Source organism: Acomys russatus, chromosome 4, assembly GCF_903995435.1.
Source record: "Acomys russatus chromosome 4, mAcoRus1.1, whole genome shotgun sequence".
Taxonomy (NCBI): Eukaryota; Metazoa; Chordata; class Mammalia; order Rodentia; family Muridae; genus Acomys; species Acomys russatus.
The window spans coordinates 7,476,590-7,618,981 of NC_067140.1; the positions used below are offsets into that span (position 1 = coordinate 7,476,590).

Sequence of the window (142,392 nt, forward strand, 5' to 3'; positions counted from 1 at the left end):
CAGATCGATGTGAATTTGAGGCCAGACAGGTCTACAAAGAGTCCAGGATAGTTAAGGCTACATAGAGAAACTCTGTCTCAAAAGACCAAAAACCATGGGAGGCAGAGGTAGGTAGGTGGATCTCTGTAAGTTTGAGGCCAGCCTGGTCTACAGAGAAACCCTGTCATGAAAAAAAAAAAAAAAAAAAAAAAAAAATCAAGTTGGGCGCTGGTGGTGCACACACTTGGAAGGCTGATGGCTATTTTGGAGTGGGACAGTGCACTAAACTCAACAGCAGGAACCCTGGACTTCATCCAGCACTGTCTGGAGGCAGAGTATGTGAAAGAGAAAGAACGGCCACCTGGAATGGCCAGCCGTTTCTAACTGGAAAGAGGCTGCAGGAGAACAAAGGTCACACCAGGGAGACCAGAATCAAAAGCGGGAAAGGTCTGTGGGGTATTCTGGCCTCTTGGAGCTCCTGCTATCCTGAGTCTCTTATCACTCCCAGAACGGATAGCATGGGTGCAGATACCGGCACGATGTCTATGCCTCCAAGCATAGAATTCTTCCTCTTTCTGAGAAGCCCCCACATTCCTAGGCCCTGGCTGAGACAACTCTTCATCTTCCTGGAGCTTTTCTCTCAGAACTGAAAACAGCCACCAGCAGCCTTCCCAGGCCAGCACTTTCCCAGTTTACTGCACCCAGCGTGTGGCACTCTCCTTCATGCAGATCCAGCGAAAGCCCTGGCATTTGTGAGCCCTAACCCACAGTTCCTGTCAGTTCAAAGGTGGGTCATGCTGAGGGCTAACCAGGGACTCAACTGTCTACCCAATTCTTTTTTTTTTTTTTTTTTGAGACAGGGTTTCTCTGTGCAGCCTGGCTATCCTGGAACTCTGCAGACCAGGCTGGCCTCAAACTCAAGAGATCCTCCCATCTCCCTCAGTGTTGGGATTAAAGGTGTGTACTATCACCCCTCCCCCTCAGCATCAATCCCTCATTCCTTTTAAAAAAGGATTTATTTATTTATTTATTGTGTATGAGTGCTTTATCTGCAGAAGAGGGCATCAGATCACATTATAGATGGCTGTGAGCCACTATGTGGTTGCTGGGAATTGAACTCATGACCTCTGGAAGAGCAGGTGGTGCTCTTAACCACTGAGCCATCTCTCCAGCCCAATCCCTCATTCTTATTCTTCAGTTTACTGTGTGGGTATATGAGTGTGTGCATATGTGTGCATGTGTCCTGTTCTACCTTTACATGGGATCTGAGATTGAATTTAAGTTGCCAGGCTCGTGTGGCAAGAGCCTTTAACAGCTGGGCCATCTGAACAGTCCTTTCCCTGTTTGACACAGGGTCCTTTGCACCTCAGGCTGGCCTCAACACTCAGTGTAGCCAAGGCTGACCTTGCAGTCCTGACCCCGCTCTCTCCAGGCCTGGCCTCACTCTGCCCTGTGTACTGATGCTATTGCACGCTGAAGGGAAGGAGCTGCTCTCCCCACCTCCTGAGCTGGAAGAGGGGAAGGCCCACGATGTGACACCGTGCTAACAAGGGCTACCTGAGTCATCTGGGCAGGCTCAAAATTAAAGTTGCTTCAGTATCATGAGAGGCACACTAATTAGTTTTTTGTTTCTTAAATCAAGTGTAACAATCTGCCTGCTGGAATCAGAAAGCAGCTTCGTCTGTTTTAACTATTTGAGGAGCAGAAGCGAGTTTGGAGCACAGTGTCAGTCCCTTCTGTGCTCCCTGTCACTTTCCTCCACACCAGGTCACCCAGGGAACACAAGGCACACACTAATGCTCCACCTTGCTGACCTGTTTCCTCATTTGTCAGAGGCTAGAGAGTGAATTAGCCTGTTACTTTGTCCTGGCAGTTGGGAGCAGAGAGCCAATAATGTCATGCACTGCCATGGGCCCTCAGCCTGGGGGCAGTGCCCTCCAGGGTGGCAGAGGAGGGGCAGGGGCATATCTCTGGGGAGCTTGTCTTCATTTCATCAGACGCCTGGAGAGGCCCTATCCAGAAGGCTCAGAGCCTTCCCTGTCTCCTGATCCCTGCAGCCTTGTGTTGGACCATTGAGGCCAGACAGGAAGCCCATGAGGACTTACCTGCAGAGCAGTAGCCACTAAGTTGTGAGGGGACTGGACATTGCATTGCTCCATCAGGGCAGTGATCAGTGGAGCTAGTCCAGTGTCCCCTCATGCCAATGATGTGCTGGAGCTTGTGGATCATCACATCACTTGGGAGTGACCTGGCTGGTGCCCAGAAGGGCATTTGTTACCAGCCCCTGTGCAGGCAGAGCTGCATACTCAAATGTGCACTGTGCTAAATTCCTCAGCTAGGGAATAAATTTTTTTCCTGCCTTTTCTACATAAATGGTAGCTATGGGCTATGCATGCTGGAGAAGGAAGACTCCCGGTGCACAGGTACCCCGGGCAAAGGCAAGCCTACACGGGGGACTTGGCAGAGCAGTACTTGGCAACCTAGTGAGTGGTGACAGCTGGGCACACTAATGGCTACCAATGCAAGGGAAGTCATAGCTCCTGATGGAGGCAAATAACAGCACCTACAGAGGATGGGGTGAAGCCAGGGAATTGGGGGAGAAAAAAGCCATGCCTGAGCCAGGACTCTTGCTATTTTCCACTTTATAGAAGTTCTAGAAGAGCCTGAGCTGACCCTGCGTGATGCAATTAGTAAATCCATGCCAAGACTAGAAAGAGGCCACAAACAGACAGCCTGTGTCCTCACAGCAAACCCTCCAAGGAAAGAGAGGTGCGGGGGGAGCTGCAAAGTAGTATTAGGGGACACAACAGTACCCCACTGTATACAGCTTAGCTTAATTCTGACCCAAACATGATGGTAAAATGAAGACACTGAGCATTTGATACCGTTCATGGATCCCTGCGGGGCTTTTAGGTGCAGCCACGGTAGGAATTTGAAAGCTTGTGTAAGACATCTAGGACTAACCTCAGGGCTAGATGTGAGCTAGACACACGGGTAGGGCTGTGCGTGAAGCAAGACTGGCCAGAGAACCCAGGGACACTGGCTCACACAAGTGAGTACATTTTGTTTGTGGTGCTAGAATCAACCCAAGCCTTCAGCACTTTCACTGCTTAGCCACACCCAGCTCAGGGCTAGCTAGTATGGTAGTACCAACAGTAAAAAAAAAAAAAAAAAAAAAAAAAAAAAAAAAAAAAATCAAGCTGACAGGACTGGAGAGATGGCTTAGCAGTTAAGAGCACTTGGCTGTTATTCCAGAAGAGCCAAGTTTGGTTCTTAGTACCTGCATGGTGACTCACAACCAACATAACTCTAGTTCCAGGGGATCTGACACATTTTTCTGATCTCTTTTAGTACTCAACACACACACACACGCACATACACACACACACACACACCTTACTTTCATACATACATGTAGGCAAAACCACTCATACACATCAAATAAAATTTAAAAACTCCTTCTCTGTTAGATGTGATGGTTCCTGATTGTAATCCTCAGAAAACTAAGGAAGGAGAATTGTTGTAACAGGAACTTATATTTGCCTGTTTCAATTATTGCCTCGGAGGATTACTGCCTCCATCTGCTAACCAAGGCCTAGTCCTGGAAGCTTCTAGGTTCCATTCAATCTAACCTAGGCCTAGAGAATATTTTCAGCCTCTGAGACTTACTGCTTAATCAGCTCACCCTTTCTTGTTCTAACTGAGCACTGGGCTGGTTGGTTCACTTCACCTGTTCTGGCCCAAACTCCTTTCTCAGCTGACTTAATTCAATCTAGCTTTTCTTTCGGCTTCTGAATTGCTCTGCTTGGCCTCAAACTAACCCCAGGAGTCTGTTCTAATCTCCTGGCTCCTTCTCTGGCTCCTCTGTCTTCACCCGTGTCTAGCTTGTTCTCTCTGCAGCCTCTCTCTGTGAAACTGCCTCCCCTCTCTCTGCATTGCCCCTTAAGTAGCTTCCCTCTCCTCTCTGTCCTCATGGCAAACTGGCTGTACGCTATTCTGTCAAATCTTTCTCTGATTTGTCACATTTCTGCCACTCAATTAGACATCACTTTCAAACATGGGTGCTTCCTTCTACAAACTAACTTTACCTTTATTATTTGGGATTAAAGGCCTAGACCACCATGCCTGGACCTAAGCTTTTCTTTATAGACCTAGAAGGTCTTTGGATGTGATCTCTTGCCAGAGTAGCCATGTTCTGAATTAAAATTCTTCTACAAATTGTCATGAGTTCAAGGCCAGCCTGAACTATGTAGTGAGTTCCAGAATAGCCAAGACTACAGAGTAACATTGTGCCTTAAAAAAAAGTAGGGTGTGGGGAAGCTAGGAAGATAGCTCAACAAGTAAAGGTGCCAAGCCTGCTGACCTGACTTCAATCCCTGGGAACCATACAGTGGAAGGGAGAGAAGTGATTCTGGAAAGCTGTTCTCTGATGAGTGACATAGCACGTCCCATACCCTGAAGTAAAGAAATGTAAGAAAAAAAAAGGTCTATCCGCCCAAAATAAGAACATTTAAAAAGATTTATTCATCTCATGAGTGTTTTGCTCATCAGTGTGTCTGTGCACCGTGTGTAAGTCTGGTGCTTGAGGATGTCAGAAGAGAGTGCCGGATCCCTTGGAACTGGAATTATGGATGGTTGTGAGCTATTGGTGGGTGCTGAGAATCGAACTTGGAGCTTGGAGCACAAGGGTGTGTGTGTGTGTGTGTGTGTGTGTGTGTGTGTGAGAGAGAGAGAGAGAGAGAGAGAGAGAGAGAGAGAGAGAGAGAGAGAGAGAGAGAGACCGACCTGTGAGACAGAGGGGCTGTGTGGATAGTGGGCTAAAGAGTTAAACTCTTAGAGCTGCCAGCCGATGTCATCTGAAAACACAAAGAGTGAAATATAAGTAACAGTCAGCTTCTTTCCTTCAATCCAATTTCTAAGCAGTTGTGTGATCGATCAATTTATACATCGATCGGCTGTCTAATCCACCTTCACCACTTCTCTGTGCTGCTGCAGCCGCCTCTAGCAGGGGTGGCTGAGCTTCACTTCAGGCTGGCGGGGTCACTGTAGCTGAAGAAGCAGGAGGCGCACATTGGTGGCGTAGGGGTTGTGCTGCTCAGTGGCCCCCTGCAGCTGCACTGGGTGGAGGCTGGGGTGTGGGGCTGTGAACCGCTGCACAGGGCAGCAGAGCACATGCAGGAGGAGCCAGGTGGCGTCGGGGTCCACTTTCATCAGATGGAGGAAGACGCTGTGGAGAGAGGGGTTCATGAGTAAGAGAGGCAGGAGGGAGGAGGAGCTGTTTACTGGACTCTCTGAGAAGGAATTGATCCCAATATCAAGTCACTTCAAACAGCAGACGGAACCCACTTTAGATCCTAAGACAGGGCCATTAGGATGGTTCCAAAGCCTTACAGAAACAGGTGAACAGCTTCTGATCCACTGACACGGAGTAAACAGTAATTAGTCAAGGAGAGAAGTATTGACAACACAAAAGGCTCTTCAGGGTAAAGCTGGAGTCTGAAGACGTGATAGGCCTAGCCCTGCACCGCCAGCTATGCCTGGGAACCTGGGCAAGCCTTAACTTCTTTCTTCAAGGTCCTCATGTGCCCTGGATACACCCATTCTGGTCATTCAGCCATGGCTTCTTAGAGGTCTGGGTACAGGGGCCAACAGAATCTGTGCTCACCAGAGGCTGGTCAAGGTTCTTGAGGCAAACAGTACTGATGTCCTGTACAAACACAACCTGGAGCTCAAGGGCCAGGGTCACGGTATGCTGCCAGGAATGAAATCCTTTATCTTGACCTGAACTTTTAGCTATTATCCACTCAACTCCTGTTTCTGATCTAGGGCCACCATAGTGGACAGTCCCCTGTAAAACACACACACACACACACACACACACACACACACACACACACACACACACACACGGCTGTTTTCTCCCAGTGTCCAGGTGGTCCCCACCTTTCCCTGTCTCAGCAGCACGAGCATGGCTGCTGCTTTAGCACACTGCATTGAGTGCCTGTTGATTAACAGGTTCTCATTAGCCTGAGGACTGGGTGACTTGAAGGATGCCCCTTCCTGGAATCTTCACAGTCCCTGAAAGGATCTGAGGAAAGTCCTGAAGTCCGACCAAGGAAGTTCAGGAACTGACTTTACTATTATGAGTCATAGCTATGTAGCCTTGGAAACTATACACTTGGTCTTGCCTCAGTTTTCCCATTACTTCCCTTCTTCTTCTTTTTCCCCCTCCTTTGAGACAGGGTCTCATGTAGCCCAGGCTGACTTCAAGCTTGCTATGTAGCCAAGGTTGACCTTGAACTCCTAATCTTCCTGCCTCCATTTATCAAGTGCTGGTGAGTTCCTTTAGTACAACCAACCACACCTGTCTTCAGTTTTCTCATTTTTGAGGGTTTTGCTAAGGTTTAAAACACAGATCAGTCCCTCCTGACTCCATTTAAACATTTTTTAAGCGTTTATTATTTATTGTGTGCTTAGCTGTGTGTAGGCTATGACATGTGTGTGGAGATCAGGGGACAGCTTGCAGGAGAGAGAGTTCTCTTTCCACCATGGAGGTCCCAGGACATCAGACTCCTTGGCAAGGCCTTACAATCTTTCTGCAGCCCCCAGGTATATTTTAAATTTATTTTTGAAGTTAGCATACACAGTAATGGATTTTGTTACAGAGTTTTCACACACATGTCATTGTATGTTTTCTTGCCCATCTCCATGTGGCATCTTTACCAGCTAAAAATACTACCAGCCCCTGTATTAGCGGATTCTACCACAGATTTAACCAGTGATGAATTAAAACAAATTCCATGTGTACTGAACACATACAAGCTCTTTCCTTGTCTCCACTCCCTAAACACAATGAAACAAGCACTCAATGTTTACACCTGTCAGGTGGTCACTGTGTGCCCCTGGAGTTGCTTCCTCCTTCCTACCAAGAACAACCATACAGCATGTATCTGAGGAACCAAATCTCATTCTTGTCAGCTATATCTAGGGACCTCTACCATACTTTTGAGTGTCAAATGGGAATAAAATTACTGCTAAAGTAAACTTTAGTTTGGTTTTTTTTTTTTTAATGTTTGTTTGTTTTTTGGTTTTTCGAGATAGGGTTTCTCTGTGTAGCCTTGGCTGTCCTAGACTCACTTTGTAGACCAGGCTGGCCTCAAACTCACAGCGATCCGCCTGCCTCTGCCTCCTGAGTGCTGGGATTAAAGGCGTGCACCACTATGCCCGGCTTTTAGTTTGGTTTTTAATTTCATTATTCTGAAAAACCAGTGCCCTTGGAGGAGCTGAGCCTTGTCCAATGAAGCCAGTTTTGCTTTTTTCCTTGTATGTGGGGGTAGGGACACAGGTAGGTGGCAGGTGTAGGTGTGTAGGTGTGTGTGTGTGTGTGTGTGTGTGTGTGTGTGTGTGTGTGTGTGTGTGTGTGTGTGTGTGTGTGTAGGGAGGCTTTAAAAAATGAACTGGGCCTGTGCTGTGCCTAAACAAATTTTTTTAAAGTTTCTTAGCTTAGGATAATCTTGTGTTTATAACCTACACAATGCTTGCTGAAGAAGTGATTATAATATTCTAATTCATCGTTTCCACTTCACTGCAGAAGAGAGATGGGGCCTGCGTGGGAGACAATTTTTGTTTAAAAACAAAAATATCTCTGATAATTAGAGTGGTGAAGGAAATGATAAAAAACACACTAAAAACTGGGAAGCACATTTCTGTTTACACGTGACACCGTTGACAGTTTTCCCTTGGTGCCAAAGACTGTTAGAATGCAAATGATTTCATTTGATTTTTTTCCCTCTACTTCAAGAACTGGAACAATTTCTCAAGCTGCAGCTGCTCTTCCTTCAAGGAATACTTTTATCCGGGCAGCAGTCAGCAGAAGGTGCCATGGCCCAGCTCAGCCAAAGCTCTGCTCTGCCTACAGGCTCCAAGCTGGATAGGATGCTGTAGTCACCTCAGAGAGCTCCAAATAAACCGCCGACAGAAAGGCAAAGAGAGATGTGTAGAGTTCACCTGCCTTTATTAAGCAGAGTACAGGTCCTAGGAATCACTTTGGATGTCAACGTTTTGCTCTAAGGCTAACACAGAGAAACCCTGTCTCGAAAAAATAAAAAGAAGGTAGATGGCCCAGCTCGGCAAAGACAAGCAAGTTCCTCCTCCAGCCTCAGCTGTGGGAAGCAAATCATCCTGCTTCCAGAACTTGTTTCCACTTTCTCCCAAAGATGATTACAGGCAGCCCAGCCTCCCCACGGGATTGTTCTGAGGGGAGGAGAGGGGAGGGAAACACCTGAGTGTGTAATGAAAGCACTGTTCCAGGGACAGAGAGAGGAAGAGACACAGAGATAGCTGGAGAAGAAGGGGGAGAGGAGAGAGATGGGAGTGTAGAGCAGCAGAGACAGAGATATACACACATGGGGGGGGGGAAGCGGGGAGAGAGAAGGGAGGGAGAGAAGGAGAGACATGGGGGGGGGAAGGGGGGAGAGAGAAAGAAAGAGAGGGGGGTTGGGAGAGAGAGACAGACATGCCTGAGGGATGATCTCCACTACCAACGCTAGCAGCATCACCCGCTATGGATAATGCGCAGTCTGAAAAGGGCAAGACATTTGTCTTTTGTCTCACTCATCTCCACAGTACCCTAGTGGAGCCCAATTCTCTGCCACAGGGTTCTAATTTTGCTTATTATTTCAGAGACAGCAAAATGCAGTGTATTTTACATTCTGCATGCCTGAGGTGGGGAGTGAACCCTGTGCCATGTAAGCAGATGGCTGGCAGGCTCAGCTGCACTCTTGCTGGGTAGGAGGCATGCGGTCTGCTGAACCCTAAACACTGACAAATTCTTAACTTGAGCCCTGTTGGCCCTGCCACTGGGAGCTGAGCCTGAGGCCTGGCAGGTTGGGTTTGAGGCCTCCAGAGGCCTGGCTTTGATTCTGGAGCACCTTGCTTGGGGCCACTTCCCACCCAGCCTTTCTGCATAATCAAGCCAGAACACAAAGGCAAGCCCTCTGCTTTGAGTGACCAGAGTAACTGACTGGAACATCTCCAGACACGCAGGGACGGTTGTTGGACACGCCAAATGGCCAGCTTCATCTTTTTTCAAATCCAAAGAGAAACACTGTCTAAAGAACATTCATACACTATTTAACTCCTGAACAAAAACTTCTTTCTCTTTCCCCTAGGCCCAGGTTGGCGGCTACAGGGAGCACAGCTATCAAGAGATTACCTGGTTCCCAGAGCACGGGAGGCACTCAGCTGTGCCTCATGCCTCCACATGTCCCCAGGCAGGTGATTATCTCTCAATAACCTGTAGGGCCGTGTAGCTTAAATGATAACTTGACTTTAAAAAATTTAGAACTTGCCGTTAGGCAGTTTCTAAGCAACCTCTGTTTCCATGGCAAAGAAGCCTGGTGTTTATACTGATTTTTCACTTAAAATGCGGTTTTATTGAATTTCACTTCGTGCAGGCAGCCATTTCCCTGCACTTCAGCCCTATCTATAGTTGACGGTATCAGTAAGTACCTAATAAACTCTAGAGGCCAAACTGGCAGAAGAAAAGCACTCCTTCAGGATCAGCACTAGGGTGCTCCAGTGAGCCACCTGGGGTGTGGTGGCCTGGGGAGGCAGGAAGTATGCCAATAGAACCTAGCTGGCTGATTCAGGGCCTTATTTTCATGGTTCAGTCATTTACAAGCACCCAGTCAGTCTAAACACTGTTAGGTCTCTGGGATACTACAGAGGTGGTCGAGGAAGGCTGTGGTTTCAGGGACCATCTGCTGGGAAAGACAGACCATGGGAGGCCTGATGTGGACACAGCCAGCCAGGGAGCATTCCTAAGGCACATGCAGGTGCAGACAGAGAGTTCCACAGCTCTGCAGCACCAGCGCTGGGTTAACCCCACCCCCGCCCAGTGGCAAAACCAAAAAGAAAGCCCTGTGTCACAGCAACAGAGTATGTCTTCACCATCTCTGTCTAGACAGCATCTGCCCAAAGGAGACGCTAGAAAACCGTCAGCCAATCAGGGTCCCACATAGCTAAATAAACTGTAACTGAAGCCCAGGGCTCCCAGCTCTGGTGACAGGCTATTCTTTTTCTGTCAATTACTTGCCTGAGGGATCTGATGCTCTCTGTGTCTTTCTGGATCTATAAAATGCTCTCAGGAGTTGTCAGGGCAAATGCCAGAGGGAAAGGACTTGTGGTGCTGCGATCTGTTTGTTTATTTGGGGGTTATCTAGGGAAGTGGTTCTAGGTATCTCTTTAGGAGCGTGGTACATACTCTTTCCACATGGGCCTGAGCAAACCCACTTACTGGGAAGCAGGCCTGTTGTTCCTTTTCAGGCAGAACAGCTTCTACACCCCTTTCTCGGGCCATCTCTTTCTCCATTACTCCAAGCATGCCAATACTGCAAATGAAGCTGTGTGCTTCCTTTTAAGCAAATGGATGCCAGGGTGTCAACTTGTCCCAGCCAGCAAGCAGTGGGGCTGTGTTCCCATACGCGGTAATTTACTCTAATGGGTCTCGGTTCATTGGTTAACCAGTATTTCAAGCCTGTCCTTTCCTGCTATTCAATTTAGCTATCTTCCTTTGCTCTGAGGCTGTTTTTTGTTTCTAAATGTTGGGAATGGGGGATTATGACTGGAAGCAACAATTTACTCTCCAAATACATGCTACCAATTACCTTTGCAGCTATACTTACTTGTTAGACCTAACTATATTTACCTGTTCAAAACCATTCATCCATCGATCGACCTCCAACAAGCATACTCAGAGACTCCTATTAAAAATATTTAAATGCAGCGAGGACAGGATTTAAAACCATGAACACCAGCAGCAGTGCATAATGCTAATCATGCCTCTAAAGAATCACAAGACAGAGTATCATAAATGCAGTAGAATGCTTCCATTGCTTTGTGCATAGTTAAAAGGACATGACACGGAGAGGCCCAATCTGTTAGAGACAATTCCAAAGGATGTCAGGACCTAGAATGGTTTAAGTCTGACTAAGTGGGTTTTAAATGCAGCCTCTTCCATTTGGCTGGCTCTTCCACCTCCAGGCACCCAGGCTAAGGTCCCATGATAGTGCTGCTGGCCACTGGCTTCAAAGCTGGTCTTAGCACTGGCTGACATACTCAGGCCATGTGCAATGTTTCCTGCCTCTGTGAGAAAGATTGTGACAATCTACATATCTTGCCCTCTCCTACTCAAATTATTTTTCTGTGACCAATGCTTTGGCACTAGGCCAACAGCTCCTACTGATGGGCACCATAAGAAATGGCGCCTAGAAATGTATTTTTGGTGGGGTATGATGGCACATGCCTATGATCTTAGCACTTGGCCTCTGCATGCACATGTACAGCAAGAGCAAGCATCACAGACAGACCGACAGACAGACAGACAGACACACGGCAAACCAGGACACATTACATCATTGGGAAAGTACCGGCAATACACAGTTTCAGTAACGCAGATATCCCTGCTTTCATACCAGAAACCCAGTAACCCGCTTTGTTTGTAATCTGCATGGCAGATGTCTCTTATCTGACACCATGATATCATGCCTCTATGTGCACAGCGAACAGCTTCAGATCTGAGTGTATTTTTAGAACAATGGGCCTTGAGAAGAAAAGCAGCAGTGCCTGTCAAAAGATGGATAATAGGAAAGCTAACTACTGGGGTCTGAATTTGTCAACTATTAATCAAATGTCAAAAGGAAAACTATGAAAAGTGTCCTCATTTCCATGCCGGGTGCAATCCGGGGGAAACAGCTTTGTAGCCAGGCCTCAAATGCGCTGCCCACCCCATTCAGGGGACCAGCTACTCATTTTGAGCTAGCCGAACTAGAGGATACCTCTGTGGTTCATGATTGGTTCACACAGACAGGCCTGTGTGTGGTGGGGAGAGGAGTCGGGCTCTGGCAGGGTTGAAATGAAGGGGCCTGTGCTGGTCTGTGTTGCCCAGGCTTTGAAGGCACCGGCTGGTTCTTTGATGGGCTGGGATCCTACTGCTAGGAAGCGAGCGGGGGAAGTCAGTTGATAAACGAACCTTCAAACCTGCTCCTGACTTCCCCCACAAATGGAGGTGGGAGGAGTACCCCAATTAACATAAAAAGGACCCTTTTGAGAAGAAAGCCCAGTTCAGATTTCAGTGAGTAGTATATTTAGAAGGAAGGGTACATCCATATGTATACAGGTGTGACACATGCACAACACACCATATATTTGGTTAGTGTCTATACACATACATTTCTTACATGTGTGCATACATATAGAAACATACTTTGAAACACACGCTTTGTGAGGGCAAGGCCTCCTGCCTTCTCTCCTGTTCTCAGCAGCCAGAACAGTGCTTGGCACAAAGGGGTTCACCACACAGTTGTCAGAGTTGACTTTCTGACCACATGAAAACAACTCATCTGTACAAAGACCCTGTGAGGAGGGCAGTACCACCATCCCATCATAGAGGGAGGAAGTGAAAAGCAGTAGACCTTATGTGGCCGCATAGTGTAGGACATAGAATCTAAACCTGGTTTTGCCCACCTGGTGCTTCTTGCTCTCACAGACCGGCCAGGGGAAGGAAGGAGAATGAGTACTGTGCTGCCCGTTCCCCCTCCCCCCCAAACAGCATCAGCACTTGCATGGTCAGAAGGTATGCCAGCTGGTGGCTACCTGCATCCCTAGCTAGGGCCTGGGGTTGGCAGATGAGGGCAGGAGACCAAGCAGACTGAGAGCTTTGTTCTATCACGAAATTTACTTGGCACGGGCCTCATGGTTTTACTAGTAGATACTGCCTAGCTTTATTTGCTTTTGGCGCAGAGTGAAGGTACATATGATATATAAGACCTCACTGTGGGACAGAGAGCTAGCAGGAGATTGGCCCACTGAGTGCACATACTCAAAAGAAAACTGAAATTGGGACGGGGCGGCATAAGGGTGGTTGCTCTCCTCTAGAATTCTTTTCAGTATGAAACTGTAAAAGCCCCAGTGGTGAGAGGGGCACAGGAGTGCATGCTGGGAGATATTCTGGGCTTCAGGCCCACCTGGGAATTTAAATCAGTTTAGTTTGTCTCTGCCTCAGGTTTAGGTGGGGCCAGGCTGATCTAGGGCTTACTCTCACTGACACTGCCTTGATTACAGCTATTGGTTCACTGGCCACTCTTTCTACACCCTAAATATGATTTACTTGTTTGTCATTCTTTGAAGTGACTTAACTACATGGGATCAGAAGCTTCCCCCAAGGCCATCACCAGTTAACAGTGACACCTGGTGGTAATAAGCAGCAAGGTTCTCTTCTGCCCCCGCCCCTCCCCCAAGTTGTAAGATTTATGCCCCTCCTTACAAAGCACATTTGCCAGATAAAAGCATTAAACTGGAATGGCATCTCCACTCTTAGCATTTACAGCCTTGGTTATATCAACCATCCCCTGATCAATTTCCATTTCCAGAGTTTACAACCTAGATGTAAAAGCCTGCCACGAAGGCTATATTTAATATGACAAATTAAAAAAGCAAACAGAGGCTTGGTCATTCTTTGGAGCCAGGAAAGCAAATAGAAGGAAGGAAAAGCCAGCCGTGATGCGGATGAAAAGGATGTTCACCAGTTGCCACCTTTGTCTGTGCTCCACATCACTATGGCTCTGAGACCCACAGAAGCACCTCCTCCCAGGTGCTTTCCATCTGGTAGAAGGCAAAGACTTGAGCAGCCCCTGGCCCTCCAAGCTTCCCTCACTAGCTCTCTGGTAGACAGAGGAACAGAGAGGAGCTCACCTGTTCTGAAGGGAGCTGGGCCATCTGTGGACCCTTCTGAGTTTCCCTGTTACTTCAGGAGAGTACAGTGAGGTTTGCCTCTTTAAAAAACTTGCTGCAAAGGTTCTGAGTTCAATTCCCAGCAACCACATGGTAGCTCATAACCATCTATAATGAGATCTGGTGTCTTCTTCTGGTACAAAACACTGTATACATAATAAATAAATAAATCTTTTTTTTAAAAACTTGCTACAATCTCCCTAAACACAACAGCTAACTCTTCTCTCATGAGAGCATATGCTGTGTCTGACAGTTATGTGGTGAATAGTGAGGGGCAGAGGTGGAGGCAGTAGCTGAAACAGAGGCTTCTGTGGTGGCTCATGTCATGGGATACGGTGCCCTGATTATGAAAGAGAATTTTTAATTAGCATTAAAGCAACCAGAACAGCAGAGCTCTCTAACTCATAAGTGCAGGTCAGCAGGTATGCTAGCCCAAGGTCCCAGATGATAAGTCACAAAGAATGCGGAGCTAGGAGACAAAGACCTATTGAGTGTTCCAGGGACCGGCTGGCCGTAAAAGATAGGGAGGATACACAAGGACAAATTCCTGAGAGAAACAGGTACCAGACATGATCGAGTAAGTAATGAGCCAAGACCCCTCATCCGATCTTATGGTGTTTGCTTAATTCCCCCTTGAGGCCCGCACACAACGTTCCAGGTTTGAGTTTAACCAGATGTGTTGTTAGCCCAGATAAACATCTACCCTCGGGTTCCGAGAAAAACAGGAACCAAGGACTGTTCCTGTGTGATTAAGTCTGACCTTACCCCAGATCTGCCTACGCAATTTGCTGATGTTCAAATGTTCGAAACTACCAATCGTGTGTGGCCACACCAAAACTTCCCGCTCCCCCCGACCTTTGTCCATATAAACCCCAAGCCCCTGGGCTTCCGGGTCGACCCCTCTGTCTCCTGCGTGAGATATGTGTCGACCCCGAGCTCCGCCAATAAACTGCCTCATGTGTTTACAGCAAGACGGTCGTTTGTGTGTCTTTGGGTGCGCGCCATCCCGAGGCTTGAGTGAGGGTCTCCCTTCGGGGGTCTTTCAATTATATTGTATTAGCAGTGCAAGAGGAACAGCAAGTTTTCCAAATGGGCAGATAGGCATTCTCTTAGTAAGTGGCACAGAGGTTAAGGAAAGAGAATTAAGGACACACTGGCTGAGGCCTCCTCTCACTCTCCCTCAGGACCACCATGTCTGCTTCAGTAGGCTCAGTCCCACTGGGGCGCTCACTCCACAAGGTAGGTGGCTCAGGGCACCAGGCCTGCCTATTGTCTTGGGTGACTCTTCCCATTTAGAGAGCTAAATTGATTTGATTTCTGAATTAAGATGCCAAATCAGTTCCTGATCAAGGACAACATTGATTCCCACCTCCCCAGCCCCCTCTTAAAAGTAAGTTTACAGATGAGGTGTGGGTGAAGCAATCAGTTTTGTACTTGCACAAGGCAGAGACAGGCCATCTGACTCAACCTCTGGTGGAAGAGAAGGTGCTGGAACAAACAAAGGGAACAGCAGCCAAATGGTCAGGCGGCAGTCTCCTCCTCCAGCCACCTTAACACCAACTTAAGATTCAGTAAGGTCCAGTTCTGGGTTTAATTGCTTTTAGGGGCAAAAAGGAATTAGAAATGAAAAGGTAAATGTATTAGCTTATTTATGGCTCTCAACTGGAAGGATAGGATGCAGTGAATGCAGGAAAAGCAGACTGGGATAGGAAGTGTGAAGATCAGATTTTCATAATTCAAAAGAACGTATTCTAAGATAAAGCCATCTCCTACTTGGGTTGCACCTTAAGTCACAGCGCAACAGCCCAGGGAGGGTCACTTTCACCTCAGGAGTGCCCGAGGAGATGCAGCTCCTTGGGATGCACCTCTATGCTCCAGAAACCATGACTGATTCTGGGTCTCAGAGATTTGATGTGAACGGGACAGAAGGAAGCAAAGCTACCAAGCAAATCAAGAGGAAAGAATTGCAAAGACAATAAATCAATTCCAAAAGGTGCTCCCTTCCCTTGCAGGGAGTGCAGGGTTATAAGGGAGCACGCTGCTCTCCTCATTCCACAGTCGGAACAGCGTTCCCAGCTCCCTGGGTGGACTGAGGAGTCGCCTGACTCTCACCCCAGTGCAATGATCACGGCTAACTCTGCCCATGTGAAGTTAGCAGGTCAGGCAGCATGAGCAGCAGGTGTCCAGGGGCAGGCAGCTGCAATGCACAGCTGTTCCCAGCGGGCAAGAGTGCTGGGCAAAGGCGGCCAGGGTGTACTGGGGGTCACAAGCTAAGAGTGTTGCTGTGCTCAGTTTCAGCTTAGGAGTAAAATCCTTGAAGAACTGAAATGGTTTGTGCTAGAGGCACAGCTACAGGCTTAGCGAAAACTCTGGGAAATTAGGTTCATGTAATTTTGGAATCAAAAGTTGTTCTTTGGGTCAGTTTACTGCCAGGAGTATGGGCTCTAGAAACAGGCACACATCTGCCTGTACTGCACAGTTTTGCACACGATCTTCTACCATATAAGACTTTCTGTGGAGTTAGTCACACTAGTGCTTCCCTTTGGCCTTGCTATGGAGGGAGCAGAGACATAGAAAAGTGCTGCATCACTGATCACAAGGAACAGAGTAGAAAGGTGGAAACTCCAGCGAGGAGGGTTTGGGTCCCCTCCAGCACCCGGCCTTTCTGCTTTGTGCCCTGCAGGAATTGTTGCTGACATTGCAGCCCAGAAAAGGTCTCGTGCATAGAGAACGCATCTAGTCAAAATACCATCTTTGGAGTTGGCACAGCTAAAGAAATCAACCTGGCAAGGAGAGAGAAAAGAGAGCAGAGATTGCCTCAACTCTACCCGCCATTAGCAAATCATCTATAATTTAGAACAAACGTAAAGAGATGCGGGTGATGAAGCAGACGTACCTCCTGGCAGCCTCTTGTAATTTCACGGGCTGTTTGGTGCTGAGGTAAATCAAGCAGGCATCAGCCACTTTATTCAGGTCACCCTCACCTGCAGGGTGGAAAAACAAAACAAGCCTGAGGCCTTCAGACTGCATTTGGGACAAGTGATAACCAATCGTTGTCTAGGGACCCAGGATTAGCCATGCAAGGTTACTTTGTCCAGCAACCAGGAATATCCTAAAGTAAAAGAACAGATGGGGGGGGGGGCAGGGCAGACCAAAGGAAGTGTACAAGATGGGAAGTAAGGGACACAAGGGACACTATGCACAGGATGCAAAGCAGGGACATCAAGTCATGTGCAGGCTCTGTGACCAGGAGACCCATATGGTACCTACCTAATTCCAGACTTTCACAGAGAGGACCCAGGCCCTGCAAGACAGCTAGTTGCAGCTTGAAGGCCAGTGTGTGAGAATAAATTGGTCCAGCCCTGGCACTGATGGGGGCCTGGGTGATTAAGGAGTTGGCCAATTTTGGCAGGACGTCTTTGCAGAACCGGCTCCGTAGAAAATCACCACATCTGCTTCCCAGCGTCTGTAAAACCTGCAGAAACAGTCCCTAGCCTGGTGACTGCACATTGCTAAAGCAGCAAGAGGGCTGAAACATGCTTGGTAATTCAATTCTATCTAGGTCTCTACTTAGGGAAAAAATAGAATTACTGCTGTTAATTCCTTGCCCATGGTTTGTGATTCTGACAGTTATGAATTTGGAGGTCTCTGCTTCCAAGGCATGGATGCTTCTACCCATAAATACAGATTACATGGAGAATAATTCAGAGGGTGCGTGGGTTGGATGAATAATATGATTAATACCTTGATTTCCTTTCCTTTTTTGAATAAGAGAGCCAGAATGAGAATGAGAGGGAGAGAGGAGAGAGAGAGACAGAGGGAGAAAGGAGAGAGAGGGAGAGAGAAGGAGAGGGAGAGAGAAGGAGGGAGGGAGAGAGGGGGAGAGAGAGAGAGACAGAGAGGGAGAGAGAGGGAGAGAGAGGGAGAGAGCAGAGAAGGAGAGAGAAGGAGAGAGAGGGAGAGAGAGAGAAGGAGAGAGGACAGAGAGGGAGGGAGGGAAAGAGAGGAAGAGAGAGGGAGGGAGGAAGGGAGGGAGGCAGAGGGGGAGAGAGAGAGAGAGATAAAGAGAGAGAGAGGGAGGGAGGGACAACGCTTAAAGTGCTTCATGTGGATCATCTCTGGAATCTTCTTTACATCCCTTGAGAAGGCTGGGGCTTTCAACTCTCCCTAGCTGAGCAAATACACACTCAAGGTTCAGCAGCTGCCATGTGCAGGCATCAGGAGGTGACCAGACTATAGTCTCTGTCTAAGCCAAGGCTGGTCCCTGTGGCTGGAGCCACCAGTGTGCGCTGTGTGTTCGACTGCACAATCTCTCATGTACATCACTCCTTTTCTATCTTTCACAACAGGCAGTCTTTTTGCATGTTTCGTTTAAACTTTCTGTAGCAGAACATATTGAAATGTTTTGCCCCGCTGCACAAGACTGAGTGAACAGGAGGATAGGAATTTCTTTTAAGAATCAGTAAGCAAGGCTTAATGGGCACCCAGCGTCTGTCCAGTCTGTGGAGTAAGGGCTTTATCTTGGGGTTCTTAGCTGCATCATATGATCTCAGGTAAGGCACTATTAATGTATCTGCATGTGGAAAAAGCAGCCCTACTTGCAGTGCACACATCTTTGTATGTTTTCATTTTCCTACACTGGCTGTCATTTCAACTAACCTATTAATTTTCATAAAGGGGAACAGTACATGTGAATAAGATTTAGTAATACCTCCTTCCCTCTCAGCCTCCCTCAGGCTCTCTCCACACCACACACAAACCTTCTCTAGCTCCTCCTTCCCTCTTTACACACACACACACACACACACACACACACACACACACACATCATTTCTTTGGAATTAATGTTAACAGTTATGTCATGAATATAAGCTGGTATTCTTAGTATCTGCAGGAGAACCTTACAGGAGACACACTACTTCTGCTGGGGACACCAACTGCATTCCCAGATCCCATCTGCCACCCCTCCACATCTCTTCCCTCTGCCTTATCTTGCTCATCCACTTCTAATTTATGCTGTCTTGCATGGTAAACGTATTTCTGTAGGATGCTGTTAAGTGTTTTTTAGAACAAGGAAGGATATAAATAAGTGAAAATTCATGTGCTAATATAAGCCAAACCTAATGAGGGCGAGTGATATCTCTTTAGGGCTGTAGTGTTTCAAAGGCCTTCACCAGAGTTTTATTTCACCCTTGACAAAATTGCACCTAAGTCCCTCCAGAAAATGGCTGACTGTGGGCTTGGGCTAGGCAGAAGTGGGCCCATCACCTTGACTCTCATACCGTTTACTAAGCACAAACCTGATCTGAATTCCATCCCTTACTAGCTGTACAGTCCTGGGGCATGTTATTGTCTCTGAACTTGTTTCCTTCTTTGGCCAAAAATGGAGGTACTAAGCACCCTACAGGTGACTATGACATGTTTCCATGTGGGCAATGCCAAGATTACTGCCTGGCACACAAGAGATGATCAGTAAATACTGGTGGCTTTCGCTTTACGAAGTCACTCAGCTTTAAATTCTAAAGACAGTATCATTTGGACTCTTCTGTGCTTTTCTTATTTTTCTGTACTTTCTTCAAGGTCTGTGTCCAGAGGTCAGAGAAGGAAAAGTGGAGCAGAAGATGGGGTGAGTTTTGTGCTTGGGACCTGCATCCCATGACAGATGGGTGTCAGTACCTTGAAGGCTCTGAGTACTGCCAGGGGGTCATCGCTTGTGAGTCGGTGCACGAGTGAAGGCCAGGCCCGATGAGCTAGGGGAAGGAGCTGGTTCTTGTGGGTCTGTAGAACCACCACACACAAACCTAGCACATCCAAGACCTGAAAGAAAAGTCAGGATTTCATCAGGCAGCCGAGCTTGAAACCATATGCCTAGGACCAAGTCACAGTTCAACAGTGAGCCTGAGAAATACATTAAGATAGTAATAGAAACTGGATAGACCTTTTGGTTCCAAAATCACATGATCCTAATTTTCCACACCTTCCACATGCAGGCAGAATACTGTATAAATAATAAATAAATATTAAAAAAAGAAAGAAAAAAGAAATGAGAGCAGCCACATGAGAAGAAGAGGCCCTTAGACCACAGCAAAGACGTGTGGTCACATGATGTCAGCACAACCATAAATGGAAAGGATTTGAACCCTGTCTGACATCAACGGAGCTTCTCAGAGTCAGGTGTAGGAAATGAGAGCAGTGGCACAGAAGGAGACAGGAAGCAGGGAGGAGGAGCAGGCTGAGAAGCTGGCAGGAGACTGAGGGTAAGCCAATCTTATCAGACAGGTTTGGGCTAGCCTAGATGCACACTGACCTTTAGTCTATTGCTGAGCACTGACAGGCAGCAATGACTGTAGGTAGTGGTCAGCACAGCAGCCTACACAGGCTTTGCAAGGATGGGAGCCCTCGGAGAGCGCACAGGGTATGTGTCCATAAGTCAGAAAGGCAGAGTGAACGAAGCTGGCTAATGGAGTCTTACCAGGCATCACCTACAACCAACTGACCCCACAGCTAAGGCACAGACTAGGAGAAGCCATGCCCCTGGAGGAGACAGAGTTGGCAGATAAAAGAGAAAGTTTAGTAGGACAGAAGAGAGCAAGAGTGCAGCACCAATGGCTTTAGTGTGACTGGCTGCCTTTGCCACTGTCTGGACAAGCTACATCTTATTTTGTGGATTAAAAAATGTCCATTTCCCCCCTCTTGCCTTTGTTCTTTGCATAGAGCTCTTCAGCCTTTAGAAATGTTGCTGCCTTATGGATAGATTACCCTTCTCTATCCCAGTGCCTGCTCATCACCTCGCTAAACCGTTTAAAAAAAAAAAAAAAGATTTATTTATTATGTATACAGGGTTCTGTCTGCATGTACATCTACACACCAGAAGGGGGCAGCAGATCTCATTGTAGATGGTTCTGAGCCACCATGTGGTTGCTGGGAATTGAACTCAAGACCTTTGGAAGAGCAGTCAGTGCTCTTAACCTCTGAGCCATCTCTCCAGCTCCTCCCTAGACCTCTTAAGCTTGGATATGTGCGTGTATTGTCCCCACTCCGAAAGAGATAGAAAGCTCTACGAAGTCAGGGCTCACATCTGTACCTGTCTTCTGCATGCCCTGCATAAGGGCTCGATAGAGGGAGGGAACAAATGAGTGTGCATGTCATACACCAGGCTCTTCTTATGTGAAACAGTTTCTCTGTGTAGTCCTGGCTGTTCTGGAACTTGCTTCATAGGCCAGGTTGGCCTTGAACTCATGTAGATCTGTCAGTCTCTGCCTCCCAAGTGCAGGAACTAAAGGAGTGTGCCACCATGCCTGTCACCAACTGACACTGTTAATAACTGCAATGTGTATGTAGTGGCCACAAAGAGTGCTCAGAAGGCTGCTAAACAGTGACTAGGCGCTAAAACTGAAGTCTTGCACATCACACGTACCCCGCTCCGGACGCCCGTGGAATGTGGAATGTATGATGCCTTAGGGAGTCTGAAAAAAACGTTCGTCACACAGATCCTGACACTGGTGGTAACATGGTGCCTTCACCCACATCAGTTACACGGCCACTGATGTGGCTAAGGCAGTTGTTCTCCCTCCTGCTCGGGGTGGGGAGAAGTCCCTGTCCCTGTCCCCACTGTCCTTTCACTGAGTCACTCGTGTAGCTCAGTCCTTGTGAATGGGGGCTTTGCCTGGGAACTGCTGACATATGAGAAAGTCAAATTACAGGAAGTACTAGAGCCAGGTGTGGTGGTGCATGCCTGTAATCCCAGCACTCTGGGAGGCAGAGGTAGGTGGATCTCTGAGCTTGAGGCCAGCCTGGTCTACAGAGTGAATCCAGCACTGCCAGGGCTACACAGAGAAACTGTCTTGAAAAACAAACAAACGCCAGGTGTGGTGGTGCATGCCTTTAATTCCAGCACTTGGGAGGCAGAGGCAGGTGCATCGCTGTGAGTTTGAGGCCAGCCTGGTCTAGGACATTCAAGGCTCCACAGAGAAACCCTGTATCCAAAAAACAAACAAAAAAGAAGGAAAGAAACAGAAATAGAAATAAGGGTAAGGCTCAGAAGAACCACCTTAAGTTACTAAATTGCACCCTTCATTAGGGCAACACAGAAATGATAGCCTTCGAAGCACATGGTATTCCTTGCCTTGGAGAGCCGCCAAGCTCCATGCTTTCCAAGGAAGGGGATGCAGCTCTTCTTGTCATCTGAGCTGACACAGAAAGATGTTAAAACTGTCGTCCCACAGGGAAACTCCTCTGTGGGGGAGCAAGCAGATGAGGGAATCTGCTTGCTTATCTTGTCACCACTGACTATAACACATCTCAGACCTGCTACTCTATGCATGATGGGCCACACACTGACCTTCAGGCGGATTTTTAGATTTTTATCTGATGACAAGTGGATGCAGCGCTCCATCACGTCCTTGGCTATCTGGATGTGCATTGGCAGTGGTGGCTCCACATCTGGAGGGGTGTCATTCTCGTCCACCTTGGGAGGGGCTGACTGCTCCTCTGAAATAATGGAATTGGTGACAATGTTTTAGAGAGGTGTCCCACCCAGCTTGACTGCCAGCTTCAGACTCCAGAATAGGACTTAGAAGCTAAGCTGCACAAATCAAAAAGTTTGCCAGGTGTGGTGGCGCACGCCTATAATCTCAAGTGCCTGGGAGGCAGAGGCAGGTGAATATCAGGCTCTGAGGTCAGCCACGGTTACACAGTGAGACCCCATGTCCCTCTCTACCCCATAACCTCACCTTTGAGATACAGCACAGACTCTATGATATGAATTTCTGCAGGGAAGGAAGAATAACAGAAATTGGGAGGGATAGGTAATGAGATAATAGATGATTTGAAAATTTAAGGTCACAGTTCTAACTTGGAGTCCTAACATGGGCAGTGTCCTGGGTGGCCTTTCCTCTGTTTGTTCCTTTCTTTTTGATTCATTCCTTGACCACCGATGGTCAAAGCTCATCATCTCTGCTAGCTTGTAAGATCTTTGGATGACCAGCACCAAAAACTTGAGAGCTGACATTATAGGGCAGCCTGGTGCAATACACAGACGTGAGGCTTGGACCAGGGAACCCCCAAAACCTGTTAATACCTCCTCCCACTGTACATCACCTTACCTGCAGCAAAGGGATAAGGCATGTATATCCATTTGCTGCTTACAGAGTGAGTGAAGAGGACATCACAGTTCTTATCATCTTTCCCTGCCTGAGACCCAGGCCCAATCCCATCCTGTAGGACTTTCCTATCTCTACAGTGGCCCCACTCTGACCTGCTGTGCCATCACCAGCTGTGAGTAAGCATTCCCACTGAGCTGGGCACTGCTTTGGTAACTTTTCTGGGTTCAGATTCCTCTGCTGGAAAACCTGAACCTTCTAACAGACGCTGTACTAATCTCCACTAGAAGCTGAGAAGATACACGGAAATGCATCTGCAGACTGGCTTTCTTAGAGAAAGGGGCCTTAGATGTATAAAGTGCCTTTATGTGGTTAAGCAGAATGCTCTTGCCAAACCTGTTATCAAGACAAACAATCTTATAAAGTCAAGGAAATCAAATGCCCAGGAAAAATGATAATTTCAAGAGTGATAGGGTTAGACTTCTTTTCCTCAGAAGAAGGTCTCCTGTTTGAAATTTGCCTGTTGTTGAGTGCGGTTTCAGGAATGGGAGCCTCTGGTTTTGGAGGAATGTTTGATTCATTCCAGCTGATCCTAGCAGCTATCCACTAGAACCAGACCTCTGTGTGCTTGTGTGTATGTGTAGTTCGTGCATGTAAAGGCTAGAAGTCAAACTTGGGCTTTATTCTTCAAAAGCTGTCCAGTTGTTGCCCTGTGTCATGGAGAGCCATGCATTCCAGCAGTTCATCAATGGGGTAGATGTTGGAATAGACCAATTCAAAATCCTGGATCCGGCCCTGAGAGGTGTCTGAGTTGGTCAGTCCACTGGCTCTCCCACTCTCAGGGACCAGCTCTACCCTGCTGACCTGGTGAGGCACAGGGTCCGCTCTCCCAAGAATTGCAGCTGGTGACGAACATGTTCAGTTTTCCACTCTCATGACCCTGGGGCTAGCTCTCCCACCTGCCATAGATGGTGAGGGATAAGGAAGGGGAGGAGAGCATCTCTCCCTTGTCTGCGCCACCCTTCAGTAGACAAGAGGCAGAGCTGTTTCTCCTGTCCTTATGCTCTTGGGACTGGCTCACCTGCACCACTCAGGGCCGGCTCTATTGCGCTGCCCAGGTGAGGGGCAGGACCAGCTTTCCTGCTCCTCAGGACCAGCTTTCTTGCCCATGCTGCTACACAGCAGACAAGCTGCCAAGTTATGGGGCCAGCTCTCTGATGTTCATACTCTTGAGACTGGCTCACCCAGGGCCGGGCCACCAAGGTCAACTCTGCTGCTCTCATGACCCCATCCGGCCACCTCTCCCACCCACTGCTGGTGGCAAGGCAAGAGGGAGGGGAGAGAGCACTCCTCAGTGAGGTTCCAGTACTGATTGAGTAGCAGAAGCCAGAGGCCCCATACCAGATCAATGAGTCATTGCAATGAACATTTACAAGCAAAGAAGTGTGGACAGAAGGGTTTCCTGTGGGACACACTACAGTTTACACAGTGAGATTCTTTTTTGAGACAGGATTTCTCTGTGTAGCCTTGACTGTTCTGGACTCACTTTGTAGACCAGGCTGGCCTTGAACTCAGTGAGCCACCTGCCCCTGCCTCCCAAGTGCTGGGATTAAAGGTGTGCGCCACCGCCCGCTTCTACCTTATTTTTTGAAATAAGATTTCTCATCTGGTCTGGAGCTCACTGAATAGGCTAGGCTAGCTGGCCAGAGAGCTCAGGGACCTGCCTGTCTTCACATCCTAAGTATTGGGATTATAGGCCTATGCCACCAAGCCAGGCTTTTAAAATTTTTTTAAGGTTATTTGTTTTGTTGTTATTGTTGTTTATTTGTTATGTATACAGTGCACATCAGATCACATTATAGATGGTTGTGAGCCACCATGTGATTGCTAGGAACTGAACTCAAGACCTCTGGAAGAGCAGTCGGTGCTTTTAACCACTGAGCCATCTCTCCGGCCCATCAAGCCAGGCTTTTTATGTGAATTCTGAGGATCAAACCCAGGTCCTCATGGTCGCAGAGCAAACACTTTATTGACTGAATTACATCACCAGTTCCAGAACCAGAGAGCTTAATCACAGAAGAGGTTTATTGATGGGGCTTGAATTTTGGACTGGAATGGCAACTTTGGTCATGAAGGCTGCCCAGTCACCACCCCCACTCCCTGCTCCTTCAGAGCAGCAGGTTTGAGTGAGGTTGGAGTGTGGGTCATAGAAAGGTTTGGGTTGTCCCAGCAAAGACACAGAGAACAAAGCCAGGCAGGTTACAACCAGAGCACTCTGTCTGTGAGAACCAGGTCAGCTGAGAGCCTTGTTTGGATCTGTGCTGCTTCCCACTGCTCAGAAGGAAATCTGTTCATTCACTTTCCTGTTATCCTGGTCCTGTTGGCTCTAGCTCACTAGAACCAGAGCACAGATGGGAAAAATGAAAAAGAAAAAAGAAATCTGCTCACTTCCAACCTTACAAACTAATTTGGGACTCAGTTCGATTTAGGATAGTCCTGGGACCACCAAGCTCATTATGACTTGGCATTTTATATTTGCAGAGGCGATTCTAATAATTTATTAATCCTTCTGTGACCTGAAGCTCCAGATTGAGTTTGTGAATAAAACAAGAGGCCAGAGCTGCTACTGGCTTGAACTCTCTTTTTCCCCTCTCTCATATAAATGGGTTAAAACAACAACAACAACAACAACAAAGCCAACAACACTGCAATCCTTCTCTACCAATAAAGAAAGATGAAACCTATGAATAGACAATGAACCTAAGGAAGGGGGGGAAAAAGCTAGGAAGAAGAATAAAGAAATATGTCCAACTTATATCAATCAAATATATAAAAAGTGAAATAATAAGCCATTTTAAAGTTGTTAACATAGAAAAAAGTGAAACAGGTATTTTTTGCACCCTTGCCATTGTTGGGAAGATGCAGATTGACAGGACTGTCCAGAAGGCAAGCTGGTCAGCATTAAATGATGCTCATACCTTGGACTGAGAAATCCCACTTTCAGGAATTTATAGAGATATGCATGCAGTAGGAAAAGATCACCCACACAGAATCATCCCTTGCCACACTGTTTATCACGATGAGGCTGGAGGCAACCTCAACCTCAGATGGGAAATGGACAGTCTGTAGCTGCCTTTCCAACACCGAATGGATGTGGTACATTTAGACTCTGGTGCAGAGGATACAGGGTAGAGCTCAATGGCACTGAGTCCTAGGCTCAGTCCTCATCCGCACAAAACAAAGACTGGGGCTGCAACCATATATAAAGTTTTGTATTAAAAAGGAATGAGAACACACGCACGCGCGCACACACAGACACACCTGTACGCACAGCACAGTATGAGGTTTGGGACAGTTTTTCTTCCACTTTCTGGAATGATATTTTGTTGTTTTCACAATGACCTGTTTCAAGGAGGAACCAGTGAAACCAAAATAAATAGCAATTACCTTCTTCTGTTACAAGGTCGGAAACATTTCCTTCTGCCACATCCTTCTCTTTGAGGTAGCTCAGCACAAAGTGCTCGATGTCCTCAGCTGTGGTGCTAGCCTCGGGAGCTGCTGCTGGTGCTTGCCTTCCCTCCTCTTCCACACAGCGCTGTGGGAGCTGCCCAGTAGAACTCGAGTCTGGGAACCACTGGGCTGAAAGAAAATGTTATCATGATGACCCTGGTCACAGTGACGGGCAGGAGCGCTTTATAGGTACAACAAACTCTTTGGCAAAGACTGCATAGCTCTCTGAATTACCAAGACACTACTTTCTGGGACCCTACCATCTACCACTCCAGTCAGCAGCCTGATAACTTGCCTTCCAGTGGCTCCATTGTGCAAGGCATTTTCCTACCTCAAAGCCATATATGCTGCTCTCAAATGTTCACAATACTTCCCCCCATCCCTACTTTACATCTGGCTAATTCCAAACCACTTCACACTTTAGAACAATCAGAACTTTCCCAGTAAGGCTGTCCCTTATACAGCACACTGCTTTCCCTTTGCATTTTGTACTGTATTTGTGTGTACTGTTTGGTATGGGAATCTTCACCATGGAACTCTTGACTCTAAAATGCCCACAGCATAGAGTGGGAACTCGAAACATGCAGTGTCCACAACAAGAAGACTGGAGAACAAATACAAATGATGTAACTCTGAGGATAAGATATGCTCCTTATTAGAAGACAGGCTTGGGGCTCAGAGGTTAAGAGCTCTGGCTATTCTTCCAGAAGTCCCGAGTTCAATTCTCAGCAACCACATGGTGGCTTATAACCATCTATAGTGAGATCCTGTGCTCTCTTCTGGCGTGCAGGCAGAACACTGTATAAAATAATAAATAAATCTTTATCATATATACAGTGTTCTGTCTGCATGTACACCTGCAGGCCAGAAGAGGGCATCAGTTCACATTATAGATGGTTGTGAGCCACCATGTAGTTGCTGGGAATTGAACTCAGGACTTCTGGAGGAGCAGTCAGTGCCCTTAACCTCTGAGCCATCTTTCCAGCTCTGAATAATAAATAAATCTTAACAAAAAAAAAAAAAAGAAGGCTTTGCAGAACTGTGAGAATGAGCACTCTCACACAGGACTCTAACAGAAAATGCTTCTAACATGTCACCACAGAATAAATCTGAACCACTCCAGTGGTCTTCAACTGTGCCCTGAGGTACAGTTTCAACTGTGCCCTGAGGATCCCTATGAGGAAACCAGGAGGTCAGGGTGAATGTGGAGTGTCCACCAGGGTCCAAATTCTTTATTCAACTACAGAAGTTCTAATTTCAACCATTCTTGGACATTAAGGCCCTTCAAAATCTTTAATTAAGATTCTGGCAAAACAAACAAAATCAAGCTGGGTATGGTGGTACATACCTTTAATCTCAGCATTTAGGAGGCAGAGGCAGATGGATCTGCGTGAGTTCAAGGCCAGTCTGGTCTACAGAACGAGCTCCAGGACAGCCAAAGCTACACAGAGAAACACTGTCTTGAAAAACAAAACAAAACAAAAAAACATAAACAAAAAAGTCTCCGAATACTTAAAGAATAAAGCAGCGACACCCCAACCCTACAGCTTCTGGTCCAGTGCCCTCCCTTTTGCAGACAGCAAGACAAAGCTGTCACTCTGAGCATCTGCTAATCTCCTTTTCATTAAGGAGCAACTGTGCAGAGCCAGAAGAATGGCAGAAGGAGGTGACAGGTTAGAGCAAATGTGACTATCACAGAGCAAATGCTTGCAATGACAGTTTCCTGGCCACCATCTGGAGGTTCTTACGCATGGAGTTAAGTACCTTTTTAAAATCAATTTTTGAGACAAGGCAGAGACCTGTCTGTTTCTGCCTCCTGAGTGCTGGGAATAAGGGTGTGCTAAGCATGCTTCAATGCCCCGTTCCCAGGTATAAATTAGGCTCTGGGTTCTTTCTAAGGTCCTGGTGCCCAAGTGGTTAAAGCCCAGGCGCAGCATTTTCACTGCTGGGCCCGCACATTCCAGATTACTTCTACTTTCAAAGCTGGTGTCAGAATGGGAAATGCCTTTGCTCACAAATGGGTTTTAAACGCATGAAAAAAGCTCAACCTCACTCTTAATGCAAATTACAACTATAATAAGGTGCTATTTTTCTATTGGATTAGCAAAGATCAAAAGCTCAGTAATAAAGTATGGGTGAGGGTGTGGCAAAATTGGCACTTTTACATCGCTGCTGAAGCTTAAATTGGTACAACTTCTTAGGAGAGCAATTTGATACTCTCAATCAAAAATTTAAATGTAAAGCTCTTTGAACACATGTTGCTTTTAGGAATTTATGCTACTGATATACTGAACGCAAAAGATGGTGCAGCAATTTTTAATTTTTTCTGTAGTAGTGGCAAAGGATGAGAAAAGACCAAAATGCCAATGAAGAAAGATCGGGTTAAGATCAGTACTATGACACAGTGGGGTGCAATGCAGCTGTAAGACCACCACAGCCCTGTGTGCACGGGGCACACTGCCCCAGGGTACAGTGAAACAGGAAAACTTCCTGATTTGTCTTTGTTATGACTGGTTCTGTCCTCGCTGGGGCACCTACCATTTTTTTTTTTTTTCCTCCCAAGACAGGGTTTCTCTGTGTAATCCTGGCTGTCTTGGATGCACTTTGTAGACCAGGCTGGCCTCGAACTCACAGAGATCCGATTGCCTCTGCTTCCTGGAGTGCTGGGATTACAGGTGTGTTCCACTTGTTGCTTTTTAGTCAATGCATACAAAGTGTACATGTACCTGGTTCTTTCATGACTTTTCAGAAATTCTTTGAAAGCAAACTTTCATTCTCATCTTTAAGACAGTATGGTGACAGCAAATAGAAATCTGGCATCAAGTGCTGCTCTAATCTGAGAGTGAGTGGTCACTTCATTACTTACATGAATATATATATATATATATACACTCAAAAGTTATATAATTGGTTGTTTCAAAACTTATGGAAAATCTGTCTCCAATTGTGCTTCACTGCAAGCTAGAAAGCACTAGATCTCATTATAGATGGTTGTGAGCCACCATGTGGTTGCTGGGAATTGAACTCAGGACCTTTGGAAGAACAGACAGTGACAGTGCTCTTAACTTCTGAGCCATCTCTACAGCCCAGTACTTCAATTTTAAAAAGTGCTACATAGGATATTTTGACTTTCTTCCTTCAGATGACCAAAGGCATCAAAAATCTAAGAAAATTCAAATTTCAAAATCCAAATGAGCAGCCAGGGGCGGTGGCTGGGTGTAAGTAATCCCAGCACTTGGGAGGCAGAGGCAGGCAGATTGTTGTGAGTTTGAGGCCAGCCTGGTCTACAAAGTGGGTCCAAGATAGCCAAGGCTACACAGAGAAACCCTGCCTTGAAGAAAAACAAAAACAACCCCCCCAAATCCAAATGAATTATTTTCTGAAAAGACACATTTCCTATGGTTTTAAATTTATTATTTTATGTGTATAAGTGTTGCTTGCATGTATGTGTCTGTGCACCAAGTGTGTACCTGTGCCTGCATTAGTCAGAGGAGGACATCAGATACCCTGGGACTGGAATTACAGATTCTTGTGACCCACCATGTGGGTGCTGGGAGTTGAACTTGGGTTATTTGCAAGAGCGACAAGTGCTCTTAGCCACTGAGGCACCTCTCCAGCTTCCTAAGCCTTTTTATAAAATGTTTAAATTTCAAGCTGAAGTATAATCTACTTCTCCAGTGTAGCAGGGATGGGATAGCTGGCCACAGACGCTGGTCCCCATCCGTGATGTCTAAGTAGTTAGCTGTCTTAACAGGAAGCCCAAGCCAGTCTAGACTAGGCGAGTCTTGCTCACAGCTGCTCTGCCAGTAGCTATTAGCTACAGACAAGTGTTATGGTTGGGCCTGAAATGCCACCCAAAGGCCACACCCCTTAGCTGGTGGCAACTCTAAGAGCTCGGACCGGGGTGGAAGAAATAATCACTGTAGGTATAATACCCCGGGAAAGCTGTCTTCTTACCAGCCCCGCTCTTCTCTCTGCCTCTGTGTCCTGATTGCCATGATTTTCAAACAGCTTTTTTCCACCATGGCCCTTGGCCAACATCCCCAAGAAAGCACAGAACAAGCGGACGTTAAGTTTTAGACCACACACAGATATAAAAACATCATAAGTAAATCAAATCAAATTCTAAGGGTTGTTCACATAACCTGTGGGAAGGCTGAAAAAAGATAACAGAAATAAAAACAAAACCAAAGGCAGACAAATTCTACCATATCAGAAAGTATGTTAAAAAAAACACAGGACTGAAACTTCTGAATAAACCTTCCTTCTTTAGAATGTTTTAGCTTCAGGTACTTTGTCATGATTTTTGAGTGACTGCAGTCAAGACTAAACTCTCTCTTGGCCCATTTGCCCCCTCGGATCACTCCAATTCCCATTTAACCCTGTATTGCTCTCTCTACACTATTTTCTCCAAACACTTCATCTCCATGGGTCGGTCCTTGGGGCACGCACCCCACTTCCCCTCTGCCGATGTGTTCCTAGACTCATAGAAAAAGTGCCACAGCCATGAGCAGCCCAGCAGCCTCCTCCACCTTCAGGTTCAGCCTTAGTCGTACTTCCCAGAGAGGCCCTCCCTGACCGAGCAACCTGGAGTAGCCCATCCCTGTGTCTCCCTTGCATGAAGTTTTCATTTCCTTCAAAGTGCTTATCAGCAGCTCCCTGAGCTTGCTTAATGCTTTCATTACTTGTTTATCGTTTCTCTCTCAGTAGCAGGAAAGCTCCCTGAGTCTGTTTATCGTGTTCAGTGTTGTGTCCTCACTACTTAGTGTAGCGCCTGACATGTAGCCGGCATTCATTATGAGTGAAGAAGGCAATCGCGTTGTTGGCGAATGTTCATGAATGAATGAGCGGACACTGGAAATGTCACCTCAGAGCAGAGCACAGTCCTTGCCCCAGTCACCTCTCTTGAGAAAGGTTCTCATAGATCTTGTCCTTTTAACCTGACAGAATGAGGTCAAGGACCTTCTCTCTGCCTGAGGCGATTAGCAGCACTGGAGATATGATCTTTGGATAAAGGCACCACGATATGGTGACTTGTTTTTTATTTAATGATTAACTGCTCAGTTGAGGGATTTATTTATTGATTAGTCATGGTCTTGTTGTGTACCTCAGGCTGGCCTTGAACTTATGATCCTCCTGCTTGAGTTTCCTGGCAGCTGGGATTACAGGTATAATTTTACCAAGATTGGCTTTTTTTTTCATGGTACAAAATTGTGCTGTGCTAATATCCCTAGCAGGCACCCAACAGGCTCAAAACAGAGATGAGACAATTAAGTCAACTTGTACAATTAAATCGTTAAAAGTAAGTGCTGGTGAGGTGGCTCAGTAGTTAAGAACAGTGGCTGCAGCCAGGTGTGGTGGCGCACGCCTTTAATCCCAGCACTCAGGAGGCAGAGGCAGGCGGATCGCTGTGAGTTCGAGACCAGCCTGGTCTACAAAGCGAGTCCAGAACAGCCAGGGATACACACAGAGAAACCCTGTCTCGAAAAACAAAAACAAAAACAAAACAAAACAAAAAAAAGAACAGTGGCTGCTTTTCCAAAGGACCTGTCCTAGCACCAATATGGCGGTTCACAGATACCTGTAACTCTAGTTCCAGGGGATCTGATGCCCTCTTTTGCTCATTGAGGACATTGCATGCATATGGGCAACCCTCTCCCCCACTAAACGAACAAATCTTAAAAAAAAAAAAAAAAGAAAAAAGAAAAAGAGGTTAAGTTGGGCATAATGGTGCACACCTTTAATCCCAGCACTCAGGAGGCAGACCTCCTAGGCCAGTCTGGTCTACAGAGAGAGTTCCACGTCAAACAGGGCCACACAAAGAAACCCTGCCTCAAAAAGTAAATAAAATAAGACCAAATAAAAGGAAGGACAAAAAGTCAAAGGCTGGAGAGATGGCACAGCAGTTAAGAGTCCTGGCTGTTCTTCCAAGAGGCCCAGGTCTAATTCCCAGCACCCATACAATGGCTCACAAGCAACTAACTGCAGTGCTGGGAGACACGGTGTCCTCTCTGGCCTCTGCAGGCACCGAGCACACATGAGTAGGCATATAAACACATGGAGGCGGAACACTCACATATATCAAATAAAAACAAATGTTTTAAGCTTCTAGATTACTGCTGTCCAGTATGGTCCATGTGGCTACAGAAATGAAACAATTAAAATTTCAATTCCCTGCTGGACATAATGGTTCACATCTATAATTTCAGCACTTGGGAAGCTGAGGCAGGGAGAATGCTGCAAATTCCAAGTTCAGACTGAGTTCTAGGACAGTGTGGGTATGAGTGAGACCCTGCCTTTAAAACAAACAAACAAACAAACATCTCCAAACCAAAATATTCAATTCCCCAGTAGTTTTAGCCACACATGGCTATTGGCTATTGCACTTGGCAAAAGAGACAGAGAATCACCATCATCAGAAAATTCTATTAGAGGGCTGAGGATGGAGCTTGGTGGCAGAACACCTGCTCAGCATATGTAGGCCTTGAGTTCAACTCCCAGAGCCAACCCCAACCCAAAGGAAAGGTCCTATCTGCCACTCTAGCTCCACGTGGCTGAGCACTTTCTGTTGCTCCTGCTCTCCACCAGCACAGATGCTGGCAGCTCTAAGAAGCACCAGTAGTGACGTGGCATACTGGGAAGAATTAACTTGCCACAAATCCAACTTTATCCCTTGTTAATGCTGTGACCCTGGCTGAGCAGGATCTCACTGAGCCTTGGTTTTTCTTATTTGTAAAATAAAAAATGCTGTTTCTGCCTCGTCTGTATGGTTTATATCCCTTACATAGAGCAGGGCTCAATGGATGGCAGAGATATTCAAAGTATAAAAAGTAAACAATGGAGCCCGGTAATCCCCTGTGGGGTTGAAGGGACAACCTTTCCAATGTCCCCCATAGCACATTTAAGAACATGGAATATAATAAGAACAGGAAAACCAGGATCCTGGCTCCTATCTCAACTGGCAAGAAACAAACAAACAAACACAATAGGGCTTTCAATGTACCTAATGCTGCCAGCAGAGCATGCAGAACGCTGACAAAGGAAGCAGCTCTCTTATCATAAAATTGGTCCAGGGTGACCAAGACATCTTGAACCACATCTGCTACCAAAGGAAGTAGGCTAGCATCTGAGTTCTGAAGCATGACTTCCAAGACTTTTGGGGTATGAGGGTGCAGAGCGAGGTGACGCAGATTTAAAGAGATACCATTCACCAAATAGTCTGAATTTTGATTGATCAGGTGCTGTACGGAGTTATAGCCACAAGCATGGCAAATGTCTACCATGGTGCTAGTAGCGACTTGACTAATGAGCAAGGTCTGGTCTCCAGCTTTCTCCAGTACTGGATAGAGAGCTGACATCAAAAGCAAGCGAAAATCTTTTCCTAATGCATAAGCAAACTGGCCAATCCCTTCCAACTGAATGCATATCTGCCAGATGTTACTGTTCATGGAGCAGATAGTGGGACTTGGCTTTGACAAGGCTGGAAAAGATACAACTTGGCAGGGGTTGGCACCAGATGTGATGGCCGGGAGGCCCTGCTGCTTCATCATCACCTCCTCCCCCTCCTCAGTGTCAACACAGGTAACCAAGTACCAGTTTTCTTGGCTTGTATATTCCTCCAATATCGACTTCACAGTCTCTCTTAACTCCTCTGGGCCCGTGCTTGTACACTTGTTATGGATATCTTCTACATCCAGCCCGGCAGCCCCTACAACCAGCTCATTGAGGATCATGGCAGCTTGCTTCCGGTAAACTACAGATGTGTGGTACAGTTCCATAAAGTGGTCCACAAGCAAATACAGGTCCCCATAGTAGCCAAGGAGCTGACAGATCTGCCGCAGGAGCAGGAAGACCCTCTCGTCGGTGAAGCAGCGGAAGTACCTCCTCTGGACTCGGTTCCATGGCTTGCCAGCTGAGGCCTCTGCAGAAGCACTCAGGTTGTCAGAGTTCCAGCGCCGCTCTTCCACCATCTTGACGTCAGCCGCCTCTAGCTCTAGTACTTGGATGAGTGCTCTGGAAAGGCGCTGCACATGGGCCACAGAATTGAGAATCACATGTACTTTGGGGCCCAGCAGTTTTAGATACCCGAGTAACAAGGAAAGGGTAGAGAACTTGCCCTGATCATCTTGTGTGTTCATCAGGCGGGGAAGAGATGTGGCCAGAGAATGCAGGCTTTCTGACAAGATGTCAGCCAGGGCCCGGCTGCCCACCACTACTTTCTGCTCTGCGAGACGCTTTAGCACTGCACTGCACTGGGCCTGGACTTCAGGACTTTCATCATTCACCAGGCCAACTAACACCTTTAAGAGGGGACCTGTGGATTCAACCAGGGACTGACTGCATTTCAAAAGCAGGACCTCCACAAACTGTACCAGCTCCAGCCTCGCCTTCCAGTGCGGGTGAACAGACACACAGTCAATTATCTTTCTAATAAGGATCGCTAACTTGTTGCCAGTACTTTTTACCCAGTCTGCTTCCCTGTGAATCATCAGGGCTGCTACTCTGTGCTCAACTGCCGGCTTCGCTTGGGCCTTTGGGATCCTTGAGAGCTGTTCATCAGCCATGATGAAGCCCACTGTCTTGTAAAAGACCTTCAGGGAAGACACGACAATGCTGTGGCCTTGTTTAAAGTCTCCTGTGATGACTCTGGTCAGTGCAGTTGAAATTCCAGGTAAGAAAGATGCCAACAAGTCCCCTAGCTGCTGCTGCTCCAGTTCATCCAGGGGCTGTGCATGGTCCTGACATTCACACTGAAGGAGGAGAACCTGCAGACACTGTAAGGCAGCGGTTTTAATCTGTTTTGACTTTTCCTGCTCTGCCAAGCCCAATAGTAAAGACACGGCAAATCCTAAACGAGGCAGAATGGAGGGCTCATAAAAAGTCAGAATGATGTCCCTGTAAGCCGAGTGCATTAAGGTGCTAAGTCCCTGGATCACAGCCAATTTCAACTCCTCTGACACAGCTGCGGGTTTCTGGGAGTGGGGAGAGTACAGACAGGCTGAAAGTTCTGAGAAGAGTTCCTGGAGAAGCTCTTGCTCTCTCACACATGTTGAAGAGAGAATGAAGGTGAGGCACTCTACCACGCTCTGGATCAGGCGCTCTCTTTTGGGCCCTGGGGTCTTCAGGGCAAATCGCAAGGGGAAGAGGACGTACTGCTGTAGTTCCTGAAGGGCAGTATCACTTACAGCTTGTAACTGTGTCTGCAGATGTTCCACATTCTCTACTGTCTGGGTCTTTGTGAGCTGAACACAGACTGGACGCAGGACGCCAAAGGCCTCCTCAGGAGTGTCAAACACCGCCATTACACGACCACCTTCCCCTCATGAAGGAAACATCCTGCAGGCTAGAGGAGGGAAGCGTCTCAGTAAAAAAGGTCAAGCTCAGAGCAAATATAAAATAAAGGTCCACTTATCCACCCATCCACCCACCATTTATGGGGCTCTGCATGCCAGCCACTGCAAAGGGGAGCAAGGGAACCGCAAAGAACTGATTCCTACTCTTGGAGTCTCTCTAGTTTAGTGAGGGATGTAAGCATACACTACAGTCTCTAGGGATTAGGATAGACTTAAATTTAGGTACTAAGTGAGCAGGGAGGAGGCACATCCTAGGGAAAGCCAGAGTTTCACAATAGCATGCCTGAACCATGACCTGGGGGCAAATGCATAAGGTTCTGGGCTGCTGTAAAATAGTCTTGGTGTACAGGTTGGTGAATTTTCATGTATGTACAGACCTACCCAGAGCAAGCAGAGAATGTTTCTAGCACCTGAGAAGGCTTTCTCATGGCCTTTACAACTGATTCCTCTTTCCTCTGCCACTCTGACTTCTCTCTTACCTGTTCTTGTCACTGAGAGGTTATAAGTAAGTGCGTGCGTGTGTGTGTGTGTGTGTGTGTGTGTGTGTTGGGAGACTATGATCAACATTATGTGGATGGTAATCTGGAGGAAGGATCAGAGCTGGGTGAGACTGACTGACAGCAACACAAAAGGAAGAAGGGTGTACCCAGTGAGAAAGAAAACGAGGAACACAGACATCATGGGGGAAGAGATTTCAGCAACACAGAAAGTTGGATGGCCCGCAGGAAAGCAAAGGAGACAGGTTTAGAGGCAATGAAAAGGCTGAGCAGCTTAATGCCTGAAAGCTTTTCTTTTCTGTGAGGAGAAATTCAAATTCAGAGAATGACAGTGAACAAAAAAGAGGATAACACAGAGCTTGAAGAGAGAAATAAAAGTCTCAAACATACCCTTTGGGAAAACAGAGCATGTTGGGAAGACAGAAAACTATGATGCAAGGGTCTAAGGATTCAGCTGAAGCTAGAGACTATAAATGTGTAACAATGTAAAAATGCTGGCATTGGGTGGAGTGATCACCCTTTGCTGAATTAGTGATCATCCGGTGTGGTACGCTTGCTCGTCTCTCCTTGGCATGAGTGAGTACCCCTAAATCCAGTGTCCACACAGGCTGGCAGGCCAGAGGAGCATGGTGTGTGTATGGGCCAAGACTGGCCATTGCAGAGAGCCGTGCTGGATTGTGCCTTCCAACCAAGAGAGGGCTCCAGTGCACGATCAGATACTCAGGAGACTCTGACCTCTGGAGTTCCATAGACTGTGAGGAAGGGCACTTTGAGCATCTGTGGCTCCTATGAAGCCAAGGACAGGATTCTAAGCTTCTTCATCTAGATCAGAGAAATGCCAAGTGTGGATGCCACAAGCTTGGCTGAAGACCAGTGACACCCACCTGGGTACTGGCTTATACACTGACTATCTGGTCACTGGATTAATGAGTAGGAAAGGAAGCCTACTGTTTAGGGACCCTGCAGTCAGAGACAGGAGATCCATTCCACACTCCTGGAGGTGGTGAATCTTACCTGTAGCAGACCACCACTAGAGGAAGAGAATTTAAATAAAAAGACCACTTCAAGAAGTTCAAATACACAACAAAAGATATTTCTTAGCATTAAAAATATGACTTCCCATGCCCCAAAAGTCCACTTGATAAAATAATAATGAATGCATGATGGGTAACTGCTGAGACCCAGTGAGAGGCCTGGAAGGTCAAGCAGAGCTAGCTAACCCTGAGCACGGGGCTCTGGGGATAAGGTGCTTGCTGTGCAGTTAGAACGACCTCAGTTCAATCCTCTGAGAGTCTACATGAAAAAAGCCAGGTGTGGTGGCATGCATTTGGGGCGGTAGAAACAGGATTTCTGGGACTGGCTGACCAGGCTGTCTAGCCTACTTAGTGAGCTGTAGCTCCTAATGAAAGCTTCTGTCTAAACCAAACAAAACAAGGTGGATGGTCCCTGAAGAATGAAGCACAAGGCTACTACCTCTGCCTCCATGCACTTGTGAACCCACATGCATGAGCATCTCTCCCCACGTACACACAACCATAAACATATACATACACAAATAGAAAACCAAACAAAAACATAATAGAGAGCTAAGGCAGGACGAGGAATGAAAAAAGAAAACAATGGAATTTTTTTTCTTTTAGTGTGGAAACTTTTCTTCAAGTATATAGCATCTTTTTAAATTTACCTTGGCAGTTTCAGGAAAATAACTAGGAGGCTGAGAGTCCCTTAGGGTAGCAGATCTCAGGTTCAGACTGTGTACAGACACAGGCTCAATGAAACAGAATGACATGGCATGCTCAGAAAGGCTTTCCTTTGTCATTTATGACCCTTGCTCAAGCTAGAAACCTTGGGATTTCTGCTTTCTTCATTTTCCTCTTAGTCCTACCATTCCTCTGATTTCACCACTTCACTCTATCAATGCCTCCTTAAACCAAGGAAGATGTTCACCACTTCACTCTATCAATGCCTCCTTAACCAAGGAAGATGCCCACAAACTTCATGTTGGAGCAGCTGCAACAGCCCCCACCGCGTGCCTGCGCTCTGGTCCCGTGAGCTGGCCCTTCTTGAATCCATACTTCAAACTGACACTACAGTAATCTTTCAAGACCAAAATCTCGCCCCTCTTCTCCAGGCTTGACTTCCTCTTAGTGCGCGCCACAGCCACAAGCTTCTACCAAGCCCTGCAGTTTGCCAGGGTTCTGTTCACTGTGTGAACCTCACTGCTCGGTGCCGCCACCATACACAGTTATAAAACTTGCCACTTTCTAAACAGATGTACGACTCCGTATTTCTCCTTCTTTGCTACCATGTCTAGCACATACTACAGTACCAAGAGGCTATATTTGAGCATGTGCATCTTTCTAGTTTAGACCAGGGCTCTGGGGAGCAAGGGCAATCCTATACCTAGAAGTAAGAAAAGCCCCTTGTAGTGAAATTTTGATTTCTTTAAAAAACACAGAAACAAAGCCAGGTGTGGTGGTACATGCCTATAATTCCAGCACTTGGGGAGGCAAAGGCAGGCAAATCTCTGTGAGTTTGAAGCCAGCCTGGTCTACAAAGTGAGTCCAGGACACCCAAGGATACACAGAGAAACCCTGTCTCAAACAACCAAACCCAGCCAGGTGTTGGTGGTGCACACCTTTAATCCCAGCACTCGGGAGGCAGAGGCAGGTGGATTGCTGTGAGTTTTAGGCCAGCCTGGTCCAGGAAAGTTAAGGCTACACAGAGAAACCCTCTCTCGAAAAACAAAACAAAACAACAACAACAAAAAAACCCCAAACAGACCCCCCAAAACAAACACCCCCAAACCAAACCAAACAAAAACAAAAACACCCATAGAAGCACATTATAAGAGCATGTTTTTGTGTTAGTCCCAGGTGTGGGATGTGGCGTTACTTCATAGCAGCTGACTATGATTTGCCTCATGCACTGGAAGGGGCACACTTTTGCCAGCTACAGATAGTTTCTGTGCCTATGATGCTTGGCATTCTGGGGAGCATGCTAGGGCTCCAAGACGCAGGGTTGTTGTTTGAGGCATGTTAAGTAATCTTGTGCAAAGAAGAAACAACAAGAAGAAATTAGATATCCTGATGGCAAAGATCAAACTTGCCCCAAGGAGCTCGACACCCCTAACCAGCAGGAAGTAGTCAAATACCTCACTCCTTACCCTCTATCCTTTTTTCTCTCCTATCTACTGTTAGGGGGTTGAAAGGGTGGAAGAAACAAGAACCTACAAAGTAACAAAACCCTGGTTACAACCCCTGGCAGACATTCAACAGCGCTACAGATCCTTACAAATCCTGATCTCAAGTAGGTAGAGGGAAAGCAGGGCATGGCAGACTAATACTCTGGCGGATACCTGAAAAGCCACATGAGAGAGAGAGAGAGAGAGAGAGAGAGAGAGAGAGAGAGAGAGAGAGAGAGAGATCCCGACTAGGTACACCTTGGGAGGTCCTGCACAGAGTAGAGCTGTCATTGGAGAAAGAGACAACACAATGGCCTCCTGAGGCTAGAGAGACAAACCTAATCTGGAGAAACTTCAAAATACAAGATTTTGGAAAGAAGGCTGCTGCTGCTAAGCTGAAACCAAGAGATATTTTGGTGCTCTTTAAAGGTAGAATAACAAAACTGGAGGTTTGCCCTCAAACTTTAAACACCTGGTTGGTGACTTGCTCGTCCCTCTTTAAACTCAGTCTGGCTCCTGTTTATGATGAAGGTAAGAGCAGAAAGGCAGAGACCTCTGCGATGATGATAATATAGGAAGCACTAGCGGTCTTTTTATATACTCTCTAACATACGAGACACGCTTCTGAACACGTGAAGGAACAAGACAATGTAACAGGAAAGACAGTAAGAGCAGACCCTCAGACAACCTGAACAGCCCAGGTCTTTAAAAAACAAGATTAGCCAGGCGTGGCGGCACACACCTTTAGTCCCAGCATTTGGGAGGCAGAGGCAGATTAGTCTTGTCTACACTGTGAGTTCCAGGACAACCAGGGCTACTTGGGAAAAGCCTGTCTTGGGAAAACTAAAGCAAAAAATAAAATAAAAATTAATAGGGATTAACACAGTTAAGAAACAAAAGAATATTCTCTCTCTTTATCTTTTTTTTGTTGTTGTTGTTTTATTTTGTTTTGTTTTTTCAAGACTGGGTTTCTCTGTGTTGCCTTGGCTGTCCTGGACTCACTCTACAGACCAGGCTGTCCTCGAACTCACAGAGATCCACCTGACTCTGCCTCCCTGAGTGCTGGGATTACAGGTGTGCACCACCACTGCCTGGTGAACTCTTTTTTTCTCTATTTTTTTAATTAAAAAAGATAGGTTGACGGGTGTGTGTGTGTGTGTGTGTGTGTGTGTGTGTGTGTGTGTGTGTGTGTGTGTGTGTGTCATTTTGTTTAATAGAAGCTAAACTGAACTCAATTAATTATACTTAAAAGTTGACTGCACAGTTACTGAATTCCAGGCTTATACTTTTATTTTAGGTAGATTTTTCAACATAATTAATAATAGCTTTTTGGTGCTTTTTTTTTTTTTTTGAGACAGGGTCTCTCTGTGTTGCCTTTGTAGACCAGGATGGCTTTGAACTTATAGCAATCTGCCTCTGCCTCCTGAGTGTTGGGATTAAAGGCATGCACCACTATGCTCAGCAGCTTTTTGGTTTTTGACTCACACATCTTAAATCCATTTTACTTCATATAAAATGTTCTCTAAATACAAATACTATTCTTTGTTTGTTTGTTTTGAGGAAAGGTTTCATATGTAGCTCTGGCTGTCCTGGAACTTAACTTTGTAGCCGAGGCTGCCCTTGAACTAAAAAAAAAAATCCACTGGCCTCTGGCTCCCAAGTGCTGGGATTAAAGGTGTGCACCACTATGTCTAGCTAAACTATTATTGCTTTTACTTAAAAAAAGATTTTTTTCCTGACATATCCTTATAGGACTGCAATCCTAGTACTTGGGATGATAAAGTAGAAAAAAAATATATAAGTTCAAGTTTATCCTGGGGCACACAGTGAGACCCCACAAACATAGCCAAAACTTTAACTTAAATCTTTCTTTTTTGAGTATATGTTCCCCTCCCCCATCAACTGGACACATACAGCTAAGAAATACAGTACTTATAATTAAGAATACACTGTAAGGTTTAGCAACAAATGAATTCAGCAGAAGACAAGATTAATGATGTGGAAGACAAATCAATAAAAACTGCCTAAACTCAAGCCAAGAGAGAAAAAAGAACCGTAAACAAGATGATAAAGCACCTGGGATATACTGAAAGTTCTCATGGGTCCCAGAAGGACGAACATAAAAGAAAATATGACTGAAATGCCCAGAACAAAGAATAAAAACCCAGACTAGAGAAACTCAGTAAACCTCAGGTGACTGGGGTGAGAGAAGCATTTATAAGCCTGTCACAATTGTTCTATTGAAAACCAAAGGGAAAGAAACAACTTTTTCTTGTAGTGGGGTGGGAGTAAAGGACAATCTCCCTGTGTAGCTTAGTCTGACCTCTTATGATCCTTCTGCCTCCTAGTGCTGAGGTCCCAGGTGTGTGTCACCATGCCTAGCCAACAAGGAAAATCCTAAAAGCAGCAGAAGATTGACATATGGCTTCTAATAGCATGACAAAAACTAGAAGTGACTAGGGTAATCTCTTTAATGGTCCAGAAGACAACTACCAACCTTAAATTTTATGCCATACAAAATTACTTTTAAAAATGAAGGTACGGCTTGGGATATTGCTCAGTGGCAGAGTGTCTACCTAGCAGGCTCATGGCCCTGAATTTTAGACCAAAAACGGAGGGAATCCATTGTTGTCAGGATACACTAAGGAAAAAATAGAGTGGGAAAGTGAACCTAGATAGAAGCATAGAAAGTAGGTAAAATAAAGAAATGGAGCTGACTAGCATAAACAATGTTAAATGTGCATGTCACTCATCATCAAGCCTTGTAGTTTATGTGAATATAAAACTAAAATAGGGGTGGAGCTAACTGTTGAGGGCCTATAAGTGCCAGGAAATGGTAGATAATTTGTACCATGTATACTGTATCTAGATGTCAAACACATGTCTAAATCTGGAGGATGTGCTCTTAAAAGAATTGCAAACAATTATCCTCTTTACAGGGGCAGTACAAATGGGATAATATATATTTATGATTAACCTAAAAGAAGGTGAAAATGGCCAGGAGGAGGTAGTGCATGCACTTAGGAAGCAGAGGCAGGTATTTCTCTGAGTTCCAGGCCAGCCTGGTCTACAGATTAAAATTCAAGGCAGCCATGTCTACACTGTAAAACCTGGTCTAAGGGGAAAAAAACAAAACAAAACAAAAATGGAGAGGAAAAAAAGGGTGAAAATGAAAAAACTAAAACCAACCAAAGAAGCACTTTGAAAACAAATAGTAAGACAGCAGACAGGGCCCAACTAGAGCACATTAATTCAGAGCTTCTTACAGCAGTGCTACCAGCATTTTAGCTGAGTGATAACTTGCTGATGGAGGGCTGCCCTGAACATTGTTAGGTACTTAGCAGCTTTCCTGGCCTTTGGATTTTAGATGCTATTAAATGTCTCCAGCTATTGCCAACTGTCTTGTGGAGTCCAAAAGTCATTCTTGGATGAGAACCACTGGGAAAGCCCACATGATTCCAATCAAAACCCCAGCAGGACTTTTCTAGAAAGTGATATCAGTCACGGTGGTGCTTGGCTTACCCTAAGTGCTAGAGAGGCTGAGGAGACAGAATTTGAGTTTGAGACTGGCTTGGATTACACTGTGAGACTTTGCTTCAAATCAAGTAAACAAACACACCAACAAACAAGAAAGGAACGTGCTTCTAAATGGTTATGGGGATGTAAAAGACTTAGACTATCAAAGACAACCCTGGGGATGAAACTGGAGAACTCACCTTACCTGATTTTAAGATAAATGTACCTGGAATGGTACAATCATTGCAAAATGGCATAAATAAAGACATATTTCTGAAAATGAATAAAGTCCAGAATTAGTATCTTATGTAGAACACTGCCCAAATTTAGCTGTACATGCTTGGCAAAGGTGACAGTGAAATGCAGTGGAGGAATAATCTTTCTTTCTTTCCTTTTTTTCCCTTTCTTTTGAGAGAGGGTTTCTCTGTGTAGCCTTGGCTGTCCTGGAACTTGCTTTGTACCCCAGGCTGGCTTCAAACTCAGATATCCACCTGCTTCTGCCTCCCTAAAAGTGCTGAGGTCCCATCATGCCTGGCTCAAGAATGATGTTTTCAACTAAAGATGTCTCATCACTTAGCTTTCCATGTGAAAACAAGTGTAGTCATTTCTACTTACTTATGGGGAATGTGCAGCAATACCCCAATAGGTTCCTAAGACCAAGATTATACCAAACTCTATACGTAACTCTCTTTTTCCTACAAATATTTACTCTGAGGTTTAATTAAAGTAGGCAAGGGAGCTGCAGAGATGGCTCAGTGGTTAAGAGCACCTACTGTTCCTCCAGAGGACCTGATTCAAATCTCAGCATCCACATGGCAGCTCACAACTGTCTGTATCTACAAGATCTGACACTCCTACATAGACATACATGCAGGCAAAATACCAGTGCATATAAAATAAAGGTAAAAACAAAAAACAAGGTAGGTAAAAACAGATTAACAGCAATAATAAGAATATGAGGATGTAGTTGGGCGTGGTGGTACACATCTTTAATCCCAGCACTCGGGAGGCAGAGGCAGGTGGATCGCTGTGAGTTCGAGGCCAGCCTAGTCTACAAAGTGAGTTCAGGAAAGCCAAGGCAGAGAAACACTGTCTCGAAAAACAAAAACAAACAAAAAACAAAACAAAACAAAAGAGAACATAGTCTATAATAGAGTAAGTGAATGTGCTCTCTTGTAAGGACACTTGTGATCACCAACTTGATACAACCTAGCATCATCTGGAAGAGTCTTGGTGAGGGATGTTCAGATCAAGGTGGCCTGTAGTAATGTCTGTGGGGATTGTCTTAAGAGAATCGGGAAGACCCAACCTTCAGGTGGGTACCATCATTCCCTGGTTTGGGGCCTGGACTTTTTTTTTAAGAGTGGAGAGAGCTGGCTGGAGAGATGGCTCAGAGGTTAAGCGCACTGGCTGCTCTTCCAATGGTCCCAAGTTCAATTCCCAGCAACCACATGGTGGCTCACAACCATCTATAACAAAATCTGGTGCTCTCTTCTGGCCTACAGGCAGAAGACTGTATGCACAACAAACAAACAAACAAGCAAACAAACAACTAAAAGAAATATTTAAAAAAAAAAAAAGAGTGGAGAGAGCTAAACTGGGTGGTGATGGTGCACGCCTTCAATCCTAGCACTCAGGAGGCAGGGGCAGGTGTATCTTTGTGAGTTTGAGGCCAGCCTGGTCTACAAAGCGAGTCCAGGAAAGCCAGGGGTACACAGAGAAACCTTGTCTCAAAAAATCAGAAAAAACAAACAAATAGAACAAAACAAAAAACAAAACAAAGCCCCCAAAACAAAAAATCCAAGAAAGCAAGCAAACAAAAAAGAGTAGGGAGAGCTGGCTGCGTGTGCCCCATGTGGGCATTCATTCCTACTTGCTCTGGAATGTGGACGTGATGTGACAGCTGCTTCACGTTTCTACCACTGTGACTTCTCTGTTGATGGACTGTAACCTGGAACTGTGAGCTAAAATATACTATTTCGTCCCTAAGTTGCTTTTTGTCAGGATATCTTATCACAACAACAGAAATGAAACTAAGACAATATTTTCGAACCACGAAAGTCAGAACTGTAGATTGGGGGTGGGATTTCTTTCTCTCACGCTATATTTAAATGTTGAGTGTAAAATAAAGAAAAATTCCCAAAGAAAACAAGGACTTTTAAGTGGGCAAACAACACCTGACCCAAGCTCTTTCGCCCAGGGTTTTACTATATAGCCTGAGCAGGCCTTAGCCTTCCTGCCTCAGCAACCAGAGAGCTGGATTTATAGACACCACATACTCAACTAACAAAACTTCTTAACAGCCTAGCATGGTGGCTCACATTTATAATACCAGTTCTTGGGAGGCTGAGGCAGGAGGAGGACTGCCCCAAGCTCAATGGCAGCATGCGTTTAAAGCTAGCCTGGGCTATGGAGTTAAGACTATTATATAAAACAGGATACATAAAAGACAAACAAGACAAAATACTCTGATGTGTTGACCATTACAAGTAAAAAGGTAATCAACTATAACTCCAGTTCCAGGGAACTGCATTCCTTCTTCTGGCCCCTGTGGGCACCAGGCATGTATGTGGTTGCACATACATATATGCAGTCGAAACATACACATAAAATAAATACTAATAAAAGCTGGGTGGGGTGGTGCACACCTTTAATCCCAATACTCAGGAGACAGAGAAAGGAGAATATCTTGTGAGTTTGAGGCCAACCTGGTCTACAAAGCAAGTTCCAGGCCAGTCAGAGCTACATAGTGAGACTCTGTCTTAAATAACCACAATCACCACTATCCCTGCATATACATTAGGAGGGAGGGAAAAAAAAAAATAAATAAAAGAACAGAAAATACTAGATGCTGGCAAGGATACGAAGCAACGCAATTACTCAGGAAAACTCTTCAGCAGTAGTTAATTGTGCAGAAGAACAGGGGTACTCCATGATCTAGCCATCCCACACCAATAACACCCAGCAGAAACACCTATATAAGTCCCCAAAGACATCCTGAGGAATGGGCTAAGGATCAGAAATATAAAGGAAGATAGTATAACACACTGCTACTTTGATATGACTATAAAAGGCAATCATATAGCTTTATGGGGTGGCCATGAAATTGTGCTTGTGTGACAGTATGTCAATTACAGAAGGAACTGTTTAGAGATTTAGAGCCTCAGAGTCCTTGACTCTACTCCTTTAAACTGCAGCCCTGATTATTTAACATGAGGCTGTTGTTGAGATTTGCACTTTAAATAACAGAACAGGGGCATCTGGCCCAAACATGGCACTGGGATGAACAGGCAAGCAGAACAAGCAAACAGTTAGGAGTTGGGAGAGCAGCTGAGTAAGCACAAGCAGGATGGACAGCCATGTCTGCTGGTGGCCATCTACAGCCTTCCTAGTTTAGTGTGCACGCCATGGGCTTAGAAGGGCCACTGCAGAGGTGCCAGAAGAGACTTACATGCCCTCCTTCTGCAAGCTTTTCTGCCTGGTGTCAGAGATGCACCATACCAACAGTGGGGGAATCCAAGGAGCACTTTGTACAGGATGCACTGTTACCTTTCACAGATACTTTTATTTGTTTGTTTTGAGACAGGGTCTCTCTACATAGCCCTGGCTGTCCTTGAACTCAGAGATCCACCTGCCTCTGCCTCCAAGTGCTGGGATTAAAGGTGTGTGCCGCCACGTGGTGTGTGCTCCTTTACCGACAACCGAAGGATAAGAGAGCAGATCACAAGACATTTACCATATTATACAAGCAGACAATAAAAGAGAGAGAACAACGAAGCAAAAGGAGCTTGGAAATTGGATGGAACAGAAAAGTGCTCACAGTGGGACAGGACTTATGTTGAGGAAGGAGAAGCATACCTAAAATCCTGTCACAACAATAGGCCAGGTGAAGACAGGTGTGGGGGTGCATAACTGTGAGTCTAGCACTCTGGGTGGCAGAGGCAGGTGGATCTCTGTGAGTATGAGGCCATCCTGGTCTACAAAGTGAATCCAGGACAGCCAGGGCTACAAGAGGAACCCTGTCCTGAAACCCCTTGCCCCCCACCCAAAAAAAACCAATCCAGATGGACATAACACCTAGTAGGAGTGGTGTGTGTGCCAGGCTTCACACTGTGGTGACATTGATGAGATCACACGTTCAGGCTTTCACTTGCTGTTCCTGAATATAGTCACAGCTTGCTCCCCCCTGGCCTCTTCCAGATGTGACTTGGAGTAAGGTTTTCTCATCACCTCTCTCTGAAACTGCAACTCATCCTTATTCCTCCTCACCTTGGTCCTACTAATCTCCTTTCTCTTTTATTTTCCTTCGTCACAGCACTCAGTACGCTGTCAAACCAGACTACCTACCTCTTTATTATGCTTTTGGATTGAAGGCAGGATTGCCTCCCTTTACTCAAATGCAGTTCTAAAATGTGTGATCTTGCTGGGCATGGTGGTGCATGCCTTTAATCCCAGCACTCATGAGGCAGAGGCAGGTGGATCTTTGTGAGTTTGAGGCCAGCCTGGAGTACAAAGGATAGCCAAGGCTACAGAGAAACCCTGTCTTGGGGAAAAAAAGGTGTCATCTTGTCTAGTTTCTCGCTTCTGGCACTGAGTATTTTATGTTGCTAATGGCTGTGACCTAAGATCTGGTTCTCTCACTGACAGAACTCTGATTAAGCTATGTGTGAACTAGATTCTGGATGAAAACCATCATATTCTTCTCTTGGGAGTTTTCCCTTCAGGCAGTTGATCTGACTCACCATGGATAACCTTGTACCAGTTTTTGAAGCAACCAGTTTCAGATTGTGGCTGTCCCTTAGGCCACTTTTAGACTCTCAGCCCAAAAAGGGGCTTCTCTGATGGGGGTTTCAGTCCTAACTGTCTTAGTACATGGTTATGTGGTTTCCATAACTTTTACCCCCCTTCAAAAGAATTAAGTTTGATGTAAAAGTCAGTCTGCAAAACTTCTAACCTCTAATAATTGCTGTTGGAAAGAAAGACCAGGTTTGGACAATAGAGACAGGAACTTACATGTAAGAAGTTTCAGTATAAGTTCCTCAAGAGGGAAAAAAAAATTTTGTGGTTCTATTTCTCCTCCTGCCAGGACACCACCAAGAGCCCACCCCACACCAGGCTGCCACTGAGTGCCGCACCGGAAGTACACGCTTCTCTCGCAGGAAGGTCCAAGCTACCTCGACTCCTAGGTGGAAAGGATGAAGGTCGGAGTCCCAGGTTCTGCTTCCCTTAGGATTGGTTTGATTGGCGAGTAAAGTCGATGCGCCAAGGCTCCCAATCTCACTGGGGATGTGGAAAAGAGTTTTTCCACAGTGTTACAGTTAGCTCTTTTATTTTTTTTTTAAGATTTATATATTTACTTATTTATTATTTATACAGTATTCTGCCTACATGTGAGCCAGAAGGCCAGAAGAGAGCACCAGATCTCATTATAGATGTATATAAACCACCATGTGGTTGCTGGGAATTGAACTCAGGACCTTTGGAAGAAGAGCCAGTGCTCTTAACCTCTGAGCCATCTCTCCAGCCCTCTTTATAATGAGATTGCCAGAACCAGACGGCAGTAGAAACTAGGAGCTCCAAAGCTGGCAGCAATACTGCAGTATTACAGTTCTTCGGTTAAATTGCTGTATTACAGCAGAAGATGCAGGTGAAAGACTGTGCCTGATCCAGTGACTGATAAGCAAACATGGGTTCTGAGGCTGATCCAATCGAGAGGTCTGAGTTGACTTGGATGAACTGGGTAGCTGCCTGGTGGCAACCAGAGGAGCTCCACCAGTGACCAAGGGGTTCTACTACAGCTACCTGGCTGGCAGTCAAGCCCAGAGGTCCAGCAGTGAATCCTTCAGGGAAAAGGAGAGTCTTTTCTCCAGAAACAACGTCGAGTCTCAGATGATCTTTGATGAAGCAGATAGTGCTCTCCCGCTTACTTCATTTGAAACAGGGACTTACAAACCTTGGCAGTGGGAGGGGTCTTAAGGATGAAAGTGTGTCACTGGCTGGGACTAGGATGCTGGCAGTGCTGGATTTGAGGGAAAAGATAAGAGAGACAAGCTCATGTGACTGTCTGCCTGTAACCTTGAGTGACCACTTATAACCTTGGGGGTTGTGTCACGTGCTCCTGAGGCAGGCACAGAAAACAAGGAGAGAGCTCTTCCAAGCCTTCTATTCTCAGGATGAGACTTAGATCTCAAGTTTGAGATTTCTGAGGTTTGAACATGTTCCAATCTCACTAGTCCCATGTCAATTTCCCTGGAGGCACAGTCTACAAATTAGTACTGTTTTGTTTTGTTTTTAAAGGTCACCACAGTCCTGGGGCACTTGCTGCTCTTGCAGAGAATCTGGGTACAATTCTCAGCACTTTCATAGTGGCTCACAACCTCTGGGATTCCAGTTCCAGGGGATCTGACGACCTCTTCTGATTTCCACTGGCACCAGGCATGCATATGATACAGAGACATACACAGAGTCAAGCACTCATATGACAAGTACTCATATGAATAAAATAAAAACAAAAGGAAATAATCTTAAAAAAAAAAAATCACCCTATGCCAGGCACCACACTAGGCACTTATGTGTTGGACTGGTTAGTGTGGATGTGTACATTTGTGTGCAAGAACTAATGCACGTGGAGGCCTGAGGTTGTTCCACTTTTTTTTTTTTTAATTTTATTTGGCAGTAGAGTCTTTATTGTTTTCTCCTCTAATACTCCACAATTACAGTCAATGGATTATGAAATTACTGGGAATATTAAGACTCTTGGATTTTTTGAAGTAGGGCCTCTCACTATATCTGTAGCAGAGCTCATCAGCTCAGCTAGACTGGCTGGCCAATGAATTTGAGGGATCACCTCTCTCTACCCCTTAATCGCCTCCCCCAATTCTAATATAGGCTTTCAAAAGTGTGGGTTTTTTGGCTAGATTGTTTCTTACTCCTGGCACCAAGTGGCTGTTTTATGCTGCTAGTGGTCATAGTCCAAGGCAGGTGGTGATCTGGGTTGACAGATGGTGATAGTGCTATGAAGAAAATGAAACCCCCGAGTGCTGGAATCACAGGTCACACCACTGTTCCTGGATTTCCATGTCAGTGACAGGGATTAGAACTCCGGTCTTTATGCTTTTGTCGCAGGTACCTTACCTACTTAGCAATTTCCCCAGCCCCCACACTCGGTTTATTTGTTTGAGACAGGGTCTCACTATGGTAGTCATGGCTGGCCTAGATAGAACTCACTATGTAGACCAGGCTGGCTTCAAACTCACAGAAATCCACCATTTTTCTGCCTCCTAAGTGCTGGGATAAAAGACATGCATCATTGTAGCTGGCCATGATAGATATTTTATGTCCATAAATTCCTCATCCACAAACTAAGGAGCCTAAGTCTCAGAAAGATGAAGTGAGGCCCACATAGGGAACATGTATCAGACAAAGGATTTGCCTCAAGCTTGACTCCACAAGCTGGTATGCCCTTGTAATATACCAGGGCTTTTCCAGTCTGGCTGCTCATTAGAAATAAGGGTCTACAGTTTAAGGTCAGCTTCCTGGGCTCCATACTAGATCTACTGAATTGTCATTTATTCTGAGGGGGCCAGAATGCTTAGGTATCTACGGGTTTAAATGTTCACAAGGTCAGCCAGGAATAGGAACCCTGTAACATGTAGTCTATACAGGCTCTGCTGAAAAACAGGGGTTTTTCCATTGACAATCATGTTCAGGTGTTTGGAGGAATGCTGTCTTTGGTTCAAATGACAGCGTATCTGTCTGTCTCCCCACTAAAGCCATATTCATTTATAATTGCAGCTTTGCTTGTGGTCCCCTCACTCAAAAAACGGGCAAAAGAAGCCAGATATCAAACTCTCAGCACACCGAAGCTCTGTTGCATCCTGCTTGGCCTTCCTCCTAGCTAGAACCAGAAAGTTACAAACCAATAAAGCATAATCACCATTAAAAAGGTTACACATGCTGATATAAAAGTATCGTAAGTAAATCATATGAAATTCTAAGAGTTGTTCAAACAACTTGTGGGAAGGCTGAAAAAAAGTTAACAGAAGTAAAAACAGAACAAAGAAGCAGACTTGAGTTCTATCATATTGATAATTATGTAAAGGGCCTAAATATACTAATTAAAAGGTAGAGACTGCCAGAGTGGATTTAAAATTGTGATCTAATTATAAGACCAGTTATAAGAAATTCACTTCAAATAACAATAAGGTAGGAAGAGCGCCAAAGGACAGAGAAGACATTACCATGCAAATGTTAATTAAAGCAACAGGAGGTGTTAGGTACAGATTTCAGATCAAGGTTACCACAGACAGAGAGGAACATTATATAATAGTTAAGGAGTAAGTCTACTAAGAAATAGCACTTCTAAATTACATGCAAAAAACAAAGGCTGATAAATGTGTGAAAAATAAAAATAAAAGTTACAAGGCAGGCAGATCCATAAGCATAGGTGGAGGAATCACCACTCCTTAGTCAAAAACTAATAAATAACCAGGCAGAAAGTCAATAAGGAAACTGAAGACGTTACACCACCACCACTCACAAGATCTAGGCTATATATACTCCATTCCACTCCACAAGAACAGAATGTATATTCTTTTCAAGAGCCCACAGAACTAAGATAGGTCACAGGGCTAGAGTGATGGTTTAACAGTTAAAAGCACTTGCTGCTCTTGCAGAGGACCTAAGTTCAGTTGCCAGCGCCCGTAGGGTGACTGCAACTCTAGTTTCAGGGGATTCGGAATCCTGTTCTGACCTCTGTGGGCACCAGGCGTACATGTGATGTGCATACTCACAGGCAAAACACTCAGATGCATAAACGTGGGATAGGTGCTTGAGGCAAATCCTTTGTCTAACACCTGTTCTCGGTGGGCATCACTTCTCCTTCCCGAGGCTTGGGCTCGTTTTGTGGATGAGGCTGAGAAATGAACTCAGGTCCTCTGCAAGAGCAATGCATTCTCTTAGCCACAGAGCCATCTCCCTGTTATTTTTAAACAGAACCCCATGTGTTTGGTTTTTTTTTTTTTCAAATAAAGACTCAGGAGCAAAAAGCTGGGGTAGAAGCCTACTAGCTCAGAGAGGCAGAGAAAGCACCCAGCTGACCTTCCTACTCCACCAACATCTGTAGTGGAAGTTTTGGTTTCTTAAAAAACCCAGTTGTAATATATTTGTGTCTTAATCCCAAGTGTGGGCTATAGGGCTGCTTTTGGTTTGTTCACAGCTGATGACGCCCTTGTGTGGCTCTAAGGGGAGCGTGGTCCTGGCCAGCTGCAGACAGTTGAGTACTGAGAGGGCATAAATACCAGAGCTCAGAGACAGAGAAAAAGCTCCGAGAGAGAACACTCCAAGGAGATGGTCAGAGGAGGAAAAAGGCAGCTTGTTTGTCCTGCTGTTGCATCCGCCGTGTTTGCTGTTGCTGGACCACTAGATATTCTGATGACTGAGATTGGTATTGCCCCAAAGAACCTGACAACCCTAACAAGCCAGAAGTAGCTAAAGAAAACTCCGCTCCCTCTCCTCACTAACCTTCTTCCTCTCCTACCTAGGGTGAGAAGGTTGGAAAGGAGGTAGAGGCACAAGAATCTATACTAAAATAGAGTTTAAAAGGGTACAGCAAGTGGCACCCAGACCTGGCCAGGCATAACGGGAAACGTGGTTTCTAATGTTATAGAGAGACGGCAGGTTATGAAGGAATGAAAATACTGTTTCAGGATGTCAGCAAAACATTTATGGCGGTTTCTCTTGCTAGGTTCTCTCCCACTTTGCTCCCAGAAGAGATTTTCTGCTTTTGTCTTTGTCTTGTATTCAGTTTTTTAAAAGGTTGGGAGAATTGCTGAAAAAACTCAAAGTGTCATTCAATTCTCTTGTTTTGGAAAGGATTGCAGAGTTGGTTGTGCAACAAGAGAGTTTTCAGGTCGAGATGGAAGCATCTGGGAAGCAAACAGAGCCACTGATAAAGGAAAACAAAAGGGTTCACACCTGGTAACTGAGAGTTTCCCACTCTTGCCTCCCTGCTCCATGAACTTTCACTGCCAGGTGTGGAGAGCCCCTGCAGGAGGCAAGGGGCCGGGTAGAGCAGGAGGCTGCACAGGGCAAAAGGGTTAATCCTGAGTCAAGTGCACCTCCCTAGGAGTTGCCTGAGATTACAAGGTTACCAGCAGCTTTCCCAGTAATTGTGCAGCACATTCCTGCTAATGATGTTGGTCATGAATGATAACATGGCATTCAATAGAAATGTTGGATTTAAAGTGTTTTAAAGAGTCTATTGTTTTTTAAGGAATGCATTCCCCCATTCATTAAACAAATATTAAGTAACTGGGCTATCCAAAATAGAATTATTCACCGGGCAGTGGTGGTGCATGCCTTTAATCTCAACGCTTGGGAGGCAGAGACAGGTGGATCTCTGTGAGTTTGAGGCCAACCTGGTCTACATAAGCAAGTCTAGGACAGCCAAGACTACACAGGGAAACCCTGTCTCGAAAAACCAATAAATAAATTAATTAATTAAAAAAGAAAGAATTATTCACCAAGATTGGAAGGTATTGGTGTCAGCTGTGCTAGAAGCTGGCCAGCAAGTACAATGGTTATTGTGATGGAGGGACGAAGCCATGAAAACAGAACAATAAAATATAGCGAGGGGAATAAGTGTTGTTAAAGATAATTGCTTGGTGAAGGACGTTATGCTGACCTACAAGAACAAATTCAATCCAATGGTGATGTGACAGAACAATGTCACTTGGCAGCTTTAAGAGCTTGGGGTATGGTTGAGGAGCCAGGGAAAAATCCACCTCATTTACTAAACTACTACAAGGCTCTGGAGAAGCCTTCACAGACTTCTTACAGAGATGGCTTCAGCTGTAAACAAAGCTGTATCAAACCCTGATGCCAGCAGGTGTTGATAGAGACCTTGGTATTTGAGAATGCAAATACTGAATTTAAGAGAGTAATTAGGCCATTAAAGGCAGGTGCAGAACCAATAGATGAATGGATAAGAGACACCACTGATACTGGCTCTCATGAGTATCATAGGATTAGCCATAACTAGAGGTCTCAGATCTCAAAATACCCACTGCTTTAACTGCGGTGAATTTGGCCATTTACAAAGAAACTGTAAGGCTAAAAGCTTCAGAGCTCAAAATGGCAGGTACATTAACTCTCAGGAAAATAGTACTTTTACTTGTAGACATGAACAAGCAGTTTCTGGCAGCAATGGAATGCCCAAGCTTTCCAGCATTTCTACAAATGCTGTGGTTAAAAAAAATAAAAAAATAAAAATGCACTGGATTAATGAGGACAGATCCAGGAGGAACATACAAGATAACCTCTCGTCATCAGGAAACGAACTGAGGGGCCTGTCATCTTGAGGTCCCGCAGCAAAAAATATCAGCAATTTTCCTTTATCCAGCCAGGAGGCAATGAGCACGCAGGGAAACCACAATTAAGTTGATGCCTTTCACCTGCTCAAACATAGAGCAGAAAATTATCTTTAGCTGATTTGTGTACTCTGCATATTCCATATATATGTTAATACAGAAATGTATGCATAATACTTCCTTTAAAAGTTTGTTTATTTTCAGAACAAAAGACCAGACAACAATGAAACAAAAATGAAGAATTTGAATCTAGGTCAATTTCAAAAGGGCTAGCCCAGATGATCCCACAGAGACTGGACAGAAAAAGATAGAGTTAGCTTTCCCACGAGTTGGCCAACACCCCAAATTTTCTTAGGGTACCCAAAAGATGTCTTTGCCTCCAGGCAGCAAGAAGCAATCTTAAGAACACGACACCCCAACTGCCAAGAGGTGTGGTGGGTACTTTTGGTAGTTTGTTAGGCTATGGATGTTTGTTGTCGTACAGGAGGCTTAGTTTATAAGTCGTTATTGGTCATGGTCAGGGAGGAAGCAAAGCAAATGTTAAAATCAGGGATCGCTTACTTTTTACCCCTCTATCTTTTTTTTCTCTTATTTTTCTCTCATATCTAGTGTTAGGGGAAAGGAGGGAAAAAGAGGATGATAAAAGAAAAGAAAAGGGGGGGGGTAGAATATAAGACGATAGGATGAAAAGTAGATTATTGAATCTACTATTCTCAAGTATTTTACAGTGGTATAGGTTATTGTATATTGATAGACATTTAAGATTATTGCGTTCAACTCTTGCTTATACAACTCATTTATTGTATATTGATAGGAATCTAAGGCCATTTTGTTTAACTTTTGCTTAATGTATTGTACATATGCAACTCATTTGAAAATGTGATGTAAAGGTCTAGTCTTATGAAAGCTACTATTGCAAGCTGTTTAGGATAATTAAGAAATGTATGTTAGTCACTTATAAATAATCTTACTTGTAGTCTTGTTAGGTACTAGTTTAATTACAGAAATAAGCTTTATTTAGTCTCTTGTATATGTTTTCAAGGTTAAGTAGACAGAACATAGCTAGAAACAAATAATGTTTGTCTATTTAGATACAGTGAGATATAGATATAGGTGATCTTCAAACACCTTAGAGAGCTACAGAATATGGCATTTAGAGATGTTTTAATAATAAAAGGCTCTTCTGACAGAAAGGCACATCTGCTCCTGGCAGCACCCCTAATCTACTTCAAAGAAGATGATGGGCATCAAAGAAATGAATGTGGCAAGATAGCCACTGGACAAAAAACTGTCCTCACTTTAGCTTGTAACAGCAGGCTGTCCAAACTGTTGACGAGCAGGACACTAGGAAGTTGACTACCCAATTTTGCAGAGACTAAGTAGGCCAGTCCTTCAAAGCTCCTGCTTCACAAAAAAGTCTGTCAGATATTCTGGGCTCCTAGGTTGAAGGTTAGATGCCCCAACGACACAGAGAAAACTCTGGTGACAGTCCAGGCAGTCAGCTGTCTCTGTCATTTCTGTAGTTCTGGAAGCTGCTTCCTCTACACTTCCTACAGACTTAGGTAGTGTTACTTCTTTCTAAAGTCTCTGATGGGTTCAAGACTAGACAGTCATGGTCTTACTACAATTAAGCTTAGTTGTTTAGGAACTAAGACAATGTTTTAGAGTTAAATAAAAATAAAAGAGTACAAGAGCAGCACTACAAATATGCCAAAGGGAAAAGGCCCCTTCTCCTTCTCTGTACTGTCTTAAAGCCCCTCAAACTGAATGTCCCTTCTTTCTACTCCCTGTGTGTCTCTCTATCCATCATCTGGACTTCCTCTCACTCTCTAGGGCTTTTTCCTATGTTCACTCCCTGTCAACTGGTTGCTTGCTCTGCCTCTTGACCTATGGTTGACTTTAGTTAAACAAATAAAACCAAAGAAATAAATGAAACACAAATATAGAATATGAATACATATACACACACCCACACCCTGGGTGGTGATTTATGCTTGTAGCTCAGCATTCAAAAGGCAGAAGCAACTGGGGAGTGGTAGTGCACCCTTTTAATCAAAGCAGTGATGAGGGAGGTCTCTGTGAGTTCCAGAGTAGCCAGGCTATGCACAAAGGGTTCAATTTCCAGTACTGTGGTGTGTGTGTGTGTGTGTGTGTGTGTGTATGGACTCAGACCACAGAGAGAGGCGGGGAGAGATCCAGAGAGACAGAGATACACAGAGACAGTTAATAAAAATGAAAAGAAAATAATACCTATAGCCACCGAGGTTTTTGTTGTATGCATTCCTACTGCAGAGGCAAGCTTATAATACTGTTATATATTAGAAAAAGGAAAAGGCTTCAAATAACATCAAACCAAAACTCATTTCCCAAGACTCTTTGGGGAAAAAGGTAAACTAACTCTAAGACAAGCAGGGGGAGGAAAATCATAAAGATCCAAAGCAAAGATTAGTGAGAAAAAAAACAAAATCAACAAACAAAAACTGGTTATTTGAAAAATAAAATCAACAAAACAAACTTCTAGCAAGTCCAAAAGGGAAGAGAGTGAGAAAAGGAGAGAGCAACATCACACATAAACAATAACGATAAAATCGAAGAGTAGGGCAGGTTTTGCAGACATCACAAGGATAACACAAGAATACCACAAATAACTTTTCAAATTACTCTGAAAACTCAGATAGTAGTTGTCTGATTTTTATTACTACAACAAAATCTCAGAAGGCAGAGAACGCTCCTCTGCAACTCCAGTGAGGCTGTCCTCCATGATGGTGTGTGACTTTGCAGGGATTCTGTAGTTTCAAGATCACCCATGCCCTTACCACAGCTTGAAGGATGGCCTTCACCAGTACTGTTTACAAAAAGACCTGGAGCCATCACTGCAGCCCACACAGGTTTGCACACTATGGGTCCTGTGCTGCCTTATGCTTAGGAACGAATGAGTCCAGCCATCACTGGGGATGTTTCTATCCTTGGATCTCCGTATCCTGTGCTCTGTCTCACTGTGCGCTTTCCAGTGTGGGCAGATACAGGGCACCTCTGTATGGCCTTCATATTGACAAAGGTTTTTGTAGAGAGCCAGGGTAGATGAGATGGAACACCTGGCATGACTCTGAAGACAGATGAAGATGAGCACAGCACAGGAATGCATTTACCGTATCCATGGGTACCCATAGGATATATTCACCATTATTTCTGTGCCGGCAGAGCTCTGAACACGGATTTGGAAAACTCTTATCCAATATCTAGCGGATTTCAGTAATCTCTCCATTTTTTTTTTTTTTTTTTTTTTCTTTCTGGTTTCTGCCTGTGGGGTCCAAGATTTTATTAAAGTTACTATGAAGAATCCCTGGGGGGAGATTTACAGATCTCCTGAATTTACAAAAGTAAAATGGGAGCATTATAAACAATTAGATTCTTTATCTTTTAGTAATTGTTTGAAGAATCACCATAACACTACAAGAGGAAGACATTCCATTGGGGCATTATTATTAAGTGCTTTCACATACATGAGTATAAATCCGTTGAGCCAGTAGAAGGAGAGCTTGCATAAAAACATATTAATTAAAAAAGCTGGCAATAGGGATGGAGAGATGGTTCAGTAATTAAGAGTACTTGCAGTCCTTGCAGAGGACCCGAGTCCGGTTCCCAGCACCTACATCAGATAGTTCACAAACACCTCTGACTCCAGGTCCAGGGGATCTTACCACTTTCTCTTGGCTTCTGCAGACACTTGCATTCATGTGTGTATATTCTTCCCTCCCCCAAAACACAGAAATAAAAAATAAATCTGTAAGAAGAAAAAAAAAAGGGGGGGGATTAACAATAGAAAGATTCACAGCAGGCAGATTTTTAATAGTAATTCAAATGCATTTATTACACCCTCAGTTGGTACTCTTTTTGGACTTAAATTCCATTTTCAAATTGTCAATTGTACAACTGACAAAAAATGGACAGAAGCTGTGTGTGTGTGTGTGTGTGTGTGTGTGTGTGTGTGTGTGTGTGTGTGTGTTTCAAGACAGGGTTTCACTGTGTAGCCCTGGCTGCCTTTGTACTTACTCTGTTAACCAGGCTGGCTTCGAACTCACAAAGATCTGATGCCTGTCTCTGCCTCCGGAGTGCTGGGGCTAAACGTGTGTGCCACCACTGCCTTGCAGAAGCTTTTTTTTCTTTAAAATAATGTACATTGTTATTTTGCCTGCATTTGTGAGAGAGTTGGATCCTCTGGAACTGAAGTTACAGAGAGTTGTGAGCTGCCATGTGGGCGCTGGGAATTGAACTCAGTGCTCTCTGGAAGAACAACAGGTGTTCTCAACTGCTGAGCCACCTCTCCAGCCCCTGGAGAAGCTTTTAAAAAAAGATTTATTTCTTTTATGTATATGAGTGCTCTATCTGTATGTATGCCTGCATGCCAGAAGGGGGCATCAGATCCTAGATGGTTGTGAGCCACCATGTGGTTGTGGGGAATTGAACTCAGGACCTCTGGAAGAGCAGACAGTGCTCTTAACTGCTGAGCCATCTCTCCAGCCCCTGTGCAGAAACTTTTAAACAAAGAAATTGTATTAAGGGCTGGAGAGGTGGCTCAGTGGATAAAGCATTTACTGTGCAAGCAAGAGACCCTGAGTGTGAATCTCCAACACCCACACAAAGCTGCCTGAATGTACTCTTAGTGATCCTACAGTGAGATGGGAGGGAGAGAGAGAGGAGAATCCCAGATAGTCCAGTCCATACATGGTGGTAAACAACGAAAAGACCCTGATGCAAACCACAAAGACTCCTGTCTCAATCAAGGTGGAAGACAAAGACTGTCACCTGAGAGTGTCCTCTGACCTCCACATGTATGCTGTGGCACTTGACATACAAATTCACACACATGAATATGCACACATACACCATACACAAAGATTAAAAATTACATTTATAGGGGCTGGAGAGATGGCTCAGAGGTTAAGAGTATTGTCTGCTCTTCCAGAGGTCCCGAGTTCAATTCCCAGCAACCACATGGTGGCTCACAGCCATCTGTATCCTCTAATGCCCTCTTCTGGCCTGCAGGTGTACATGTAAATAGGGCACTCATATACATGAATTTAAAAATAAAATTTAAAAATTGCATTTATAAATGAATTAGAACACAGCAAATCTGCAGTTACAGATTCATGTTGTTCAACAGAGTCCCACTTCAGTTTCTAATAAAAGACTATACAACTAAGTACACACCTTGAGAGGCCAACTAGCTTGTTCTGGCTCATAATTCTGGAGGTACAAAATCTAGGATCTGTGCTAGGTGAAGTCTTCTTGGTAGCAGTGTCCCTGAAGTGGTACAGGCATCATACAACAGGAGACAGGGAATGCGTGTGTCTACTTGTTTGATAGTCTCCTTATCACATAAAGCTACTTTAATCAGGGGAGCTCCTTAATTGTTAGTAATTCCAGTTGCTTCCAAAAGCCAGTGTCCACTCTCTCAGTGCCCCACAGTGGAGATAAAGCTTCAATACATGAAGCACTATAGGACCCCCAAACCATAGCCAAACCACAGCAAAGACAAAATGGCTCAAATCAAATCATTAAAATTACATATTAGGAAAGATTACTGGAGATACTTTGCAACTTTTGTGGAAAACAAGTTTGTCATTTAAAACTTCATCAAAAAAGAAAGAAAGGATCCACTGGCAAATTCTAACCAGCATTAGAGACAAATGAAAACTAATTCTGTACAATGTAGAAAGAGAAGAGGAGAATTCCTTTCTATCTTCTGAAGTCAGTAGGACGATACCTCCAAAACCAAAGACAACACGAAACAGTAATAAAACTAAACACTAAGGTCAGGGTTAGGCTTTGGTGGTGCTCACCTTTAATCCCAGCACTTGGGAGGCAGAGGCAGGCGGATCTCTGAGTTTGAGCTTGGTCTACCACAGGTTCAACCCCCCGGGTCCTACATGGCAGAAGGGGAGACCTAACTCTGAAAAGAGGTCTTATGACCTCAAAATGTGTATGTGCACACAAACATGTGCACATACATACTCAGGTACACACAAAATAAGCAAACATTAAAACATGTAAAGGTGTTTAAGGGAGGAGAGTTTCTGAAGAAATGGCTCAGTGGGTAGTGGTGCTTGCCACCAAGCCTGACAACCTGAATTCCACCCCCAGGACCCACATGGTGGAATGGAGAACCAGCTCCTGCAGGTTGTCCTCTGACACCCACAGGAGTGCTAGGTATACATGTGTAAACCCATACACACAAAATTAATTAATGTAACCAACAACCCTAAAGATAATTTCCTTTATGTCTACAGACAACCAAGTGCTAAACTTGGCAGTACACATCAAAGGGAAGTGATTTCAGAGATTCAAGGTTGGCTCGATATTTGAAAATCAACCACTAGATTTAATATTTATTACAAGGGTAAAGAGGTTAAAACTGCATAATAACATTACCTCCCTCTTCCAGACCTCCTAATAATGACACGTCTTAGGTGTCAGCCTCTTTGTATACTTTCTCCCTTAGGATGCCTACATTTTTATCTGTAACCCAGACTTGCCCTTGAGCTTAAGATGGATAAATCCAATTGCCTATGTGTCTGTCTAAATAGTCCTCTGCACCTGGGAGCCCCAAAGCACCAATTTAACCAAGCACAGACCAAAAATGCTTGGTTAAAAAACCAAAAAACAAAACAAAACAAAAACCCCAACAACCCAAAACACAAAAACTCCGTGATTGTACTGAACACGTGCTCTACTCTGCTCCTTAGTGCCATCTGTTCCTTAAAAGCTGTGCAACAGGGCTGGAGAGATGGCTCAGAGGTTAAGAGCACTGAGTGCTCTTCCAGAGGTCCTGAGTTCAATTCCCAGCAACCACGTGGTGGCTCACAGCCATCTATAATGTGATCTGACCCCTTCTTCTGGCCTGCAGGTGTACACGCAGGCAGAGTACTGCATACATAATAAGTGAATCTTAAAAAAAAACAAGCCATGCAACAATGTTTACACATCCTTTACATTGTACTGTATATAATCTAAAGATGATGTGGCACCTGGGTGTGTGCTGGGGTGCATATGCCCTAGAGCCAATTCCCCAGACTCTGAGCAGTGACTGGTGGCTGTTCCTACATAAGCATTTTCAATCAAACATGTCTACTCTACTGTTTCATTGCCCAAACCTGCTCTTCTTTCTCCCTTCCCATCGCCCCTCTCTTTAAAACTCAATAAACAGAAACTCCATTCTCCTAGTTGCTTAGATCAGTATTCCTGGGGCCACTTCCACCTTTGTCTTCTTTCAAATCCAAACCCAGTCTTTCAGCAAATCCTGTTATCTCTTTCTTTAAACTATCTCCATATTCTGTCCCTTTTCTCCACTGGTACAATCCCGGTCTGAGTCATCCTTTTACCTGGATTAATACAACAGCTGACAAACCGGTCTTCCTGTCTTCCTTGTACTCTGACTGTCTCCTTCACCACAGCCTTCCTTATGTAAGCAAATGTAGTGACTGTACAGTGCAGTAAGAACAAAACGCTCGGCCTTCACTCGCTACTGTGCATTCCGAGAAACACCAAACCTTACTTGTGCCTGCATGTGCCCAGGTGACATGGTCCCTCCGTCCTTTCTTGGCTTCATTCCTAGCTACCCTTCTGGTTTCTACCACTCTGGCATACTATCTTTTCTATTGCAAACAAGGGCTCACAGCTGGTTTTCTCACTACTTGGAAAGACAGCTTATGTCTTGTTTTCTAATTCTCTGCAAGCGACCGAATGTTACTTTATCCTCTCTGAAGGCATATATAGCATACTCCTGTGACCAACTTCCATATTTCTCAACCCCACGCATTCTCCACCTCCCTGATTTCCTGGATCTTTATGCAAAGCTGTCATCATTTCAGACCCATTTTTTTATACTTCGCATCCCTGTTTATCTATCTATCTAGCAGAAGGCAAACTCCCAAGGACATAGGCAGCTTGTTTGACCAGAACAGTGCTCCAGACACAGGGGCTCAAAAATGATTTACTATGGGCTGGAGAGATGGCTTGGAGGTTGGGAGCACTAACTGCTCCTCCAGAGGTCCTGAGTTCAAATCCCAGCAACCACATGGTGGCTCACAGCCATCCATAATGAGATCTGGCGCCCTCTTCTGGCGTGCAGGTGTACATGCAGGCAGAGCACTGTATACATAATAAATAAATAAATCTTTTAAAAAATTATTTACTAAATGAAGGAACCTTTGGCTAACACATGAAGAACTTAGGATCAGGCAACCTTGACTGAATTCTAGCTTTGCTATTTCCTGGCTATGCCCGAGCAAGTCTGGAAAGGCTACTCATCCACATTTTACGTGTTCTTAATATCAAACGGTGATGGCAATCCCCACTCCAGAGTACTGTTGGCAAGGACTGAAATTTAGAAGTAGTAATGTGCTGATACACAGACTTGGTACGTGACAGTTACACAGTACTCAGCAATTGTTTTGAGGCGCTCTGGAAAGCCACACTAGTTTAAAAGCTGCAGCTCATAATCAGGAGTAGGTGCTGACTTTTATGTTAATGAACTCGGCTTTGATCCCAGATGCTGAGACACATTAAGATACACGCTCTTCACTCAGCCCTCAGCCATGTGATCTTGGAACTTGTGTGATCTTCATTTGTTAAACTGTGTGAACATACCTCATAGCTTTGAAAAGTGTCGAGCACACAGCAATTTCTCACCGTGCGCTAGGATCATGATGTAGTTCGGGTGAAAAGTCAAAGCGTGTATACTAAGAACAGAGCAGTTAAGAAAACCAGGCGGTACAGGAATGTCTCCTGGGCTGGGCTGGGCTGGGCTGGGCCCACAACTAAGAAGTTTAACAACAGTCAGCAAAGCTGCGAGTGTGTGTCGTGCGCACGCTGGAGGTACAAGCATTGAGGCCAGGGGAGGATGTCAAGTGTCCTGCTCAGTCATCACTATCCATCTTACTCCTTTGCGACTGAGTCTTTCAGTGAACCTGGAGTTAAGCTGGCAACCAGCAAGCTCCAGCGATCCTGTCTCAGCCCCCAAAGCACTGGAGTTAACAGACCTGGCTCACCAACTTGGGCTTTTAAATGATGCGATGGGAACTCAAGTCCTCATTCTTGCATAGTAAGCACTCTTAACTCTTGGAGCCATTTCTCCACGTTCCTCAAAAAAGTGTTTTTCAACCGAGGTCAGCAGACGCACTGGGAGGGAAACAGAGGACGTAACTCCACGATTTACGGAGAGTCCAGAACACAAAGATGTGTTTCATGACAAAGACTAAACCACAGAACTGGACGTGATAAGGGTGGTCCTGGAGGCTGCGCGATTTCACCAGGTGAGAAAAGGGACATCACTTCTGAAGCCAGAAGTGGTAAGTGTCTTGAAGGAGCGCGGGGGAGGGGTGGCGGGCAGCAGGCATGGAGGGACAGTGTGGCCTGGGCCAGCCACTTGAGCGACGCGGCCTTTCCCACACCCAGGTCCCTAGCTTTCTGCCTCAGTGTCCCCTCAAGATCAGCTTCTGGACGCTCCTAAGCCGCTGAGCTCCCTCTCGCTCGCGCCACTCTTACCTCGTCTTCCAGTCTTTCCCTCACTCTCCCGCCTTCTGCACCTCTAGACGGAAATGACGAATAAGAAGCGCGCCGCGCCGTGCCAGAAAGGTTCTGCCAGAGTGGGAAAAAGGTTCCGGCAAGCCTCACTGCGCCGGCGCGCGGGCGCGAGCGTCCAAAGCGCCTTTCGGTGCCTGAGGACCTGGGTTTGTTCCCTCCTCCTGCGCCGTTCGAAGTCCTCTCAGCGAGGCCAAAAGAGACTGCGGCTTCCTAAGGATAGTTTTCCTCCGGCTCCGAAGCCTCTCGGCACCCTGTTGTGGCCCTTGCCCTCTGACCCCGTGGCGGCGGGGTGAGAGGTCGGGTGGCCATCTTGTGGCGGCGGCGCGGGCGGCTGTTACTGCGGCGACCTATCCCCTCCCCCTCCGCCTGGTACCCCTGAGCTGTCTGTCAGTCAGCGGAGAGTCCTGCAACCTGTCAGGAGAGGCCTGGGCCGAGTGCGGTCGCTCTCCCCGTGTCATCGGGCGGCCCAGGCCGCTCCTCACCACCGCCACCATGTCCTCCTTCTCAGAGTCGGCGCTGGAAAAGAAGCTCTCAGAGCTGAGCAACTCTCAGCAGAGCGTGCAGACCCTGTCCCTGTGGCTCATCCACCACCGCAAGCACGCAGGACCCATCGTCTCCGTCTGGCACCGCGAGCTCCGCAAAGGTGATCACCCCCGACCCACCCCTGTGCTCGCCCATGCTTGTCCTCGTCCACTTTCCCATACCCCTCAAGCTTCCTAATTAAGCCTTGCTTTGCAGACCTGGGTCTCTGATTGAACTTCTGAGTTTGGAGACGGTGTTATTCCATTTTCTTGGAGAGGGAAACTGAGGCCCAGTAAGGTATGAGATACTTACTCAGCTGAGGTCCCAACCACCCAGATCCCCAGACTTGAAGTTAGTCAGCTGCTTTCTTCCTCAGGCTCCCTGACACACTTGGCGACAGTTGTTTGGTTTGGTTTGGTTTGGTTTGGTTTAAATCTTGGCTGTTCTTGACGCTGGAAGACATTATGCACCTGACCAGTAGTCTCCGGGCAGACTGCCTACACTGAGACCTGGTGCAAACACTCTCTAGCTAGGTGATACAGGGCACGTTTCTTCATATTCCCGCGTCTGTGTATTATATGTAAAACAGACACAAAGTGACCTGTACTTTGAGGTAACTTTACTCCATGTTAGTTACTAGCCATAGACTTCAGAACAGCCCTGTAAACCGGGTAGCCTTCTGCACCTGCCCCCAAATTCAGACTCTCAGGATCTGGCATTCACTCAGCTCTGCCTGTTACCAGGCCCTTTGTTGGATACTTAATAGCAAGATGTTTCTGGCAGTTATCTGGAAGCTAAGCCTGTCTTTGTCACTTACCCCAACAGCTTAACTTCTGTGTCCTTTCATGTTTCCTTATATAGAAAGTGGAGATGGCCATAGTTTATATTACTATGGCTCTATCATGTGCCAGCCACTCGCTTCATGTAGGCTGCTTTTGTTTTTGTTTTAGGGTAGGGCCTCGCCATTTAGCCTTCACTGGCCTGGAACTCCCTATGTAGACCAGGCTGGCCTCAGAGATCCACCTGCTTCTGCCTCCCAAATGCTGGGATTAAGAGGGTGTGCCACTATACCGAGTAGTTCTTTTTGTTGTTTTGTGTTTGTTTCTTTGTTTTTTTTTTTTTTGTTTGTTTTGTTTTGTTTTTTAAATTCCTGGGGCCTTTGAAGTAGGAATTTTACAGATGGGGAAAACCCAGGGTTCAGCAAAGCAGCTGTAAGAAGCTGGAATAATCCAGTAAACACTTAAGCGTTCTGTGGGCACGGTGCAGGCGGTCAGTAGAAGTGGTGGGTAGGACTGTTGGCTGCCCAGCGTGCGGCCTGGTCTATGCCTTGCTGTGAAGCAGCTGGCCGCTACAGTGCTAACTCACACTGTGCTGGGCTCCTTCGCAGAAGGCTGAAGAACTGAAGCTTAGTGGGAAGTAACTTGCTGAGTGTCTCTGCTCTCTGAGCATCACCCTTTGTGGTCATGAGGAAGCTGAGGTGAGGAATGGTAGGCAGAGCCTTTGAACTGGGGTGGCTGCCCGGCGGGCACCAAATGTAGCATTGTTTCAGGAGACTGCATGCTAGACCTCTGGCAGAGCCTCCACGTTGTGATTCGCTATACTGAGACAGAAATCCCTTCAGCCCCCTGGAGCGCCCAGTCTGCTGGGCCAACCAGATATCTACAGCATCTCTGGAGATAGGAGAAAACTGTCGGCGTTCTCTACTGAATTCCCTTTGGCAGAATCTCTCCATCTTGAAATTGCCAGCCCGTCTCAGACTGTGAAGCCTTCCTTCTCAATTCCTCACCTTACCCTATTTGAGTTCCTGAAAATAGCAATTTAGAGAATATTTTCATCGCTGAAGCTCTTCTATGTCTAGCTTTATCTGGCATGGCCTCATGTAGTAAGTAGTGTGGCATTCTTATCACCATTTTATAGAGGACAGCAATACAGCAAGGCCAGGGGCTTGTTCAGGGCCACATCTAAGACATGGGCCCAGGGAGGACTGATACCCAGACTTAGGCTTTTTCAAGTACCTAGTGCCTCAGTGATCTTAATGTGGGGTGCTGTCCCCTGCGAGTACTCTCTTCAGTCCATCACGCCATTTACCTTTTCTTCATTTTTACGTATGTCTTTTTCACTAGTTTTGTTTTGATCAGGGCCCTCAAATGCACTTAGAATTGTGTCTATTATGCAGTTAAAAAATTAGTTTAGTAGTTTCGTTGTGCCTCTGATGTTTCATATTTGAATAAAGGATCTAAACAGCATTGGTTCTAGTATCTGTGGCAATCTCAGTATTGTAGACTGTGGTTTTCACAAGGTAGCCACTTATTACATGTGGCTTATAGGCATTTAAAATGGTGGCAAAGGAACTACACTTTTGAATATAAAATCTAAGGTTCAGTTCCTCGGTTTTCTTAGCTCAGTCAAGTGTTGACTGGCCACCATGGCTGATGGCTATCAAGTTGCACCTTGCAGAACTAGAGTTCCTCCCCAAGCCTCGAGATATGTGTTCATCTCCTATCCGGCTCCCTTGTGAACTAAGAATGTCCCCATACTAAAGAAGAAAAGGTTTTGTGCGCTGACATTGAAACTGACTAGCCCCTTGTGATCTAGTCCACCCTGTTTTTGAAAGTGGCCATTTGTATCTATGAAGAAGTTGTTTCCCTGTCTAAGGCATTACCACTGTGTTTGAATTGTCATCAAAGTACTTACAGGATTTATAAAGATTATTTCCTCTCATTTAAGAATTGCTTCTGTTAGCTGGGCGTAGTGGTACACGCCTATAATCCCAGCACTCGGGAAGCAGAGGCAGGTGGGTCGCTCTGAGTTCAAGGCCAGCCTGGTCTACAAAGTGACTCTAGGACAGGCAAGGCTAACACAGAGAGACACCCTGTCTCGAAAAACCAAAAAAAAAAAAAAAAAAAAGAATTGCTTCTGTTTTAAAATTTTCTTGCTCTTTTCTAGCAATTATTAATCGGTCCTTTTAGACTATAAGTAGAACTTCTCTCCTTTATGGAGTAGTTTGGTATTGCAGGGTTATTAGATGTTTGCTTTATTTATTATTTATGTGTTTATTTGTTGCATTTGAGGCAGGGTCTCACTATGTAGCCCTGGCTGTCCTGGAACTTGCTATGTTGACCAGGCTATCTTCAAACTCCCAGAGGCCTGCTTGTCTTTACCTCCCAACTGTTAGCCCACACCTGGCTAAGATGAATTATTTTTTAATGTTTTTGTTTGTTTGTTTGTTTCTTACTGTTGGCCACAATGTAGGTAAATAGTTCTTTTTTCCAGAGTACTTTGTAGCCTTTCTCTACACATCAAAAAATTAGCCAGTCTTTTAAATTTTACTCAACAACGTGTTCTACTGGTTTGGAATGGGCTTTGGTAGGAGGTGGAAAAATACATTTTGTCATATTGTTACCCAGAGTTGAAGTAGTGGGATGTGTGTACTTTACGTTTGCCTGTGTCACAGCGCCTCTACACACAGGGTACCTTATATTGCTCTTTTAGCATGCCCAATGTGCTGTAGGCCAGAAGAAGGCACTGAATCCCCTGGAACTATAGTTAATAGGTGGTTGTGAGCTGCCATGTGGGTGCTGGCAACCAAACTTTGGGCCTTTAGAAGAGCATGGAGTCTGCCCTCTTTTTGAGACAAGGTCTCACTCTGTAGCCCTAGCTGGGAACTGGCAGAGATCTGCCTTCCTCTGCCTCCTAAGTGCTGTGATCAAAGCCTCTAGGAGTGATTTTTTTTAAAAAAATCAAAATAATAGTTTGTTATTATCTCTTTAAAAATTATAAAAAGAAAAGCTGTACTAACCCTGATCTGAGTGACCACAGCATATATATTGAGTTTGGGTTACATAATTAGAAGTAAGGACTAAAAACTTTTATTATGTTTAAGTAGAGTGTTAAATTCCTCTTGTATATTTTTATTCATTGATTTTCTTTTAATTTATATGACATTTTAATTGCATCATTTTAAAAATTAGGTCTTTTTAAAATATATCATTTCCCCTTCTTTTTCCTCCCTTCAAACCTCATATACCCCTTCTTGTTCTCTTTCAAATATATAGCCTCTTTTTAAAATTAATTGTTACATACCTATATGTATATGCATATATATTTCTAAATATAACCTGCTGTGCTAAGTCTTTATAATGTCACTTATATGCATGTTTTCAGGACTGACCATTTGGTATTGGATAAACAATTGGTATGTTCTTCAGTGGGGAAGACTGTTTCTTCTACTCTCAGGATTTCTTAGTTGCCTGTAGTTCTTTGTGTAGGGTCAAGGAGTCATAGTCTTTGCTCTGTCCATGTTAGCTCATATGTTTAGGCAGTCATGTTGGTGATACTTTTTCTTAAAAGCTTTCCACCCCTTCTCCGGATCCCTGAGCCTCAGGTGCAAGGGTTGTTTTGTAGATGCATTCATTGGGACTGGGCTCCACAACTGCATTTTGATTGGTTGTGGTTTTCTGTACTGGTTTCCATCTATTGCAAAGAAAAGTTTCTTTAGCTGGATACAGTGGTGCACACCTGTAATCCCAGCCAGCACTTGGGTAGGCAGTGACAGATGGATCTCTGTGAATTTGAGGTCCACAAATCGAGTCCAGGACAGCCAAGGCTACACAGAGAAACCCAATCTGGAAAAACAACAACAACAAAAGTTGTTTTATAATGGGGGTGAGGAATACACTTATCAGGCACTGGGGAAGGATGTACAGCTCTACAAGTCTTTTTTGTTTTTTTTTTTTTGTTTTTGGAGACAGGATTTTCTCCGTGTAACAGCCCAGGCTGGCCTTGAATTCAGAGATCTGCCTGCCTCTGCCTCCCGAGAGCTGGGATTAAAGGCATGTACCACCACGCCCAGCTTTCTGCAAGTGTTCTTAATTGCTGAGCTATCTCTCCAGTCTTTTGCTATAATGCCACATTTGTAACAACAGCAAGACACTGTATCAACTATATTTATTTGAGTCAGTCTCAGTATGTAGCTCTGACTGCCTAAGAACTTGCTAGCTCTAAGTAGACCAGGATGACCTCAAACTCAGAGATCTACCAGCCTCTGCCTTTCCATTGTTGGGATTAAAGGCATTCAATATCTCCTTGTCTAATTCTGTGAGCATTCCAGGATATAGTTTAAATTATAATGTACAGGTAGGCATATTGAGACTTGTCTCAAAACAAAACAAAAACTACAACATGCTTTTAAAACCCTGTTTTCAATTTGGCTTATTCTGAGTAGCTGAGTTTTAAAATGTCAGATCTTTTGCCTGCTTTGCTTTTTAGGAAAGTTTTTTTTTGTTGTTGTTGTTATTGTTGTTGCTTTTTTTTTTTTTTTTGAGAGCAGTGGAGCAAAGACTAGGTACACAGTTGTTTAAAAATTGACATAAATGCTGCTAGAATTTTCTATTCAGCATTGAAGAGAATTTAGTGTTTTGAAACATCTTGTTATATTTATGCTTATTTCTTTTAAAAGAAAGCTGGGACCCAAAGTGCTAGTGATATAACTTTAGGATTGAGAACTTATGTGCATAGAAGCCAGAAAATTCAGTAATGTCCCCCCAGGCAACTGTAACTCAGGTGTATTTCATGAAGCTTTTATGGTTTAATATATGAGACCATACAGAGTAATAGAAAATAGTACATTTTGTATATGTAACAAAGACGAATTATAGGTTTTGTGGGAGCTATAATTTTGCATATTCAGATTTGAGATATGTATAAATTTTCAGCAATAATGCAGCTTTTCTGCATGTTTGTGTTTGAGATAAGCATTCATTAGTGTATCTAGAGAATCATCTGGACTGTAGAGACAGTGTCATTGGCTGACCATGGTTATTCACATCTCAGAAAGTCTGTTGCAAATTTATCCTTCAAAGTTGAAGCTTAACTCAGTGTTCACTCTAGAACATTTGGTCATCAAGATTGTATTAGAAGGAGACATCCTCACAGTGCAGTGAATGAACACCTTGGTTTAGCATCAACAGCTTATCTTTATAAATTTTCATTGAACTATCTTCATTTTTGTTGCTAATTAATTACCCTGGCCAAAATGAAATGAAGCTGATGTTTTTCATTCCCCCCCCCCCCCAATTGTATTCCCAGATGTGCGAGTTAAAGACTTCAAGGGGTTTGTGCTATTCCATTGTTTTATTCAGACACTCACTTGACTCTGCGAGGAAACAACTCACCTTAGTATTCTTTTTGTGTATAGGCAGTGTGTGTGTTCTCACGCTTGCTTGCTGTGTGCAGGTGCATATGTGTGTGGAGGTAAGAGGTTAATGTTTAGACACTATCCACCTTAGATAGTGGGGTAGTGTTGTTATAATGAAGGAAAAATCTCAATCATTGGATTTTGCCAGTGAAGACTCAGGAGCCAGATGCTGCTATGAAAACTTACTAGCTCACTTAAATCCAGAATTCACCAATTAGGTGGGTTAGCTGCCAGCTTGCCCCAGAGAACCCCCTCCACCTTGAGTTTTACTTGGGTTCTGGGCATCTAAATTCCCGACCTCATGTTTGTGTGACAAATGCCTTACCTGCTGAGCTGTCTTCTCATCTGTAATGTTCTTTAGGAATATTCTCATAATCATTAATTAGAACGTCTTTGCTGTAAATTAAATTGTCCTTTCTTTTTTTTTTTTTTTTTTTTTCAGCCAAATCAAATAGAAAGCTTACCTTTCTGTACTTAGCAAATGATGTCATCCAAAACAGTAAAAGGAAAGGACCTGAGTTCACGAGAGAATTTGAATCTGTCCTTGTGGATGCTTTTTCTCATGTTGCCAGGTACGTTTTCTGTGTGTGGGGTTTATACATTTTCCACCTTTTTGTTCTGTTGATTTTGTGACAGCCTTTGTATACTGACAACTTTGTACTTTATAGAGTGTTGTGAAGGCCAAATTATGGTTTTATGTTTTTCTGGGCACTTAACTATCATCTCAGACATGTAAACATTTTGAAACACTAAAGAGATTCATTCTGGTAGCAGAAACACATTTTTCTCCCTGAGCTCACCTACTGGATTTCTTTTTTGAGTATGTTTTCCAATGGCTGAGTTGTCTCATTAGCTTATGATCAAAAACCAGAGCTAGTAATATGAGGAAGCCTTTTGATAATGTCTCCCCAATAGCAGACATTGGTTCCGGAGACTTCTCTATTTCCTTCTTGATTTCTAGTTTGCTAAAAATAGTAGCCGTTATTGTCACTGCTAAAATAGTCATTATAAGTGTGGAAAAGTAGATGCTTGAGCCGAATTGTAGTAAATCGCTACTCGAATTCCAGAGAGTGGAGCACACAGGCAGCTGGGTAGAAAGCTCACAGTGGTTACAATCCTCACGTCACTCGTGCTTGTTTTCATGTCTTGGTGTAGATGTGAGTTAGGTTCCCAGGAGAATTCTGGTGTTTGTCTGTTTAGACTGTTATGTTTGTAAGTATGCACAAAAATACACAGACCTTTGCAAAAGAAACCAGAAAGAGTGAAAATGAGACTAGTCAGTTAAAAAATGGTCTTGGGTCTAAGGTGTGAGTGAAAGGTCTTAAATGGGATTTGAAGTCAGTATTTCTTGAAGAATTTGAAATGTTTAAAAGAATAAAGTTAGGAGTTCAAAATGTTAAAAACTACACGAAGCTTTCTAAAGCTGGAGATTTTTGCTTGGGTCTGTGGTGCTGGCTTCTGATGGACTCGGGCACTGAAGTAGCAGAATGTGTTGATAACTTGAAGAAAGTTGCACTCTGAAACTGGAGACAGGGATTTGTTGTTTTGATGAGGCTTAGTTATGTGCCTCAGATACTGCTCTGTCTTAAACACCATGTGAGTGGCCTTGGATGTGTAAGTTAAGTTTTCAGCCCAAGTTTCCTACCTAGTTAAAAGGCAGGAAAACCTCTTCTCACTTTGTTATTGTGAATGCCAGCAGGGTGAGGAGCTTTGTGAGACCTGGTCCCTGTTTCACTCACTCATTTTTATGTACTACACTGCATGCAGGTGCGGAAGGACTCTTTCTGTTCCTAGCACCCAGGCTGTGTACCCTGTAGTGCCTAGCGCCCAGGCTGTGTACTTTGTAGTGCCTAGCGCCCAGGCTGTGTGCCTTGTACTGCCTAGCGCCCAGGCTGTGTGCCTTGTACTGCTTAGCGCCCAGGCTGTGTACCCTGTAGTGCCTAGCGCCCAGGCTGTGTACCCTGTAGTGCCTAGCGCCCAGGCTGTGTACCCTGTAGTGCCTAGCGCCCAGGCTGTGTACCCTGTAGTGCCTAGCGCCCAGGCTGTGTGCCTTGTAGTGCCTAGCGCCCAGGCTGTGTGCCTTGTAGTGCCTAGCGCCCAGGCTGTGTACCTTGTAGTGCCTAGCGCCCAGGCTGTGTGCCTTGTAGTGCCTAGCGCCCAGGCTGTGTACCCTGTAGTGCCTAGCGCCCAGGCTGTGTACCCTGTAGTGCCTAGCGCCCAGGCTGTGTGCCTTGTAGTGCCTAGCGCCCAGGCTGTGTACCCTGTAGTGCCTAGCGCCCAGGCTGTGTGCCTTGTAGTGCCTAGCGCCCAGGCTGTGTACCTTGTAGTGCCTAGCGCCCAGGCTGTGTACCCTGTAGTGCCTAGCGCCCAGGCTGTGTACCCTGTAGTGCCTAGCGCCCAGGCTGTGTACCCTGTAGTGCCTAGCGCCCAGGCTGTGTGCCTTGTAGTGCCTAGCGCCCAGGCTGTGTACCTTGTAGTGCCTAGCGCCCAGGCTGTGTACCTTGTAGTGCCTAGCGCCCAGGCTGTGTGCCTTGTAGTGCCTAGCGCCCAGGCTGTGTACCCTGTAGTGCCTAGCGCCCAGGCTGTGTACCCTGTAGTGCCTAGCGCCCAGGCTGTGTACCCTGTAGTGCCTAGTGCCCAGGCTGTGTACCTTGTAGTGCCTAGCGCCCAGGCTGTGTACCTTGTAGTGCCTAGCGCCCAGGCTGTGTGCCTTGTAGTGCCTAGCGCCCAGGCTGTGTACCCTGTAGTGCCTAGCGCCCAGGCTGTGTACCCTGTAGTGCCTAGCGCCCAGGCTGTGTACCTTGTAGTGCCTAGTGCCCAGGCTGTGTGCCTTGTAGTGCCTAGCGCCCAGGCTGTGTACCCTGTAGTGCCTAGTGCCCAGGCTGTGTGCCTTGTAGTGCCTAGCGCCCAGCCTCTAGTTCAACGAATGGCTTCACATAGTCTTTCACAGGGTGTTCTATGACCTAGCAGCACTGGAGTCTGTCCTGGTGCTAAGCAGGGATTTAGTAACTGTTTATTGATTCAGTTAGGATAGTAGTCCTAATTGGGGAAAAGATCTGGTTTATGGGTACTATCCCTTCCCCATAGGGAAAGTAAACTAACACTTTTATTTTAAAATGATAATAATCTTCACTGTTCTAAATTAGAAAAAAATAACTAGAAAGGATTAAAAGGTGGTTACCAAGATTCAGAGGGCTTGCTTAGCATATGGCCACATCTTAAAACTATACAGAAGCCAGGCATGGTAACACACTCCTGTAATTTCATCACTTGGACCAATCGAGGCTATGTAGTGAGACCTTGTCACAAAGAAAATGAAGAAATATAAACAGGAAGCATTGGGAAAATGTCTGGGTACATTCTACCTGGCTTTTCCCAGCTCCTGTCTGTATTTCAGTCTGTTTAAAGTCCAGTTTAGACCATGTTTCTAGGCTTCTCTCCTCTACCCTCTCATCAGAACAGAAAGTACAGTAGCTACTTTAATGCTGGCAGATAGTGAACAAAGGTAGCTGACCCAGTGAGCCTCAAATTGATGAGCATTTTTATGATGCTTCTCCACTTCCATCCCCAAGCCAAAAAAAAAAAACCTTTAAAGTCAGAGAAAGCACAATGTTCGTAGAGTAGATTTGATTTGAATAGCAGTTTAATTAACCAGACTATGAACATGCTATGCTCACAAGTCCTTATTTTCTTTAAAGTTTGGAGGTAGTTGCATTTTATCATTCAACAGGTATGAGTGTTTTTTTTCTATGCCACGAACTGATTTAGAGCTTGGGGAACAGCAAGGAAGAAGGCAGACAAGGATGATGACATGAGCAAGATGCTTTGAAATGATATTGACACAATTAAGTAAAATAGTGTTTTAGGGTGGGATCTTCCCTAGGCATTGTGGGTAAGGAGGTGATATTGGAGAACCTAAGGTAGAAATAACTGTGGTATTTTAAAAGGAACAAGATGAAAGCCAGTGTGGCTGGATATGGTGAGCAAAGTGAGACATGGCTCCAGATGGGTCAGAGGGAATTAGAAAGGGACCAATTTCCGTATACACTGTCTATTCTGATAGGATGTCAGCCAAGAGTTATAAGCCAGGAATGGAAAAATTCCCACAGACATTGTAAAATAGCCTTCTTTTAAAAGGCTTGTGTTGATACATACACGTGTATAACAACACTTAAAAGAGGCCATGAATTTGAAAGGGAGTTGGGGTGGGCATATTAATGGGGGAAGGCTCTGAGAGAGGGAGGAGAAAGAAAACAATGTAATTATATTATAATCTCAAAAAAAAAAAAAATTGAAAAGGGAAATTTGCAAAGTGCAGGTAAAATTGGGGCAAGAAAACAAAAGAACCTAACCCTATAACTAGGATTTGTTTTTTCTCCTTTCAGTCCATTTGTTAATTGTGCTACCATTGACTGGCTCATGAAAAGTTTAATCATTTGTGAAATAATGAATAAGCACTTTTGGCAAAAATTGTACTTAAAAAAAAGTTCACTGTATTAACAGATTATCTCATTTTATACAACTATTTAACATATGTTGAAAAGCTTTGTTTATTTTGTTTGTTTTTATTTTTTCAAGACAGGGTTTCTCTTTGTAGCACTGGCTGTCCTGAAACTCAATCTGAGACCAGGCTGGCCTTGAACTCACAGAGATCCACCTGCCTCTGCCTTCTGAGTGCTGGGATTATAGGTGTATGGTATGCTACCACCACCCAGCAAGTTTCTTTTCTTTTTTTTTTAAAGGCTGTTATAAGGTTGGAGAGATGACTGAGTGGGTAAAAGCCAGACTAGGTGAATCAGCAAGCTCTGGGTACGATTGAGAGACCCTGTCTTAGTGTGGAGACTGGGTTGTGAGGGACAAGGAAGCCTGAGTTTGGAAGGTTGCTATGGTGTTGGCTAAAGTGAGATCAGTCAGGACATTTGCAGTGAGAAGGCAGTCTCCATTTATTGAATTCTGTAGATGGAGTCTTCTCCCCTGTAAAATTTACATGATGTGCTGAACTTAAGTGGGAGCTGGTAGTGTGGGAAGAGAGAATGTTGGTATAAGTGGATGGCTGATGGTACTGTTTACTGACCTGAAGATGGAGAGATTTGATGGAGCAATGATTTCTGTTTTGCTTCAACCATGTTAAGTTTGAAATGGTTGGTTAGATGTTCCAAGGGGTAATTAAGGATAGACGCTTGAGTAAACTAGTTTAAAATTCACAGACATGTTTTCACTTTTATTACAGTTTTTAAAAATTATTTTATGTGTATGGGCATTATGTCTGCATGAACCACATGTGTGCGTAGTACTCACAGAGACCATACCAGGCTTCCTATCTCTTGGAACTGGAGTCACAAGTGGTCGTGAGTTGCCATGTAAATGCTGGGAGTTGAATCTGGGTCCTCTGAAAGAACAGCAATGCTGTTAACTGCTGAGCCATTTCTCCAGCCCTCAATTTTTTAAAAAAATTAAAAATTCCATTTGTGTGTATATATACTCACATATTTGTACATGTGCTACAGCAAACACATGGAAGTCAGAGGACAATTTTCAGAAGTCATTTCACTCCTTTCACCATGTGGGTCCCAGGGATTAAACTCAGGTTTTCAGGCTTAGTGGCATGCACCTTTACCTACCGAGCCATCTTCTCTGATCCTAGATTTAATTTCTTGAGAAGTAAATCAGCAGTTACTGCCAAATACATGATAATTCCTTGTTGCTTGTGGGTCTCCTTACTTCTCCCAGGTGGGTAACTTCCTAGGAGGACTCATGGCTGCTGTGATTTATTACCCCAGGGATGCAGAGGATCAGCAAAGGGGAAAGGCGCTGGGCAGTCATGCCAGCAGGTGTGGAGTTCATTCTAATGGGAGAGACTCAGCACCCAGAGCTTTCTCTGAGGTTTTTGGAAGGCATTTCAGCCATTGCTCCTGGAAAGTTGTCTTAGCTGTCTGTCACTGTGGAAGATTGCTGGAGATATACACAGGGATTAAGGTCTATCTGGGCTCGTGGTTCCAAAAGTGTCAGTTCATGCTGCCAGCTCCATTTCTTTTGGGCTGTAGGGAGGTAGAGCATCACAGCACAGGAGGGTTGGTGAACAAGAAAGGGGAGGAGCCTAAAAGTGGCCTCTCTGAAGCACATCTCCTAATGGCCCATTCAGCTGTGAGCTCATAGATGATGGTAGCACCTTCCAGGGCCTCCTTTATCTGCAGCACCCCCACGGCTAGGGACAGAGTCTTCAGTTGGGATACTTTTTGTGGGGCCACTTTATACACAAATGATTAGTTGACAGAAGATTTTTCTAGGACATAGCATTTATATTTTTTTCTTAAGGTTTATTTTTAGTTTGTGTTTGTGTGTTTGTGTGTGTGGGGCATATGTGCGCATAAATTCAGGGGCCTATGGAAGGCAGAAGCACCTGATTCTTCCTGGAGCTAGAGTTACAGTTCATTATGACTAAGTGCACTTCCTGCTGATCCACCTCTCCAGCCCCATCAATTCTCTGAGCAATTATGAAGGGATTTTCTGTTCCAGCTTTGCACGTGGTACTGTAGGAAGAGCTGGACATCATAGAAGAAAGGATTCAACTTCTGCTGGGTCTGTCATAGATTTGTTATGTATAGGATAAGAGTAATGCACAAATTAAAAACAAATATAACACACACACTCAAAGCAAAGGCTTAGGTGTCCAGCTGACACTTGAAGAAGCAATGCTGTGTATGTGTTTTACACACTGTGACTTGGTCAGTTTTGAACATCTGTATTAGAGATGTAAAGTGTGGTTGAATTTATAATTAGACTATATATGTATATATATATATATAAATTTTTAAATTCAACATTCAATATATATACTTACTGTGTGGGTGATTTTATTTTCCATACCTTGATAACACATTTTTTTTTGCTTTCGTTTTTTTCCCCCTTGAGACAGGGTTTCTCTGTTACACAGAGCCCTGGCTGTCCTGGACTCTTTGTAGACCAGGCTGGCATTGAACTCGCAGAGATCTGCCTGCCTCTGCCTTCCAGGTGCTGGGATTAAAGGCCTGTATCACCACCACTCCCAGCCTGATAGCAAATATTTTTAAAATAATTTTTTTTATTAGCTGTTTCTCATACACACATTTGGTGTGGGGTAGGTTTTCATGTAGCCCAGGCTAGCCTCAGATTTTGTGTGGCCAGGGATGACTTTGAACTTATCCTCCTGCCTTCAATCCTTGAGTTCTGGGCTTATAGGAATGCACCACCATGCCTAGTTTGTGTAGTGCTGAGGATTGAACTCAGGCCTTTGCCTAGGCAAGCAACTGCCAGGTGATCTATATTCCCAGCCTCAAGAATTCTCAGCGTAGAATGAAATCTGTGTAACCAGAGAAGGTAGTGCCCGTTCTTTTGTCAAACTGCTTTCTTGCTCTACCCACATCTGATTCTAGGCTAAAGTGGCTTCTACTTCACTGGAGTGCCTTATTTGAAAACCAGTTAGTTTAGTTAATTTGTGACTTCAATGACTTTGATGCGGAAAACTTGGAAGTCAAGTATATTTACATAAAAATTTAAAAAATAAATTAAAAAACAGATTGATTTAGCCAGCATGGTTTTGGGGGAGGGGAGAAATGAGCCCCTTAGATGGAAAGCATACACAGGCATTCTTTGCAGCAAATGAGAGAGAGGTTCCGTAGGGCAAAGAGAAGGTGGAGCAAGAAGTGTAAGTCACTGTGGGGACTGGGGAGAGGCCTACGTGAGGCAAAGCTGACTTCAGGGTGCAGGCCTGATGACCAGGGTGGGCAGGTGAGGTCAGAAAAGGCTGGAGGGCTTTGTAAGGACTTCATCTGGTCTGAGAAGAATGGAAAGAAACAAGGTGCCTTTCAACAACAGCTAGTTACCTTACTCAGATTGGAGAGTAGGCTGGAGGAGGACAGGGCTGGAAGCTGGGAGAGAGTAAGAAACATCAGAGGAACCTGGGCAGAACTGGTTGCTGCTCTGGCCAGGTTTTTGGCTGAGGAAGGTGTGAGAGTAACTCATTCCTGCCCGTGTTTTGAAAGTAGAGTAAGAGTGTCTTAGCATAAACACCAGAGTGCTTGCTTATCACTGAGCTCTGTAAGACTTAGCACAAGTGTTTCCCTGTTTTCATAGTGCTTACCCCTGAGTTGAAAAAAAATTATAAAAAATCAACATAAATTTCCTGACTTGGTCCTTTGACATCAGGTTAGTGGGCTTGCTGCTAGTAATGTGTAAGTAGGACACGTGGCTGGGCCAGTCTGAGCATTAGTGTAAGCTCACAGCAATGCTGTCAGCGTTGAGGGGGCACAGGATTCCCTTCCTGCTTGAACTTGGTATTCTTGATGGTCTTAGTAAAGAAATTTCACTTCAACCCTGGGGTGTGGGGGTCTTTTTCCTCCGCTTTTTGGCATAGTCTCATATGTCTGAGTCTGGCCTCAAACATACTGTCACTGAGGAGGGCTGACTTCGAACTGGTCCTCTTCGAACTGGTCCTCTTGCTGTCACCTCCCAGTGCTTATGCAGTGTTGGGGGTTGATCCCAGAGCCAGGCAAGCACTTCACCAACTGCACTACAGCGCAACTCAAGAGCGCCCTTTTTTTTAACAAATGCATTTTAATTGACTTATTTATTTGGCAGTGCCCGCTTACAGGGTCAGAGGAAAACTTGCAGGAATTGGTTTTCTTCTTTTACTAGGTATGGAAATCAGGTTGTCAAGATTGGAGGCAAGCCTATTTACTTGCTGAGCCATCTTGTGAGTGTCAAGGTGTCACTTCTTAAGATGTTCAGTGTTAAGATGTTGGCTTTTATGCAGTCTCATTAAACAGACAGTGCATGGGAGCACACAGGTGGCGTGTCTTGTCCTGCGTGTCTGCTGCCATCTCATATGTTACCGTAGGGAAAAGGTTCACACTGTGTTAGCTATATCCTAGTTCAAGAGCAACATACCAGGAAAAAAGTACCTAACTTTTCTTTCAGATATAAATTACAAAGGAGCGTGTTATTCCCAGTGCATTCCAAGATTATCCATCAGATACATGATTGTGAACACAGAACTCAGACTAAGCCTAGTGTTAAAAAGTCAATATGAAGTTGTTATGGCACATATATGTACACACTTATATTTATACATGTAGAGGGGTTGGTGTGTTCATGTAGTGAATTTAAACATTTGTGCTTTTAAAATCTTAAAGGTTTAACTAATTTTAATTTCCAATATATGTCTAGGACTCTCTTTTATAAATTGATGACTTCTGAAAAGGCAAGCTGTCACAATCGAGACTGTTGATTTTGTTTGTTTTGTTTTATTTTCTGTCTGTTACAACAAGTCATTAGGCTTTCCCCCATTCCACCTTTCAAAGAGGAAAATGATTGCTTGGGTGATGGGATGCCTCCTCCTTGCTCACCATGTCAAGGCTGAGCAACCAGGTAGTGCAGGGTGTACCACACTCCGGGTTTAAGCGTGTAAACTATTTTGGCAGTTGTATTTTTTAAAAAGTAGGTCTGTCCTAATTAAAAACAAAAACCTTAAGCTTATATGTATATATCTTTTCATCTTTTCTGGGCAGAGAGGCAGACGAAGGCTGTAAAAAGCCTTTAGAACGATTGCTGAACATCTGGCAAGAGCGAAGTGTGTATGGCGGCGAGTTCATCCAGCAGCTGAAGCTGTCTATGGAGGACGCCAAGAGCCCTCCCCCCAAAGGTAGAGACATCACCACATGCTTACAGCCCTTGGTCTTTGCTCCTCCCAGCCCCACAAGAAACGCTGCAATGGGGGCTGCTGTGGCTGCTGTGATCCACCAGCCGCGTTAGGACTCCAGAGGGAGATGCTCCTGAGCGATGGTGAGGATTTCTGCAGTGCTCGAAGCAGCCGGGCCTGGTTCTTGTGCTTGTGCTGCCATGCTCTCACTCCCTCACTTTCCGTGTCTTCTTCATGGTCCTTGCTCCTTCAGGAACTGTCCTAGGGCAGGTAAAGGAACTACCAAGTCCTTTAGAATTGTGGTTGATTAAAGAGTACCTCGTCCTGGCCCTGACACTGACCACAGCAGGACCTTGGATAAGTCCCCTGCCCTTTTAGAACTTGGCTTTATTGCTAATAAAGCTGGTTTTGTATACTTTTACGATGGTCAGATTATTGTCTATATTGATTTTGATCTTTCCTGAGCTCAGGGTATCCTTGGGAAATATGTATGTGGATTTTAAAGTTCTTCTTAAGAGCTCGTGTTATTTCTTTCTCTAAAGAATAAGTTCAAATGTGTGGTTGGTTGTTCAGTCCCTGGTTAGCTGTGGGTTACTCCTGGCGGGCATGACATGCTTCCAAGCTGTCAGCCTGTTCTGACTTCATTTATACTTATTGCTAAGGAGCAAGTCCAGCATCTAGCCATCTGATTAGAATTAGCCCACTTCAAGATTCATCTTCCTCTCACGATGCACCTGCTTCTTTGGCCAGGCTGAGTTTCTGAGTGTCCCTTCTGGATGCTTTGCTAGTCCCTTTTCTCTGCACCTGCAGCACTTCTCCACAGCATGTCCTTCACTCCTTTCACTTCTCCAGTAAAGACACTCTGGCCCCCAGATCTTCCGTTCTGTGGGAATCCTCCCCTTGTTCTCTGGCACTGTGCACACACCTCTGCCATTGGACTAGCATGGGTAGCAGTAATGTGCCTTCAACCCTTTATTTTTACTCTTCAGTCTCTTTAGGTCTAAAATTACGTATATTTTATAGTAAACTGAAAGAGGCTTTCTAAGAAAGTGTTTTGAGGCTTCAGGCCATTGTTGATTTACTTAAAGCTGTTTAAAAATGCTTCTGAGAAGCAAGCTGTTTCCTGCTTTGGGTTCTGTTGCCACCGCATTGTGGCCTTGGGAAGTTTCACCCTACAGTTTTGGGAAGATATCCCACATTTCTTGCCTATGCTTCGCCTTACAGTTCATTCAGTAGATAGTGCCTGGGGCAAGCAGGAGAGCTCTTGCCTTGAAGAGCTTGACTGTCTGTTCAGGCATTGCTACAGTCTTGTTAGGCTATGCTAGGAGCTTTGAAAAAGACATAGAGGGGTGAGAGACAATTGTGTACCCCAGGGAGCACTCACAGATGTAGCAGTGTTGGGAATGGCTCCTTTGGGGTCTGACTTTTGGTTGCGGGCTAGTAGTGACATGTCTTGGTGCCATTTGTCTAGAGATTGTTTTCTTTCCCTTTCATCCTTTAAAGACAGACACTCAACAGGCTCCCTGGGTGTGTTGGTCTTCACAGCTCATTCATGTCTTCTTAGGACCTAGATGACCAATATTTACTACAGTTCTTTCAAATAACCTATGAGTTCCCAAGAGGTTCATTTCCAAACTTGAATAGTTCTTTCATATTGTTGTATTAATTCATGGGTAGTTCACTATCTTCAGGCAACTTTTATATAAGGCTGTTTTTTTTTAACTTTTAAAAAGATTTTTATTTGTTTATGTTATTTATTAATTTTTAAAATTATGTATACATGAACTGGAGTTACAGACAGTTGTGAGCTGGCACGTGGGTGATGGGAACAGAATCTGGGTCCTCTGCGAGAACAGCCAGTGTTCTTAGCCACCGAGCCACCTCTTCAGTCCCACAGCAGTGTAAATTTTATTTTGATTTTATGTTCGCATTCTGGTGGCCACTGCTTTTGCATGGTACTTTTATGCTGTAGTGGCTAAGTGTGTGTGAGTCATGCCTCGTGCCACACGTTAAGCAGCTACTTTGCACAGAGTATTTCATATGTAAACCATACGTTAGTGGGTTTTCCACTTAACAGTATGTCAATTTTTGCTTTTCAAGACTGTAAAAATGACCATGTATGTTGAAACTATGCAAAAAGAATTTAATAATCCGTGTAGAAAATCGTAGTTCTGTGCCCTTTTTTGTCAGTTAAAACACTGACTATAAACATATAGTGAAAAGAAAAAGAGTAAAACTAACAGTTGCTTTTGCTAAGCTGAGTGGCACATTCCTGCAGGAAGATTGTTAGTTTGAGACCAGCCTGGTCTAGATTGGGATTTCAAGGCAAACTTGAGCTAAAAGTCTTGTCTCAAAAAACTATTTCCTAGGATGAAACCAAACAAGGAAGTGTCTTCCTAGGAGGGCAAGATCCTAAATCCCATTCTTAGCACTAGAGAAAAACAGAAAATAGAAACATTGAACTAAAGTAACTTTCATTGTAACAAAATGTTTCAGAGTAGTTTGAGCTGTCTTGCTTTCTGTGTTTTTTTGTGGGGTTTTTTCCCCCTTTTTTTGTTTTTTGGAGACGGGGTCTCTCTGTTGCCTTGGCTATTCTGTACTCCCTTTGTAGACCAGGCTGGCCTCGAACTCACAGTGATCCACCTGCCTCTGCCTCCTGAGTGCTGGCATTAAAGGCCCACGCCCAACTGCCTTCTGTGTTTTAAAACACTAGGAGAGTTTCTTTTTCTGGGGATTACCCAAAGGGCTTTGTGTGTGTCAGCCAAGTGCTCTGTTAGGAATCTAATATCCTCTTTTTACTTTTATTTATTTATTTACTTTTTACTTTAATTTGAGACAGGGTCTTGCTGTGTAGCCCTGGCTAGCCTTGAACTCTCAGTTCCTGTCTCAAACTTCTATCCAGCTGAGATTGCAAGTATTTGTCACTAGATACACTCTGAAGTTTCTGTAGTGACGTGTTTTTGTGGGGCCACTTCTTCCACCGTCATCCTCTTTCTTCACCTTTGCTGCTAAATTGGCATCACCAGGCTCCTGCGTGCTTGCTTTTCTGAAAAAGCATCAGCCTTTCTGAGTGCTTGCATCTTAGCTCCTCTCAGCGCCATTCGGATCAGTTCCACCAAAGTAACAGCTTCTTTGTTGTGCTTTCATCCTTATGGCCAGTTCTCTACTAGTTATCTTTATGGAATGTCATAGGCATCTATCACTGAGAAATGGGATGGCACAGCTCTACACCCTCATGTCCCTGTGGGCTGAGAGCCAATACAGTGACCATCATTGACAGACACTGAAGGAAGGAAGTGATTGGATATTGATTTTTGATTTGGGGACTGAAATATTAGAGAAATCATTTCATCCTGGACTCAGAGTTAATACACCTGGCAGTGAGACATTGAAGTGTGCTGCTGGGAACTGACGTCATTTTCCTAAACTGTGAGAGCTGTGTTCTATAGTAGCAATGTGCAAAACAAGGACGGCCTCTGCCATAAATGTAGCTGTTTTCTTCTTTCCATCCAACAAATAAAACCATAAGAAAAAAATGCAATTCATGCTATTGACTGGCCTTCCTGTCTAAACTTACCTTGTTAGTCTATAAGATAGAAAATAGGAGCTACATGCTTGGTTCCAGAAGAGACTTAAGTGAATGTGTGCATACCTTCATGGAGAGTTACTCTGTACATGCACCAAGTTCCAAGGTGCCTGGTGCCCAGTTTTTTAACAGATAAGGGTACTTGTGCTTAGTTGCTTTCATGTAGTGGAAAGAGTACAGGCTTGGGTGTCGTGCCAAGGAATTGTTTAACCTCCCTGCGCCTTTTCCACTTGCACTGGAATGCTCTCTCACTATGAGAGCTGTTGGAAAGATGAAGGTAAAGAAACCATCATAATGCCCTGCACATACTCAGTGTCCAATATTTCTGTTAAATGCAGATTTATCATTTAGATTTATTTCTCCCAGTTGTTGTGTTTGTTTTGTGTTGCCCAATGTGATGCAATAGAAATGATTTTAGAATTAACACATCTATCATAATCATGTAAAAGCACAGGGGACAATAATAAAGAATGCAACTTGCCAGCCTCAAAAATAGTTAAATCTAGAATGGAAACTTAAATAATTTCTTCCAGTAGCATCAATCACATTTCTCAGTAATAGTTTTTTTTTAATCTTATTTTGTAATAAAATTAGGTTTATTCCAATTTTAAAGAAAGAGTTTAAAGGGTACATGAAACCTTTGACAGTTTTGTCCTTCTTATTTATTTTCTAAAATGATCTTTTGGAAAGTATAAAGCTGCCTCCTTTATGCGGTGTGTTCTGTCGCCCCCATACATGTTGGTTTACTTCATTGTATTGCCTCAGGCTTCTTACCATTTTACTGTTTACTTCTTTTGAAGGACAGAAGTTTCTAACTATGATAACTTGGGACATACCACTTCCAGTAGCATTCTTTCTCTTGGACTCAGAGTCGATCTGAGAGGATAGACCGGGGACTTCTTTGTCTCTTCAGTAACATAAGGAGCAACAGCAGTTTAAAATAATTGTCAACAGAGTTAGCATGAAGCCATCTCTGAAAGTGAAGGTGTTGTGTGTGTTCCCTCCCCCCCTTCTTAGCACTGGATGTTTATGTAGGACGTGCAGCTCACATTTGTCACTTTTTCCCATAGCAACAGAAGAGAAGAAGTCTCTAAAACGAACTTTTCAGCAGATACAAGAGGAGGAAGATGATGACTACCCTGGAAGCTACTCTCCCCAAGACCCTTCCGCAGGCCCCCTCTTGGTATGTGACCCTGGGCTCAGAGTGACTCCAGGTGACCTCTATCTGAAGATCATGGCCACAAGATGGCGCTTGTTCCCAGTAGTGTGGCCTGTCAAAGGGCAGCAGATGGAGTAGCACGCCCAGAGCTTTCTAGACATCTGACTTCACCCTGCCTTTCACATCCCGACTTTACAATGAGTTTATATTTTATAAAGTATTTGGACTTGTTTTTTGTCCTCTAAAAGTTAAAAATATCTCTAAAGAAGCCTTATGTGGCATAATATGGATGTTCTGCAGCACTTGGCTGTGCTGCTGCACTCTGCTTGTACTCTAGCCTCTGTTCTAAGCACTGCAGCAGGGAGTTAGTCTTTAAGGATGCGTTTGCCTTACACGAGTCTTATGAAACAAGTTTGGTTTGGTTCATCTGTTTATTGTCAAAGAAAGTGAGACACACACACACACACACACACACACACACACACACACACACACACACACACACACACATACCCCCAAAAAACAAATTAAGCAACATTTAAGTAACTTGCCAAGTTGCTTAATTTGAATTAAGATCTGTCATTTCAGAATCTGTGTCTTTTGTTGTTGTTTGTTTCATTTTTAATGTTTTGAGATGAGTCTCACTGTGTAATGCCAGCTGACTTTAAATTTGAGATTTTCCTTCTATTGCCAGATCACACCTATAATATTAGCACTAGGGAGTCTGAGGCAGGAGGATTATGAGTTCAAGATCAGCCTGGCTATATAGTGAGACCCTATTTCAAAACAAACAGTATTTCTGCCTCAGCTTCCCCATTACTAGATGGCAAGTCTTGCTATCACACTTGGCTGTCCTGCCCTGTTTGCTGGGTGAGACTGTCTCGTGGTAATCTTAACTGTATTCTACATGGACATGTGGTCAGGACAAAGGTAAATGGGGTAAGCATGTGTTAGAAAGGATTAAATTATAGCAATGTTAGTTAGCTCATATCTTTACATCTAAAACCTTTAAAAGGGAAGAGTTGGGGTGATCAACTTCCAGGGAGGGCAATCTAGTCAGATTATTGCCTTCAGAGACACTGTCCTTAGGTTGCTATACTCTGTCACCATCAGCATTGGGAGCTTTCCTGTGGTTTGGCAAAACCCCTATGGTAGATGCAGAAGATGCTTTTCTTGTTTTCAACTCTTAATGAGTTAATTCATTTTGACATTTTAATATTGGCAGTAATCTTTACTTTGTAAAGCAAACTCTAGAAAGAATTTAATCAGCCAACACACAGCTGTTCAACATCTGGTATTTTTGTCTTTTTTCTGTATTATATACTTTTTATACTGTAAATAATGCTTCATTTGAAATTAAGCAGCATGAACTAGAATACATATTCTTAAGTTGTCAAAAAATGTGCTCTTTAATTTTTTTAAAGTAGAGTTCTGTATAGATTTATTTATGTGTTTGTGGACTTACAACAATTTTTTGTCATTTAAAATTCATATAATTTCTATCCACAAAGTCCCTGTGCTAACAAAAGTTGTTTGTATGACCTTTGGCTTGTTTTTAATGCTAAGAATGACGGTTTTTATAATTTGCCTCTGGCTAATTTTCTCTAGCCCCTTTATGTCATAATGAATAATACTATTTGTCTTTGTCTTTTATAGACTGAGGAGCTAATCAAAGCTTTGCAGGATTTGGAAAATGCAGCATCAGGGGATGCTACTGTTCGACAGAAGATTGCTTCCCTGCCCCAGGAAGTGCAAGATGTGTCACTGCTGGAAAAAATTACAGGTGAGAGGGCGATTTAGATGACCGATAGGAAAGAAGGGATTTTCTGGAGTCATGCTGATACCTGTGGGTACAGACTTTCTGTGCGATGTTGGGTATTCGCCTGTGAAACCATTCTCATGCTAAACAAAAAGTTCTTGCTGGCCAGGTAGTTCCTACTAATAGTGGTTCCTGCTCCTGCAGGGGACCTGGCTCCATTTCACACACCTACATCTGGCAGCTAGCAATATTTTTAACTACAGTTCAGGGCATCTGATGTACTCTTTTGGCTTCCATGTACACTCACTCATATGGCATACTTACATACAATCATACATGTAAGTAAAAATAACATAAATAAATTTTGGGGCCAGAGAGATGACTCTCTTACTGTCTTTTCATAGGACCTGGGTTTAGTTCCCAGCACCCACATGGTGGCTCAACTGTCTGAACATCAGTTCCAGGGGATCTCATACTGTCTTCTGACCTCTTTTGGCACCAGACACATAGCTGGTGTACTTACGTACATGCAGGCAAACACTCAACGAATAAAAACGAGCAAAAACTTTAAATAAATAGATAAAAAGTAAACCACAAAAAAAGGAGCTTTTGGAGCAGAATTTGAGTAATGATTTGAATAGTTAGAGCAGAAATGGTGGGGTGCCATAGCCTGCTGTGCTCCGAATAAGATCATTTGGTAACACAGTGCACATTTTGTATCCGGGGAGCAGCTGAGGGCAGGAAGGGATAGGCTATGACCTCAGGACCCTTTGCTAAGAGAAAAGCAAAAGGTATGGTATATGTCTGTGTTGTTTAGTGCACTGCACACTGACAGGCCTGAAGGTGAGTCAGTGCTAAGAATTTTAGGTGTGTTGTGTAGCTCATTCCAATCACTCCCCATTAAACAGAGGAATTGATGAAGGGAGTGAGGTGTAAACTCACCTATTAAACAGCATGTTCTGTGCCTGCACTTGTGCCTCATGGGTTTTTGAAGAATTGTATTCTCGTGTGTAGGAAGAATTAGCTATCTTGGCTAAAATCATACGGTGTTCTCATTGCAAAAGCCCAGTCCTTTCATCCCATTTTCTCCACAGGTCATTTCCCCTCCACCCCCATGAGCCAGCTGCCATGTTCACCTGGAGGAAGTCAAAGTTACTGAGGAATAACTTCCTTCAGTTGGCATATTTGAGGCTCAGTGTATAACAGGTGTTCCTGGTGTCATGCCCATAGCCTTTCAGGGGTTAGATGTTAAGGAGGAGGCAGAGTTGGTTGGCAGTGAATCACGGAAGGAGATACAGGTGATGAGGGAAAGCTTTCTGATGTGGGAAACTCTGAACCTCCCTTCAGTTGGGTCTGTATTCTACCACCTCTGTGAAGCCTGTCTCACCCCTTATTGAAAATGCTGACCCCTCACTCCCAAAGCCCCACTATCTGCTGTGTAGCTCTGATCTTCAGCTGATGACTAACGCAGTGCTATGTACGACTTCCTTCCTACTGAGAATACAGACTTGAAGGCAGAGGGTCTCTCTTTCTCTTGTCTTTTGTCCCCTGCTGTCTGAGAACCATGGGAAGAGCTCAGGTATTTTTAGGTGATTGGAAGATCGTGCACTGAGTATTTGGAAGGCTCATTGGGGCCAAAAGTTCACCAACTTCTTGACATAGGAGAGAGGAGCTGGATATAGGGACTGTACATGCCTCTTGAATTTGCTGTTAAGAGGAGCAGGGAAGCGAGTTAGTAGCTTTGGATCCCTCCTGTGCTGGTGGTTCTTTAAAAAAAAAAAACAATGGGAGAGACAAGGAAAGCTTGGGGGGACTGTCAGAAACTGAATGTTTGAGTGAGTCAGCCAGGAATGTAGAGTTCTTGAGCCCAGGTGGAAGACTGGCCTGAGGAAGCTCACCAAAGCATGGGAGGGCAGGTCAGAGCACAGCCACTGTTGACCCCAGGTGAGATCTGCTTCTGCCTTGGACTGCAGGGAGCTTTTTTGTTTTTTTTTTTGCAGCCCCACCCCCTTCTTAATTGAAGTAATTTTTTTCATACAATGTATTCAGATCAGTTCCCTCTCCCTTATCTCCTCCCAGATCCTCCCTATCTCACCATCAATCAACTCCACATCTTCTTTCTCTGAAACCAAACCGGCAAATAAAAGAACAAATAAACCAGAATTTAATAAAAAAAAAAAAAAACAAAAAACAAAAAACAAAGGATTGAGCAGTGGCTGCACGCACCTTTAATCCCAGCACTCAGGAGGCAGAGGCAGGTGGAGTTCTGTGAGTTTAAGGCCAGGGCTACAGAGCTAGTTCCAGGGCAGCCAAGGCTATACAAAGAAACCCTGTATTGAAAAAACCAAAATAATAATAGTAATAATAACAACAACACAGCGGAAAAAACATGAGAAACACACACACACACATACACAGAGAAAACCTATAGAAACAGAAATTCCAAAACTATAACATATAAGCAAAGACCTATAAGATAGATAAAAGTTGCACAAACAAAGCATTACAAGACAGAACATCTCCTAAAGTACCACTGAATTTGTTTTGTGTTGGCTATTTACTGCTGGCCCTGGGGCCTGCCCTTAAATTGGTTTAGCTTGTATGTCCATTGGAGAAACTAGTTTTTTCTTTGCAAGCATTTGACACTTGGAGGTAGTCAGACATGGGGCTCTTGTTCACTTCCCCTCTTAGCACTGGGACCTCATCTGGATTAGACCTATACAGATCCCGTGCATGATGCCACAGTCTCTGTGAGTTCGTATGTGCATCAGTCCTGTTGTGTTTAGAAGACACTGTTTCCTTGGTGTCTTCCATCCTCACTGGCTCTTATAATCTCAGAGTTCCCTGAGCCCTGAGGGGAGGGATTTGACGAAGACATCCCATTTAGACCCGGTGTTCTAAAGTCTCTTGCTCTCAGCCAATTGTGGATCTCTGTAAGTTCTTCTATAGGAGAAAGCTTTGCTGATGATGGCTGAGCAAGACACTGATCTGATTCCGAGCCCAGTGTGGTTTTGTGTAATTCTTGAGTGATATAAAGCTATGTTTCTGGGTTGCAATTAGTATATAAATTGATCTGGTTTCCTTATGCAGGTTCTTGAGGGTGAGAATTGACTTTTTAAAAAATCTTATCTTAAAAATTACTGTTTCCTTGCCATCGTTTTGCCACAGATACACTGGCATCTTAATTACTATTATAAAGGGACGAGTAGTCAAGGGCTGAGCAAGCTGAAAGCAGCCACACTCAAGCTTACCCACAGGCAGCACCTGCAGTCTAGAGGACTGCTCTGGTCCCCTGCCCTCTGTCACAGGCTCCATCCATACTCCTTCCCAAGTATGTGTTCTTCTCTAGCCCTGCTGCGAAAGCCTGCTCTTTGCTGTGAGTCCCAGTTGGGGAGCCCTCAGCAGCTGATTTCCTGGTGTTCATAGAGGCAAGTAAGGACCAGATGGCTGTTCTATGCTAGAAATTCCTAAATCCCAGGGCCTGGAAAAGTGCTGAGGGCTCTCAGATTTGTGTTACTGAATTGTCTGTGTAACTGCTGGGAGCTCTGGTGTTCTTTGTTTCAAAGCATCAACCTGCTATTTTCATCCAAAAGGCCTTGTTTTATTTATTTTTAATAAATAAATAAATTTTTATTTATGTGTATGGGTGTACCTGCATTGGACCCTCTGGAGTTGCTACCTGATGTGGGTTCTGGGAACCGAACCCTTGTTCTCTACAACAGCAATAAGCACTCTTAACCACTGAGCCATCTCTCTAGCCTCCAGAAGACTTTAAAGCAAGATGCACATGTTTAAACTGCCCCTACCACACAATTGCAGCAGTTTTTTTCTGGGTCTGAATTCTTTTGTCTTTGAGCATTTGCTACAACCAGCCTTTGCCACTTCTTTCCAAGAATACCCTTTCTTATACTGCAAGGTTTGTTCTCTTCCCCACCCCCACCCCAAAAGCATGGTGACGAGCCATTGTTTGGACACAAAGCAGTCTGGTCTATGATTACCAACACTTTAAAAATACATACATATACTAAGAAAAAGATATTTCCCCCTTCCTTCCTTCTTTGCTTTCTTCCTTCCTGCCTTTCTTCCTTAGACTGACTGGAATTGGTGGCAGCCTCCTTTGAGTGTGAGCCACCATAGTGGCACTGTTTGTTTATTTGTGTTTTCATAAACTGTTTCCTCTGAGGATCATGTTTAGATACATTTGAAAGCCCTCCCACCCTCATTTTCACAAGTGTGGGAGACAAGCTGTCACCCAGGTGCTAGGCTCTTTCTCTGGTGAACAGGGTCCTGCAGATCAGCTGGACCACATTCTGAGCCTCTCACACAACTTTGGTTTTCCCTCATCTCTGCACACTTAGGATGTGAGTGCTTGCTCTGTTTCTTCAGAGCAGTGGGGAAAGTATTCTTAATGTGGTAATATAAGCAAACCACTTCATCCTCTCAGAGGCAAGGGGAGTCATTTCACAGATGACCCTAAGTACTTTTCTGCAGCTTTGTTTGGGGAGCTTTTGCTTGAAGCACTTTTCAGCCCGTCAGCTTTCCTGCCTCACTTCAGGCAATTCTGAAATGTGTCTTGTTGACAGAGTTGGTGCCTTTGGATTCTTGGCTAGCCAGCATTGTTGGTTCACAGGTTCTGGTTTATTCTGGGACTCTGTGAACCTTCTCTCAGGAATGTTTGCAATCATACCTATATGATTTATATATTGTCCCTGTTTTCTGCTCTTATTTGTACTCAGACAAAGAGGCAGCTGAACGTCTCTCAAAAACAGTAGATGAAGCATGTCTGTTACTAGCAGAATATAACGGGCGCCTGGCAGCAGAATTGGAAGACCGGCGCCAGCTGGCACGGATGCTGGTGGAGTACACCCAGAACCAGAAAGAGGTTTTGTCAGAAAAAGAGAAAAAGCTAGAAGTGAGTACATCGCAGGGCAGACCCAGACTGCCTGAATCACCATTCCTACAACCCATATTATTCCTGGATTAACCTTTTTTTTTTTTTTTTAATCTTTTGAAAACAAATGGAATAGGACCATCCATCTGATAACTACAATTACTGGCACCTAGTTAGAAGTTGAAGTCATGTTTTCACATGTCCAGGAAAGAAAAACTCATATTGTGAAAACAGGGGCCTCTTAGTCACTGCATTTAGGATCTTAAGGTTGCTTCAGTTTAGTGTTACAGTTAAGAAAGTGAAATTGAGGTACAGAAAGATCAGCAAAATCAAAGGCACCTAATTGGTTGTATTTGGGAATCTGAATTGTTCTGAAGTTTATTCTGACATATACACATGCTAAGACCAGTAAGTCACCTGTCTGCAAGCGCTACCTGTACATATTCTAAAAGTTCAGTTGTGCTTATGTAGCCTGACTCCAGCTGTGGGCGGAACCCATTTTTTCTGAGTTTAGAGTGTGTTGCTTGGTGTCTGCAGCAAGGAGGGTCTTGGGGCCACCCCTTACTGTGGGGCTTCTTGGCTCCTTGTCTCTGGGGAGCAGAGCCCGCAGTGTGGATGTGTGGGGCTTGCCTGCCCACTTGTTAGACTTGTTTCTTAGCTTCTTCTTAGTTCTGTCTGTTTAAAAGGGACATGGAAAAGAGTAGGAAGGGAGGGGAGGGGAGAGGAGTTGGAGAATAAGTCATAATGATCATAAGAAACACCTCGAAAAGGCCCCTCAGTAGATAAGGGAGTGGAAGACCACCCTTCTTCCAGTGGGGAAAGTCAGTGGCCCAGAGGGAGGGAACACTGAGCTAGCTCTAGTGGTTGTTGCATCTGTCACTCTGGTCAGCTGCCTGGAGAGGCACTACCATATCCTTACCTACAGTGATTATGGAGCTGTAATGGCTTGAGGTGCTGGGGACTTGAGATGCTTAGCCGGCTTGAGTGTGCAAGGTAGGAGTCAGCTGAGCTACCCGCCGAGTGGCTTTCACGTAGATTCAGCACAGACGGCCACGTATCTGCAGCGCTCGTCTTTTACTGAGGAAGCATTTCAGCACTGTACCCGGGGACTAATAAGAGATTGTAATTAATGATTCTGGTTGTAAGTCATCGTGCCATCTGTTGAACTGCCCCTTGGCGACACATTAAGGGCTTTCTCTGATCTGTCAGACATTGATTATCATGAGCAGCTGTTGTTGGGTGGAACATGGCAAGCCACCATAGAGGACAGTCTTCGAGAAGGAGACTGTTGGTAGAGCCAGTTAACTCTGTTCTGCCCCTTCCCTAGCTGCAGTCAGCTGTCTGTTTCATAGGGGCCTTCTGCAGAGTAGGTAGCTTCCTGGGCACCCCGAGAAGTTACAGGGCACAGAATGTCAAAGGTCAGTCATTCTGTAGCTTTGTAGTTCCCATTGTTACTAATTCACCGAATGGCATGGCATTGGAACCTAGCACTTGAGGATGGAGTAGGAAGATCCTGGTACTTCAAGGTAGTCAGAGCTCAGGGTTCCTGTTCCAAACCATATCAGCTAGGTGGGACCATTCATTATGAAATAAAATGAAGTTTGCTGCATTTAAAAAGGAAATGACTGGATAAAATGTAAGAGGCTGAGAGATAGCATTAGCTCTTTAACAGTCTTCTCCTCTGAACCTAAGATTTCCTCTCACCCCTTATATAGACAGATCTTCTTCCATTCTGTCCTGACGGTGGCAGTAATACCCAGGGTGCAGCTTGAGCGAAGCCCCAGTACTGCATATCCCTCCACCTTCCTTTCATAGCAGTCAGTCCTTAATGCTGCCAAATCAGAAGGCTGGTTAAATCTGTTTGGGAACCTTTTGTTGCCGTCAGTGTGTGAATGCCACAGCTGTTGGACTCGTGAACATACAGGCGTTTTCTTGGCTGTCTTTCTCCACAGTTCTAATTTGTTAACAGTTAATTTTTTCTGTCTTTCTTTCTTTCTAACCGTTTATTTTCCTTTAGATTGCAAGCATCTCTTTTTTATTGAGAACTTCCATTGGGTTTCTAGTAGCTTCTGAACCTTGAAGTGGAGGTGCTAGGTTAGAGTCTAGTGGGGAAGAGGACCCATTCTGGCTCACAGAAGGAAACTGTGTTCCAAGGAAATCATTGTCTGTGTCAACAGTATAGGAAACCTACAACCAAAGGACTAAGGGAGTTAAGACAATTGACAGGCCTGCTTGTGGTTTATGATAAGCCCTGCTGGGAGTAAAGCCTTTTTGAAAAGGAAATGGCAATTGAAGGAGAGAAATATATTTATAAAAGGGGAGCAGCTGGGGCTGGAGAGGTGGCTCAGTGGTTAAGAATGCCACCTGCTCTTCCCAGAGGTCATGAGTTCAATTCCCAGCAATCACATGGTGGCTCACAACCACCTATGATGTGATCTGTTGCCCCTCTTCTGCAGTAAAGCACTCATAAACAAAAACAAAAAAAATTAAAAAAAAAAAAAAAAAGGCGGCGGGTGTGTGTGTGCGTCGAGCAGCCAGCAGTAACATGTGAGTGAAGAGAAATAAGAAAGTGTGTGGATTTCGGCACTGGAGACCCTGTGGGGAACTGGGGTCTTATCTTCAGCCACTAGTCTGTACCTGTTCAGCAGTGACACACGTGCAAAGATGGGCAAGGTGGGCCTCCTCAGCTGCTCAGGGCCAAGGGTGTACAGAAGCCTGCTTCCTTTCCTCAATGACTAGCCCTCCGGGGAGAGAACTGCAGCAAGCAAAGACTTAATGGGGATGTGAGAAAGCTTAGAGGAAGGAGAATCTTCTGGCTTATCCTATCTGCATTGAAATAAATGAAGAAAAAGGACTCATTATCCCTAACATTAGTTTGAGCAGATGCTTATTAGGATGTATGTAAAGTGTCAAGTGCACACACTCTTCTGAGCTCCAGCTGGTGGCCCCGTGACGGCTGCGGGACACCATGACGTAGATTCCTCAGGGGAAGTCACCTTTTCCTATGAAGAGAGTTACTTTTAGGTCCCGTTAAGTGCAGAAAGTATTAATAAAGGTGACTGTGGTAGAAAACACAATGGTTTCCCGTTTGTGTATCTTTCCTTTTCCTTTTAGTAGAATTAGGGCTCATTTAGAGATGATACCCTTTTTTAAAACCATTTTTATGCTTCTGAGTGTCATGGTTGGCACTACTGTACCACTTTCCCCCTAAACTCCAAGCAAGGTTAAAGGGAAAGCTGACGAAAATCTGTAATGCTTTGTGTCATGAACAGAGAAAACCTAGAAATAGAAAAGAAGGCTGTGGAAGGGACCAGTGTTACTAACAGCTCAGAGGTCAAGCTATGCAGTGTGGGTCCTAAAGCAAGGTTGTCTCAAAAAAGTAAAAGTCAAAGGTGCCAGAACAGCTTTCAGATGTCGCTTTCACGACAAGGAGACTTTGATCCTTGCTGACAGCGGTGACTCTTAGGCCAAGCAGCTGCTTAAAGCTCACAAACCTGGTCTGGAAAGATACTTCAGAGATTAAGAGCACTGGCTGTTCTTCCAAAGGTCCTGAGTTCAATTCCCATCACCCACATGGTGCCTCACAACCATGTATAATGAGATCCGGTGCGGTCTTCTGGTATGCAGGCACACATGCAGGCAGAATACAGTATAAATAATAGTAAATAAATCTTTTCTTTAAAAATCCCAGTTGGGTGTTGGTGGTGCACGCCTTTACTCCCAGCACTTGAGAGGCAGAAGCAGGCGGATCGCTGTCAGTGAGGACAGCCTGGTGTACGAGTCCAGAACAGCCAAGATAACATAGGGAAACCCTGCCTCAAAAAACTAAAAAAATAAAATTTAAAAATAAAAAAATCCCAAGCCTTAGTCTGAGCAGGTTGATCAGAGTTTCTGTCTTGTCATTTTGAATGAAAGATGGTGTGCATATGTTCATCAGAGCCATCAGGGTTGGGCTGTGGGCTGTGGAGGAGAGAAGCTGCTTGTGCAGGCTTACAGAACCCAGGGTCAGGTGCCTGCAGCCTCACCTCCTAGCACAGCAGCTTCCTGCATTCAACCATGGTGTGTGTCTGTGATCTAGATTATGGTGCACAAAGACTGCCAAATAGGAAAGAGTGCTAGATGATTTCCTAGCTACAGCTTTGTTTGTAGATTGAGGGGAAATTATCTAACACAAATTATATAACAAAGTTAACTATTTGAAAGGGCGTACATTTCAGTGACATTTAGTACTTCATAGTATAGAGCAGCTATCTTCTGTAAAGGCTCAAACATTTCATCACTGCAGAGGGAACCCCATCCCTGTCAGGCAGTCATCCTAACCCTGGGCCCTCACCCTCGGCTCCTGGGGACCACTGACATGCTTTCTGTCTGAACGGTGCCTCTCCTGGGGCTCTACATACTCGTGTCTCTTCTTTCAATTAGGTAATAATTTGAGATTTATCCACAAAGCACCATGTATCAGTACTTTTTTCCTCTTGAGGATGAATGTTAGTGCAAATATTGATAATTATTGCAATAGTAATAGCTAATATCTATTAGATGGATCTGCCAGAATTTGTCTGTCCATTATTATTGATGGGCGTTGGAATTGCATCTGCATTTAGTTACTGTGAGTAATGACTAATGCTGCTGTAGCTAGTCATGTACACATTGTTGTAGACATGTTTCCATTTCTCCTGGGCTTGTGTTACGCTAGGGTTGAGGTTGCTATGTCAAAGAGGTTCTGTGTTTAACCTTTTGACACCCACTGTTTCCCATGACAGCTGCCCTGTTTTCTGCTGCCACCACCAATGTACAGGCTTCAGTTTGGTCACATCCTTGCCAGTGCTTGCCACTTCTTTTTCTAACCAGCCTAAAACTTTGGACTTGTTCCTGTGCTAGTTGATTTTTGTTTCTCAGAGTAGTAGTGGCGATGAGCATGCCTATTCCATGATTTTTGTTGTCCTTGTTGGAAGCATGTCAGTTCAAGCCCCTTTGTCCACTTTCAAGTTAGGTTATTTGCAGTTTGAGTCTTTAGCACTTTTTTATATTTCAATATTCTTACCAGATAAGATTTACACATATTTTCACCTACTGTGAAAGTTGTTTTTATTTTAATGAGTTCCAACTTTACTCCGATTTTTCCTTTTGTTGCTCTTGTTTTAGGTGTTGCATCTAAGAAACCGTTGGCCAATTCCAAGACATGAAGATTTCTCACTGCATTTTTTTGGAGCTTTAGTGTCGGAGCTCTTAGTTTTAATTTACCATCAATTCTGAGTTAGTTTTGTATGTGTTGTGAGGAAGGGAACCACCCCCTGCTGTGTGTAGATGTCCATTTGCCCAGTAGCATTTGTTCCTCCAACTGAATGTGTGATACTCTTGTCAAAAATAATTGAATGTATGCATTTTCAGTTGCATACCACTGATTGCTGTGTGCCCTATGATGGTGCCTCACAAGTCTTCACTCTTCTTTTTTCCTTGTTGTTTTGTGTAAGACCTTTTAAAATACCATATGCATTAAAAAATTTGCCATCACCTTTTCGATTTCTGCACAAGGAAAAAAAAAAGCCATTTGAATTTTACTAGCAGTTGCATTTAATCCTTACTGGTGGTGGGATCTTGTTTCTTAGTCTGTGAATAAGAGCTAGATGACCTTGTGCTAAGCCTGCTGTAATCTCTGCAGCAGAATTTTAATAAACATAGCAGAGTGTCACTGATATGTTTGGCAATGTGAAAGCCCTGCCTGGGCACCATAAGTCTCCTTGACCAGAGATTGAGGGTAGAAATGACACTTTTCAGTAGTCAGTAGTACTCCTTGTCTCTAGAAGGCATGTATACGCACCCTCAGTGAAGTTACCAGGGTTCCCACATTACAAAGCAGAGTGAGATAGATGCCTGGATGTCCTTAAGCTAAAGAAATTTTAGTGGTCATGTACTTTGAGTAGCCAGAGTTGAGCCATTTAGACAGCCCCCAAAGCATCTTGTCATGGAGCAGTGATATATTATGCAGGGAGGTAGCAGTAATTGCAGGCAAGCATTCCAGTATGCCCTGTGAGTGAGAGAGAATCTACTCTGCTCCTTGCTGCTCTCTGTGTGCCTATGCACATGCTCTGGTGGCAAGGGAGAAATGATTCGGTGAATTGGGGCTGTTGCCGTTTCTCCACACTTGGCACCTCTTCCTGGCCTGCAATGAGTCCTTAAGAATTTGACTTTAGACAACACAGCTGGGGAGGCAGAATGATGTAGAATCCAGCGTTACTGTGTGACTCTTTGTATATGTGCACTGCAGGTTTTAACAACTCGTGAAATTCTTTGGCTCCAATGAAGAGGCTTCTCAGCCACACTGATGGCCTGTTGGTTTTTGACAGCATCCCTTCATCAGGGTACAGATGTTTAGAAACATTTCTCTCAACAATGGGACAGTAGGTGGAGATAGAGAGCTCCCCTTTGTCAGCTTTGGAAGACATTGTTTCTCTTTGCCATATGTTAAACCCAGTATCTTATCTCACTATCCCTTACGGTATGTGCAGGCAGTCTAATCCTTGTTTTTCACAAAAGAATGAATCTCTGTGTTTTATGAGGAGCTCAAAGTCTCAGTGTCAGTGTGGGATCTTCTGACCCTAGTGAACATGACTAGAGCTGGCTCACATGGAGCTTGTCACAATAGCCAAGTGGTGGCCTGAGATAGACTCAGGCTGGCCCCACATATTGCCCTTGCAGTGCACAGCTCTGTCCTCACTAGACCAGCATTATCAGCTCTAAGGGCAGTTTAGAACAGTTACTGAAGCAGGGCATTCTGCTTACGCCTGCCAGGTGATCATGGGGTCTGGTACCTGGATCCTTTCCATACCAGGCCAGAGTTACATCTAGAGCAGCTGTCTAGCGGGATGTGAGTAGCGTGTGTGTGAGTGCAGGTGCATGTGGTTGGAACCCAGGGCCTCACCCATGCTAGGCAAGTGCTGTGCCGTTGAACTGCACCTGAACCCATTGTTGGCAGTGTTGAACACCTTCTGAGCAGCCCGCCTGAGATTCTGCTGCTGGGGGTGGCACTTGGAGTGTGTGTAGGCACAAGCCAGCTCTGCCTCTTCCCACATTCCTGCCTGCTGCTCAGCCATTCTTACTCTCTGAACACTCTGTTCTTTCTTTTGTCCTGATTGTAAAAGTAATAAGTCAAGAAACTCAGACAATACATATAGGAAAAAATAACCTCATTAGTTTATAATCTACAAAGAGGTTTTAATTTTTATCTATTTCCTTTATTTTTTATTTTTTCTGTTAAAGTTAAAATGGAGAGCCAAACATGGTGCAATGTACCTATAATTCCATCAGTGAGAAAGTTGAGGCAGGAGGATCATAAGTTGCAAGCCAGTGCCAGCCTGGGCTGTATGTGAGGAGGCCCATTTCTCCCTAAGAGAAACTTGTGAGGTGAAGAGTGATGTGTAGAGTTTTCTAATCTTGTTGTTGTTTGCTTTGCATAATTACTCCCCCTCTCCCCCTTGCTAACACAAGTGTGAGCAGTTTGGATATCGTAGTCCCTTGTGAGCAGTTCTCTCCTCATTTTGTCTTTCCATTTTACTCTATACCTTTTCTGCCGACTCTTGGTGTTTAGACAACTTTCTTCTAGATTTCTAGAGGAGTCTCTGCGCAGACATGCAGGTGTCTGCGTGTCTGTCTGCACACTGAAGGGTGTTTGTTTCAGGGTCTTCCCCCTACTCTGCATTCCTGTCATTGGAGCTCTCGTCTTCTTCTGAAACTTACAGATACAGCTTCCTTGTCCCCAGTTAAGGAGCATCTTTGTTTTGTGAAGGAGCAAATAATGAAGAGTTTATTAGACAGTGGGCTGCCTTCTGGCTTTCAAATGGTCTTGTTTACATTTGTGACAGCTGTGGGAAAATGGCAGCTAGTTTCAACACTGACTTGAGTGAGCATAATTTTAAGAGCAGGGTTCAGATGACAGACATTTGAGCTGTGGTTGCTAACTCTGCTTGGCCCATAAGTGTGTGCTATTTCAGTCTGTATTAGTGTCCCGCTGTTGAGCTGGGCTTCTACTCTCACTTCAAGCGGTGCTTTGGAAAAAGGGAAATTGGAGGATGGTTGTATGCTTTGTAGTCTTAGAAGTTACATCTCTGGTTTTGTTTTGTTTCTTCTTCTTCTTCTTCTTCTTCTTCTTCTTCTTCTTCTTCTTCTTCTTCTTCTTCTTCTTCTTCTTCTTCTTCTTCTTCTTTTTTTCCCTGTTATGCCAGGCGTTCATGGCTGTAATCCTCACATTCAGAAAGCTGAGGCAGGAGGATTGTAATTGTAAATTTCAGCACAGCAAAGTTACCCAGCAGGGAATGTCTCTGAGTACCTTAGTAGTTATGAGTGGGCAGGTCCAGTTCTTACACTGTCCCTGGTGGTTGCTTTGTTCACAGTGTTCACTTCTACAGGACATAGCCTGTCTGGGAGTTGTTTCCATACAGGTGGACTTGCCCCAGTGTGATCCCTTGGTAGGGAGCTGAAAGGCCTCTTCCATGCCTTCCCTGGCTTTTACCATTGTGGCTACTGCAGCCTTTTAGGTTGGATTTGATTTGGTTTTTTGTTAAGATTTATTTATTTTCATTTGTGTGTGTGTGTGTGTGTGTGTGTGTGTGTGTGTGTGTGTGTATGTGCGTGTGGGTGCCTATGTATGTTTATTTGCACCGCATGTATACAGGAGCCCTTGGAAGCCAAAAGAGAGCATCAGATCTCAGGAGCTGGAGTCCTAGTTGGTTCTGAGCCACCTGATATGGGTGCTGGGGACCAAATCCATGTTCTGGAAGAGCAGCAATTGCTTCCAACTGCTGAGCCACCTCTTGATGTGATTTTTCTCATTTGTAAGGTAGTTGTCAGTCTGTCTCATGACTCCGCATTCTGACCATCTCTGTGGCATTTAATACTGTGTCTTCTTAGTACCTGGATTCTCTTTCCCTGGTTTTGAATCACCCACTGCTGACTCTAGTCTTTCCCATTCTCTAGGATCCTTTTCTCCATCTCCATCCTGTGAGGTTTGCATACCTTTAGCCTCTCTCTCATTCTAGATCTTCCCCCAAGTGACTTCCACTTCGTTAGCTTTAGTTCCCACCTGTATACCCTTGCGTTAACCAGCTCAGACAGCTCTTCGTTCTCACTGAGTCACACTCAGCAGAACCGAGAACCTGTAATCTTGGCACTCTGGAGGCTGAGTGTGAAGCCGTGCTAGGCTGCAGAGAGCCCCCTCCCCTCTCCAGCATGCTCGTACTCACCCAGCACTTCCCCCAGGATTCCTACATCTCAGATGTGGTACGTAGCCTCCTTATGTCCCTGCCTCCTAGTTTCTCTGTTGTACCTCTTGGTTTCTCAGGCTGACCTCCCTGACCTGTTGAGTGTCTGTTTTTCTTGGGTCTACCCCACTCTGTTGCCTGTCTCCACCTCTGCCATCACCTCCCTGCTCTAGCCTTACTTGCTCATTACTTGCCTTTGTCCAGCAAGCCAGTCTTCACACAGCAGCCCTTTCATGTTTTCAAAACGAAATTCTGAGCATACCATTGCCCTGCCTAAACGTTTAAGTGGCTTCTCATTGCCCTAAAATGGTCCAAATCATATTTCCTCTCACTCCTGCCATGGCTTGTTTTCCCCCTACCTCCTCCCTTGTCACTTATGGTTTGACTCTCCCTCTTCCCCATCAGCCCCCATCCCCACCCCCCTCTTTGCTACCAGCCTGTACTCTGGTATTTGCCCATGTTGGCCCTCATCTCTGGATTTATGTGGATTGTTGCCTCTGACTGTTTCTCCTTTACTTTCCACAATTTGCCCTCTCCTGTTAGACCTTGTTCATCATCTGTCTGTGCCTCACTGCCTCTTTGGGCAATGCGCCTTCAGATTCCACCCCGGAGAGCCAAGTGCCCTTCCTGTGCATGTTGCCTCAGACCCCACTTTATCCTTCAGAGCTCTGTGTCTTTTGTGGATTCATATGTCTAAGTCCTGTTTGCAGCACCATTCCCATACCACTAACCCTCTTCAGCTCAGCTCAGGGATGGTCAGGGCTGGGTGAATGTCTAAACATGGGTAAGAGTTTGTCTTGGCAGGGAACTTCCTCTCCCTGAGGGTGTGCCCGTGAGGTCTAGACCAATTTCTTCCTCTCTCCAGGCCTATAGATGGATGGTTTGGAATGTGGCGCCACTTAGTTGAAAAATTTGTTTTTTTGTTTTTCTTTAGTTTTGGAGGTAGGCCTTTAGTGAAGAAAGGACCTGGTCAAAGGGCCTTCCAGACGTTTAAGGCTGCGTCTGATAAATTTGCTTGACGTTAAGGACAGTCGGCTTGTGAGAAGAGGATTTTTTATTTCACTAACAATTCTTTTTCTTCAACATCTCTTAACATGTAAGTCAGAAAGATTAAATATTGCTTGTAAAATAATGGAGACTAGGGGGACTGGATGCTCTTTTCACCTCAGACCTATTAATTAATTCTAGTTTTTTCCAAGGCCCCTAGCCACCCGCAGTCCAGGCCTGGTTTCCATTCCTGTTACAGGCCTATAATCTCTGCAGTTGAAAGATGGAGGCAGCAGCATCAGGAGTTCAAGGTCATCCTTAGGTGCACAGCAAGGGCTAGTCGGAGTTACATAAAACCTTGTCTTAAAAAAGAGTTTTAGTATTTTCATTATACTCGCATTATGTATTATGAGGGGTCCCACTGCACAAATGCCTGCATTTTGAAAGACCCAGGAGTCTTTTCAATGTATTGTATGGATTTCTATTACATTGTTAATGTATGTGTTTTGTTGCTTGTTTGTTTATTTCTGAGAACTAGAGGTTAAATGAATATGAGGCGCTCTGCCCTGAGCTGTGTCTCCAGCCCTCTTTTTATTTATTCTTTAATTTTGAGGCAGGGTTTTAGTAAGTTACCCATGCTGGCCTTGAATTCCCTCTGCAGTTGAGCTAGCTTTAAACTCACTCTGTACTTCAAACTGGCCTTGAGTTTGTAATCCACTTGTTTCAGCCTCCCAACTAGCTGGGATTACGGGCCTGCCACCACTAAAGTATGACTTTAAATTGTAAATGTCTCTTTTTTAAAAACCACATTAAAATTATCAAGAATTGCCTCATCCTAAAATTAGTTTTGTCTTTATCCCTTCCAATGTTCTTAGTGTATATACAGGCACATAACTGTATTTTTCCCGTGTTTGTGCAAATCCCTATCAGATTTGTTTCCCTTATATAATTTCTGTTTCATGGGTATGCATGTTGTGTCTGCATGTATGTCTGTGCATCTTTTGCATGCCTGGTGCCCACAGTGGCCAGAAGAATGTGTAGAATTTTCTGAAATTGGAGACACAGATGGTTGTGAGCCACTATATTGGCTAGGAATTGAACCCAGATCCTCTGGAAGAGCAGCCAGTACTCTTAACCTCCAAGCCATCTCTCCACCCCCAAGACGGGGGTTTTTGTTGTAGCAATAGAAACATTTGAGGGTCCCCAGAGGAAAAAGAAGCACCCAGAAAAACTATGTTTCAGTGTTAAAGAAGCCTACTGCCATGTGATGGATGGTGCCCTGGTGGATAGATCAGTGTTCAGAGGATATTTCTCTGGGGAATTTTGCCTTTTGTCCTTTTGGAAAGATCTGGATGCACTTTTATCAGTGGCTTTAATAATGAAGCTGACCAGACCCAAGTTTGGGGGATGCAGCCACAGGTTCTTCTTTTCCTTGGATCTTTTCCAGCATCTTCCTAAGCCCCTCCAGCCCCACTGTGGCACCCAGAGTGTATTGTTTTTGAAATGTGGTAGCTGCCCTGGAGCTGACTGGGAGAGAGGTACAGCTTAGTGAGGATTTTTGTACCACATGGATCTTGGACAGAAAACTTAAGGCAGCATTCTTATTTCCAATATGAAGACATAAGTGCTGTTCTTTCAGCCAGATGGATGGTTGGACAGAGGTGCTTACCGAGGCTGTGATTGTAAGTGCAGGTCCTGTGAGCCATACTGGAGGATAAACCTGGTGTCATGGCAGGGCTTGGGTTAGGTTAAATCATATCCAGATAAACGTTTACTTTGTTTTTTTCTCTTTCCACTAACTGGTGCTTGCATTGGAACTAAGGCCTTGTGCATGCTAGGCAAGTGCTCTCCTACAGAGCAACAAAGGCCATTTTCTCCATTTAACAAAGTGGCTTTTGGAGTTAAGTCAGTGTGGTGCCACCATTATTTACAGTAAAGTCCCTCATGAATTGCACCATGCATGATAGTCCTTCATGATTCTCATCTGGGAGGAGCCATGCCCTATGTCCCAAAGCAGGGCAGAATGTGATCAAAGAAACAGCCATGCTGCCCCATAGCTGCTTTTAAGCAGTTCAGGCCCGCCCCAAGGTCAGTACTTACATAAGTACTCTAGCCAGGGAGAGAATGGGTTTAAGAATGCTTATATTCTGGTCAGCATTTCTTACGTGAGTTGCTAGAGGAAACGCTTATAATTTTGTTTATTTCGAAAATGAAATTCCTGTAGAAAGGTCACTGTGCTGTCAGCCCCTGTCACTTTTAACCCGCTTATCCCAGAGCTCATCTGCAGCATGTCAGGTCTGGCTTACTGCCCTGGCCATAAAAGGCAAAGAATGTGGCAGGCCCTGCCTGCTCCCTCCTCACTTAGTTCCTTGTACCATGGTGCCTGAGTTCACCGTGTTAGCCAGCACTTTTTCCTATTGTTTGTGGCTGTGAGGCAAGACTCCAAAGCTTTGTCAGGAGCATAAATCCTAGGCATTATCTCAACACACCTGAGGCTATCTTCATTTGAAACATTCCTTGGCAGCCACAGAAACTCTGAAAGCTCATCACAGTCCACTGGATCTTGACTCCAGTGGTGGCAGCAGGTCAGAAATGACTTGACCTGTTTCAGGTCTCTGCACACATGTTCAGTGTGCGGGCTGGCTGCAGTAGCCAGGGGCTGAAGTATGCCCAAGTAGGGAGCAAAGAGGTGGGGCTGTTGGGTTTGCCTTGGCTTCTTGGGGGAGGCATTGGTGAAGGAAGAGAGCAACAAGGCCTTGTGAGTTGTGGCTGGGAGGAGAGACCACAGCCAGCAAAGTGCTGCAAGAGCAGCATCCTGGGGTGACCATGGTGTGGCCCCTAATCTCTTAAATGCATGGGCCAACCAGTGAGGCATGAGTGGTAGATTCTGCACTTGGTTTAGGATCACACACAAGTGTAGGAGATTCTATAAACAAACAGCCTGTGGATTCTGTCCTTGCCCTGTTTGAGTTGCTCTTGGTGTGCTAAAGAGACAAGAAAGCGGCGCCCTTTAGGAGGCAGAATGCTCCCAGTGGGCCTCCTCATAGGAGGGTTTGCTTACAGTTATCACGTCAGGGAACGTGGTGGCACACATGACACTGGAGCGATAGCTAAGAGCTATAGCCTAATCTGTAGGCAGAGAGAGAACTAAGCCTAGCATGGGCTTTTGAAACCCCCAGTGACACCCTTCACCCCCAAAAGCCACACCTCCTAACCCTTCTCTAGTAGTGACACTCCCTGGTAGCCATGGATTCAAATAGATGAACCTGTGGGGCCGTTTTTATTCAGATGACTGTAGGTGGCGTTGTGGAAGGGGCAGGAGTTGTCACGGGCGCTGTTTTCCAAGGGAGCCTTTGAGCAACAGCTTGAGAACACACCTGCCAAGACAAAAGGCGGGAGACTCCTAGATTTTCCTAAGCTCTTCTTGCTCCTGCTCAGAACCAGAGGAAACTGGGAAGGCAGCTCGTGGGGGCTATGCTGCCCTGCCTTGGGGAACACCAAAACAGGGAGAATCGGAAGTGTGAACTGAAGTTGCACTTGGGGTAGTTTTGCTTGGGCTTCTTCTTGAATGTTTTGTTAGTCTGTGACAGCATTTAAAGCTGATTTTATTTGGAAAGCTTGATTCTTCAAAAAGAGAAGTGATGGACTCTGCTCAGTGACCCATAAGAGAGTCTGCTTGACCTATTTGCCTGTGTGTCACTAAGCTGTGCCATTCAGCTGCCCTGCGAGGCCCTTCTACGGCAGCCTTTACTTGCCTTTAGGAACTCAGAAGCTATGCCTGCTCATCCTGTTGATCATTTAAACCTCTTGGTCTTTCATTTGTTCTGCTTTTGAGACAGGATCTCTGTGTAGTCCAGGTTGACTTTGTGATCCTCTTGCTGTAGCCTTCCAAATGCTTGAGTAGTAATACATTATGTCCAGAAAGAGACTATTGGCCTGATGCCTGAGGCCAATGTCAATTAAGTATTGGTGCGAGCAGACACTGGGGGCCTTGGGCTTGTCAAGCCCAGGCTTGAAGGTGGTTTCCACTTCCTGAAGTCCAAGTTTGAGGAAGATTTCTCTTTGTTGCTAATTTATCCAGCTACTGTGCTGGGCACTGCTAGGTGAGGCAGATGCAGAGTGAGGCATATGTAACCAGAGCTTTCTGGTTTGATGGAAGAGTCCTCATTAACAGTTTACATGCATTGTCAAACTCATCTCCCTAGTGTGCCATAGTATTTGGCATTGAAGAACTGGGAGTTATTGCTGGGTGTAGTGGTGTTCACCTTTAATCCTAGCACGTGGGAGACAGAGGCAGGAGGATCTCTGTGAATTCAAGGCTAGCCTGGTCTACAGAAAAGGAAGGAAGGAAGGAAGGAAAGGTCAGTCTTCATGGAAAAGGCTGTTCCTGTACTTCAGGCAGGGAAGGAGGAAACACGTCTCAAACAGGATGGTATAGGCAGAAGCATCGCTAACCGTGGGCCTCTGATTCTTCCCAGTGCTTTGCATGCCCTCCTGAAAGAAAGTCAGGAACTTCCTTATCCCTACAGAATGCCTTGTAGGGGGGAAATAAGCCTCTAGGAATCTCTAAGACTCAGAGCTCATGTGGCCCAGTATTTTCTCATACAGTTTTATTAGAAGTATTTGTGAACTAAGGACAGAAAAAACTGCCCATTTCTATCATTGGGAGTCATACGCTAGAGGAATATGGAAGTTCAGCGTGTCTGAGGGGAACATAGAATGTAGAACTGGGAACCCTGTTGCTCACCTAGCAAGGGGGAGCTGTCAAGCAAAGGTGTGGGTGAGACACCTGCTCTCTGGGCACTAAGTGGATTTGCTGAGGCAGGTGGAGCTCAGCCAGTAGTAGAGGGGCAGAAGCAGGCTTTGCTAGGACCAGGAGAAGCAGGGGACCCTTCCAATCCAGTGGGCTCTGACTCATGGTGATAGTGGGGTGCATGGTGCCTTCTCAGTGGAAGGATATGGGGAGAGTAGACTCTGGGGGAAAGGCTGGCAGCATTCCTAGAGAAACTAACGCAGAGACTCCTAGGAGACCTCTTCAGGGACTGTGGCAGTGAAGGGGTCTTGGACCCAGGTGGTGGCAATTGGGTATTTTGAGATATGGAGAGTTTGTTTGTGAGTGATTGATATAGGGTGGTCTGTAAGCTTTTAACACAAAACATGTGCTTTTACAATGAGTTGTCCAGCTTTCTCTGGAGCAGTGGTTCTCAGCCTTTCTAACACTGCATAATAGTTTCTTATTTATGGTGACCCCCTCAACCATAAAATTATTTCCATTGCTACTTCATAACTAATTTTGGTACTGTTATGAATTGTAATGTAAATATTTTTAGAGACAGAGGTTTGCCAAAGGGATCTCAACTCACAGGTTAAGAACTGCTGGTCTAGATGAAGCTCTGAAAAAGCTCAGGAGCATGTGAGCACCTGTATTTTTATACAACTGTTGAAGACCAATTAAAAGGATGCAAATATGTCACTGCTTTTTACTTTCCGACTTCATGTGCTAGGCTAGATGTCCTTTCACAGACTCTCAGCAATATGGAAGCTGATTGTCTCTGATGAAGCTGGACCCTTGGAGGCTTGACAGCTGTAGTGTGGTGACAGACCTGAGGAGCAGCCTCAGTCTGCAAGTGGCTGGGACTAGCTGACTGGCCCATGGGCCAGCCCAGCAGTGTAACCAGTGTCTCCTTTTGTCTTTCTAGGAGTATAAACAGAAGCTTGCTCGAGTAACCCAGGTCCGCAAGGAACTCAAGTCCCACATTCAGAGCTTACCAGACCTCTCACTGCTGCCTAACGTCACAGGGGGCCTGGCACCTCTGCCCTCTGCTGGTGACCTCTTCTCAACCGACTAGGACAGGTATCATACCCCAGGTTCCCATGTGTGCCAGAGAAAAGAAGCAAGTCACTATTGGAGACAGCCTCCTGGCCCTGGCTCCATTTCTTCAGCCAGCATCTGCCTCAGTAATGAAGCGGGGGAGCTCTGACTTCTTGTTCTCCTCCGGGCCCCTCCTGAGCACAGTTCAGAACCGTGCAAATGGACTGACTCAGTTTCAGTTGTCTTTGCTAAGAATACAGACTCTCCCTCCCGCTCACTTTCTCATCCTCCTGTTGCTTTTCCATTCTTAGCGGTCTCTTAGACCCACAGCCATGAAAACCATGTGTGCTGTGGAAGCTTTTGAGAGAATCTTGCTTCAGGTGGCAGCACATGCTATGGAAGTCTGAGCTGGCCTTCGCCAAGGTTCAGAACAGGCTCCCAGTGAGGGACTCAGGCTGCAGGCGTTGGCGTACCTGGACACAATCTGCCCACAAGGTCAGCAGCACAGCTTTCCCACAAAGAGTTTGCCAAATTTCTGACCCTTCCCAACCGTCATTTCTACTAGAGAAGTGTTGTCAAGGTTAGGTGTGTTTGTTTTGTGAGATTTTAGATAATCTAGTAATAACATTCAAAGCTGATCTGGGACATAGTCACAGTGCAGGTACAGAGTGACAGCCTGGTTTCTCCCCCACAGCCCATGCCACATTTCTCAAGGGTCCCCAGTATCAGAGCGCCTTCCTAAAGCAGGACCCTGTCTCCCATTGTGTCTGTCCCTTGCCCTCCCACCCTGGTGCTGTGAAGGCAGCTGTTTGGATGGCATGTCCCAGGCTGGTGTACACTGCACAGGTGGAGTCTAGGCTCTTGTGCACGTTGCTCTCCCCCTTCCTTTGGGGACTGGAGCATACACTAGCGCTGCCATGTGGACATACATCTACAGCACAGTGACTAGACTTGAACATCTCTGCAGATAGGACACTGAGCATGCCAGCAGGTCAGGCCACTGTGTGTACCCATGCTCCCAGGCCAGGAGAAGTATTCCCATCTCTGGCAGAGGAAGGGAACAAGGGAGGCTAACTGGGTTTGTATGCCATTATCATGCCAGCTGACATTATGACTGAATGATGTGGTTAAGATTTTTAGCTTATGTCTAGTGAAGATTGAGCCTGGACTTGAAAATCATTCTGATCTGGCAGGCTCAGTTTTGACATTGGAAAGGGCAGAAACCAGTTTGCCCTGCAAGTGTAATAGGAATTGTAGCCCGGAGATGGAGTCCAGAAGCCTTAAGTAGGAATTCAGTGACGGCACTTGAGAAGTTTCAGTACTTTGAGTTGCTGTTTTCAGGGTCACCAGAAATGCACACACTGTTTTACATGTTAAAGCAAACCTGTGTGTCACTGTGTAGACAGGCCTCCTTTTGAGAAGCCACCCCACCTGCTGTGGGGGGAGAATGGTGGTTCTCAGTTCCACTGTGCAGAGCCTGGTCTTGTGGAAGCCTTTATTCACAGAGAATGCAGGCTACTGTTTGCTTGTTCATTCTGCCTGTTCTGTCCGCATTGTTTTCTCCAGAGGCTACAGGGCAGCACTGACTTGAGGGAGACCCCAGTCTCTGCTGTGGAACACCTCCCCCACACAGTGTGCCACTGTAATGTCACATGCATGGGCACACGGTTTCTAAACACCTCCTGCACGCACTGCTTTCCCACAGAAGCAGCTGTTTGCCAGCCACAGACCGAAAGACTGTAGCAACTCTGCGCGGATCACTAGGAGGAAAGATGACAACATAATGGATTTAGCCCACTGCTATGTTTTATCCCTTGGAGTCTGACCAGCAGTCAGTGCATAATTCTTACAGCAAGATCAAGAAATGAACCTGTAGCGATTATGTATGTCAATGGTATGTTGGCCTCTTAACACCAATTACTAGCAGACTTCCTGTGAAGAAGTGAGTTTCGTTTTAATGAAATGCTTCTGTTTTTTAATCTTCATTGTGGTGTGCCCCACTCCCCAGTCTCCCAACTGTGTGCTTGCTTTTGTTGTTTAATTTAAATGAAACTTCTTGTCCTTGAGAGTTGACCTGGCAGGTGGGTGGGTGACTTCTGGTTTTGTGTTTATGTAGGAAATCCATAGGCCTCAAGGGTCTTTCCTTTGGGGTCATATTCCTCAGAAAGTCTCTCTTTGTTTTTTGTTTTGTTTTTCTTAAAGGATATTTTTAAAGCTTAAATTTGTATATTAATTTAGGACTTTATTTAGAAGTATAGGCTGCCATTGGTGGCAGCAGTATATTCTGAAATGTCTCATAGATATATATTTTTGAATAAAGATGGTGTTGTTGAACAACATGATGTGATGTTTCTTCTCCCTGCCTTGTGTGCTGAGCGCCTATGGAGAACACTCTGTTTTCTCCCCTTGGGGCTGTTAGGATGAACTTATCTCTGGTTCTTTCTTGGAGCTTGATTGCCCAGTAAGCCGTCCACACTGATGCAGAGAGAACTGACTGCACTTCCTCCTTGTGCAGGAGTGAGGGCTGGCAGGGAGCAGCTAGTGACTACCCCCAAACACACAGGTGACAACTTGGGAAGTCTTTGGCTGCAGTGTTTTCACTCACACTACCAGGCCTCATTGGAATTATTTGCAGTGTCCTGATGTTGCTCTTGGAAAAATGCAAAATGATCCAAACACCATCTTTTAAAAATCCTTTGATGGATTTCTGTTCTGGTGTTGACATCCAGTGGTAGACACCCTGTGACTGAGTTAATATTATTGTTTAAAACTCAGAGTAACAGAGAAGGCCCTGGTGGTGGGATCCTCTGCAGCAGCTGACGTGTTTGGAAATGGTTGGGATCTTCCACGGTGGTGCTGCCTCCCGGGTGGGGGTTGCCTGTCTTCCCTGACACAAGGGACTTCCTTTTCAGTCATGGTAGTCCAAGTTCACTGTCAGGGAAGTTGAGATGCATATTACCTGTGTCCTTTTATTCCCTTTAGATTTTTTTTTTTTTTTAATGTGTGAGTTTTGCCTGCATGTATTTATGTGCACCGTGTGCATGCCTGGTGCCCGTAGAGACCAGAAGGCAGCACTGAGTCCTTTGGAACTGGAGTTACATATGGCTGCGTGCTAGGAATCAAGCCTGGGTCCTCTGCAAGAGCCCCACATACTCTACCGCTGTGCCACCTCTTCAGCTCTTCCCTCAACCCCCACTCGTGCTCTGTTTTAATGAAGGTTGAGTTTAGAGTGTGAATCTGGGTAGACTAGATCTCCCGTGTCCCAGCTGTCAGGACCTGGCTGATTCCTTCCGTCCTGCCTGTAAACAGTATGTCCATAGTTCTCTTTTAACTTTAACTAGCACTTGAGACTCGGACATGGGCCTGAAGTCCTCACAGCTGGAGATGGAGCGTGTGAGCTGGCGAATCTGCCAAAACACGTACCTTGTGTGATTAGAGCCGTTAACTCCGTGGGGCCTTTCTAGGCCAGGCGCCTCCCTCTCTGGGCCTCAGCATTCTTGTCTTTGAGCTGCGCGGTGCTGCGTTATCCCCAGGCGCTCTGCCAGCCTGAAAGCTGCGGGTCGGTGTTGCCTGCACAGCCTTTGGGAACTCTGGGTAGCACGTCCTGGGAGTAGGGTCCTGGACTTGCTAGATGGCCTTCAGGGGCACCTTGGAGACTTGGGCCTGCAGGGACAAGGGCCAGGCGACATTGCTGAGGCCAGGAAGGCGGATGAGAGCCATGACGTGGCAGCTGGCAGCTGTACTGAGTTTATTTGGGGTCTTTCAGAAAAAGTCATTTTCGGGCCTGGTTTTGCTCTTTGTCCTGGGATAATTTGTCTGACCAAGCGTGTTTCTCACCATCTCTGTGAGGTTTTCCATTTAAGACTCATTCTTTCACTTTCAGGCATAGATTCAATTAAGAATCCGTCATTCTCCTGCGCAGTAGGTTGGGATTCATAACAGCTTTATATAGTGTTGAAAGCTCAGTTTGTTCAATTTTTTTAAGACCAAAATAGTTGTTTTGCATTAAAAATTCATTTCCACCATTGGTTTGATAAATATTAAAATTAGCATTATGAATCAGTTCATCTAAAAAAAAAAGAGGTGGTTTTGGAAAGTGCAAACCATCTTGTCTCTCTTGTGATGACCTTGGGCAGGTCTTCCAGTCAGTCACTCTAGGGACTTGGCTGCTTTTCCCAGGGAACAAGTAGGTTGACCAGTAACTGCTAAGGTCCTTCCAAGGTCTGAAGTTCAACGCCTGGGCTTCTAGAACATTTCGGCCTATTGAGAATCTTCCTCATGCATTCGGTGCCTCCATAATGTTTTCCGTAAGTTTGAAGTGCTGGCTAGCTGTGTGAGTTCTTAGTTATGAAACAGATAAGGCCGTTACAACCCTACATACTGATAACTTTCAACATGTCTGTCAAATGGGACTAGTGCCAAGTCAGACAAATTAGGGGCTCAGTGCAGCCTGTGACTGTGTTAAGTAATATATGTCGGTATTTACATGCATGTGTGATGAGAGAGGTTAAGAGCGAGATGTGTTGGAAGGCTGTACACCATAGGTGGTGTTTATAGTTAAGCGAGGCAAGCCCCCATATCCTAACCCCCTCACCTAGGAGTGAGGCATTAGAAGCAAAGGAAGATATTTGGGGTGAGAATTCTTTCCAAGAGCACCACTGGTCAGCGTGAGGAGTCTCCCTGCAGGAAGCAGTGGATGTCGGCAGCCTCTTCCTCCAAGACTGAGACATGAGGCCTGCATGAGCTCAGAAGGGGCACTGTAGGGTGGCAGTCCAAGTGGACTATGAGGACCCCTGCCTGTCAGAAGCTAAATGGTGTGATGCCCGTAGCTGGCTAGGTACACAGATGGGGGATCAGTAAAAGGTGTGTCCCAGCCTGGTGAGGCCTCCCACTCCTTAGGCAAAGTGGGTGAGAACAGTGGTCACATTCCTGAATGTTCTGTCAAGACGTGCCGGGAGCCGGGCGTGGTAGCACATGCCTTTAATCCCAGCACTCGGAAGCAGAGGCAGGCAGATCCCTGTGAGTTTGAGGCCAGCCTCATCTACAAAGGGAGTTTAGGACAGCCGTGGCTACACAGAGAGACCCTGTCTTAAAACAAACAAACAAAAAAACAATCAAAGACATGCTGGGAAAGGAGCATATGTGAGCCAAGAGCCAGGGAGAGAACCTCACTCTGGGAGACCCTGGGATGGGATGAGCTTGGGCGACTGGGAAGAGAGGGTGAGCACACCCCAGAGGAGGTTGTGGAACCTTGGCCAAGCCAGGCCATGTCACGACCCCTCAGAAAGGGTTTTCTCTTCTCCCTTTTTTGGCACCTCAGTCCCTGGAGGGGTTAGAACCTTAATAAGGTCTCCCTGCCCTTACCTGCAGCCGACCTGGAACAGCCTTGCCACATGGCCCTGCGGCTCAGCTCTGTGGTTGTAAATAGCCGAGTTGGAATAGCTTGCTCCCCAGCCAAGTGTGGACGCCTCAGTTTTCCTGTGGTTGGAGGCACTTGCCCACTCATTGGATTACAGCGCTGCTGTTACTGGAGTCCCACCTACCTTCTGTTTATCATGTTGGTGGTTTATTTTAGGGCCTTCAATTCTCTGTTCACTATTCTATTTCTGTTACCCAAGTTGATTTCCCCAGCATTAAGCTGTAAGCTCATGAACTACCCTTCTCTGTGTCTATGTGAATACTTCCTTTTAATTGTGCTAAGATAAACAAAACATGATTGATCACCTGGCCCATTTTCAATGCTGTTTGCTGTGTTTGTGATGTTGTGCAGCCAGTACCACCCTCCAGTTCTAGAACATTCTTAACCCCCTTTAGGAAACCAGATACCCATGAAGCAGTCACTCCCACTATCCCTCACTCCCAGCCCCTGGCAAACATCCTGCTCTCTGTTTCTATCAATCTCTTAATCTAGATATTTAAAATAAATAGAATTATATAAATGTGACCTTTTGTGTCTAGCCCTTTTCACTCAGTACAGTACTTCCTGGTTGTTTTACCTGCATTTGTAGCAGGTGTCAGATTTCATAGATTTCATTCCTTTCTAGACTGAAATAATGTTCTGTTGTATGCACATGCCTCATTGTGTTTATTGGTTAATTTGAAGACCTTTGGGTTGTTGGCTTTTTGTTGTTGTTGTTGTTTTCCTCTCTTGTCTTTATTGATTGAGCTGCTATGAACTCAAGTTTTGGTTTGCACACCTGTTCTCAATTCTTTAAGGTATGTAGGTATGTGCCTATGAGTAACAATGCCAGGTCACAGGACAGTTGTGGAATGCGTGAGTTGAGTACTGTGGGGATTACAATCTGTAGGAATAGACAGAGTTGTAAGGTTGGCTTATCCAGTTGGAGGCTGGCCGGCAAGATGGATGCTAGAAAGCAGAAGATCCATGATCTGCTCACCCCAATAAAGCTGGAAGCCTCAGAAAAAGAGGGACCTAGTTGATACAGTCCCAGTTGGAGGCTGACGACCTGGAGGCGCCCCAGAGTCACCAGTTTGAATCACATCAAAAGCCGAAGAAAGGAGTCCGCTGTCCATGGGTGATGGTAGCCAAAGTAGATGCCCTCACTCAGGAGTGGTGTGCGCATGCCCTCCTTTCCTCTCGGTTCCTGTTGGCTCTCTTGGGTGGTACCATCCACACTCTAGCTGGGTGTTCATCCTTCACAAGCCATCAGTCTCCTGAAAGGCTCTCACCCAGAATCTAGAAGGCAGGCTGCTTTCCAGCCAGTCAAGGTGACAAGATGAGCCATCCTACGTAGCGTTCCATGGCACCTGCATGTTTCCATCTGTGCCGGCGTTTGGCAGCATTCCTGTTTCTCCACATACTCCCTGTTATATGTAATAGCCAATCTGGGAGCCTGTTCTTCTAAGATGTAATGTCATCTTTATAAAGAGTAGATAGCCATTATAAATGTGAGCTAGAGGAGAGAGGTGGTGGCTTTTGTTTGTTTGATGGATGGTCCCTTCTTATACATGGAGGCTGTAAGTCTTCGGCTAAGGCCGCTGTGGACTGCATGAGGCCCACACCTATTATGGAAGGCAGCCCACTCTACTTGCTCAAACTGATTTCAAGTCTTAATATTGACTAAAAGATACCTTCACAGAACTGTCAGGACCAATGTCTAAGTGTCAGAGCACTGTGGCTTGACAAACTTGATACAATTTTTAAAAAAAGTTTTTTAAACATTTTATGTATTTATGCATGTATGTATTTTATGTTCATGGCGTTTTGCCTGTTTGTGTGTCTGTGCAGAACATGTGTGTCTGGTGCCCTCTGAGGTCAGGAACGGGTATCACACCTCCTGGAACTGGGGTTACAGGTGGTTGTGACCACCGTGTAGGTTTCTCTGTCTCCTGAGTGCTCCCAGCAATGTGAGTATACCCATGACCTTAAATATGTTGTGTGTGTGTTAGAAACGTTAAAAATCCTCTCCTAGCTAATTTGAGGCATACAATTAAATGTTATACACCAATGTTGTCTACTGTCTCAGGGACCATGAGCTGTCATTCTCTGTTCTGACAGAACCTCCAGCCCCACCCGCCATCTGTCCTCGAGCCCTCCTGCCACTGTTCTCTGCATCTATTAGATCAGGCCTTTGCCTTCCACATATGAATGAGGGCATGCAGTGTTCTCATTGTTGCTTTTTCACGTGGACACATCGTGTGTGTGTGTGTGTGTGTGTGTGTGTGTGTGTGTGTGTGTGTGTGTGTGTTTGTGACATTTGTGACAGTTATGAGCCACCATGTGGATGCTGGAAATTGGATCCAGTTTAGAAGGACCAATTGGAAGAGTAGCCAGTGTTCTTAACCACTAGGACATCTCTGCAGGTCCTCCGCAGGTTTCCCTTTAAGTAATTGTGCTTATTAGCATGTGTATGTATGTGTGTTGTGAGGGGCAGGGGCATGTGCCATGGATTGCTTGTGGAGGTCAGAAGACGATTCTGTGGAGTTGATTCTCTGTGGGTTCTGGGACTTGAACTTGGGTCTCCAGGCCTGTGTGGTAAGCACCCTTATGCTCAGCTGTCTTGCTGGCCCTGAGAACCCTCCATGCTGTTTGCCGTTATGAATGTACTGATTTTTGTGTTCCCAACAACAGTGTATGAGCGCTCTCCTTTCCCCACATCCTTGTCAGCATCTTTTTTCCTCTTCCGTAAGAGCCATTTTAACTGTGTACAGTGGCATCTCATGGGTTTGATATTCATTACCCTCATGACACAGGTGTTGAATATTTTTTCATATACTTGTTAACTACTTCGGTGTCTTTTTTTTTTTTTTTTTTTTTTCCTTGAGAAAGGTCTGTGCAGAGCACTTGTCAATTTTTAATTGGATTATTTCTGTTTTGCTGTTGAACTTCTGTTTGTTCTGGACACTAATCTCTTGCTCGGTAAATAGTTTGCATATATTTTCCCCATTCTCTGAGCTGTCTTTTGCTGATTGTTTTCAAGTTTGATATAATCCCACAAGATCAATTTTTGTGATTGTTTCCTGGTCCTACCTGTATTTGTGAAAGAAATTATTCTTTCCCCTTCAGTGGTTTGGCTTTCTTCTCAAAACTTGTCTTTCTTAGAGCTTCATCCCCGTTATTCGATTCTAGAGGTCTTACTACGTAGCCCAGGCTGGCCTCTAATTCCCTAGTCTTTGCCTTCTGAATTTCACAGTTATAGATGTGCGCTGCCACGTCTGGTGCTGAAGTCTTGGACACTTTAAAGTGGGAATTTAAAAGTTCATTTGGTCATGTGATGACTTAATCAGCGCAGATTAACCTTAAGGATCTTCTTCCCCCGGCTCAACACTTAGTGAAAATGTTTGTAGCACTTAGCTTCCTGGTATAATTGTAAAACTCAAGGGTGTTCATGCCAACCCCAGACTTTACTTAAAAAGTAAAATCTCTACAATCTTCAGTAAGGGTGCCGTCTGCTAGCTAAATGGCATTTTGAATAAAAATTAATGATGAAAAGTAACTAATCTATGAAGAATTAACTGCTATGGGATACCCTAAACTCAATCATGCCAGTAATTACAGAAAATGCAAGTAGTTTGAACATCTCAGAGGACAAAAGCAATACCCAGCTATATGCTGCCTGGAAGAAACAAACTTTAACTATAAAGACACAAGTAGTTTAAAAGTAAAGAATGGGGGCTGGGAATATAGATCACTTGGTAGCATGCTTGGCTAGTGTGCATGAAGCCATGAGTTCAATCCCCATGTTTGTAGTCTTAGTACTGGGAAGACAGAGGCAGGAGAACCAGAGGTTCAACATCATTCTCAGATGAGACATTTGTTTTGTTTTTTACTGAGTTCATGGGCAGTCTGAGACATAGGAGACAGTCTTTTGTTTGTTTGGTTAGTTTTTAAGGTGTATTTATTTATTATGTATACAGAGTTCTGTCGACGTGTAACGCCTGCACACCAGAAGAGGGCACCAGATCTCATTATAGATGGCTGTGAGCCACCATGTGCTTGCTGGGAATTGAACTCAGGACCTCTGGAAGAGCAGCCAGGGCTCTCAACCTCTGAGCCACCTCTCCAGCCCCTGCCCCTTTTTGTTTTTTTTTACAGGAGTACAGATGGTAAATATATATGATGCTTATACTAAACAAATCTGGGTAATAATCTTGGGGAAATGGCATCAAAGAAAAGAATATTACTATTGCCAGAACAGTTCATTTTGTAATGGTAAAAAGCTAAGGTAATAAAAGGATGTAATCCTGAGCATTTATGCATTTAATAGCAGCTTGAAAATGCATAATGCAGAAGCTGATGAAATTGAAAAGAAAGGAGACAGATAGACGATTGTAATAGAGATGTCAATACCTGCTCTCGATGATTGATGGGATGAGGAGTATGGAATCCATCTTTGTGTACTCATCCATCTCTTTTGGTAAAACCCTTGTCCCCAGTGTGATATCTGAAAATAAAGTTTGAAGGTTGCTGCAACCCAAGCAACGTGGGTCCTGGAACTCTGACCAGGATCAGCTAGAGAGTAAAGAATGGACAGACACACAGACAGGGAAGCTGGGATCAAGTTTCACAGTGTGGAAGCTTAGCGTGTTTATTGGGTACAGCCCGGGGGTGGGTAAGATGGGGGACAAGGGACAGGGAGAGGAGACCATGAGTTAGCTAGTCTTGGTGGGAGGTCACGGTAGGGAGCAAGGTCAGGCTGTAAACAGGCCAGGAGGAAATGCAGTTGCCAGGCTTTGTACACGTTAATCAGTTGTTCATAAACACTCAGTCAGACCCCTCCCACAAGGAGAGCTTTGCCATGCCTCTTGAGCCTGGGCATATGGGGAACCTATGGGCAGAGGCCTTGGGCATGGGCACGTCCATACCAACAATATACATTTACTCAGATCTTTACTCACTCATAGCTTTCCTTCCTCCCCGCCCCCCCACCCCCAAACAGAGGTGAGTAGTGCATGGTGGGATTAATGACTTTGTAAAAGCTGGCAACAGTGTAGGGTAAAAGAGTTTAATGAAAAGCCCAGGGGTGGAGGGGTGACAAACGCCTGTAATGCCAGCACTCATCGAGGCAGGGGGATCTCTGTGAGTTCCAGGCCAGCCTGGTGTACAAAGTGAGTCTAGGACAGCTAGGGATACACAGAGAAACCCTGTCTTGAAAAACAGAGAGAGAGAGAGAGAGAGAGAGAGAGAGAGAGAGAGAGATAGAGAGAGAGAGAGAGAGAGAGATTGATTAAGGAAAAACACCCTGGCCCTGGCTTGACCCTGAGCTCAGAGACTTAGCAATCCCTGCCAGTGAGCCAGGGACTCAGTGAGCAAACAGTGTTTCAAGAGTTAATGGTCAAGCAATACTTTTCCAACAGCTCTCACTGCGCATGTTCCAGAGACCCCATAAAAGCCTGGCCCTCTGCTCAGCCCTTTGCTGTCTCTCTTTCCAGTCACAACCATTCTGTATTTTCCCCAGTAAATATCCTGTGTGACATTTGTTGCCTGGTGTGACTTTGTGCTATTCCTTGCCTCCGGATTGCCGAGATACTCTCGCCCCGAAAAAACACTGTTTTGGTGTCGTGACTCTGCTAGGCTCTCCTGGTGTCTCCTGATGCCTTTGCTCTCTCTTGGGGTCTGAGCCACACCGGGACCCTATCCCTCATCTCCAGTCCACAGCAATGAGCTCACCTCCCACTCGGCATCCCATCCACCAGTAGTAATTCGGTAAGGTTCCCCACTGATAGGTGCTTCTCTGAGTCCAAGGAGGTGCCTGTTGAACATCTGGCACCCCTCTGGTACTCCTATTAGAATGGAGGCACCCCCCCAACCCCCAGCCATAGTACCTTAGGCTGTGGCTGATCCTCTTCACTGACATAGCTGCAATCCTGCAGTTTCCTTAGGCCTGACGGGGCTATTGTGACCCTTTCCTGCTCCCTTTCTATTTTCACCTCCCCTTCGAAACTGCCTAGAATCCGCAGCTTCTCTATGCTTTCATGGCTTTTGCAATACTACTGGAACCCACTCCCAGGCCCTGGGGACACTTACAACTACAGGCTGCTACAACTTTTATCCTACCTGCCCCCCATTTCACAGGGATGGTGACATCAAACCCTCTTGTTTCCCCTTGGGGTGTCTCCTAGAAAACCTCCTTCCTCTCCCCCTGGTACCTGACCTGAAGAACCCTAAACTTACTTGCTTTTGCAATCAAATTTGGCCTCAATATCCCTTGGATAACCAATCTCATGGCTGCTTAAGGGCACCTTAGCTCCCAGTAGTACTCGGGACCTTTACAATGACTGCGAGCAATCAGCGAAATAGGAAGAGAGTCCCTATGTCCACGCCTTCTCTTCTCTCCAGCCCTCTCTCTGTTCTTCCTGTTCCCCGACGCAGCTCTTCCTAGCCATGAAGCCAGAACCACATGATCCCTTTACCACGTTTGATCCGGCTAACAAGCCTCCTTCCTGTTGGCCTCAACCCACAGCTCCTTCTCCTCCGACCCCTCTTATCTCCCCTTCTCACTCTTCGGCAACAGGCCACCCTAATCAGTTTTCCCTGGCACTCATTTTTAGGCCACCATCAGCTCTTAGTCCTCCTGAAGCTGGTTCCCACTGCATCATGGGGAGTTCTTCTGTCTCCCCTTACCCACCCTGTAACCTGGCTATGGGTCTCCCCTTGCAAGAAGTCACCTGGCTGGATAGCTCAGTAAGAGTATATGTCCCCTTCTCACTAAGCAAACTCTCAGATAGAAAAAGGATTGGGGTCCTGTATCACTAATTCCTCTAACTTTATTAGAGGATTCCGTTATATGCCCAACCTTACAACCTCACCTTCCGTGACAATTATATGAGTCTCACCAACAACCTTCTTCCTGAGGAGCGCCGGTGAGTCTGGGAATAGGCTAGGACACATGCGAAGTCCACCAAATTAACGCCCCAACTCAATCAAGGCTGAGGCAGCCCCGGACTGGGATCCTGAATGAACTACAATGTGTTGGGGGGTACATTTTAGACCAATTCATAACTTGCTTCCTGACCAGTCTCTGTAAGGCTGTCCTAAAAGTAGTAAATTATGAAAAAATCTAAGTGGTCATCTAGGACAAGTTAAAAGAAACCAAAAACAAACAACAACAAAAAAGAATACTAGATTCCTGGACTGCTTTACAAAGGCCCTCCTACAATGTACCAATTTGGATCTTAAGACCCCCCAAATGGGAAACAACTCCTTATGATCTACTTCTCCCAGAGTTCCCCTGACATCAGAGCCAAACTTAAGTACCTAGAGAGGGACCCCTGACTCCACAGGCAGGAGGCTTGGCATAGGCCTTTGAGGTGTACCATGGGAGAAATGAAAAAGCTCCAAAACAAAAATACCTGATGTTGGCTACGGCCTTTGAGCCGGCCATAGCAACTGCCCAGGCTCCCTTGCCTCGGAAAGGTCCCTACTTCAGATGTGGTTGGAGGGGTGTCACTGGGCCTGGGCCTGCCTGAGCCCTTATAAACCACTTCAACTCTGTCCGAGGTGACGTCCTGTTGACTGCCCCCATGTCCCTCATAATGTGGGGCATCAGGCTCAGATCACCCTTTAGCCAACCCCTTAGGCCCGCTTGCTATGGCTGCCCTAATGGCCAGCACTCAGCCTTTATCTCTGAGCTTCCTGGTCACTGGATTCGGTTTAGTGAGGATTCTTTTGAGGATGTGCATCCTCAGATCTTGTGGATAATATTAAAGTTGTTTTATGCTGTTCTGCTTTATGGGAAAGCTGGGACTTGGGTTATGGCTCCCTGTGCTCTAGACCCTAGCAGGCTTATGCAAAGCATATAGAACATACTTACTTATTTCCTTCAGAATCTCTGTCCTGGGTCCTGCCAGGCCACCTAGCTGTGACAGAGGAAGGAGAGCAAAACAAGACAAAAGGATTTAAAGGAACTTGTTGCCATGATTGTTCTCAGCAGTAGCTACCCCTGTCTCTGGTTAATGGTAGACGGAAAATGTGAAAGCTTAAGGAAGCGTGTGAGGACGGGAAAGCTCATGTTTTACGTATGTAAACGCACGTTGGTTGTAAAGGTTGCGTAAGAAAGTAATCCTAAGGTAATGAGAAGTGTTTCAGATTTCTTCCCCCCTCTGTTTTGAGGGTTCAGAGTTTGAATATTGACCAGTGGAGTACAGACTGCTATTGTCTGTCACAAACTCAAGACTTTAAATTTCCTTTGGTTGTGTTCCAAGTATAGATTTGAAGGTGCTTCTCATTGTTTTAAAAACATCTCTGTCCAGCCTGGAGAGATGGCTCAGCAGTTAAGAGCACCGACTGCTCTTCTAGAGGTCATGAGTTCAATTCCCAGCAACCACATGGTGGCTCACAACTATCTGTAATGTGATCTGATGTCCTCTTCTGGCAAGCAGGTGTACATGCAGGCAGAGCACTGTATACATAATAATAAATAAATAAATCTTTAAAAAAAAAAAACAAAACCACCTCTGTCCAATCTATATGTCCAGTTCTTTGGACAGAAGAAAAATATTCATGCTTTTTAACCCAAACATTCTGTTACCACTTGACGGCCTGAGTCTACTCCAGCTGTTATTTTGTTTTGTTTTGGTTTGGTTTTGGTTTTTGTTTTTTTTGAGACAGGGTTTCTCTGTGTAGCCTTGGCTGTCCTGGACTCACTTTGTAGACCAGGCTGGCCTTGAACTTACAGTGATCCGCCTGCCTCTGCCTCCCGAGTGCTGGGATTACAGGCGTGCACCACCACTGCCCAGCTTACTCCAGCTGTTTTACAGACATCTGTTAGCTGCTTTTTCTACAGTTCGGATTTCAGTACAGATTACAGACAGTGGTAATGACAGCATACCTAAAACCTTTATCTCTTCTTGTAAACAATAAATTCATGTGAGCTTCAGGGAATTGAAAGAAGACTTGGATTCACCATTTAGATCAACCAGACTCCAGGCAAGTACAGCCTACGTTTACCCACCGGCCCCATCAAAATGACCAGCTCCCAAGGCTGCGGGGCTAATCAGTAAAGGGCTTGCTGTGCAAGTATGAAGGCCTAAGTTTGGCCTCTCAGCATCCATGTCAAAGCCAGATGTGACAGCGTATACCTATAGCCGTAGCCCCGAGGGACAGTATGGCTCCAGGGGCTCGCTGGCAGCCAGTCTGGGCAAAACGATGAGCTCCAGGAGAGTGGCTGGGGAGATGGCCAGTGGCTGAGGCTTCTGCTGCTGAGCTGGACAGCATGAATCCCATCCCCAGAAACTACATGGTGGAAGGAGAGAACTGACCTCCACACACATGCCATAGCATGGGCATGCATGCACACAAACAAAAATGTAATAAAAGAAACTTAAAGGTGGAACAACAGAGGAAGATACCCAGCATTGACCTTTGGCCTCTACATGCACATATATGAGCAAGCACACTGTACACACACATGCACACACACCTTTACACACGTACACACATACACATGGACACACACAAAATACCGACTACAGTTTTTTCAAGAGAAAGTCTGGCTTCAACATGCACATATATGGTCAAGCACACAGCACACACATACACCCTTCACACACTTTAACACATACACACCCCTTTACACACATACACACATGCACGCACGCACACATGCACGTGCAAATATTAACTATAAATCTTTCAAGAGACAGCTGAAAGAAAGTCTGGCCTTGACATGCCCATACATTGTCAAACACACTGCTTCACACACCCATTTACACACACCTTCACACATACACAGCCCTTTACACACACACACACACACACACACACACACACACAAATGCCAACAATAAGTTTTCCAAGAGACACCCAAAAGAATGTGAAGATAGACTCACAGGTCAGGCTTAAGCAGAGGTGCAGAAAAGTGAAGCGCCCTACACTAGGGAGGTAGGTGTCCCCCTTTACTTCCCTCGCCACCTCAGTGACTATACAACAGTCTCATCTTACAGATATGGGGACATGGAAGGTCTGAGAGGTCACCGCTCACCCAAGGGTGTGAAGGATGGAGTTCAACACCCAGGCCTGTCTGGCTCCAGCTTTCCTTTTGTCAAACTCCATAGATAGTCAGAGTCTGGACTTGGGAAACACACTGCCTTTTGTTTTACACAAGGAAGAAACTGAGGTCCAAAGAAAAGAAATCTTTCTCTGAGTTCCTCCAGCTGTTTCTTGCCTCCAGATTTATTGCTCTGTTGTTACAGCCAACAGGAGGTGAGCGGCATAACAGAACCTAGCTTATCTACTGTAATGTTAACGTGGCATGCATGGATGACCGCTGCTCCAAAAGAGATCATTGTACTTCTGTTAGTGTTGTGAGGGAAGAACCAGGTGCCTCAGAGTGTGTGTATGTGTGTGTGTGTGCGCACGAGCATGTGTGTGTGAATATGTAGGCAAGGATGTGTAGATGTATATGTGTATACATATGCATGTGTGTGTAGGGGTGTGTAGGGGTGTGTAGGGGTGGTTGTGTGTGTTTATATGTTTATATATGTGTGTTTGGGGGTATGTATGCATGAGGAAGTGTGTATGTGTGGGTAGAGGTGTGTGGTGTGTGTGTGCATGTGATATGCTGGACATGGAACTCAGGGCCACTGAGGCACATCTCCAACCCAGCTGACAGTTATCAATCAATTCTGAAGCCTGGGTTATGTCTGTTGCCCTTGTTGGGCCCCAGAGCCCTCACCTCTCACATTAGCGAGTCCAGGACACTTTCAAAATAATAGGAAAAAAGAAGATGCGGACATTTATGGTAAGAGGACTCAGGCTGTAATGTTCTTTTTGGTGCTGTGGTGTGTGCATGCATGCTTGTGTGCAGGTGTGTGTGTGTGTGTGTGTGGTGTATTTGTGTGTATGGTATTTGTGCACACATGTGGTGTGTATGATGTATATGTGTGTGCGTGCATGTGTGTGTGTGTGTGTGTGTTATGACATTTTTATCTTCATGGCAGTTTTGGGTTCTGCTGTGGTGCTTGCAGAATTCTTCTGAGGAGGGCCAGCCACTGCGAGACCTGAGTTGCTCAGGATGCCTTTTCCATAGCACAGCACAGGGACCAACCAGCTTCTCTCACCTGCTTCTATAGGTACGGTTTTCCAAGAACACAGGCCTGCCTGTGCGCTCACATGTGGCTACAGTGCTCTGCCCCATGGTCTTGCTGGGCAGTTGAGACAGACATTGTATGTCCCACACACTCTAAAATACTTTGCCAAGTGCATGAGTCCTATTGCTACATCCCAGGGTGGGTAGGAGCGGTTAACATGGTGTGTGTCCGCCGTGAAGGGCAGTGCGCTGAGGATGGCAGCCTCTGTTTGGCTGCCAAGAAACACACCCTACACAGGTACTGGATAAAGCAGTATTTTACAGGAGAATAGTCAGCTTGGCTTCTGTGATGGACACTGTTCCCCTAGGACCCTCTGGCTAGGACCAGTTCTGGGCAATGAATTACAGCATGTCACAGCTCCCTCTGCAGGGGCCCTTTACAGGGTAGGCTTTGTAGAGCTCTGGCTTCAGATGGCATGCTCCTCATGCCAGCAGAGACTGTGATGGCTCTGAGTTATCTGGCTTTAACTAATGAGGTCATCATGTGTTTCCAACACGTGCACTTTCAGGCTCTCAAGAACTTACAGTGGGTACGTCTCTGCTCTCTGGCTTAGGGACCTACTGGGTAATGCAGTGGCCTAGGGACGTACTGTGTAACACAGCCTCTAGATACGCACTGGGCTCCAAGCCAGGTTCAAATGTGTTTCATTCCCCTAGAAAGGAACTCGGTAACATCACACACACACACACACACACCCCACTGAGGGATTTGTTTCCACTTCACTTAAACCAAATGAGTCCACTCAGAATGCGCCAGGCTCAGGCAGAAAGCTTTGAACCTGGACTCCGGTGGAAGCCCCAGATAGATGACTGCAGAGCTGACCCTACATGCTTTCAGACCTCCCTGGACGCTCTCTCTGGAGGTGAGCACTATACATTGTGCAGAGAAGTGGCACACTGGGAGTTACAAGTGGGCGTTCACCCCAGACTCTGGTGGGGTCAAATCGCAATCTCATCATTTCGTGATCCAAGTGATAAAATGATGGTCAGTCCTAAGCCGAGTCACATATTTCTTTTGTTGTTGTTGTTGTTGTTTTGTTTGGAATGCTGGGAGGTGGCACATGCCTTTAATCCCAGAACTCGGGAGGCAGAGGCAGGTGGATCGCTGTGAGTTCAAGGCCAGCCTGGTCTACAAAGTGAGTCCAGGACAGCCAAGGCTACACAGAGAGACCCTGTCTCGAAAAGGCAAAAAAAAGAAAAAAAGAAAAAAAGAAAAGAAAAAGAAAAAAGGCGTGTGCCACCATGCCCAGCGAGCCACATATTTCTTGAGTACACCATTTGCTGATGCAGAGTGCTGGGGGGGGGGGGGGGGGAGAGCATAGGCTGAGGACGAGCTCCGGCTGGATGCAGCCTTTCTCCTCTGGAGAGGCTGCTGCAAGAGTGCCATGCTTTTAAGGTCACAGCTGTTGTGACAAGATGCTGAAAAGGACGCCAGCCAGTCATAGGAAAGTAGACAGACCTCCAAGGAAGGGCTGGAGGACCCAGAAGGTCGTAGCCTACAGAGGAAGGGAGAACAAATGGGGTGTGCTCAGGGGGCTGTGCGTGTGTGTGGGTCACATAAGGCAGATGGCTGTTATTTGGAGGATAAAACTGGGACCAAGAGCTAGGAGTTCTAGGGGGAAGAGCTACTGAGGTGGCTGGCCCTCTTCAGCTAGGGCATATGACATAGCCCCTTCTTTACAGAGAGAATTAAATAGACTACAGCATGCCAGACCCTTCCCAGATGCAAGAGTCTAGACTCCTGACATGTCTGTTGGCTTTGAGATGGGGGTGACTGGTAAGGATGGTAGGAACAAGCTCCGCTTCTATTTTAAAGCTGGATGCTCACCAAGAACTAGATAAAGGCTGTACTCAGAGATTTCCCAGGCTGCCTCCTGATGAAGTGCCCAGTGCCCTGACACTGCTTGGGACCCGCCCATTTCTGGAAAGGTTGGGGGGGTCAGCCCAGATCGGCACCATATGGGAAACTTGGTCATTGCTCAAGAATCCAGAGGAGGCCCTCAGGCACTTTTGATATTTGCCGAAGTTGCCTGCAAAACTTCAGAAGGGCCATCCAGACATGGCTTTGGTGTACCCAGAGCGCAGCTGCATCTGGACGTCGCTGCATGGCCTGAGACATCCCTGCATTGCCTTTCTTATCTGCCTACATGAGCAAGACATGCTGACAGTGAGGCAATCAAAGTTTACGAGGTCTGGAAGGACGTCCTGCCATGACCTGTTTCCGATAAGCCGTGGCTTGAACCAGGCTCTCCCTCGCCTTCCCCACCCTTTGCAACGATCTGAACAAGGGGACAAACTAGTAATGACCTCCTTGTTACTAGAGGCATCCCACCCAAGCCAGTGCAAACTCAACGGGGCTGCAGTGGAAGAGGGGCTGTAAATGCCCTAGGGCTGGGGAGGCAATGAGAGGATAAAGAATGGATTAAGAGAATGTGGCCCTTGCACGCAGTGCAGTTTATTCTGTCATAAAGAGGCACAAGATTCAGGAACTTTCAGGCGAGTGGACATGATCTAAGGCCAAGCATGCCCAATCCAGAAGACAAATGAGTGTTTTCTCTAATACACAGAATCTAGATGTGCTTGTGTGTGTGTGTGTGTGTGTGTGTGTGTGTGTGTGTGTGTGTGTGTGTGTGTGTGTGACATGAAAGCAGAAGATCTGTCACTGGGAGAAAGAAGAAAAGTAGGGGTTGAGCAAGAATGGGTGGGGTGGGGGCTGCGAATATGAGCCAAGGAGGGGACAAGCCTGTGTGAGGGTGTCCTAACAAAACTCTTTGTTTCGTATTCACATTTTAAAAGCATCCATTTCCTTCATGATAACAAACAGATGAAAGAAGGAAGGAAGCAAGCTGGAGAAGAGAGTAGTGTGTGTGGCTGGGGACACACAGCCAGCCATGCTTAGTTCAGCCAAGTGTCGGCACGCTAGACTGCTTCGCAAGCTGGTTTGATTTTCCCTAAGTAAGGGAAGCTGGACCCCTGTGTTGCCACGTGAAAACTCTCAGTTTCAGAATGCCAGTTTGCCACTTTTATTAGAAGTGGTCCCCTCCTCTGGGGGCCAGTGGCAGATGTTCACACAGCAGATTGTGGTGGTGGGTTGGGTGGGCTACTCAGTTCTAGAAGCACCCTGATAGCCTTTGACCGGAGCTGGACCCCATCCTCCCTGAGTACAAGGGGCCCAGGCTTGGAGCTTAGCCCTGCTTTCAGGGCTCATATCCCCCCTTTGGAGTTCACATAGAATATTACAGGCCACAAGCAACTCTAAAGGTCTAGAACCTTCCTGGAGGGAACTCAAAGGAGTAGAATTTATAAATATGGAGGTGGTTCCTGATTGGGGCAAAACAAAAGTTTCCCGAGTGGCTGCATGTTTTTAGGTACTGCCAACACTGCAGAAAGAATTTACCAGGAGGAGTCTTTGTCAGTGGCTTGCAGAGACCTCGAGCCAGGGGCTCAAGGCTGACAGAGTGATCTGCTGGCATTTGTCAGCTGCCCTTAGTGAAGTCTCGGTAGTAATGGATGCACGTGGGGCTTGTGACATGGAAATTGGCAGGGGAGCCCGTCACACTGCAGGCCTGGCTTCTTGTCAACAGTCTTACTGACTAGAGTGGCCCCATGTTGGCTCTGGGTCTCGGTTTCCTTTCCTGAACATGAAGAGACAGCTGATTTCTGAATCTTCTCTTCACCCCAGAGCTGTGTCACTCTAATGGGTGAATGTTTTCCAAACTACTCTTTAGCATCAGAAGTGCATGTGTATAAGAGAGCATGCTAGTGTGCGAGTATGCTTGTGTGCATGGACACGTGCGTACCTGCATGTGGATGTACGTAAAGGCCACAGGGCAGCCTCAGATGTCATTCCTCGGGTGTCAGCCATCATTTTTTTTTTTTTTTTTTTTTTTGAGACAGTGTTTCTCACTGGCTGGAGGTTTTTCTTTTCTTTTCTTTTTTAATATTTTATTAATTCATTCATATTATATCTCAATTGCTATCCCATCCCTTGTATCCTCCCATTCCTCCCTCCGTCCCGCTCCCCCTACTCCCCTCCCCTATGACTGTTCCTGAGGGGGACCTCCTCCCCCATATATGCTCATAGGGTATCAAGTCTCTTCTTGGTAGCCTGCTATCCTTCCTCTGAGCGCCACTAGGCTTCCCCATGCAGGGGACGTGGAGCTTTCCCAGAAGGCTAAGCTGGCTCACCATCAAGCTGCAGAGGTCGGCCTGTTTCTGTCTCCCTGGAACTGGGATTACAAGTGACATAACAGCCTAGGGGTTAGAGTCAAGTCATTATGCTTGGCATACGGGACTTTCCGTAACTGAACTGTCCTCTCAGGCCCCTTAGGTTTGTCTGTCTGTCTGTCTGTCTGTCTGTCTGTCTGTCTGTCTGCCTGCCTGCCTGTCTGTCTGAGACAGGGTCTCCCTATGGAACCCACTTGACCTGAACCTTGTGATCCTTCTATTTCAGCGTCACAAGCTGTGTACTCATTTTGTAATGCCCACATTTCTTAATCAGCCACTAGGCAAGAGGCATGATGGGGACAGTTAGCAAAACTAAACCTAGTTGGAGTTGAGATGTAGTGCAGTTAGCAGAGTGTTGCCTAGCACCCCATAAACGGAAACAGGTGCTGCACACCTAGCACCCCAGTACTCATGAGGTAGGGGCAGAAGATCAGAAGTTGAAGGCCGTTCTTGGCTACTTTGAGGTCAGCCTGGGCTGCATGAAATCCCGTCTCAAAGATCACAGCAAAACCTGAAGACCGTATCTGTCCGGCACAAGCAGTCATGAGGAAGACGTGATGGCCAGTCTCCAAAAAAAAAAAAAAAAAAAAAGGATGTTCACAGAACATCCGGTCACAAGACATATAAGTGTTCACAGCTATCTCAAACCTGACTGGGGTGGGCAGGGACAGCTCCTTTGAGGAAATGACCCAAGATCAGGTCCAAAGGGCAATTAGGGATTGGTCAAGACAAGAAAAGCCATTCTAGAAGAGGAACAGTGGGCAAGCCTGGCTCAGGAGGATGCAAGACATGGCCAGTAAGGTTTGGGGAGAGCTGCACCTGTAAATGTTGGGGGTCCAATGCCTGGATCTCTAGAGAGTGTCATGAAGATGAATCTGCCCCAATCTCTGAGTCCGTGGATGCTAGGTCCCTGCAACAGCTTCCATGGGGAAGACAGCCTCTGAGCTGGCCCTGTGAACCCCACTTCCTTGTTTCCATGCCCTCTTATCAAGGTCTCCTCCCAAGCATGGGTTCACTCATTGACTGGAACCAAACCAGCTAGAGGCATCACACGGGGAGGTCAGTGTTGCAATGACATGTGACAGGCTTGGAAGTGGATCTTCTGAAGCCTGTCAGCAGCCTGTGAGGAATTGTGGAACCTGATCTTGACCTTGCGGAGACTGTCGGTAAGGCTAATGCCTTGATTGCAGCCTCTCAGAACCCTGGTGAGTCAGAATCACTCAGCTAAGCCATGTTCAGATCCAACCCTCAGAAACAGATGAAATTAGCTCATGATTCTGGCTGCTATGTCCTGGGTGACTGACTGCTGCCATAGAAGACCGCGGCAGCCCATCCCCCTTGGGGTGTGCCTGGCTTTACTGGCTGGGCATGGAAGGGGTAGCCCTGGGGCCTGCACTTGAAGGGGGGCAGCAAGGAGTTATTCAGAGGCTAGGAGTAGTTGGTACCACTGTCAGCTGGTCCCAGGCCTCCCAGGGTTCTGGTTGGAGGAGGGGCTCTTGTTGGGGGAAAGGGACATTCTAAAAGCTGAAATTTATCAGCGGCTTCACCGCCCTCCATCTGTCCATGATGTGGGGAGCAGTGAGCAGAGCCAGTAAAGTTGCCTGGTCCAGGTCCCCAACAGGCATCAGCTCCAACCCAAAGTCGGCTGTGTAGAAAGTCAGGAGAGAGACGTCAGGGCTACCCGGGGTACTGAGAGCATCAGAGAAGGAAGCCTCTGGGATGCAGAGTCTAGATACTGGCCTGCTCTGCCGGTCTAATAACATTGGTGAAGCAGGCACAGCCATAAACCCATTTTGCATAGGAGAAGATGGGCCATGGGTCTTGGCGCTATAAAGTTCAGGACTGTCTGTCAGTCTGGCCCCAAAGTTGTTCAGCCTCCCCAGCCCCCTCTGTAGGGAAGATTAGTGCTTTAGCCATTAAGGGGAGCTACTTTGGGATAAGATGGGAGAGCTGCAGAGGCAGCAATCCCCATCCACACCTGTTCTTATGAAATCAAACGGGCCATGGCATGTCATGGAAAGTTCCATCTGAAACAGCTACAGAACCCTGAACCAAACCAGGCAGTGTGGCGTTTTCAGAATGTGTGGTCTGATCTGGGCATGGTCCAAGTCTCGGGTCTCCATGTACTGTGTGTCTGGGAGCTAAGAGCGGTTCCCAGCTCCTGGGGATTTATCATGGTGGGGACTCAGGGAAGTCAGACATGAAAAGCTGTGAGCACAGAGCAATGAGCAGGGTAAGATGCTTGAACTGGCACTGCTGTTTGTAAAGCTCCGTGAAGGGGTGCCTGAGGGGGTGCATTGTGGAGAGCTTTACTTTGGGCTGTAGCAGCTGTGACAGAGACCTCCCCTTAGTTGACACTTATGGAGAGGGCTCTGGCCCAACACCCACCTCCAGTGGCACACACGCTCAGGATAGGAAGCCAGTCTGGTATGGTGGGGGTTGAGGGAGGAGGAGAAATGATCTGGTGCGGCCCCCTTACCCCCCAACCCCCCAACCCCCACTGCAAACAAAAGCCGATTAGACAGAGGCAAGATGAGGGATTGCTGCCACCATTCCCGGAGCCATATATCTTGGCTCACTGTCCTGGCAGAATCAGGGAGATTAATTGGACTCAGAAGAGCCAGAGGCTGCCTCCCAGGGCCTCTGAAGAAGAGCTGAGGGCCTGCTTGGGAAAGGACCAACTTCTAACTTAGTTCCCAAATCCATATCCACCAGCGCTGAAGGCAGCTGCTACTGTCCCTGCCTGAACTCTTCCAGTAATAGTTGCTTGTTTGCACATAGAGTCATCGGTTTCCATCCCTAAACGTTCACAAGAGTTTGTTGCCTATTCCACACAAATGTTTGACTGGCAGCTTCCTCGAGTAGCTACCACATGCCAGTGGTATGAGAAGGGAAGATGCTGGTCACTGCGCAGGAATAAGTCTCTACTCTCAGGTGGTGAGGCACATTCATTCAGTCTCCTGCCGATGACATCTGGAGGTCGGAAGTGTCCGGGATCGGGATTGGTGTGAAAACAGAAACACATTCAGTAGACTGTACTTTGGACATTGAAATGTGTTATTTTGTGGACTGGCGATTTGAAGCAAAATTGTCTCCTGAGATACTACGGGGCAGAGACAAGGGGTCCCAGCTCCAAACCAACCTCACCGTCGCAAAAAAAGGCAATGGACCCCACTAAGCCTCCACGGGTTGTCTTAGTTACTTTATATGGCCATTTCAGAAAGTTAGCGTCCCTGCCCAGCATGGCAGGGAGCATGGCAGCAGGCAGGCGGGCCTGCTGGAGCAGTAGCTGAGGGCTCACATCCTGATCCACAAGCAGAAGGCAGAGCTAACTAGAAAAGCCAGCTTCCACACGCCTCCTAATCCTTCCCAAAACAGTTCCACCCACTGGGGACCCAGGCATTCAAAGGTATGAGTTGATGGGGAGCATTCTCATTGAAACCACCACAGGGGTATTCGTAGCATCTTGCTTAAAACATTTCCACCTTCAGTGGCTTAATCTGGCTGCAATACTGTCATACATTGCTGGCCACAGCGGGCAATAAGTGATGGAGGAAAATTAGAATGGGCAAGGACTGTGGAGGTGGTGCAGAGATGACTGCAGAGATGGACTAAGTGCAGGGACCTGAGTTCAGTCCTCAGCATCCATGCAAAAAGCCAGGCAGAGTCAGGAGCATCCCCAAGGGTTGCTGGCAAGCCAGTCTAGCTGAAGCAGTGAATTCTGGCTTCAGTGAGAGACCATGTCTCAAAAAGTAGGATTGAAGAGCAGTTAAGGAAGACATATAGTGACCACATGCCAACACATGACTACTTGTACACAATACATGCACACACACAGAGAGAGACTGTGGTAGCAGTGATTCCGAGTCATCTCTGGATTCTTCTGCTCAGGCTGATGTTGCCCTTGTATTCTTAAGAGTTTGTTTTTAAGCCCTGGGCATTGGTGGCGCACACCTCTAATCCCAGCACTCGGGAGGCAGAGGCTGATGGATCACTGTGAGTTCGAGGCCAGCCTGGTCTACAAAGCAAGTCCAAGACAGCTAAGGCTGCACAGGGAAACCCTGTCTCGAAAAACAAACTGACAAACAAACAAACAAAAAGAGTTTGTTTTTAGGTCACGTTGTCTTGGAACCAGGTGCTGGCAGAAGCTGGCTTTGGGTAGCTTTAAAAAAAAAAAAACAAAACACAACCACTCAGGGTTGAATGGAGGTTAAAGGCAGCTAGAGGTGGGGAAGGGAGCGTGGGTTAGACTCGAAGGACTGTTGAATGGTTTGATCAAGGGCAAATGATGATGGATTCTGTCTTTTAAAACCCTTCTGGTGTCTGAGAGGAGAGTGAGAAGCAGAAGGACCCAGGGCCCTGGGGTGCCAGTGGGCTCATGCTCAGGGTAATCCTGGTCACCTGAAGTGGGGAGGTCAGACTCAGTTGGCTTGGGAGTAAAAATCATCAGGTTTTGATGGGCAAAGGCTGAGGACAGTTTGGAGGTTTCGGTTTTGAGCAACTGAATGACCAGTGATGTCCTTTACTAAGAGGGAGCAGGTTAGAGACGAGGATTCTTTCTGGATCCTTGGGAAGCCCCGGACTCTCGGCAGCAGCCTCACGGGGATGTGAGTGGACGGTACTTGTGCCATTCTAGTGTTCAGAGGCGAGGTGGCTGGTTAACACATAAGTGAAGGTAGCTGAATTGAGCCAGTGGTGTCAGATGAAGTGTGGCAGTGAACTCTCGAGTGTCCTGTCATCTGGGGTCAACAGGAAGAAGAGCAGGCAGTGTAGAGGAGACCAGGAAGAAGTAGCCAGTGAGCTCCAAAGAGAACCAGGAGAGCGCTGAGCCCTGGCAGCCCAAAGGAAGGAACGATTTAAGAAAGGATATGGCCAGTCAAGTGCTGCGGCCAGGATGCACCACAGTGAGAATAAAATTAGGTAGAACTTAGGAAAGCCATTTGACATGATTTCTTTCACCTCCAAAATAAAAGGCTGGCCCATGTCTCTTCCGTTAGCATGCACAGAGGCTGAGCTTGTGCTGTATTCACAGCAGTTTATAGAGCCGGGGAGATAGCTCTGAGACTAAAGTGTCCACCGTACAAGTCTAAAGATCGGCAGAGTTCAAACCCCACATGCTCACGTAAAAGCCAAGCAGAAGGAGCCCAGGGACTTTCCGGCCAGCATTCTAGCTGGAATGCCAAGGTCTAGGCTCAGTGAGAGACTTGGGTCCACAAAATCAGGTGGAGAGTGATGGGGCACGGAATGTACGTCCTGCTGGTAAACCATCCCGGGCCAATGGGGCGCACGGTGAAGCTGTTTCTAAAAGAGGGGTGTAGATTAGTGAAGAGTTATCTGTTGTGTGCCCGTGAGGGCATCTCCACAGAGGGTTAGCTAAAGGGTGGCATCATCAGAGAGCTGTAAAATGCGGGCAAGCAAAAGGCCCAAAGGTGAGGAAAGTCCTCTGCTCATTGTGCCCTCCCGGCCAAAATGAATCCTAAGCCTCTGATGCCATGAGCCAACACGAGCCCTTTTCTTTAATGTTGTTCCAGTCAGATAATTTCTCGCAGCAATGAAATGTTTGGCTAACATAGCATTTTAAATAGCTATCTTATTAGCTGTAAGATGTAAGTCTCCCCTGTCTGAGTTAGAAATTCTTGCCTCCTTCTGCCCACCTGTAACCCTCCCTGGAGGCAAGGATCACATCCCTAAAATGTCTATCTGGCTAACCACACTGGAACTCATCGGTCTTCCTCATTTGGTCACTTTGTGTTTACTTTTTTTTTTTTAAGTGGTATTTCCACAGTGAACGAATTGGTGAGTCAGGTCTGGCATGTTCCATTACGAGCTCATTTCTTGAAGGGAGGTTGATGTGAGAAGATGGACATTTACAGTGAATCCTACACACATTTTTAAAAGATACCATTGGTAGCCAGGCAGTGGTGGCATACACCTTCAATCCCAGCACTCAGGAGGCTAAGGCAGGCTGGATCTCTGAGTTTGAGGCCATCCTGGTCTAGAGAGAGTTCCAGGACAGCCAGGACTACACAGAAAAACCCTGTCTCAAACAAAAACAAAAACAAAACAAAAAACAAAAATAGCCAAGTGTGGTAGCACACGCCTTTAATCCCAGCACTCAAGAGGTAGAGGCAGGTGGATCGCTGTGAGTTCAAGGCCAGCCTGGTGTACAAAGTGAGTCCAGGACAGCCAAGGCTACACAGAGAAACCCTGTCTTGAAAAACCAAAAAAAAAAAAAAAAAAAAAAACCAAAAAACAAAAATAAAGTAAAAAATAAAGATGCTGTTGTTGTTATTATTTAAATGTGAAATGCCCCCTGCAAGCTCATGAGCTTGAACATTTGTTCTCAGCTTATGGTACTGTCTTGTCAGGAGGCTGCAGACCTTTAGCGAAGGCTCATAGGTTATCTCCGTACCTGATTTTAGCCTGAGCACATGTCTGCTCCCCACGCTGTTAGTGATCCACTAAGGTTTGAGCGAACAGTCTCCAGCTCTTGCTGCCATGGACCCCACTTCAATGGGCGACCATGACTTCTCTGCCACCATACTCTCTCAAACTGTAGACCAAAATAGGTGCTTCTTCTTTAAACAGCTGAGGACAGCACAGAGCTGAGGATAGTAGTTAACACGGATGCCTGTTGCACGTCGGTCCCAGTGCTGGTCTCCAGGTTCTCAGAAGGCAGGAGGATGTGTGGTCTTCTGTCTCCAAAAGTTCATAACAAAGTAGCAGAGGCCAGGCGAGTCCTTAAATCATGTGGACTGTAATAAATGTCATCCACCTAAGGGGCACCCTTTAATCATTGCTTAGTGAGTGCTGAGCAAGAAGTTCAGAGGACAGACACGTGCTTCTGACTGGAGTCTATTGAGGAAGTCCTTGTAATGGCCTTTGAGCTGGGTCTTGGAAGTCAATGACTTTTTGTCACTCGGAGAAACAGAAGAAGGTAGCGTCAGCTTAGGTAAGACAACAGCCTGAACAAAAACTTGAGTGCCTTCTTAATTTAAAACATTTTTTTTTAATCATGTGTGTATTTGTGTGGCTGCATATGGGTGTGTATGAGCGCAGTACACACGGGAGCCAGAGGCATCAGATCCCTCTGGAGCTAGATTTTCCAGTGCTTGTGAGCTCCCTGATGTGGGTGCTAGGAGTGGGACTCGGGTCTTCTGCAAGAGCAGTCTGTCCCCTTAGCTGCCAAGGCAGTTCTTCATCCCCATGCCTTCCTATTTTAAAATGACACCATGGAGATACAACTTACGAACCACAGCGCTCACCACCCCGCCCTAGCCCCCCGTCCCGAGATTGTGGAGTCACGTGTGTTCAAGTCTGATTAGGACTTGCATAACCACCATCATCATCATCTTGAAGATTACAGGGTTTTCATCATCCCCAAAGAAAACACTCATTAGCAGTCTCTCTCGGCCCCCATCCCCATCCCCCCATGGCTAATCTACTTCTGTCTATTGGTCTGACAGATTTGGGGATGTTTCATATACAATGTGTGGTTTGTTATGAGCATCTTCTTCCAGATAGGAACATGTTTTCAAACCACACCCTTGTACACACATCTCCGCTTCCTTCCTTTTCATTGCAGGATAATACTCCGCTGTGAAGATAGCCCCCATTCTCCCCCTTATCAGTGGATGCAAGCTTAGGTTGTGCCCACTCTTCGGCTGCTGTGAATGCTCATGTACAGCTTTTGTGTGGATGTTTTTTGTTTTGTTTTGTTTTGTTTTTTTCTCATTCTGGTTTCACCCTGGGAGGAAGCAGTGGGTCAGATGTTTGCTCTTTGCTTAACCTCCTGTAACATAGAATTGTTTCCTCAAATAGCTGTACCACAGAGTGTCACAGCAGAGCTGTGAGAGTGTCCCAGGCTTTCCACATTCCACATTTGCCTGCCATTATCTGCCTTGGGGTCACAGCCTCTATGTGGGGGTGCTGTCTCATCTCCTTGTGGTTTTGGAGTGAAAACTTCTCAGTGGTTCTAAGTATCTTTCCATGTGCTCAGTAAGCCTTTGTATAGAGCTCCTCCCTCCCTTTCCTCCAGCTTCGTGTGTGTGTGTGTGTGTGTGTGTGTCTGTGTGTGTGTGTGTGTGTGTCTGTGTGTGTGTGTGTGTGTGTGTGTGTGTCTGTGTGTGCGCGCTCTGTAAACCCTTTATGTAGAGTGCCTCCCTCCCTCTTCTCCAACTTCTTGTTGTGTGTGTGTGTGTGCGCACGTGTACATGTGTGTGTATGTGTGTATGCATGTACATGTGTGTGTATGTGTGTGTGCTCTGTAAAGCTCTTTATATAGAGCTCCTCCCTCCCTATCCTCTGACTTCTTGTGTGTGCGTGTATACACATGTGCCTGTGTGTATGTGTATGTATATATGTGTGTGCACATGTGTACATTTTCTGCAATTTGTAAGACTTCAAAAGCAAGCCAGGCATGGTGGTGTACACCTTTTTTTTTTAAGGGTTTTTTTTTTTTTTAAGATTTGTTTATTTTACTTAATTGCTTATGAGTGCTTTATCTGCAGATCACATTATAGATAGTTGTGAGCCACCATGTGGTTGCTGGGAATTGAACTCAGGACCTCTGGAAGAGCAGGCAGTGCTCTTCACCTCTGAGCCATCTCTCCAGCCCGGTGGTGCACATCTTTAATCCAAGCACTCGGGAGGCAGAGGCGGGAGGATCTCTGTGAGTTTGAGGCCAGCCTAGTCTACAAAGTGAGTCTAGGACAGCCAAGGCTACACAGAGAAACCCTGTCTCGAAAGAAACAAAGAAACAAAAAGAAAGAAAGAAAGAAAGAAAGAAAGAAAGAAAGAAAAAGACTTCAAAAGCATTTGAAGAGGCTGGTAAGAACAATTGCTTCCCGCCAGGCATAGTGGCACACACCTTTAATCCCAGAGACAGGGGAATCTCTGAGTTCGAGGCCAGCCTAGTGTACAGAGAAATCCTGTCTCAAAAACAAAACGATTCCCAGATTGGAAGAGGGAGGGAGGGAGGGTGGGAATGGGCAGATATAAGTAAGGGGATAACAATTGGGATGTAATCTGTATAAATTATAATACATTTTATAAAACTAAAAACAAAACAAAAAAGAACAATAGATTCCGCCTCTGGGTCACCATGAAGGGCTGATGGGAAACACCTGCACAGTGCCTCCATCTGGATCCCACCCCACTTAGGGCTAGCACGTGGTTACTGTTACTGGGATTATTGTTAAGATCTCGCTCTGGTGGTTACTGTTACTGGGATTATTGTTAAGATCTCGCTCTGGGGCTGGGAAGATGGCTCAGTGGTTAAGAGCACTTTCTGCTTCCACAGAGGACCTGAAATCAGTTCTCAACCGCCCCACCAGGTGGTTCAAAATCACTTGTAACTCTGGTTCTAGGGGATCTGACATCTTCTGGTCCCTACCTGCAGGCATGTATACACGTAGGCACAGGTATATACGCATAAACTAAAATAAATAAGTCTTTTTAGAAAACCAAAAAGTTGTATTGAAAAAAATCACCCAGTTCTGACCACAATTTGATGGTGAGTCACTTTGCTGGGCTTCATTTTCCTCAGGGCCACTAGGGGCCTCAGTAACACAGACTGCAACAGCAGCAAGTTCAAGAAGGTTCCCCCCCTTTACTGAAGGAGTGGGCCAATGAAAGAGGAAAGAGAAAAAAGCGGGAGGGGTCTCTGTGATGGATGAGAGACAAATTGCTAAGGCTGTTAAGATCTGGCACTGCCAAGCATTGGGTGTGGGCCACTTGTCAGCCATGAGCAGGGTTGGCCAGGAGCTGGAAAGAATGGAGTGGGAGTTGACAGAGAAAACCCTTTGGGGGCTCGGGGCTTGGTGGTGCCTGGTGGGGCTTGGGCTGCCAGTGTTCAGCTTCAGCCAGCCCTGTAGGGCAGGACCACTGTGGCTCAGGAAAGCATCAGAGACCAGGCTCCCTTCTCAGTCTCCATCATGGCCCCTACACGATCCCCTCTTTCTGTCTTTGCCCCAAATCTCCCAGCCTGAGTCCTGTCTGTCTCTCCCATGCTATGTCCCCTATGGAGGGCTTCTCTGCTGTCCCTCCGTAGGTCACTTCGCAGTTGCCCATTTCAGGTCTCCCCACTTCTGCTGCGGCCTGACACCCCCTCACTGGACACAGCTTCCTAGAGCAACAATATTGTCTACGGCTGCCCCCATCAACGCACACCCGCCAAGGGGCACCAGCCTTGACATCCCAACTCTCTCCTGCCCTGAGGGTAGGCTTAACTGCCGCTGCAGGACAGACAGCATTCCCAGTCAGGGGTGACGTGTATATAGAAAAGTCACAAATCAGCTGTGTGGGGGTGGGGTGGGGGGTTCATGTCTGTAATCCCAGTACTTGTGGGGTGAGGCAGGAGAATTACTAAGAGTTTGAGGCCTGGGCTACATCTCAAAAGAAGAAAAGGGAGGAGCGGTAGAGAAATGGTTTAGAGGGTAAAATGCTTGCCTGGGAATTGTGAGGGACTGGAGTATGTCATAGCCTCATATAAAAGCCAGGCGGGCCCTGGTGGCCACCTAGAATCCCCGCCCTGGGGAGGCAGGGACAAGGGATGCCCAGAGCAAGCTGGCTAGCTAAACTAGCAGGAATTGGTGTGCTCCAGGCTCAAGGAGTGTCCTGGCCACAAAACGTTAGATGGAGGTCGCTGGAGGAAGACACCCAATGTCAACTTCAGCCCCCCCACCCCCCTATGGGTGTATATGCATGCACATGTACTACCACACACGCAAGCATACACATAAAGACAGGCATAGGGATGCCCAACATGCCCAAAGCCCCAGATTGCATCCCCAGCACTGTATGCATACGCAGGAGTTGGAGGCAGGAAGATGAAAAGTTTGGGCTCTGTCCTCTACTCAGAGCAGTCTGAGGCTGGTCTGACCTACAGGAGACCCCGCCTTAACTAAGACGACTCTGTTATTGTGATAAAGATGCAATGGCAAAAGCAGCTTAGGAGGAAGGGCTTTATTCCAGTCCCAGAGGGATATGGTCCACCACCGAGGGGAGGATGTGATGACGGGACCAGGGTGCAGGCCGCATGAGTGAGTGAATTGGCAGCGGGCTAGGCTACAGCCTCAGATGTCACCTCCAGTGAGGTTCTACCTTCTAATGGTTCCCCACCAGCTCCTCCAGCTGGAACCAAGTGTTCAAACATGTGGGTCTATGTAGGACATTTTATATCAACCCCCCTCCCCAGGTTGGGGGAGGAAGGAGGAAGAGGAGACGCAAATGTTAAGTGCGCAGTTACCAGTGTTTTTTGGTGAACATCCCAGCCACACTAAGAGCATCCAGACTCAGAACACTGTGGGCCCCCCCAGAAGCCTCCTGTCCCCTTCTGAACTTAAAGGTCCTTAAAGGTCACCGCCATGCTGATTTCCATCAACTTGGATCGGCTATGCCTGCAAAGGAATGTCACAGTGAGCAAAACCGTTCCATCGGTACTCACTGGCAGGTAAGATGCTGCCTGATGTCCCACAGTGCCATGTTGGTCATTTCTCCTCCCTATGGCATTACATGCATGACTGGCCGCCAATTCCATAGCTTTGCTGTGAGCATTGGGCCCTACTGTGTTGTCAGTTCTGGAATATCTGGGGAGAAAGATGCCCCCTGAATTCTTACTTGTAGCTTTTGGCAGGCATGTGGGTTCCCATCTGTCCACTCTATGGCCAGCAAGGCTTGCTGGCCCTCATGGAGAGATGAGCATGTCTTCTGGTGATGTGCCCTAGCCTGCTCCACATCTTCATTGACACTGTGTGTGTGTGTGTGTGTGTGTGTGTGTGTGTGTGTGTGTGTGTGTGTGCGCATGTACATGTGTCACAACTTACTGATGCACTGCTATTTGGACTTCACTGTGGTGTGACAATATTCTCACACGACTGTTTTCCATTTGCTAAGCCACATTTTAAAAAATTAATAATGACAGGCAGTGGTGGCGCACGACTTTAATCCCGGCACTCAGAAGGCAGAGGCAGACAGATCTCCGAGTTTGAGGCTACCCTGGTCTACAGAGTGAGTTCCAGGACATCCAGGCCTACACAAAGAAATTCTATCTTGAAAATCCAAGAAATATAAACAAACAAATAAACAAACAAACCACAGAAGAGCAGGCGTAGTGCTGAAAGGGTGTAACTTTAACACGTAGGAGGTGGAGGTAAGAGGATCAAGAGTCTAGCATCATCCTAGGGCTACATAGTGAGTTCAAGACCAGCCTGGGCTACAGGAGGCCACATGTCAAAACAAACAAATGAATGAATAAACAAACAAACAAACAAACAAACCAAAAACCTCCATCCCAAAGCAAACTCGTGTGGGCTAGTCAAACCTTTCTTGTAAAGTGGGGTTTGGCCCAGCCATAGGCGACTGAGGGAGGCTAGGCTGCACATGGGTGTCTGGCTGATTGTTTAGTAAATACAGTATGTGGAAGGCCCTGAGGAATTTGTGGGGCACTCACAGTGGGAGGAGGGTGCTCAAGTGGAGGTCAGAGCTTATGTCCAGGTTCCTTTCTCAATCATTTCTCCATCTTTTTTTTTTTTTTTTTTTTTTAGACAGAGGTCTAACTTCATGTTTTATCTAGACAGCTGGCCAGGGACGGCTGGCTAGGGAGCTTTGGGGAGCCTCCTGTCTCTGCACCCCCAGTGCTGGGGTTATCAGCATGTGCTGCCACGCTTAACTCTCTGTGTCTCTGTCTCTCTCTCTCTGCTGTGGGTTCTGGGATCCCAACCTAGGTCCTGACCCCTGTGCAGCAAAGCCCTTTACCTACTGAGCACTCTCTCCGACCCATACACACAGTTTTACTATAAAGTTTTAAACCTATGTTATGACTCTTTGTAAGTGGACAAGTGCATATTTTTCTAACTTCTTAATTTTATTTCCTCTGGCAAGGCAACTGTAGCATTATTTTTTATTTTGACAGATCGGATTTAAGGAGAATACAAAAGGAAAATGATAAACCTCGATTTGGACACAAAAGTAAATATTTAGTGAGACTGTGAAAGGAAACCACGGCAAATTGTTGGAGACTTCTAAGCTGCAGATTCCTTTCTTCTGAAGTTTCTGAGGCCGTTTCCCAGAAACCACTTTCTCTCACATGCTTCCTGAGGTAGCCGAGCCCTTCCTGGAACACACTGCAGCTCTCAGCTGCTGGGCCCTTGCAGATGTGTGTCCCAGCTGACATAGCCTTTGCCTCCTAGAAAATGGACTCTTCCACCTTCCTTCCTGACCCCCTCACAGGCTGCCCCCACCTCCTGAAGCACAGTTACTGTACTCTCTGCCTGCCCCTGGCTGATCCTCCTCAGGTTCCGGTCCCCACAGCAGCTTCCCTTTCTTTGCCAGTGTCCACCCTGTGTGTGTAAGGTACGCTATATCGGTCAACTGTCATGTGCTGTTTGAGCTCATGAGAAATTGCCTCTGGAGGTCGCATTCACCGCAACCCCCATTTCAGACCCAAACATGTGCGTCTCAGAATGTCCTCTTAGGCTTCTTTGTCTGGGGGTGGGATGGCCACCGCAACTCTAGGACAGGGAGTGAAAGGAAACAACAAATTAGCTGACGAGTAAAAACACTGTGTCCTTAAAAAAGCTAGAAAGTATCCATTCTGAGCAGACGCTGCTATGTTCCTCCCATGATGGAAAGCTTAATTATAGCCCATTCTAGGTTGGTTTCTGATGGATGCTGTAACCATCAGTGTTGTGGGGTGTTTGTTTGTTTGTTGTTGTTGGCTGTTTGGGGAATGGTTTAATCAACAGCCACACAACACAGCTGAGGCTGCACAGGTAAGCCCCACGTCCACGGCCACGCATGTGTAAGAGCACGGCCATGCCAGCAGCTGCCAAGCAGCCAGTTCAAAACTGGCTTTCAAAATGTGCACACAAATCGCTAGAGTGTG

At 45.5% G+C, this 142,392-nt stretch overlaps 2 protein-coding genes across 2 annotated transcripts; one reads left to right on the top strand and one right to left on the bottom strand.

Moving 5' to 3' along the window:
• Positions 1–4,667: 4,667 nt before the first annotated feature.
• On the bottom strand, positions 4,668–63,983 carry Tti1 (TELO2 interacting protein 1). Its single transcript, XM_051143683.1, has 8 exons — positions 63,847–63,983; positions 33,385–35,724; positions 26,319–26,510; positions 22,112–22,260; positions 19,447–19,587; positions 17,041–17,245; positions 16,667–16,754; positions 4,668–5,206 (listed from the first exon to the last, which is right to left on the bottom strand). Exons 2-8 carry the CDS (start codon positions 35,681–35,683, stop codon positions 5,020–5,022), a joined length of 3,261 nt encoding a protein of 1,086 aa, XP_050999640.1. The 5' UTR covers positions 35,684–35,724; positions 63,847–63,983; the 3' UTR covers positions 4,668–5,019.
• A 32-nt stretch (positions 63,984–64,015) lies between these two features.
• Positions 64,016–110,206, top strand: Rprd1b (regulation of nuclear pre-mRNA domain containing 1B). The gene is made up of 7 exons (XM_051143684.1): positions 64,016–64,528; positions 71,046–71,175; positions 80,149–80,282; positions 84,936–85,048; positions 86,681–86,807; positions 91,520–91,695; positions 107,618–110,206. Exons 1-7 carry the CDS (start codon positions 64,378–64,380, stop codon positions 107,765–107,767), a joined length of 981 nt encoding a protein of 326 aa, XP_050999641.1. The 5' UTR covers positions 64,016–64,377; the 3' UTR covers positions 107,768–110,206.
• Positions 110,207–142,392: the final 32,186 nt, after the last annotated feature.

Excerpts from the sequence above, each read along its gene's own strand:
- Tti1 (XM_051143683.1), bottom strand. The coding sequence starts at position 35,683 with ATGGCGGTGTTTGACACTCCTGAGGAGGCCTTTGGCGTCCTGCGTCCA. Across the intron at positions 19,588-22,111 it reads ATCTAAAAATCCGCCTGAAG|GTCTTGGATGTGCTAGGTTT; the intron begins GTCAGTGTGTGG and ends CTTTTCTTTCAG. Across the intron at positions 16,755-17,040 it reads CTGTGAAAGTCTGGAATTAG|GTGAGGGTGACCTGAATAAA; the intron begins GTAGGTACCATA and ends TCCACCCTGCAG.
- Rprd1b (XM_051143684.1), top strand. The coding sequence starts at position 64,378 with ATGTCCTCCTTCTCAGAGTCGGCGCTGGAAAAGAAGCTCTCAGAGCTG. Across the intron at positions 80,283-84,935 it reads CAAGAGCCCTCCCCCCAAAG|CAACAGAAGAGAAGAAGTCT; the intron begins GTAGAGACATCA and ends TTTTTCCCATAG. Across the intron at positions 91,696-107,617 it reads AAAAAGAGAAAAAGCTAGAA|GAGTATAAACAGAAGCTTGC; the intron begins GTGAGTACATCG and ends TTGTCTTTCTAG.